Source organism: Ranitomeya variabilis, chromosome 6 (genome assembly GCF_051348905.1).
Source record: "Ranitomeya variabilis isolate aRanVar5 chromosome 6, aRanVar5.hap1, whole genome shotgun sequence".
In the NCBI taxonomy this organism is placed as follows: domain Eukaryota; kingdom Metazoa; phylum Chordata; class Amphibia; order Anura; family Dendrobatidae; genus Ranitomeya; species Ranitomeya variabilis.
The window spans coordinates 433,255,978-433,400,156 of NC_135237.1; positions in this window are offsets into that span (position 1 = coordinate 433,255,978).

The following is a 144,179-nucleotide window of genomic DNA, read 5'->3' on the forward strand; positions in this document are numbered from 1 at the left end:
TGGCTGAAGATCTGTTTCACCTCAGCACCGCTGTTGATACACCCAGATCCAACACATTCTTCCATTGTGGAGGTGGACGCTTCTGATAATGCTTTGGGGGCTATTCTCTCCCAAAGAACTGGAGAAAAGGGTCTGCTACATCCTTGTGCTGTCTTTTCCTGTAGACTAACCTCAGCAGAGAAGAATTACGATGTGGGAGACAAGGAATTGCTGGCTATTATTGCAGCTTTCAAGGAATGGAGGCATCATCTGCAAGGAGCTGCACAACAGATCGTAGTGCTTACTGACCATCGCAATTTAGAGTTCCTCAGATCCGCTAGATGTCTTTCTCCTCGTCAGGCTCGTTGGAATTTATTTTTAAATCAATTTAATTTTGTTATCTCGTACTGTCCAGGTTCTCGTAATGGGAAGGCTGATGCTTTATCCCAAATCCATGCTGCGGATTCTGTACCTGGAGCCCCGTCCAAGACCATTCTATCTGATGCCAATTTCATCGGAGTTCTCCATGATCAGGACTTGGGGAAGAAGTGCAGGGAGGCTTATGACTGTGATGTATTTCTGGCCAACCCACCTGTTGATATTAATCTTGTCTTTAAGGGTGGCATGTGGTTCAGAGATCGACGTATCTACGTCCCTGAGGCTGTCCGTCTGCAGATCCTCAAGTTGGTACATGACTCCAAGTTGGCGGGTCACAGGGGGTACAGAAGACACAAGAGTTCCTAAGCCGATTTTTCTGGTGGCCAACTTGCCTGAAGGATACTAAGGACTATGTTCTCTATTGCGAGGTATGTGCTCATTACAAGACTCCTCGTGTGGCACCTACGGGTCTCCTGCAACCGTTACCTGTTCCGTCCCGACTGTGGGGGTCTATACCAATGGACTTTATTGTGGAGCTGCCTACATCGGGGGGCATGAATACGATCATGGTAGTAGTTGATCGCCTGACTAAAGCCGCTCATTTTGTTCCTTGCATCGGCCTCCCCTCAGCTAAGGATACAGTGAACTTGGTTATTCAGAATGTCTTCCGGCTGCATGGGGTTCCGGATGAGATCATCTCTGACCATGGCGTACAGTTCACTTCAAGATTCTGGAAGGGGTTTTGCTCTGCACTCAATATTAATGTCTGTCTCTCTTCCGCTTACCATCCCCAGACAAATGGTCAGACTGAGCGTACCAACCAGACGTTGGAACAATATCTAAGATGCTATGTTAGCCATCTTCAAGATGATTGGTTGGAATTACTGCCGTTAGCCGAATTTTCATACAATTCTCAGAGCGCCTCCTTTAAGTTCACTCCTTTCTTTGCCAATCTGGGTTATCATCCATGTATCTTACCTAGGTCTCCGATTAATTCTCCGGTTCCAGCAGTTGAGGAAAGGCTGACTGAGATGAGGCAAAATCTGGAGGTTCTGAAGGAATCCCTGACCACGGCTCAAGAATGTTATAAGAGATCGGCTGATAGATTCCGTAAACCTGCACCCATGTTCAAGGTAGGAGATTCCGTGTGGTTATCAACTAAGAATCTGAAGTTAAACGTTCCTTCACAAAAACTTGGACAGAAATTCATTGGCCCTTTCAAGATCAACGGTATTGTGAGCTCTGTGGCCTGCCATCTGAACCTGCCTAGGACTATGAAGGTACACCCAGTTTTTCATGTATCTTTACTAAATCCTGTATCTCCTACTACCTTCCAGGGACATGTTGTGCCACCTCTGCAGCCTGTGGCGATTGATGGGCAAGAACAATTTGTGGTGGAGGAAATTATTGATTCCAGGATTCGCAGGAATCGGCTCCAATATCTGATAAGATGGCAGGGATATCCCCCTGAGGAAGACTCTTGGGAACCTGTGGAAAACATCAATGCCCAACAGAAGATCTCTTGTTTTCATCAAAGATTCCCTGAGAAAAAAGGTCCAGGATCGTCCTGAGGCCGCTTCTAAGGAGGGAGTAATGTCAGGACTCTGAACATTTTGATTACCTTTTGTGCATTACTGTCCTTTTCCAAGATGGCGTCTTTGGTCTCATGTGCACTGTGTCTTCCTGCTATATAACTCCACCCCAGCCTTTAGTCTGTGCTAGAGTATTCTGCCTTGCATCCAGCTCCTGACGACTCCCTGGTTTTGCACCTGCACCTGCTCCTGTGAACTTTGTGGAGATCCTGCTACTCAGCTTTGAGTTTCTGCTGCATACATCGGTTTCCAGTAATCCTCCATCTGGCTGCTTGTGTTTGTTTCCATCTGCATTTGCTGGACATGTAAGCTGTTGCTGCTCTGCTTAAACCTGAGACTTTTACCCAGGCCTCCCTGGTTGTGCTAAGATATTATTTGAACCGCCTTATAAGCATATCTATATGTGTTTGGACTACCAAGGACTTATTTGTGTCAAGTATCCTCAAGAATAATTGTGCTTCATAGACTTTCTGTGTGATTGCATTTTCCTCTAAAGTTTCCTATAGACTGTTAAGCTGCGTTTAATATTTACACCAAGTGTTGTGGACTTGAGTTTCTCTCTGCACCTGTTTGAATCACTGCGTGATAATATAGACTTTACCACTTATAAAACTGTGTCCTGTAGTTGTCTTGTTCCATGCAAAGAGTCTCCTGAGTTATCCCTTATAATCTTTACAGGCAACCTCATTTACATCCCATGTCTGGCACATGTGCTCAACTTGGTCGTGCAGAGTTTTTTGAGGAACCATCTGGATCTTGATGCACTGCTGCACAAGGTCCGCCTAGAGTGTGCTCACTTGTGGCGTTCCAGCATGGCAAGATCGTGCATTGCAGCTCTGCAGCGCCGATTCCGCCTTCCAGAACATCGCATCATATGTGACTTACCCACCAGGTGGAATTCCACTTTACATATGTTCAAGCAGTTGTGTGAGCAGCAGCAAGCAGTAATGGAGTACCAGCTGCGTCAGGCACAAAGAAGTCGCACTGTGCACCGTTCAGACTTCACAACCACAGAGTGGGCCATTATGAAGGACGTCTGCCAGGTTTTGCGTTCCTTCGATGATTCCACGCGGATGGCGACTGACTGTCCCCCTTATCTGCCTGCTTCAACAAACACTGCAAGCGCTAAGGGATGATGTTGTGGAAGAGGTGGAGGATGAGGAGTGTTGTGAATTCTGTTATGGGTTCTGCTCTTGGGCTCCCTCCGGTGGTTATAAGTGGTAGTGCTGCTGTTTGTCCTTCACAACAGTCATCAGCTGCTTCCACTTTGGACGGGGCTATTTAGTCTGGCTCCTTCCTTTAGTGAGTGCCAGTTGTCCATTGTTTTCTAGGGATCCACATCTCTGCTTGGTTTCTCCTTCTGGATTGTCCAAATCATCAAAGATAAGTCCTGGCTCAGTTTTTGCAGTCCACATGCGGTGGACTTAATAGTTCTGTGAATTGCTATGTTTTTTCTTGTCCAGCTTTGTCTGTGTAAAGATTTATTCAGCCAAGTTTGAAGCTCTGGAGTCACAGAGTTACCCTCCATGCCTTTAGTTAGGTGTGGAGATTTTTGTATTCTCTGTGGTGGATTTTGTAGTATTTTTTTATACTGACCGCACAGTACTCTGCCCTGTCTTTATTTCTAGGTAGCGTGGCCTCCTTTGCTAAATTCTGTTTTCAGTCTGCGTTTGTAATTTCCCTCTCCTCTCACAGTCATTATTTGTTGTGGGCTGCCTTTCCTTTGGGAATTTTCTCTGAGGCAAGATAGTATTCCTGTTTCTTTCTTTAGGGGTAATTAGTCCTCAGGCCGTGACGAGGTGTCTAGGGAGTGACAGGAACATCCCACGGCTACTTCTAGTTGATGTGTTAAGTTCAGGGTCTGCGGTCAGTATAGAGGCCACCTACTCCAGAGCTCGTCCATGCTGCTCCTAGGCCACCAGTTCATAACAGTACAACTGGCCCACAATGAGTTAACCGCATCTCAAAAGAAGGGAAAGAAAGTGCTGAGCCATTTTTTTTTCTGTACTCTGTTGTGTTTTTTTTTCCCTCTTCACTTCTGGGTGGCTCAGGAGTTAGGCATTGACATGGATGTTCAGGGACTTGCTTCTCGGGTGGATCAACTTGCTGCTAGAGTACAGGGTATTTCTGATTATATCGTGCAGACTCCTGTTTTAGAGCCTAGAATTCCTACCCCCGATCTGTTCTTCGGGGACAGGTCCAAATTTTTGAGCTTTAAAAATAACTGTAAACTGTTTTTTGCTCTGAAGCCCCGTTCCTCTGGTGATCCCATCCAGCAGGTAAAAATTGTTATTTCTCTGTTGCGTGGTGACCCGCAGGATTGGGCATTTTCCCTGGAATCTGGGAATCCGGCCTTGCTTAATGTAGACACCTTCTTTCAGGCGCTTTGGTTATTGTATGATGAACCTAACTCTGTAGAGCATGCTGAGAAAACACTTTTGGCCTTGTGTCAGGGTAAAGAAGCGGCAGAGTCATATTGCCAGAAATTCAGAAAATGGTCTGTGCTTACTAAGTGGAATGAGGATGCTTTGGCGGCAATTTTCAGAAAGGGTCTTTCTGAATCTGTCAAAGATGTTATGGTGGGGTTCCCCACGCCTGCAGGTCTGAGTGATTCTATGTCTCTGGCCATTCAAATTGATCGGCGCTTGCGTGAGCGCAGAGTTGTGCACACTATGGCGTTGTCTTCCGAGCAGAGTCCTGAGCCTATGCAATGTGATAGGATTGTGTCTAACGCCAAGGATTCAGACGTCAGAATGGGTTGTGCTTTTACTGCGGCGATTCTGCTCATGTTATTTCTGATTACCCTAAGCGTGCCAAGAGAATCGCTAATTCCGTTACTATCAGTACTGTACAACCTAAATTTCTGTTATCTGTGACCCTGATCTGCTCATTATCGTCATTCTCTTTCATGGCATTTGTGGATTCAGGCGCCGCTTTAAATTTAATGGACTTAGAATTTGCCAGACGTTGTGGTTTTTCCTTACAGCCTTTGCGGAGTCCTATCCCTTTGAGGGGGATTGATGCTACACCATTGGCTAAAAATAAACCTCAGTTTTGGACACAGTTAACCATGTGCATGGCGCCAGCCCATCAGGAAGAGTGTCGCTTCCTGGTGTTACATAATTTGCATGATGTTGTTGTGCTGGGGTTTCCATGGTTACAGGTACATAATCCGGTGTTGGATTGGAAATCTATGTCTCTCACTAGTTGGGGTTTTCAGGGGGTTCACGATGACGTTCCTCTGATGTCAATTTCCTCTTCCCCCTCTTCTGAAATTCCTGAGTTTTTGTCAGATTTCCAGGATGTTTTCGATGAGCCCAAGTCCAGTTCCCTTCCACCGCATAGGGACTGTGATTGTGCTATTGATTTGATTCCAGGCTGTAAGTTTCCTAACGGACGACTTTTCAATCTGTCTGTGCCTGAACATGCCGCCATGCGGAGCTATGTAAAGGAGTCTTTGGAGGAGGGGCATATTCGGCCATCTTCTTCTCCATTAGGAGCAGGTTTCTTTTTTGTTGCCAAGAAGGATGGCTCCTTGAGATCCTGTATTGATTATCGCCTCTTGAATAAGATCACAGTCAAATTCCAATACCCTTTGCCTTTGCTTTCTGATTTGTTTGCCCGAATTAAGGGGGCTAGTTGGTTTACTAAGATTGACCTTCGAGGGGCATATAATTTGGTTCGTATTAAGCAGGGTGACGAATGGAAAACTGCGTTTAATACGCCCGAGGGCCATTTTGAGTATCTTGTGATGCCATTCGGACTCTCTAATGCCCCATCTGTGTTTCAGTCCTTCATGCATGATATTTTTCGGAATTATCTTGATAAATTCATGATTGTATATTTGGATGATATTTTCATTTTTTCAGATGATTGGGAGTCTCGTGAAACAAGTTAGGATGGTATTTCAGGTCCTTCGTGACAATGCCTTGTTTGTGAAGGGGTCTAAGTGAATCTTTGGAGTACAGAAGGTTTCTTTTTTGGGCTTCATTTTTTCTCCATCATCTATAGAAATGGATCCGGCTAAGGTTCAGGCCATTCAAGATTGGATCCAGCCCACATCCGTGAAGAGCCTTCATAAATTTTTGGGCTTTGCTAATTTTTATCGCCGTTTCATTGCCAACTTTTCCAGTGTGGTCAAACCCCTGACCGATTTGATGAGGAAGGGCACTGATGTAGCTAATTGGTCCTCTGAGTCCGTTTCTGCCTTTCAGGAGCTTAAGCGCCGATTTACTTCTGCCCCTGTGTTGCGTCAGCCGGATGTTTCTCTTCCTTTTCAGGTTGAGGTTGACGCTTCTGAGATTGGGGCAGGGGCCTTTTTGTCTCAGTGGAATTCTGATGGTTCCTTGATGAAACCGTGTGCCTTCTTTTCCCGTAAGTTTTCGCCTGCGGAACGCAATTATGATGTCGGCAATCGTGAGTTGTTGGCTATGAAGTGGGCATTTGATGAGTGGCCACATTGGCTTGAGGGGGCCAAGCACCGTATTGTGGTCTTGACCGATCATAAGATTCTGATTTACCTCGAGTCTGCCAAACGGCTGAAACCTAGACAGGCCCGATGGTCCCTGTTTTTCACTCGTTTTGATTTTGTTGTCTCGTATCTTCCAGGTTCTAAGAATGTTAAGGCTGATGCCCTCTCTAGGAGTTTCTTGCCTGAGTCCCCTGGGATTCTTGAGCCGGTTGGTATTCTTAAGGAGGGGGTGATTCTTTCTGCCATCTCCCCTGATTTGCGACGGGCTCTTCAGGAGTTTCAGGCTGATAAACCTGATCGCTGTCCAGCGGGGAAACTGTTTGTTCCTGACAGATGGACTAGTAAAGTGATTTCTGAGGTTCACTGTTCGGTGCTGGCTGGCCATCCTGGGATTTTTGGTACCAGAGATTTGGTTAGTAGGTCCTTTTGGTGGCCTTCTTTGTCACGGGATGTGCGTTCTTTTGTGCAGTCCTGTGGGACTTGTGCGCGGGCCAAACCTTGCTGCTCCCGCGCTAGTGGGTTGCTTTTGCCTTTACCGGTCCCTGAGAGGCCTTGGACGCATATTTCTATGGATTTTATTTCGGATCTTCCTGTTTCCCAGAGGATGTCTGTTATCTGGGTGGTCTGTGACCGGTTTTCTAAGATGGTTCATTTGGTACCTTTGCCTAAGTTGCCTTCCTCTTCTGAGTTGGTTCTGTTGTTTTTTCAGCATGTGGTTCGTTTGCATGGCATTCCAGAGAATATTGTGTCTGATAGAGGTTCCCTGTTTGTTTCTAGGTTTTGGCGGTCCTTTTGTGCTAAGCTGGGCATTGATTTGTCTTTTTCTTCCGCATTTCATCCTCAGACAAACGGCCAAACCGAGCGAACTAACCAGACTTTGGAAACCTATTTGAGATGCTTTGTGTCTGCCGATCAGGATGATTGGGTGGCTTTCTTGCCATTGGCCGAGTTTGCCCTTAATAATCGGGCTAGTTCTGCTACCTTGGTGTCACCATTCTTTTGTAATTCTGGGTTTCATCCTCGTTTTTCTTCAGGGCAGGCTGAGTCTTCTGATTGTCCTGGGGTGGACTCTGTGGTTGACAGGTTGCAGCAGATTTGGGCTCATGTTGTGGACAATTTGCTGTTGTCTCAGGAGGAGGCTCAGCGTTTTGCCAACTGTCGTCGGCGTGTGGGTTCCCGGCTTCGGGTTGGGGATTTGGTCTGGTTGTCTTCTCGTCATGTTCCTATGAAGGTTTCTTCCCCGAAGTTCAAGCCTCGGTTCATTGGTCCTTATAGGATTTCTGAGATTATCAATCCAGTGTCTTTTTGTTTGGCCCTTCCAGCCTCTTTTTCCATCCATAACGTTTTTAATAGATCTTTGTTGCGGAAATATGTGGTGCCCGTGGTTCCCTCTGTTGATCCTCCTGCCCCGGTGTTGATTGATGGGGAGTTGGTGTATGTTGTGGAGAAGATCTTGGATTCTCATTTTTCTAGACGGAGGCTTCAGTATCTTGTCAAGTGGAAGGGTTATGGCCAGGAGGATAATTCTTGGGTTGTTGCCTCCGATGTTCATGATGATGATTTGGTTCGTGCATTCCATTTGTCTCATCCGGATCGGCCTGGGGGCTCTGGTGAGGGTTCGGTGACCCCTTCTCAAGGGGGGGGACTGTTGTGAATTCTGTTATGGGTTCTGCTCTTGGGCTCCCTCCAGTGGTTTTAAGTGGTAGTGCTGCTGTTTGTCCTTCACAACAGTCATCAGCTGCTTCCACTTTGGACGGGGCTATTTAGTCTGGCTCCTTCCTTTAGTGAGTGCCAGCTGTCCATTGTTTTCTAGGGATCCACATCTCTGCTTGGTTTCTCCTTCTGGATTGTCCAAATCATCATAAGATAAGTCCTGGCTCAGTTTTTGCAGTCCACATGCGGTGGACTTAATAGTTCTGTGAATTGCTATGTTTTTTCTTGTCCAGCTTTGTCTGTGTAAAGATTTATTCAGCCAAGTTGGAAGCTCTGGAGTCACAGAGTTACCCTCCATGCCTTTAGTTAGGTGTGGAGATTTTTGTATTCTCTGTGGTGGATTTTGTAGTATTTTTTTATACTGACCGCACAGTACTCTGTCCTGTCTTTCCTTTCTAGGTAGCGTGGCCTCCTTTGCTAAATTCTGTTTTCAGTCTGCGTGTGTAATTTCCCTCTCCTCTCACAGTCATTATTTGTTGGGGGCTGCCTTTCCTTTGGGAATTTTCTCTGAGGCAAGATAGTATTCCTGTTTCTTTCTTTAGGGGTAATTTGTCCTCCGGCCGTGACGAGGTGTCTAGGGAGTGACAGGAACATCCCACGGCTACTTCTAGTTGATGTGTTATGTTCAGGGTCTGCGGTCAGTATAGAGGCCACCTACTCCAGAGCTCATCCATGCTGCTCCTAGGCCACCAGTTCATAACAGAGGAGTGACCAATTCTATCAGCTTCTGGACAGTCAGCGCTATGTGGTTCCTCACAAAGGCCTAGGCAGGGGTCACTTTTTGAGGAGGATGAGAAGGAGTCAATGCAGGAGGAAGACATCGGTCCAGAGGAAGGAGTTACACAATTGTCCATCAGCCAGTGTGTAGAGCAAGGGTGGGGTGATGCAGAGCAGGCAGAGATCACACCTCAAGCATGGGACAGCGTTTCTTGGCCAGTTGGCAGTCTGCAGCACATGGTTGATTACATGCTTCAGTGCCTGAGAAACGACTGCTGCATCGCCCACATTATCATCACGGCTGATTATTGGGTGTACACCCTCCTAGATCCTCGCTACCAGGACAACTTACAAAGCCTCATAACACCGTTGAACCGGGAGCGTAAAATGCGGGAGTACCAAGACACACTGGTGAATTCCATCATCTTCTCCAGTCCAACTGAGAGCAGTGCTGCTAGTGCTTTACAAAGCAGCTCAGTGTGTTGAGGCATTGGAGGAAGCTCTGCACAAAGAGGGAGCAGAAGCAGTGCCTCAGCACAAGGCAAGACCAGTATGGCCCAACTGTGGCACAGTTTTGTGTGCCCGCTACAAATGTCTACACCATCACAGGCACCTCCAGTCAGCAGGAGGCAACGTTTCCGTCAGATGGTCACAGACTACATGTCTTGCCCTCTCAATGTACTCCCAGACGGCTCTTCTCCCTTCAAGTTTTGGGTCTCTAAGCTGGATACATGGCCAGAGCTTAGCCACTATGCATTGGAGGTGCTGGCTTGCCCTGCTGCCAGTGTATTATCGGAAAGCATCTTAGTGCCGCAGGTGGTGTACTAACAGACCGTCGCATGCGACTATCCTTCGTTAATGTTGACCGGCTTACTTTTCTGAAAATAAACAAGGCCTGGATCTCGCAGGAATTTGCCAGTCCTCTTCCAGATTAAATAATTGGTTGGCAACAGTATCCAGGTCTCTTATTGTGTTCATGTTTCTACTACCTGAACTACAATCCCTGGGCTCCAAAACCGCCAGTTGCTGCCCAGAAGTGCCGTCTGCACAGTCAACACATGACCCAGTGTTATAGGGTTTCAGTAACGTCAGCTGATCCCCTGCTGTGTATCCAGCACTGTTCCTGCGAACGCCACGCTGACACTACAACAGATATTAAAGAGAACCTGTCCCCTCCCCAGGCGTTAGTATCTGAAAGAGCAACCTTGTGCAGCAGTAATGATGCCCAAGGAAAAGGTGGCTCTTTTAGTTATGCTCCTTGCACACACTGAACTTAATACTTATAAAATGTGTCCCCTCATACCGTGAATCCATCCCGGAGGTGGGACTTTCCTTCATAATGAGACACAACACAGGCGTCATTCCTACCCCCTTGTCGCCGTGCGCTGCCTCCTCAGCGTTGTTTGAATCTGACCCAGAGCCTGCGCTGTTATGTTCAACCTTGGCCATGCGCAGTTTGCGCTGTCTGTCTTCTGACATCATTTGGTGTCAGGCTGACTGTCCTGTGCAGCCCGAGAGCCCGCCTCGCAGTGTCTTCTGATTTAATCCCACTGCGGGCCTGGGATTCATGGCCTTGCACAGTGCATACCTTCGCCTCTCACTCATCTCCTTCTGCCTTCTTCAGACTGTGCTGCATCAGCTGATCCGTAATCACATGCCATGGCCGTGACGCCGCACAGTCTGAAGAAGGCGGAAGGAGATGAGTGAAAGGCGAAGATATGCACTCCGCATGGCCATGAATCCCAGGCCCGCAGTGGGATTACATCAGAAGACACTGCGAGGTGGGTTCTCAGGCAGCGCGGCCGCACAGTCACAGTCAGCCAGTCACCAAATGATGTCAGAAGACGGACAGCCCTAACTGCGCATGGCCAAGATTGAACATAACAGCGCAGGCTACGGGACAGATTTAAACAATGCTGAGGAGTCGGTGCACGGCAACAAGGGGGTAGGAATGATGGCTGTGTTGCGTCTCATAACACCAGCTGCTCCCCTGCTCTGTGTGCAGCATTCACTCAAGTCTGCTCCTCCTGCTGTCCCTGGGTTCCAACTTCGCCAGTTGTTTCCCACAAGTGCTGTCTGCACAGAGAAAAACACTTGATCCAGTGTTAGTGGGGTTCAGTAATGCCAGCTTCTCCCCTGCTGTGTGTGCGGCAATCACTCAAGTATGCTCCTCCTGCTGTCCCTGGGTTCCACACAACCAGTTGTTTCCCGGAAGTGCTGTCTGCACAGAGAAAAACACAAACTCCAGTGTTAGTGGGGTTCAGTAATGCCAGCTGCTCCCCTGCTGTGTGTACAGCATTCACTCAAGTCTGCTCCTCCTGCTGTCCCTGGGTTCCAACACCGCCAGTTGTTTCCTGGAAGTGCTGTCTGCACAGAGAAAAACACTTGCTCCAGTGTTAGTGGGGTTCAGTAACGCCAGCTGCTCCCCTGCTGTGTGTGTGGCAATCACTCAAGTCTGCTCCTCCTGCTGTCCCTGGGTTCCAACACCGCCAGTTGTTTCCTGGAAGTGCTGTCTGCACAGAGAAAAACACTTGCTCCAGTGTTAGTGGGGATCAGTAATGCCAGCTGCTCCCCTGCTGTGTGTGTGGCAATGTGTCTTGCGAATGCCACGCTGACACTACAACAGATTTTAAAGAGAACCTGTCCCCTCTCCCAGGCGTTTGTATCTGAAAGATCCACCTTGTGCAGCAGTAATGATGCCCAAGGTAAAGGTGGCTCTTTTAGTTATGCTCCTTGCACACGCTGAACTTAACACTTATAAAATGTGTCCCCTCATACCATGAAACCTTCCCGGAGTTGGGACTTTCCTTCGTTATGAGACGCAACACAGGCATCATTCCTACCCCCTTGTCACCATGCGCCGCCTCCTCAGCGCTGTTTGAATCTGACCCGGAGCCTGCGCTGTTATGTTCAACCTTGGTCATGCGCAGTTTGTGCTGTCCGTCTTCTGACATCATTTGGTGTCTGGCTGACTGTGACTTTGCGGCCGCGCTGCCCGAGAACCCGCCTCGCAGTGTCTTCTGATTTAATCCCACTGTGGGCCTGTGATTCATGGCCTTGCGCAGTGCATACCTTTGCCTCTCACTCATCTCCTTCTGCCTTCTTCAGACTGTGCAGCATCAGCTGATCCCTAATCACATGCCACGGCCATGACGCCGTACAGTCTGAAGAAGGCGAAAGGAGATGAGTGAAAGGCGAAGATATGCACTGCACATGGCCATGAATCCCAGGCCCGCAGTGGGATTACATCAGAAGACACTGCGAGGTGGGTTCTCAGGCAGCGCGGCCGCAAAGTCACAGTCAGCCAGACACCAAATGATGTCAGAAGACGGACAGCCCTAACTGCGCATGGCCAAGATTGAACATAACAGCGCAGGCTCCGGGACAGATTCAAACAACGCTGAGGAGGCGGCGCACCGCGACAAGGGGGTAGAAATGACGGCTGTGTTGCGTCTCATTATGAAGGAAAGTCCCACCTCCAGGACGGTTTCACCGTATCAGGGGACACATTTTATAAGTGTTTATTTCAGCGTTTGCAAGGAGCATAATTAAAAGAGCCATATTTTCTTTGTGCAGCCTTAGTGCTGCACAAGGTGGCTCTTTCAGTTACTAACGCCTGCGGGGGGGTTAAAGGATCCCTTTCAACTTGCTCCAATTAGGCCTCGACATACACTCTGCTCCTCCTGCATTCCCTGGGTTCCAACACCACCAGTTGTTTCCCGGAAGTGCTGTCTGCACAGAGAAAAACACTTGCTCCAGTGTTAGTGGAGTTCAGTAACGCCAGCTGCTCCCCTGCTCTGTGTGCAGCATTCACTCAAGTCTGCTCCTCCTGCTGTCCCTGGGTTCCAACTTCGCCAGTTGTTTCCCACAAGTGCTGTCTGCACAGAGAAAAACACTTGCTCCAGTGTTAGTGGGGTTCAGTAACGCCAGCTTCTCCCCTGCTGTGTGTGCAGCAATCACTCAAGTATGCTCCTCCTGCTGTCCCTGGGTTCCAACACCACCAGTTGTTTCCCGGAAGTGCTGTCTGCACAGAGAAAAACACTTGCTCCAGTGTTAGTGGGGATCAGTAAGGCCAGCTGCTCCCCTGCTGTGTGTGTGGCAATGTGTCTTGCGAATGCCACGCTGACACTACAACAGATTTTAAAGAGAACCTGTCCCCTCTCCCAGGCGTTTGTATCTGAAAGAGCCACCTTGTGCAGCAGTAATGATGCCCAAGGAAAAGGTGGCTCTTTTAGTTATGCTCCTTGCACACGCTGAACTTAACACTTATAAAATGTGTCCCCTCATACCATGAAACCGTCCCGGAGGTGGGACTTTCCTTCGTTATGAGACGCAACACAGGCGTCATTCCTACCCCCTTGTCACCATGCGCCGCCTCCTCAGCGCTGTTTGAATCTGACCCGGAGCCTGCGCTGTTATGTTCAACCTTGGTCATGCTCAGTTTGTGCTGTCCATCTTCTGACATCATTTGGTGTCTGGCTGACTGTCCTGTGTGACCGCGCTGCCCGAGAACCCGCCTCGCAGTGTCTTCTGATTTAATCCCACTGTGGGCCTGTGATTCATGGCCTTGTGCAGTGCATACCTTTGCCTCTCACTCATCTCCTTCTGCCTTCTTCAGACTGTGCGGCATCAGCTGATCCCTAATCACATGCCACGGCCATGACGCCGTACAGTCTGAAGAAGGCGAAAGGAGATGAGTGAAAGGCGAAGATATGCACTGCACATGGCCATGAATCCCAGGCCCGCAGTGGGATTACATCAGAAGACACTGCGAGGTGGGTTCTCAGGCAGCGCGGCCGCAAAGTCAGTCAGCCAGACACTAAATGATGTCAGAAGACGGACAGCCCTAACTGCGCATGGCCAAGATTGAACATAACAGCGCAGGCTCCGGGACAGATTCAAACAACGCTGAGGAGGCGGCACACGGCAACAAAGGGGTAGGAATGACGGCTGTGTTGCGTCTCATTACGAAGGAAAGGCCCACCTCCGGGACAGTTTCACCGTATCAGGGGACACATTTTATAAGTGTTTATTTCAGCGTTTGCAAGGAGCATAATTAAAAGAGCCATATTTTCTTTGTGCAGCCTTAGTGCTGCACAAGGTGGCTCTTTCAGTTACTAACGCCTGCGGGGGGGTTAAAGGTTCCCTTTCAACTTGCTCCAATTAGGCCTCGACCTACACTCTGCTCCTCCTGCATTCCCTGGGTTCCAACACCACCAGTTGTTTCCCGGAAGTGCTGTCTGCACAGAGAAAAACACTTGCTCCAGTGTTAGTGGAGTTCAGTAACGCCAGCTGCTCCCCTGCTCTGTGTGCAGCATTCACTCAAGTCTGCTCCTCCTGCTGTCCCTGGGTCCCAACTTTGCCAGTTGTTTCCCACAAGTGCTGTCTGCACAGAGAAAAACACTTGCTCCAGTGTTAGTGGGGTTCAGTAACGCCAGCTTCTCCCCTGCTGTATGTGCGGCAATCACTCAAGTCTGCTCCTCCTGCTGTCCCTGGTTTCCAACACCGCCAGTTGTTTCCCAGAAGTGCTGTCTGCACAGAGAAAAACACAAACTCCAGTGTTAGTGGGGTTCAGTAATGCCAGCTGCTCCCCTGCTGTGTGTACAGCATTCACTCAAGTCTGCTCCTCCTGCTGTCCCTGGGTTCCAACACCGACAGTTGTTTCCTGGAAGTGCTGTCTGCACAGAGAAAAACACTTGCTCCAGTGTTAGTGGGGTTCAGTAATGCCAGCTGCTCCCCTGCTGTGTGTGCGGCAATCACTCAAGTCTGCTCCTCCTGCTGTCCCTGGGTTCCAACACCGCCAGTTGTTTCCTGGAAGTGCTGTCTGCACAGAGAAAAACACTTGCTCCAGTGTTAGTGGGGTTCAGTAATGCCAGCTGCTCCCCTGCTGTGTGTGCGGCAATGTGTCTTGCGATTGCCACGCTGACACTACAACAGATTTTAAAGAGAACCTGTCCCCTCTCCCAGGCGTTTGTATCTGAAAGAGCCACCTTGTGCAGCAGTAATGATGCCCAAGGAAAAGGTGGCTCTTTTAGTTATGCTCCTTGCACACGCTGAACTTAACACTTATAAAATGTGTCCCTCTCATACCATGAAACCGTCCCGGAGGTGGGACTTTCCTTCGTTATGAGACGCAACACAGGCATCATTCCTACCCCCTTGTCGCCATGCGCCGCCTCCTCAGCGCTGTTTGAATCTGACCCGGAGCCTGCGCTGTTATGTTGAACCTTGGTCATGCGCAGTTTGTGCTGTCTGTCTTCTGACATCATTTGGTGTCTGGCTGACTGTCCTGTGCGGCCGCGCTGCCCGAGAACCCGCCTCGCAGTGTCTTCTGATTTAATCCCACTGTGGGCCTGTGATTCATGGCCTTGCGCAGTGCATACCTTCGCCTCTCACTCATCTCCTTCTGCCTTCTTCAGACTGTGCGGCATCAGCTGATCCCTAATCACATGCCACGGCCATGACGCCGTACAGTCTGAAGAAGGCGGAAGGAGATGAGTGAAAGGCGAAGATATGCACTGCGCATGGCCATGAATACCAGGCCCGCAGTGGGATTACATCAGAAGACACTGCGAGGTGGGTTCTCAGGCAGCGCGGCCGCAAGGTCACAGTCAGCCAGACACCAAATGATGTCAGAAGACGGACAGCGCTAACTGCGCATGGCCAAGGATGAACATAACAGTGCAGGCTCCGGGACAGATTCAAACAACGCTGAGGAGGCGGCGCATGGCGACAAGGGGGTAGGAATGACGGCTGTGTTACGTCTCATTACGAAGGAAAGTCCCACCTCCGGGACGGTTTCACCGTATCAGGGGACACATTTTATAAGTGTTTAGTTCAGCGTTTGCAAGGAGCATAATTAAAAGAGCCACCTTTTCCTTGTGCAGCCTTAGTGCTGCACAAGGTGGCTCTTTCAGTTACTAATACCTGCGGGGGGGTTAAAGGTTCCCTTTCAACTTGCTCCAATTAGGCCTCGACCTACACTCTGCTCCTCCTGCTGTCCCTGGGTTCCAACACCGCCAGTTGTTTCCTGGAAGTGCTGTCTGCACAGAGAAAAACACTTGCTCCAGTGTTAGTGGGGTTCAGTAACGCCAGCTGCTCCCCTGCTGTGTGCGGCAATCACTCAAGTCTGCTCCTCCTGCTGTCCCTGGGTTCCAACACCACCAGTTGTTTCACAGAAGTGCTGTCTGCAAAGAGAAAAACACTTTTTCCAGTGTTAGTGGGGTTTAGTAATGCCTGCTGCTCCCCTGCTGTGTGTTCGGCAATCACTCAAGTCTGCTCCTCCTGCTGTCCCTGGGTTCCATGTTGTGAATTCCGCTCTTGGGCTCCCTCCGGTGGTTGTAAGTGTCACTTTTGTGAGTTCTGCTCTTGGGCTCCCTCCGGTGGATTTAAGTGGAACTGCTGCTCCTTGGATTTAGCAGTCAGCAGCTGCATCCACTGATCGTTTATTCTGGCTCGGCTATTTATCCTGGCTCTATCCTTCAGCCAGGGCCAGTTGTCAATGGTTCCTGGTTGGATTCACATCTCTGCTTGGATTTCCCTGATATTCTGACCAGTTCAGCAAAGATAAGTCCTTGCTTTGTTCTTTTGCAGTCCACTTGTTGTGGACTTAATCTTTCTGCACTTTCTATGTTTTTTCTAGTCCAGCTTGTCACTATGGATTTATTCAGTTAAGATGGAAGCTCTGGGAAGCAGATTTACCCTCCACACCTTTAGTCAGGTGTGGAGATTTTTGTAAACTCTGTGGTGGATTTTTCTAGTTTTTAATACTGACCGCACAGTATTCTGTCCTGTTCTATCTAGCTAGACTGGCCTCCTTTACTACACCCTGTTTTCATTCTGCGTATGTCATTTCCCTCTCCACTCACAGTCAATATTTGTGGGGGGCTGTCCTATCCTTTGGGGATTTTCTCTGAGGCAAGATAGCTTTCCTGTTTTCTATCTTTAGGGGCAGTTAGTCCTCCGGCTGTGACGAGATGTCTAGGGAGTGACAGGAACATCCCACGGCTACTTCTAGTGTTGTGTTAAGCTCAGGAACTGCGGTCAGTACAGGTACCACCTCCACCAGAGCACGTCCCATGTTGCTCCTAAACCACCAGCTCATAACAGTTCCAACACCACCAGTTGTTTCCCGGAAGTGCTGTCTGCACAGAGAAAAACACTTGCTCCAGTGTTAGTGGGGTTCAGTAACGCCAGCTACTCTCCTGCTGTGTGTGCAGCAACCACTCAAGTCTGCTCCTCCTGCTGTCCCTGGGTTCCAACACCGCCAGTTGCTTCCCGGAAGTTCTTTTTGCACAATCAACAGTTGCTCCTCTGTTATTGGGTTTCAGTAACGTCAGCTGATCCCCAGCTGTGTATCTGGCAATATGTCCTGCGACCGCCACACTGACACAACAAGAGATATTAAACTGCCTGGAGTGCAGGCTTTGGCCTACACTCTGATCCTCCTGCTGACCCTGGGCTCCAACACCGCTAGTTGCTGCCCGGAAGTGCTGTTTGCACAGTCAACACTTGCTGCCGTGTTATTGGGTCTCAGTAACGTCAGCTGATCCCCAGCTGTGTATCCGGCAATGTGTCCTGCGACCGCTGTTATGATCCTTAGTGGTTGAGGATCACAAATTACTCCAGCTAAGTAACAAACGTAGGACAAGCTCTAGGGAGGTGGCAAACTGGACTGACCGCAAATCTGAACCTATCCAAACACACTAGAAGTAGCCGGTGAACGTGCCTAAAAATCCTAGACGTCTTGAGCCAGCCTGAGGAACTAACTAGCCCTAGAGAGAAAGAAAGACCTCTCTTGCCTCCAGAGAAATAATCCCCAAAGATATAGAAGCCCCCAACAGATAATAACGGTGAGGTAAGAGGAAGGCACATACACAGGGATGAAAGCAGATTCAGCAAATGAGGCCCACTAATACTAGATAGCAGAAAATAGAAAAGGGAATCTATGCGGTCAGTAAAAAACCCTTACAAAATATCCACACTGAGATTTCAAGAACCCCCACACCAACTCACGGTGTGGGGGGAGAAACTCAGTCCCCTAGAGCAACCAGCAAGTGAGGAAATCACATTTTAGCGAGCTGGACTAAAAACATAATGAACACTGATAATCAAAAAATGATCAAACAAAAACTTAGCTTGTCTTGGAGAGACTGGGAGCAAGGTAGACACAAGGAATCTGAAGAGCCCTGAATACATTGATAGCAGGCAAGGAACTGAGTATCCAGGTGAGCTAAAATAGGAAACCAACCAAGGATAACGAACCAGCTGATGCTGCAACCTGCAGAAAGACAACACTACACAGTACTGCTTGTGACCACTAGATGGAGCCCAAAAATAGAGTTCACATCAGTGCCCCCCCCTTGAGAAGGGGTCACCGAACCCTCATCAAGACCCCCAGGGTGATCAGGATGAGCCGCGTGGAAGGCACGAACCAAATCGGCCGCATGAACATCAGAGGCGACAACCCAGGAATTATCCTCCTGACCATAGCCCTTCCACTTAACCAAATACTGAAGCATCTGTCTAGAGATACGAGAATCCAAAATCTTCTCCACCACGTACTCCAATTCGCCCTCGACCAGCACCGGAGCAGGAGGCTCAACAGAAGGAACCACAGGTACCACATACCTCCTCAACAAAGACCTATGGAACACATTATGAATGGCAAACGATGCTGGGAGATCCAAACGAAAAGACACCGGGTTAAGGATTTCCAAGATCTTATAAGGACCGATGAAGCGAGGCTTGAATTTAGGAGAGGAGACCTTCATAGGAACATACCGAGAAGACAGCCACACCAAATCCCCAACACGAAGTCGGGGACGCACACCGCGGCGGCGGTTGGCAAAGCGCTGAGCCTTCTCCTGTGACAACCTCAAATTGTCCACCACATGGTTCCAAATCTGCTGCAACCTATCCACCACAGAATCCACCCCAGGACAGTCAGAAGACTCAACCTGACCGGAGGAAAAACGAGGATGGAGACTAGAATTGCAGAAAAAAGGTGAAACCAAAGTAGCAGAACTAGCCCGATTATTAAGGGCAAACTCGGCCAAAGGCAAAAAAGTCACCCAATCATCCTGATCAGCAGAAACAAAACATCTCAAATAAGTTTCCAACGTCTGATTAGTTCGCTCGGTTTGGCCATTAGTCTGAGGATGGAAGGCCGACGAAAAAGACAAATCAATGCCCATCTTAGCACAAAAAGTCCGCCAAAACCTGGACACAAACTGGGATCCTCTATCAGACACAATATTTTCAGGAATGCCGTGCAAGCGAACCACATTCTGAAAAAATAGAGGAACCTAATCGGAGGAAGAAGGCAACTTAAGCAAGGGCACCAAATGGACCATCTTGGAAAAATGATCACACACCACCCAGATGACAGACATTTTCTGAGATACTGGAAGATCCAAAATAAAATCCATGGAAATATGCGTCCAAGGCCTTTTTGGAACAGGCAAAGGCAAAAGCAAACCGCTGGCACGAGAACAGCAAGGCTTAGCCCGAGCACAAATCCCACAAGACTGCACAAAGGAACGCACATCCCGCGACAAGGAAGGCCACCAGAAGGACCTAGCCACCAAATCTCTGGTACCAAAAATCCCAGGATGACCCGCCAACACCGAAGAATGAACCTCGGAAATAACTCTGCTGGTCCATCTATCTGAGACAAACAGTCTCTCTGGTGGACAACGGTCAGGTCTATCCGCCTGAAATTTCTGCAGCACTCGTCGCAAATCTGGGGAAATGGCAGACAAAATCACTCCCTCTCTGAGAATACCAGCCGGCTCAGAAACTCCCGGAGAGACAGGCACAAAACTCCTAGAAAGTGCATCAGCTTTCACGTTCTTTGGACCAGGCAGGTATGAGACCACGAAGTTGAAACGGGAGAAAAACAACGACCAACGAGCCTGTCTAGGATTCAGGCGCTTGGCAGATTCAAGGTAAATCAGATTTTTGTGATCAGTCAAGACCACCACACGATGTTTAGCTCCTTCGAGCCAATGTCGCCACTCCTCAAATGCCCACTTCATAGCCAACAACTCCCGATTACCAACATCATAATTCCACTCGGCAGGCGAAAACTTTCTTGAAAAGAAAGCACATGGCTTCATCACAGAGCCATCAGAGCTTCTCTGCGACAAGACAGCCCCTGCTCCAATCTCAGAAGCATCAACGTCGACCTGGAAGGGAAGAGAGACATCTGGCTGACATAAGACTGGAGCTGAAGAAAACCGGTGCTTCAGCTCCCAAAAGGCCTCCACAGCCGCAGGAGACCAATTAGTCACATCAGAACCCTTCTTGGTCAAATCCGTCAAAGGTTTAACCACGCTAGAAAAATTAGCGATGAAACGACGGTAAAAATTAGCAAAACCCAAGAACTTCTGAAGACTCTTAACAGACGTTGGCTGAGTCCAGTCATGAATAGCCTGGACCTTGACTGGGTCCATCTCCACAGTAGAAGGAGAAAAAATAAAACCCAAAAAGGAGACCTTCTGTACTCCGAAGAGGCATTTTGAGCCCTTCACAAATAAAGCATTAGCATGCAGGACCTGAAACACCATCCTGACCTGCTTCACATGGGACTCCCAATCATCAGAAAAGACCAAAATGTCATCCAAATAAACAATCATAAATTTATCCAGATATTCTCGGAAGATGTCATGCATGAAGGACTGAAACACAGAAGGAGCATTAGAGAGTCCAAAAGGCATCACTAAGTACTCAAAATGGCCTTCGGGCGTGTTAAATGCTGTTTTCCATTCATCTCCCTGCTTAATGCGCACAAGGTTATATGCACCACGGAGATCTATCTTGGTGAACCAACTGGCACCCTTAATCCGAGCAAACAAATCAGACAATAGTGGCAAAGGATACTGAAATTTGACTGTAATTTTATTCAGAAGACGATAATCTATACAAGGTCTCAAAGAACCGTCCTTCTTGGCCACAAAAAAAAATCCTGCACCAAGAGGGGAAGAGGATGGGCGAATATGTCCCTTCTCCAAAGACTCCTTTATATAACTCCGCATTGCGGCATGCTCTGGTATAGACAAATTAAAAAGTCGTCCCTTAGGGAATTTACTACCAGGAATTAAATTTATAGCACAGTCACAATCCCTATGAGGGGGCAGGGCACTGGACCTGGGCTCATCAAATACATCCTGGTAGTCAGACAAAAACTCAGGGACCTCAGAAGGAGTGGAAGAAGCAATAGACACCAACGGAGTATCGCCATGAATTCCCTGACAACCCCAACTTGACACAGACATAGCTTTCCAATCTAAAACTGGATTATGAGCTTGCAGCCATGGCAGACCCAAAACGACAACATCATGCAAATTATGCAGAGCGAGAAAGCGAATCACCTCCTGATGTACGGGAGTCATGCACATGGTCATTTGCGTCCAATACTGAGGCTTATTCTCAGCCAATGGCGTAGCATCAATTCCCCTCAGAGGAATAGGAAATTCCAAAGGCTCCAGGACAAAACCACAGCGCCTGGCAAACGACAAATCCATCAGATTCAGGGCAGCACCTGAATCCACAAAAGCCATAACCAGATAGGACGACAAAGAACAAATCAAAGTAACAGACAAAATAAATTTAGGCTGTATAGTACCAATGGTGACAGGTTTAGCAATTTTTTTTTTAAGCGTTTAGAGCATGCTGAGATAACATGAGTAGAATCACCACAGTAAAAGAACAACCCATTTTGACGTCTATGACTTTGTCGCTCAATTCTGGTCAGAGTTCGGTCACATTGCATAGACTCAGGTCTCTGTCCAGAAAATACCACCAAAGGATGAGCAGATTTGCGCTCCCGCAAACGCCGATCAACCTGAATGGCTAAAGTCATAGAATCTCTCAGACTTGTAGGGGTGGGAAACCCACCATAACATTCTTAACGGCCTCAGAAAGACCTTCTCTGAAATTTGCAGCCAGGGCACACTCAATCCATTGAGTAAGCACCGACCATTTCCGAAATTTTTGACAATACACCTCTGCTTCATCCTGACCTTGAGAGATAGCCAGCAACGCTTTTTCTGCCTGATTCTCAAGATTAGGCTCCTCATAAAGCAGTCCAAGAGCCAGAAAAAATGTATCTACATTAAGCAAAGCAGGATCTCCTGGCGCCAGAGAGAAAGCCCAATCTTGCGGGTCGCCACGCAACAAGGAGATAACAATTTTAACTTGCTGAGCGGAATCACCAGAGGAATGAGGTCTCAGAGATAGAAATAACTTACAATTATTCTTAAAATTTTGAAACCTAGATCTATCTCCAGAAAACAACTCAGGAATGGGTATCTTTGGTTCTGACATAGGGCTACGAATAACAAAATCCTGAATATTTTGCACCCGTGCAGTAAGATGATCCACACTAGAAGTCAGAGTCTGAACATTCATGTCTGCTGCTGAGCTCAAAACCACCCAGAGTTCAAGGGGATGAAAGAAGCTAAACAGACTGCAGCAAAGGAAAAGCGGGAGGAAAAAAAAAATGTACTCAGTTCTCCTTTTTATCCCACTTCTGCGATGCATTAAACACTTTAGGGCCTGCTATACTGTTATGATCCTTGGTGGTTGAGGATCACAAATTACTCCAGCTAAGTAACAAACGTAGGACAAGCTCTAGGGAGGTGGCAAACTGGACTGACCGCAAATCTGAACCTATCCAAACACACTAGAAGTAGCCGGTGAACGTGCCTAAAAATCCTAGACGTCTCGAGCCAGCATGAGGAACTAACTACCCCTAGAGAGAAAGAAAGACCTCTCTTGCCTCCAGAGAAATAATCCCCAAAGATATAGAAGCCCCCAACAGATAATAACGGTGAGGTAAGAGGAAGGCACATACACAGGGATGAAAGCAGATTCAGCAAATGAGGCCCACTAATACTAGATAGCAGAAAATAGAAAAGGGAATCTATGCGGTCAGTAAAAAACCCTTACAAAATATCCACACTGAGATTTCAAGAACCCCCACACCAACTCACGGTGTGGGGGGAGAAACTCAGTCCCCTAGAGCAACCAGCAAGCGAGGAAATCACATTTTAGCGAGCTGGACTAAAAACATAATAAACACTGATAATCAAAAAATGATCAAACAAAAACTTAGCTTGTCTTGGAGAGACTGGGAGCAAGGTAGACACAAGGAATCTGAAGAGCCCTGAATACATTGATAGCAGGCAAGGAATTGAGTATCCAGGTGAGCTAAAATAGGAAACCAACCAAGGATAACGAACCAGCTGATGCTGCAACCTGCAGAAAGACAACACTACACAGTACCGCTTGTGACCACTAGAGGGAGCCCAAAAATAGAGTTCACAACAGACCGCCACGCTGACACAACAAAAAATATTAAACTGCCTCGAGTGCAGGCTTCGGCCTACACTCTGCTCCTCCTGCAGACCCTGGGCTCCAACACCGCTAGTTGCTGCTCAGAAGTGCTGTTTGCACAGTCAACAGTTGCTCCTCTGTTATTGGGTTTCAGTAACGTCAGCTGATCCCCAGCTGTGTATCCGGCAATGTGTCCTGCGACCCCCACGCTGACACAATAACAGATATTAAACTGCCTCGAGTGCAGGCTTCAGCCTACACTCTGCTCCTCCTGCTGACCCTGGGCTCCAACACCACTAGTTGCTGCCCGGAAGTGCTGTTTGCACAGTCAACACTTGCTGCCGTGTTATTGGGTTTCAGTAACGTCAGCTGATCCCCAGCTGTGTATCTGGCAATGTGTCCTGCGACCTCCACGCTCACACAACAACAGAAATTAAAGGGAACCTTTACCCCCCCAGGCATTTGTAACTAGAAGAGCCACCATGTGCAGCACGAATGCTGCATTTGGACAAGGTGTCTCTTTTAGTTAGTCACCTTGCACACGCAGAACTAAACACTTATAAAAGGTATCCCCTGAGACTGTTAAACATCCCGGAGGTGTGACTTTCCTTCGTAATGACACGCAGCAACCCCCTTGTCGCCATGCACTGCCTCCTCAGCATTGTTTGTATCTGTCCCTAAGCATGCGCTGTTATGTTATCCCTTGGCCATGCGCAGTTAGCGCTGCCCGTCTTCCGACATCATTTGTTTTCAGGCTGGCTGCGCCTGTGCGGCCACCCTGCCTGAGAGCACGCCCCGCAGTGTCTTATTTATTCTCACTGTGGGGCTGTGATTGATGGGCATGCGCTGTGCATATCTTCGCCTCTCACTCATCTCATTCCGCCTTCTTCAGACTGTGCGGCTTCACGGCCGTGACATGTGATTAGGGATCAGCTGACGCTGCACAGTCTGAAGCAGGCGTAAGGACATGAGTGAGAGGCGAAACATTTTTACTGCGCAAGGCCATGAATCCCAGCCCCACAGTGTGAATAAATCAGAAAGACACTGCGGGGCTGTGATTGATGGGCATGCGCTGTGCATATCTTCGCCTCTCACTCATCTCATTCCACCTTCTTCAGACTGTGCGGCTTCACGGCCCTGGCATGTGATTAGGGATCAGCTGACGCCGCACAGTCTGAAGCAGGCGTAAGGACATGAGTGAGAGGCGAACATATTTACTGCGCAAGGCCATGAATCCCAGCCCCACAGTTTGAATAAATCAGAAGACACTGCGGGGCTGGGATTCATGGGCAGCGCAACCGCACAGGCTGACATCAAATGATGTCAGAAGATGGGCAACGCTAACAGAGCGTGGCCAAGGGATAACATGACAGCGCAGACTCCGGTACACAAAAAAGCAATGCTCAGGAGGCTCTGCCCAGCGCCAAGGGTTTTTTTTTACAGCTGTGCTGCGTCTCATTAAGAAGGAAAGTCCCGTCTCCGTGACGGTTTCACGGTATGAGGGGCAAAATTTGATAAGTGTTTCATTCAGCATGTGCAAGGAGCATAATTAAAAGAGCCACCTTTTCCTTGTGCAGCATTACTGCTGCACAAGGTGGCTCTTTCAGTTACTAATGCCTGGGGGATTTAAAGGTTCCCTTTCAATTTGCTCCAAATCGGCCTCAGCCTACACTCTGCTCCTCCTGCTGACCCTGGGCTCCAACACTGCTAGCTAGTTGCTGCTCGGAAGTGCTGTTTGCATAGTTAACAGTTGCTCATCTGTTATTGGATTTCAGTAACGTCAGCTGATCCCCGGCTGTGTATCCACCAATGTGTCCTGCGACTGCCACGCTGACACAACAACAGATATTAAACTGCCTCGAGTGCAGGCTTAGGCCTACACTCAGCTCCTCCTGCTGTCCCTGGGCTCCAACACCGCTTGTTGCTGCTCGGAAGTGCTGTCTGCACACAAAAAAACACTCGCTCCTGTGTTAGTGGGGTTCAGTAACACCAGCTGCGCCCCTGCTGTGTTGCGGCAATAACTCTACCCTGCTCCTCCTGCTGTCCCTGGGCTCCAACACCACTAGTTGCTGCTCAAAAGTGTCTTTGGCACAGGTACTCCCTCCTGCCCAGCCTGGTTACAGCACGCCAGCTGTTTCCGTGTAGTGTCAAGATCACTTGGCCTCCAATTCGTTGTCCTGTCGGGTTGAGGTCAGGTTAGCCGACTCCATGGTGCCTGCAGTTTAGGTGCTTCCTATGTGGGCTGTGGGAACTGGCAATCAAGGCTGGTTTTGTAGTGCCAATAGGACAAGCTCCCCCTGTAGGACTGTGGATTTTCGGTAACCACGGCCGGCTTGCAGCATAGCAACTTTTGTTTTTCCTATGGACCTTCTGCCTATCTGAGTTCCAGCACCATTAACAGGTTCTTAGGAAGACAATCTTAAATAGGTCCCCTTGGTTACATTACCGTCAGCTGGTTCCGGGCAGAGCCTTTGGCTTAGGTGCCTCCTTCTGGGTTTCCAAGTTCCTCCAATGTCAGGTGGTCTTGGTAGTGTTTTCTGGCACAGGTACCTCCTGCTTAGTAACCAGGTTCCAGTAATGTCAGCTGGTCCTCGGTAGTTCCATTGGCTCTTGTACCTTCGGCTACCATCCGGGTTCCAGTTCCATCAGCTGGTTCTCGGCAGTATCTTTTGCTCTTGTACCTTCTCCCCATCCTGGTTCCAGTACCGTCAGCTGGTACCGGGCAGAGCCTTTGGCTTAGGTGCCTCCTTCTGGGTATCTGAGTTCCACTAACATCAGGTGGTCCTTGGTAGTGCTTTCTGGCACGGGTACCTCCTGCTTAGTACCGGGTTCCAGTACCGTCAGCTGGCCCTCGGTTGTTCCATTGGCTCTTTTACCTTCTGCTACCCATCTGGGTTCCAGTACTGTCAGCTGGTTCTCGGCATTTCCTCAGCCAACCCCTGAGATGACGACCCTGCAGACGACGACCCTGAAGACCACCCAGAAGACGACGACAACCCCGGAGACGACGGCCCTAGAGACGACGACCCTGGAGACGACGACCCTGAAGACCGAGAAGCAGAAGAACAAGAAGCTGCAGAACAAAGAGCAGAAGAACATTAAGCATAAGACTAAAAATCAGAGCAAAAGATATTATCTAAATTATAAGCAGAAGAAGACTAAGCAGTGTATAGGGGTGAGTACGTTCCTCCTCGTGGTGCCCCTGGAAAAAGCCTGCTGCTGCAGGCCAAACTGAACGTGGACAAATCCTGTTGTAACTCTTTTGTGACAGGCAGAACGGAAGGTGTAATCTTCAAACTTTTATAGATAACACTAACAGGAATGCCTGTCACAAATAAGAATATGATGAAGAAGTAGAATATGAAGAATAATAATAGTTGAATAAAAAGAATATGAAGAATGTAACAAAAAAGAATAACAGGTAGAAGATGAAGAAGAAGATGAATAAGGTGAAGAAAAAGATGATGTGAAAGATGCTGCTGCTGAGGATGATGAAGAAGAAAGTGTCGGAGAAGTAAAAAAGAAAGTGGAGAGCATGGAATTAGTGAAACATCAATATCTGACAAAATATAAAATATCTTAACATCGTCAATATCTTTGTAACTCCGAACGTCTTAAAAAAAAATTAATTCCTGCTATTCCATTTGATTGGGCTAAACCTCTATGCCTTTAAGGTCTCCTCCACCTCCCCCAATACATCCTACATTATTCTTAGTTGTTTTCCTTCATGTAGAATTAACCTACAAGGAAAGAAAGGGTTTATTTTAATTCCGATTAGTGTTGAGCGATACCGTCCGATACTTGAAAGTATCGGTATCGGAAAGTATCGGCCGATACCGGCAAAGTATCGGATCTGATCCGATACCGATACCCGATACCAATACAAGTCAATGGGACTCAAGTATCGGAAGGTATCCTGATGGTTCCCAGGGTCTGAAGGAGAAGAAACTCTCCTTCAGGCCCTGGGATCCATATTAATGTGTAAAATAAAGAATTAAAATAAAAAATATTGATATACTCACCTCTCCGACGCAGCCTGGACCTTACCACTGTGAACCGGCAGCCTTCTTTGCTTAAAATGAGCGCGTTCAGCACCTTCCATGACGTCACGGCTTCTGATTGGTCGCGTGCTGCTCATGTGACCGCCACGCGACCAATCAGAAGCCGTGACGTCATCCCTCAGGTCCTAAATTCCTAGAAGGGAATTTAGGACCTGAGGGATGACGTCGCAGCTTGTGATTGGTCGCGTGGCGGTCACATGAGCGGCACGCGACCAATCAGAAGCCGTGACATCATGGAAGGTGCTGAACGCGCTCATTTTAAACAAAGAAGGCTGCCGGTTACCAGCGGTGATGTCCAGGGGCCTCCGGACAGGTGAGTATATCAATATTTTTTATTTTAATTCTTTATTTTACACATTCATATGGATCCCAGGGCCTGAAGGAGAGTTTCCTCTCCTTCAGACCCTGGAAACCATACACTGGAAACATCCGATTCCGATTCCCGATACCACAAAAGTATCGGATCTCGGTATCGGAATTCCGATACCGCAAGTATCGGCCGATACCCGATACTTGCGGTATCGGAATGCTCAACACTAATTCCGATATTTTGGTCCCATTGACTTGCATTGGTATCGGGTATCGGTATCGGCGATATCCGATATTTTTTTAATATCGGCCGATCCAGTCCGATACCGATACTTTTCAATATCGGAACGTATCGCTCAACACTAGTTATTACTGTATTTGTTTGTTCAAGGTAACTTGAACCTGCGATCATCTAATAACTTGTGCTAACTACAGCAATACCACAGTATTGCTGTATATAGCAAAAATCATGGTATTCTATAAATTATAAGTTTATGCTTAAAACATACAACACTGCCCTTCACATCTCCAAACAAACCTATTTCGAAACCCTCATCACCTCACTATTCAATAACCCGAAAAGTCTCTTTGACACGTTTCATTCCCTACTCAACCCAAGAGTGCAGGCCCCAACCACGGATCTCTGCACTGATGATCTGGCCAATTATTTCAAAGAAAAAATTTACCATATCCGACAGGAAATTATCTTCCAATCCCCTCATACCATGCACTGTCCTCCCTCCCCCACTGCATCTAGCTGACTTTGAACCAGTCACAGAAGAAGTAATCAGGCTCCTTGCATCTTCTTGCCCAATCACTTGCACCAGTGACCCCATTCCGTCACATCTCCTCCAGTCCATTTCCCCTGCTGTCACCACTCACCTAAAAAAAATATTCAACCTGTCTCTCTCTTCTGGTATCTTTCCCTCCTCATTGAAACATGCCATCATACATCCATTACTTAAAAAACCATCCCTCAATCAAAACTGTGCTGCTAACTATAGACCTGTCTCTAATCTTCCCTTCATCTCTAAACTCCTGGAATGCCTGGTCCACTCCCATCTATCTGCTATCTCTCAGATAACTCTCTTATCGACCCTCTACAATCCGGTTTCCGTACTTTACACTCTACTGAATCTGCCCTTACTAAAGTCTCTAATGATCTACTAACAACTAAATCTATTGGTCACTTCCTCCTGCTAAAACTCTTGGATCTCTCTGCAGCATTTGACACTGTGGATCATCAGCTCCAGCTCACTATGCTCCACTCCATCGGTCTCAAGGACACCGTTCTCTCCTGGTTCTCCTCCCATCTGTCTGACTGCTCCTTCACTGTATCTTTTGCTGGCTCCTCCTCCTCTCCTCTTCCCCTTACTGTTGGAGTTCCTCAAGGATCGGTTCTAGGCTCCCTCCTCTTCTCTTTCTATACTGCCCCTATTGGTCAAACAATCAGTAGGATTGGTTTCCAGTACCATCTCTATGCAGATGACACCCAATTATACACTTCTTCTCCTGATGTCATGCCTTCCTTTTTAGATAACACCAGTAGTGTTGAGCATTCCGATACTGCAAATATCGGGTATCGGCCGATATTCGCTGTATCTGAATTCCAATACCGAGTTCCGATATTTTTGCGATATCGGGAATCGGGATCCATATTCATGTAAAAAATAAAGAATAAAAATAAAAAATATGGATATACTCACCCACCGACGGCCCCTGGCTCGCAGCGGTGCAACCGGCAGCCTTCGTTCCTAAGAATGCAGTGAGTGTAGGACCTGCAATGACGTCGCAGTCTTGTGATTGGTTGCGTGACCGCTCATGTGACCGCTCACGTGACCGTGGCATCATCGAAGGTCCTTCACTCTCTGCATTCTTAGGAACGGAGGCAGACACTTGCAGCGGTGACAGCCAGGGCTCGTCCGAGGGTGAGTATATCAATATTTTTTGTTTTTATTCTTTATTTTTTACATGAATATGGATCCCAGGGCCTGAAGGAGAGTTTCCTCTCCTTCAGACCCTGGGAACCATCCAGGATCACTTCCGATATTTGTGTCCCATTGACTTGTATTGGTATCGGGTATCGGTATCGGCGATATCCGATATTTTTGGGATATCGGCCGATCCAATAGGATACCGATACTTTCAAATATCGGAAGGTATCTCTCAACACTAAACACCAGTGATTGTCTTACCACTGTCTCTAACATCATGTCCTCCCTCTATCTAAAACTGAACCTGTCAAAAACTGAACTACTTGTGTTTCCTCCTTCTACTAATGTACCTATGCCCGACATTGCCATTTCCGTGTATGGTTTCTCCATTACTCCCCAGCAACACGCCCGCTGTCTTGGGTCATTATTTACTCCGAGCTTTTATTCACCCCCACATCTGGCTCGCAATTGTTATCTGCACCTCAATAACATTTCTAGGATTCGACCCTTTCTTACTTTCGACTCTGCAAAAACTGTCACTGTTTCTCTTATTCATTCTTGTCTGGACTATTTTAACACTCTACTAATCGGTCTCCCTCTTACTAAACTCTCCCCTCTCCAATCTGTCTTGAATGCTGCAGCCAGGATCACATTCCTCACCAATCATTACACCGATGCCTCTACCTTGTGCCAGTCATTACACTGGTTACCCATCCACTTCAGAATCCAGGACAAACTTATTACCCTCACCCACAAAGCACTCCATGACTCAGCACCACCCTACTCATGCCCTCTATTCTGAGGTTAGCATCCTCAATAATCAGAATCTCCCACTCCCGTATCCAAGACTTTTCACATGCTGCGCCAACTATTTGGAGTGCACTACCCAGGTTAATACGATTAATCCCCAATCCACACAGTTTTAAACGTGCCCTAAAATCACGTTTGTTCAGACCGGCCTACCGCCTCAACATATTAACCTAACTATCCCTGTATTGCCCATTCAAAATATTTACGATAACCAGGTTCCTCGCATCATGTCCTCACACACTTTATCCATTTAATAGCCCTCTGTACTGTTACATACTTAGGCATACTTAGGCTGATAACTGGTTCATGCAGCATTACATGAACACCCGATTCTTACACTTTGGCTGGTCCGAACAACGAAAGCAATTGTTACCATCCACCTTTCATGTCTCCCCTTTTTCTCATAGATTGCAAGCTTGCGAGCAGGGCCCTCATTCCTCTTAGTATCTGTTTTGATCTATGCGTTTATTGTTATGCTGTAATGTCTATTGCATGTACAATTATTATTATTATTAATAATGTCAGCCTTGGGTTGGCTTTAACAGAAGTACTGTGACATGCATAGGGGTCTTCAGCAGGCCCTGGCTGTCACAGCAACCCAATGGCACTCGCACTTATGATCGGGTAGAATTGAGCGTCCTCCTGCTAGTGCACTGTAAATGCCACTGTCACAGGTTGACAACAGCATTTATCAAGTTAACAGCCAAAGGCAGAGCTTCGCACCACCTGCAACTGTTGGACGCAGATGATAGCTGATTATCATAGCCATCATCTGCCAGGAAAAGTGGGCTTAACTTGCATTAAAGTCAGGGAGCTGGCATATGAGTCACACAGTTAAGGGGTTAAACATTTAACGAGAAACTTAACTTTTTAAAGATATATGTTTTAATTCTGGACAGATTGTTGGGTTCTCTGTCCACCAGTTTCTCTTAGAAGTGCTCACCTTTGGACATAGGACTATAACTTTCTACTGCATTCGTTCTGTGCTGTGTATGCTCTTCTGTCTCCAGAGATGCACATTTCTACCTTATTATTGGTGCAATTGCTGAGGATCTCAGTAAACCATCCCAGAATTAATGGGCCTAAAAAAAACATCTCCCAAAATGTAAGTAACAATTGAAGGTGCATTTACACTGCGGCTGATTATTGGAAACCAAAAATTGGCCTCTTTAAACAGGCTGTTAATCAATTGATGCAGAAACAAAGCAAAACACCTAAGAAATTTTTGGCGGTCTGTAGATGAGGCCAGAAGAAATGTATTTTGGTTTTTTTTGGATGAGGATTGCATAAAATAGACTAGATGCTGCAAACAATTTCAAACTGAGATCTCCCCTACTGTACAACGATAGTAACTGAACCATTTTTTTTAGTGTGGGTGATGTTTGTATAACATTTAAGATATGCTCCAAACTATTTCAAAATCAGATTTAGCCTGTTGGATCACATTTGTAAAAGAACCCCCCAATTTTTTCTTTCTTTCTGTGCAATAGCTCTGCACACACAACAATTTCAATGCCACAAAATTACAATGTGGAATATGGCGGGCTGTATCATGTTTTTCTATGTGCATTAGGTCTACAGACAGCTTAATTTTACCACCAGAAAATAACAACGGGAGATATGGTGGGCTGTATCACGTTTAGTAACAGAACAAATTTTTTTTGATGTGCATGATGTGACACTAGTCACTTCTCACGGTCAAGCCGTGAGTCAGAGTAGTTAAGGAGTCCAAGGTCAGAAGCCAGGAGGGTACATCATAAACAGAAGGAAGAGACAAAAGCGTTGTTAGGTCACGTTCCAAGGTCAGAGTACCGGGAAGATAACACAGTGGAGCAGAAGAGGTTAAACAGGCGGATGGTCAGAACAAAGTCCAAGGACAGGCAACAGATTAAGTATACAGAACTCAAGGCACAGGGAGCACAAGCCTCACTTGTTGAATGTACTTCTGGCAGTGGTCTGGGAGAAGCTGCTCAGTTAAATAGGCATGGCAATCACCCAAGATAATGAACACTTGGAGACAGCCGATGGCTCCCAGTCACAGATTGGCTAGTTGAGCTGTCAATCAATGCACTTGACAGCTCAGCACGCCCCTGAACTAGATTGGATGGCCATGTAGTCAATAAAAGTACTGACAGCTTCAATATGTCCTTGTACTGGATTGAATGGCTGAGCTGTCAGTAACTGCAGCCGAGACACCCTGAGGGGTGGAACCATGACATGTGAGGTCTGCAGACAGATTAATTTTACTACCAGAAAATTACAATGGGGAATTTATCAAGCTGTATAACGATTAGAAAAATATTTTTTTTTTATTTGTGCAAGTTCTGCAGACATTGTAATTTCACCGCCACAAAATTACAATGGGGATTATGATGAGCTGTATCACATTTAGCAACAGAATTTTTTTTATCTGCATGAGCCATGCAGACAGCGGAATTTCATCACAACTAAATGACATGATGAGATATGGCATGGTGAATTATCGTTGCAAAAGACAAAAATTAAATACATTTTCATGCACAACAGCTCATATCACAGAACCATGTCATCACACCACTAAATGACAAGGTGTTATATGCCTTGCTGTATCACATTTACCAAGTGAAAAAATAAGATTTAGAAAGGTCTACTCACACATGGAGCATAATAGAAGCAGTGCACAACAAACTTGTATAAAAAGTGCCCTACTGTCTTTGTCTGTAGACTTCAGTAATGGCACAAAAAAAATCTGCTGGAAGGTTAATTTCACAGTCGCACAGGCCACTAGCTAGCTAATCTGTCTGACTAATAAACAACCTTCTAGCTAACATCCTAAAATCTAGCTGCAAACAGTGCCAGTGTCAAGAGCAGCCTCTATGCACTGTTACAGTGTAAAAATGGCTCTAAAACAAGATGTCTGCTTTTTATATGGAGAGGGACATGTGAATTCAACAGCCAATGGCACAAGCCATTGTGTCAGGGCATTGTGGATGTTTCCTGCGCCCTGATTGGCTAACCGCAATGTTCACATATAAAGTTATAAGGAAAAAAAATACTGTTTACAAGCACGCTGCTCATCTGAGCTGTGCAAACCCCCTTCCCTCATCAAAAACATGTCCAGCGCTCATCATACACCACCATTATCATAGCCAAAGTGCTGAAAATACTTTAGTGGCAACACTAATTTTTCCTGCACTTTTTACCAAATGTTTCCGATTTTTTCCGATTTTATGAAATGGTGCTTGTTTCCAATCACAAATCCAAATGTGCCCTATTCGTGCTGAATGTATGTTTGGCAATCGTTTTTTTAACAAATTCACTCATCACTAGGGTTGAGAGACCTTTACTTTTATAGGATCGGGTCGGGTTTCACGAAACCCGACTTTTTCAAAAGTCGGGTTGAGTGAAATCGGCCGATCCTATAAAAAAGTCGGGGTCGGGGTCGGCCGAAACTCGAAACCCAATGCAGTGCATTGGGTTTCCAATGGTTCCCAGGGTCTGTAGGAGCGGAAACTCTCCTTCAGGCCCTGGGATCCATGTTTAAGTGTAAAATAAAGAATTAAAATAAAAAATATCGCTATACTTACCCTCTGATGGGCCCTGGTACTAACCGGGAACCTTCCTTCCTTAGAATCAGCCTTCCAGGACCTTGCGGTGACGTCGCGGCTTGTGATTGGTCGCGCGGCCGCCCATGTGACCGCTCGCGCGACCAATCACAAGCCGCGTCGTCACCGTGACGTCACCGAAGGTCCTGGAAGGGCTGATTCTTAGGAAGGAAGGCTGCCGGAAAGAAGCAGGGCGTGTCCGAGGGTGAGTATATACCTAATAGGAATATACTCACCCTCGGCTTCGTTCCGGCAGCCTTCCTTCCTAAGAATCAGCCCTTCCAGGACCTTCGGTGACGTCACGGTGACGTCGCGGCTTGTGATTGGTCGCGCGAGCGGTCACATGGGCGGCCGCGCGACCAATCACAAGCCGCGACGTCCCCGCGACGTCACCGCAAGGTCCTGGAAGGCTGATTCTAAGGAAGGAAGGTTCCCGGTTAGTACCAGGGCCCGTCAGAGGGTAAGTATAGCGATATTTTTTATTTTAATTCTTTATTTTACACTTAAATCTGAATTCCGATACCAATTCCTGATATCTTAAACATATCGGGAATCGGTATCGGAATTCCGATTCCAGATTCAGAAGATCGCCGACTTCATGGCCGACCCCACACAGGGGTCGGGTCGTGTTTCATGAAACCCGACTTTGCCAAAAGTCGGCGACTTCTGAAAATTGCCGACCCGTTTCGCTCAACCCTACTCATCACTAGTTGTAATGTAGTTTATATTTCTTTTTTGTCAATATTTGTGCACACGATCTGCTGCTGCACTTTTTATATTCTTAGATGGTGATGCTCCAAGTAGAAGAATCACATAATGACTTTCATATGCCTGAATATGTCAAAGGCAGTTTCTTAATAAATATATATTGCTCTTTAGTGCTAATTTTTAATGGCATCTACAATGTGTGGTAATGTATAGATATATTGTATTTCAACATTCTTTTAGTTTATTTTTGGAGCAAAAAAAATGTGTTTTAGTTAATTAAAAAATGATCTGTCGATGTTGCCTGCATTAGTACTATAACTAAACTGACCCTAAGAGCAAAGACTTCATTATAAATCATCGAAGTTTGTCAAATACCACATTAAAAGGTGCATATTCTTCCCTGACGGCCAACTTGGCCACATTAATGCAGTTTTCAAATTCTATTACAGTGAATTATGCCGAAGTATTAGATATAAATTCTATATATTTTCCAATATAAAATATAAATGTCATATATTAATATTTATGGAAGTAAAAACTGTATCAAACCTGAAATTACACATAATGCTCCTTGAAAGGTGACTGCAAATTATGTTAAGGATAAAATTATGTTGCTTTGTATTATTGAATCATATCACTTATCCTACTGGTTTTCAGTGTGTCTATTATCAAAGGCTAGAATCACTGGTGATTTATTGACTATGACCATTAAGATACCATAAATTGCAACTTCTCAATGGGTTGCTGTAGCAACTGAGGCTTGAGTGAATGCCCGCACACTTCCTAAGTATGAGAGCCCTTTGGGTGCAGAAGGAACTACTATAAAGCCTATACTGCTGCCTATCAGTGTAAGCCTGATAGAAAAATTACTCTGCACTACAGAAGTATTGCTGTTTCTAATAAAAGCCCCATAATGCATCTAAAAAAATTAACATTAAATAAAAATGCATGATCAGATGGATGGAAGGGCCTTTAGACTAGAATCTGTGGGGAGGTAGCATGGTTGTGCAAAAAAGGGAATAGACACAGCAGACAAAAAGTGGGAGGCAGTAGAGGCCAATGAGGATTTAGAGAAGGCTGAGATTGGCAAGGAAAGTAGAGATGTGATTAGGATTAATAAATGTGCTAATAGTGCTAAATGGTCTGTCTCTAGAAGGATGGCTCTAAAAGGATAACAGCAAAGATGACAGCAGAAATAGCCAGAAGTGAACAGAAGGTAAGACTAAAATGTACTAAATTTCTTTCCCTTTCCACCACACTTACTCATCATGCTGACTAGGGTTGAGCAACTTTTATTTTTATAGGATCGGGTCGGGTTTCACGAAACCCGACTTTCTCAAAAGTCGGGTCGAGCGAAATCGGCCGATCCTATAAAAAAGTCGGGGTCGGCCGAAACACGAAACCCAATGCAGTGCAATGGGATACTATGGTTCCCAGGGTCTGAAGGAGAGGAAACTCTCCTTCAGGCCCTGGGATCCATATTAATGTGTAAAATAAAGAATTAAAATAAAAAATATTGATATACTCACCCGTCCGGAGGCCCCTGGACATCACCGCTGGTAACCGGCAGCCTTCTTTGCTTAAAATGAGCGCGTTCAGGGCCTTCCATGACATCACGGCTTCTGATTGGTCGCGTGCCGCTCATGTGACCGCCACGCGACCAATCACAAGCCGTGACGTAATTCACAGGTCCTAAATTCCTAGAATGAGAAATTTAGGACCTGAGAATTACGTCACGGCTTGTGATTGGTCGCGTGGCGGTCACATGAGCGGCACGCGACCAATCAGAAGCCGTGACGTCATGGAAGGCCGTAAACGCGCTCATTTTAAGCAAAGAAGGCTGCCGGTTACGAGCGGCGATGTCCAGGGGCCTCCGGAGAGGTGAGAATATCAATATTTTTTATTTTAATTCTTTATTTTACACTTAAATGTGGATTCCGATACCGATTTCCGATATCGCAAACATATCGGAACTCGGTATCGGAATTCCGATACCAGATTCAGAAGATCACCGACCTCATGGCCGACCCCACACAGGGGTCGGGTCGGGTTTCATGAAACCCGACTTTGCCAAAAGTCGGCGACTTCTGAAAATGGTCGACCCGTTTCGCTCAACCCTAATGCTGCCATATACGCTAACAGTGTTGGAACCTTTACTCCTCACTCTCCTTTGCTATCCCCAAACCCCAGCACCCTCTAACCAAGGAATAATCTCTCCTTCCCTCCTGCTTCCCCACCTGACCTCTGCTGACCTGCTCCTTAACCTCAGATCTCTCCTAATAAAACACAAAACAAGCCACCCAGTCTCCTTCTCCCACTTGCTCTGTCTCTCTCTGCTTCTCCTCACTGCTGGCAACATATTTCCCAATCCTGGACCCCCACAGCTCATACCTCTCATTCTTACCCCCTTCTATCACTCCCAACCCAATATAAACGAAATCTTGCCCACCTCAAACCCATGCCCCTGACGCCCGCCCCCCTGCTCCCTCTCTCTGGAGCACTCTGGAATGTCCGCTCTATCTGCAATAAACTCCACGTGATTCACGATCTCTTTACCTCTTGTAATCTTTCCTTCCTGGGCCTCACCGAAACATGGCTTACACCCTCTGACACAGCCTCCCCTGCTGCGCTATGTTACAGCGGCCTCTACTTCACCCACACTCCCTATCTATCCTCACCACCTCCCCTCTCCCCCTATCTGACCACCATCTGCTCACGTTCTCATCACTGTCCTCCACACCAGTTACCCATGTCCAGCAACATGTGCATCCCCACAGAAACCTCGCACATCTAGACCCTCACACCCTCTCTCACTCTATTCAGCCACTGTCCTCCATAGCTTCACTCCACGACACAGTCACTGCCACTGGTTTCTACAATGCCACTCTCGCTTCAGCCATCAACTCGGCCACCCCTGTCATGCATAACAGAGTGCGACGAATCAGTAGACAACCCTGGCACAATAACACAACTAAAGTGCTTTGTCAAGTATCCAGAATCTCAGAATGGTGTTGGAAGAAAACGCATTCGCAAGATGATTTCACTGCACTCAAACAAGCAACACTCGCATTCAAACCAGCTCTCACATCTGCTAAACAGGCCTATTTCACATCCCTCCTATCTTCTTTATCCCACGACCCCAAACAGTTGTTCAACACCTTTAACTCCCTCCTCCGCCCACCACTGCCTCCTCCGATTTACTTAATCTCTGCTGAGGACTTTGCCACACACATCAAAAATAATGTAGACTAAACAAGGCAAGTCTTTGTTGTCCGACCACCACAACCCCTTTGTATGCCTGACCAATGCCCTAACCCCATAACTTCCCTCCCCAAAATCACTGAAGGACAGCTTGCTCATCTTCTCTCCAAATCACACCTCACCACTTGTGCACTTGACCCCATCCCGTCCCACCTCCTCTCCAACCTCACCACTACACTAATCCCATCCCTAACTCATCTCTTCAATCTATCACTAACTTCTGGTACCTTCCCCTCTGCTTTCAAACATGCCACAATCACACCTATCCTCAAAAAGCCTTCCCTTGACTCGAGCACTATGTCAAGCTACCGCCCCATATCTTTGCTCCCCTTTGCTTCCAAATTACTTGAGCAGCATGTCCACACTGAACTTTCCTCTCACCTTGCATCTAACTCTCTCTTCAACAGCCTACAATCTGTCTTCCGTCCCCACCATTCCACTGAGACTGCCCTGACTAAACTTACGAATGACTTACTTACAGCCAAAGCTCACAGACAATTCTCTATACTACTCCTACTACAAACCTGTCCTCTGCCTTCGACACAGTTGACCCCTGCCTCCTACTACAGATCCTCTCTTCCTTTGGTGTCAAAGACCTCGCCCTATTCTGGATCTCCTCATACCTTACCAACTGCACATTTAGCGTTTCCCATTCCCATACTACCTCTTTATCTTGCTCCCTCTCTGTTGGTGTCTCTCAAGGCTCTGTCTTAGGACCTCTTCTCTTCTCAATCTATACCCTTGGCTGGGACAACTCATAAAGTCTTATGGCTTCCAGTACCATCTATATGCTGATGACACTCAGATCTACCTCTCTGGCCCAGATGTCACATCTCTGCTGTCCAGAATCCCAGAGTGTCAATCAGCCATGTCCTCGTTCTTCTCTTCTAGCTTACTCAAACTCAATGTGGACAAAACTGAACTAATTATCTTTCCTCCATCTCGCACATCTTCCCTACCTGATCTATCTATCACAATATATGAATTCACACTGTCCCCCATCTAGGTAATCCGCTGCCTCAGAGTAACCCTGGACTCGGCCCTGTCCTTTAAACTGCACATCCAAGCTCTCACCACCTCCTGTCGCCTCTAGCTCAAAAATATTTACAGAATCCGTCCTTTCCTCAACCCTCACTCTACCAAATTGCTTGTGCATGCCCTAATCATCTCTCGCCTTGACTACTGCAACATCCTCCTTTGTGGGCTACCCTCTAACACTCTTGCACCCCTCCAGTCTGACCTTAACTCTGCTGCCCAACTAATTAATCTCTCTCCTCGCTACACTCCTGCTTCCCCTCTTTGCAAATCCCTTCACTGGCTCCCAATTTCCCAGTGTATCCAGTTTAAACTACTAATACTGACCTACAAAGCCATCCATAACCTTTCTCCTCTGTATATTTCCGTAGTAATCTCTGAATATCTTCCCTGGCATGATCTCCGGTCCTCCCAAGACCTCCTTCTCTCCTCCACGCTTATTTGCTCCTCACCCAATCGCCTCTAATACTTCTCCCGAATATCCTCCATCCTCTGGAATTCTGTGCCCCAACACATCCGGTTATCTACCACATTTGGATCCTTCAAACAGAACCTGAAAACCCATCTCTTCAAAGAAGCTTACAACCTGTAATGATCACACGGCCACCTCAACACCATCGGAGCTACTGCAACCCCCAACCTACTGTCTCCTTCCCCATAATCCTGTAGAATGTCAGCCCACAAGGGCAGGGTCCTCTCCCCTCTGTATCAGTCTGTCATTGTTAATTTGTTTACTGTAAGTGATATTTGTATTTTGATGTAACCCTGTCTCATGTACAGCACCATGGAATTAATCGTGCTATATAAACAAATAATAATAATAATACTAAATGCAGGAAGTATTACAAACAAAATGAATGAATTGGAGCCTCGGATTACAAAGGGGTGAGCATTACAGAAACTGTGATAAAGAAGCTGTAATAAAGAATGCAAGTGAGGGTTCAAAACGTGTCTTGCTCCCTTGCCCTGTCTATGCAACCTTTGTATTTTTGTAAATTTTTAATGGACTTAAAATAAAGAAAGAACTATTTTACCAGATGCTGGAACAACAACTTTTTTTCCCTTGATTACAGAAACTTGCATGAATGAGAGCCATGACTGGGTGACACATGTGGAGTGTTATGCCACATTCAGAAAGGGCTTAGAAAGAGGAAGGGAGTGTATTTTTGTTGAATCCAACTGAAGATCTGTGCTCAATGATGACATTGAGTAGAGCTAGTGGAAATGGGGTAAATATGTCTGGAGTATAAACAGTGCTCAGCATAAATATCTACACCCCAACAATTGTGTCATAAAACCTTTAGTTGCCTTTCAGAATCAACATTTTCTATGGGATAATACCATCCCCAAAAACCTCCTGAGTAAACCTATTCACTAGAGATATAGTTGTATTATGTATATAGATAAAATCTTTATTAGCATAGTGCAAAGCAATTTAGAAAAGGATTTTTTCACAGGCACGGTGAGCAAGCACTAAGGCAACAAGACAGCAAGAGGAAATGGGTATATAAATATTGTTAAAGGATAAATATCCATAACATTAAGGGACCAGATATAGTAAATATCCATTGTTTTAGCCAAAATGGCTAGATGTATAAAAGAGTGGTATAAAACAAGTGTGCAACAGATATTACGTTAAACAATACAAATACCTGTAGTCATCTCCTCCTGCTGGACTGGCACCAGATCCCAACACATGTTTCGGCACATAGGCTTCGTCACGGGGTGTGGCTCCAGACCAGCAGGGGGCATACTAAATACTGTGAGGAAGGAAAGATAATCCAGCTTCGTTGTTAAAAATTGAAAAACCTTTATTCAAATTTTAAAAAAACCAAAGGATAGCGTAAAATACAAAAATCTATTGCATTTGCAATAGATTTTTGAATTCTACATGTTTTTAAAAAAATTTTGGAATAAAGGTTTTGCAGTTTTCAACAATGAAGCTGGATTATCTTTCCTTCCCCTTGGTTTGTGGAGTCTGGAAAGGACCCAATCCTTTGCTTTGCTGAAGGAACTCATCCAGGTTCCTACAGAAGGATGAGCTGAAATTATTTATTTTCTTCTTCATACTAAATACTGCCCCAGACCAATAAAGAACCGCTACGTTTCAGTGTCACAAGTGGTCATTTGCGCATGCAGCTGTTATAGAGTATGCAAGATCCCACCTCCACCATGTCATCTGAGGAGGCAGGACCCGGTGCCACAAGCGCGACTGTGACCATGTGACTAGCACAGGTTCGAGATCCGGTCACGTGATGTGGCCCAGGCTCAGATGGAGATGCGGTGAGAAAAGGACCTGTGGGCCAGAACTGCGCATGCGCACAGAACGGATGGTAAGACTAGAGTTAGATGTATTTTTATATCTGAGTTCATATGTATTTTTGGTGACATATGTATTTATATTGTCTAGTATCTTATATAATCTAGTATTGTAATGTGAATTTTTGTCTAATATCTAAGTCTGCTTAGTTCACTATTAATTGTTCTATATCATGCCCCTTTACTCATACCATCAGCTAGGCTGGGGTCACACTTGCGAGTGTGATTCGAGAAACTCGCGCATCAATACCCAGCACTGCCACTGGCACTCAGGACATAGAAATACATGCAGCCGCACGCTATGGTCCGAGTGCCGTTGGCAGTGCCTGGTATTGATGCGAGAGACTCGAGCGAGTTTCTCGCATCACACTCGCAAGTGTGACCCCAGCCTTATTCTGTTTATAACTCAGGCCATGTAATTGTATCTGTGCATCTGGGGTGGTCACATGGATCCTGGGAGCTTTACACCCTGCATTCTTCTAAAGAGGTAATTAACAGCTGTTTGTATTTTTCTACATTTTGGGACTTTGTGTTTTTTATGCTACATGTGGGACTATGACTTGATACTAAGTTTTGCATTGTGCACTTTATGTCCCTATTGTAGTAAGCATATATACATATCCCTGTGTGAGTCCTGTGGTGATATATTGTTAGCTGTGGGTGTTTTTTCTCCCTGGCTCCGTGCGCCCTTGGTATGCCCATACATCTGTGCGCTATCTATGTACACCATGTGGCACTTTACCTTACCTGTTTTCTGTTATTTTATTGACTAATAAAGGTTATTTATACATTATTCCTGATGGACTTGTAGGTCGTTTTTTCTGGGCCCTTGTGACCCATTTTTTGCTACAGTTCCTGGCCCGCAGATCCTTTTTTGCCATCTAACTGTAGTCTTAGGCTTCTTTCACACTTCAGTTGTTTGGCGTCAGTCAGCTCTGACATCATGATGGATCGACGAATCCATCAAAATTGTTGAGAAAACAGTTCTAACGGATCTGTTTTTTAGACGGATCCGTTACATAGATGAGTCCAAAAAACGGATCCGTTAGAACCGTTGCAACCGTTTTTCCATCCATTGTAACCGTTTTTTGACGGATCCGTTTTTTAAAAAAGGAGGATCGCAATGTGATTGGCTACTGGAAACTACTGGAAAACTATATATACAGTGTATTAACACCACATCTTTGAAAGTGGCACAGATGGAAGGGGTGCTGGCGAATATTGTGAAGATATGTGCGGATTTCACTTTTGAGTAGTGTTGAGCGATACTGTCCGATACTTGAAAGTATCGGTATCGGAAAGTATCGGCCGATACCGGCAAAGTATCGGATCCAATCCGATACCGATACCCGATACCAATACAAGTCAATGGGACTCAAGTATCGGACGGTATTCCTGATGGTTCCCAGGGTCTGAAGGAGAGGAAACTCTCCTTCAGGCCCTGGGATCCATATTAATGTGTAAAAGAAACAATTAAAATAAAAAATATTGCTATACTCACCTCTCCGACGCAGCCTGGACCTCAGCGAGGGAACCGGCAGCGTTGTTTGCTTAAAATTCGCGCGTTTACTTCCTTACGTGAAGTCCCGGCTTGTGATTGGTCGCGTGCCGCCCATGTGGCCGCGACGCGACCAATCACAGCAAACCGTGACGTAATTTTAGGTCCTTCAGGATTTTAAAATTACGTTCTGGCTTGTGATTGGTCGCGTCGCGGTCACATAGGCGACGCGACCAATCACAAGCCGTGACGTCACGGGAGGCTGGACACGCGCGCATTTTAAAATGCTAAAATTACCTAAAATTACGTCACGGCTTGCTGTGATTGGTCGCGTCGCGGCCACATGGGTGGCACGCGACCAATCACAAGCCGGGACTTCACGTAAGGAAGTAAACGCGCGAATTTTAAGCAAACAACGCTGCCGGTTCCCTCGCTGAGGTCCAGGCTGCGTCGGAGAGGTGAGTATAGCAATATTTTTTATTTTAATTCTCTCTTTTACACATTATTACATTAATGTTGTTTCGATACCGATACCCGATACCACAAAAGTATCGGATCTCGGTATCGGAATTCCGATACCCGCAAGTATCGGCCGATACCCGATACTTGCGGTATCGGAATGCTCAACACTACTTTTGAGGCAAATTGGTTGGCAGTCATTGTTCGAGACAAGGAGGAAGAAAGACTGCGCATCCTGCGGCAGTGGTGGAAGAGAAGGCTGTGGATCCATCCTGTCACAGCCCAACGCATGACCCGTGGCGTTTATTCCACACTGTACATTGAATTGAGGGAAAATCCTCAAGAATTCTTCAGCTATGTGCGAATGAAAGCAGAAAATTTTGAAATTTTGTTGGGCCATGTGGAAGAATCTATACGGAGACGAGACACCCAAAATGCGCTTCTCCATATCACCAGCGGAGCGTCTGATGGTGACTATTCAGTAAGTTATTCTTTTTTTTAATGATTCTCATTCATCAGACTTATAACTGTAATGTTGTTTTTTGAAGTTATTATTAATTATTGTCTTTTCCTTTTGTTAACAGATTCCTTGCAACTGGAGAATCGTTTTCATCCCTACATTTCCAGTTCAGGCTTGGGATATCCACAATCTCAGGGATCATCAGAGAGACCTGCCGGGCATTGTGGGATTACTTACAAGCAGAATACATTCCAGAGCCATCACAGGAGAGGTGGCTGGAGATTGCCCACAATTTTGAACAAATATGCCAGTTCCCAAATTGCGTTGGAGCAGTCGATGGGAAGCATATAAGGATTGTCAAACCTTATGGCTCTGGATCAGAATTTTACAACTACAAAAAGTACTTCTCAATTGTATTGATGGCCATAGCCGACGCAAACTGCAAGTTTATCGCTGTGGATATCGATGCGTATGGATGCGCAAATTACTCCCAGATTTTTAAAACTTCACCAATGGGGCGTCATTTGTATGGAGAGACATTTGACTTTCCACCGCCTAGACCTCTCCCTGGAACCACTGGTCCACCATTACCATTCGTGTGCGTTGAAGATGATGCCTTCCAGCTTTCACCACACTTGATAAAACCCTATGGAAGTAGTGGACTGACCCAGAGGAAGAAAATTTTAAATTATCGCTTAACCAGAGCACGACGAGTTGTGGAATGTGCCTTTGGCATATTAACTGCTAAATGGAGAATCCTACTAACTGCAATTAAACTGCAGACTGACACTGTTGATAATGTGGTGAAGGCTTGTGTGGTACTTCACAATTTTGTATTATCCAAAGAACATGTTTCCCTGGAGGATAATGTGTCAGAAACCACCTTGCGGGATTACCACAACACAAGTTTTCGCAGTCTAGTAGCAGTCTCCAAAATGCGGGACAATTTTGCAGATTACTTCATGTCTCCTCAAGGATCAGCTGACTGGCAGTACGAAACGGTGTAAAAAAAATTTTTTCACACTTGTAAATATACCATGTTTTTTGTTTTGTTACAAAACCTTTGGAATTTAAACTCGCATTATTGTATGTTTTGAACCGGTACCCCTTTACACATTTTCTACTGTTACTTTTACCATAACCTTGGTGGTTTTTATACAGTTTAAAAAAAAAAGGAAAAACAATAAAATTGTTTTTAAACCCCAAAAAGTTTTTTTTATTTACAAGTTTACAGGTTCTCATAATTTGGGGTGGAGATAGTAGCGGAGGGGCTGACAGGGCGGACCACGTCGATAGTGGGGGACAGGACATCACGGGGAGGAACAGAAGTGGAATGGGTGCTGAAAACATGAGGTTGGACAGGGAGTTGAGGTACAGATGTGGTCTGTGGGAGGTATGGTGAAGTTGTTGGTGGGATTGGGAACCGTGAAGTTAAAGGGGAAGAATGGAAAGGGGAAGGTAGGTACTGGGAAATACTGAGGGGGGAAGGAAGGAATGGCGAAGGAGTAGAAGTAGGATGGACAGGAGGAGGATGGACGGGAGGAGGATGGACGGGAGGAGGATGGATGGGAGGATAGATGGCGGCTTGAGAGGGGAAAGGTGTTGAAACATGAAGGGTAGGTAGAGGGGCTTGGGACATCGCCTGCACTAGAGCAGTGTGGCAGCCTTGCATCACATGATTCTGCAGGTCAGGAGTTAGATTTTCCATGTGCCTGAGGACCGACTGAAAAAAACAGTGTCTTGGTGACTGGTTTGCATCTGAATGCATCCTATCCAGAGGACTGCTGAGTTCAAGTATGCTTTTGTTAAGCATATTGTACCCAGCAGATGTTTGCTCACCCAAAAGCTTGATGGCATTCTGGAAGGCTGCATTCAGATGCAAAAACTCAGGCGCATAGCTCCTTTCCTGACCTCTCTGGCACTGCCGTCCTGACCCCAAAGGTGGTCTAGATGTTGCGGCAGTGTCAGAGGGGTGGGGTAAAGGGAACTCTAACTTATCACCTGCAGCTTCAGCGCTGGTGGATGGGGCCGAGGGATCACACAAAAGGGAAGGTACAGATACAGAGGAGTCGACGTGGTCCCCGGTGGCGGACTCCAGAGAGATCGCTCCAGAGGGGTGCAACTCTGATGCAGGCTCCCGAGTGCTGCAGACAGTGCTGTTAAAGAAGAAAAAAAAAATGAGTATCTTGATATTACAATTGCCCTTGCTGCCAAAAAAATATGAAGGTTACACATTTTAACAGTTTGACTGAAAACATGTGGTGTTGAATAGGGTTGAGCGACTTTTATTTTTATAGGATCGGGTAGGGTTTCACGAAACCCGACTTTCTCAAAAGTCGGGTCAAGTGAAATCGTCCGATCCTATAAAAAAGTCGGGGTCGGGGTCGGCCGAAACACGAAACCCAATGCAGTGCAATGGGATACTATGGTTCCCAGGGTCTGAAGGAGAGGAAACTCTCCTTCAGGCCCTGGGATCCATATTAATGTGTAAAATAAAGAATCAAAATAAAAAATATTGATATACTCACCCTCGGACGCGCCCTGGTACTAACCGGCAGCCTTCCTTCCTAAGAATGAGCGCGTGAATGACCTGCGGTAATGTCGCGGCTTGTGATTGGTCGCGAGCGGTCACATGGGCAGTCACGCGACCAATCACAAGCCGTGACGTCATCTAAGGTCCTTCACGCGCTCATTCTTAGGAAGGAAGGCTGCCGGAAAGAAGCAGGGCGCGTCCGAGGGTGAGTATATTCCTATTAGGTATATACTCACCCACGGACGCGCCCTGCTTCTTTCCAGCAGCCTTCCTTCCTAAGAATGAGCGCGTGAAGGACCTTAGATGATGTCACGGCTTGTGATTGGTCGCGTGACCGCCCATGTGACCGCTCGCGACCAATCACAAGCCGCGATGTCACCGCAGGTCATTCACGCGCTCATTCTTAGGAAGGAAGGCTGCCGGTTAGTACCAGGGCGCGTCCGAGGGTGAGTATATCAATATTTTTTATTTTGATTCTTTATTTAACACTTAAATATGGATTCCGATACCGATTCCCGATATCGCAAACATATCGGAACTCGGTATCGGAATTCCAATACCAGATTCAGAAGATCGCCGACCTCATGGCCGACCCCACACAGGGGTCGGGTCGGGTTTCATGAAACCCGACTTTGCCAAAAGTCGGCGACTTCTGAAAATGGCCGACCCATTTCGCTCAACCCTAGTGTTGAATATTTACCTTCTGCTCAGCAGCGTCGAGGCATATTTATACCTGCTCCTGCATCCTCTAGATCCACTCAGGGCCTGCATCTCCTTGTTAAACTCCCTCTTGAAGCGATCCCTGAGTGACCGCCACCGCACGATAACCCTGCTACCTGGAAAGATAAAGCAAAAATTGGTTACTATACAACACATTAAATCATGCTAACATAAGTTAATGAAGTGTGAATACTTATGCGCTAGATCCTGGGCCCCAGTGTCGAGTTCCTCCCAGTTCTCCAGAACAGCACTGCACACTTCCTCTCATAGCCGTCGGGTGATGAACTGGTCAGCATGACGGCGGTCCGACATGTTCCACAGCGGCTCCCGATTTTTAGCCTCTTGGATGAGGGTGTCAACATCTATCCCCTCCTCTTCCTCAGCCTGTTCGGGAGCACGCTGTGAAGCCTTAACAAAAAAAAAATTATAAAGGGAAAGATTGTACCACATGAATTTTACAGTTTACTAAACACCAAACCAAAAAGGAACTTACTCTTCGGTGACCGCCGCGATTAGCATTCCGACGACTATGGGAGGTGCTTTGAGGAACTCTAGGTCGAGCCCCGGATTGTGAAGACTAATAAAAAAAATAAATAAATAAGTTATGTGCTTGGATGGAGGCATATGTACTGTGTGTGTGCTGTGCTGAATGTTTGTGTTGGGTGTAGTGTGTTTTATGTGAGGATCTGTCTCTGCAAAACTTACACTATGCGCTCCCGCTCCTTGCATTTCTCCACCCTGCCCGTCTCCTTCTGGAAGCCCCTCTGCTTCAGCTTCCTGTGAAAACAGAATAAATACATATAGAGTTCAAAAACATATGTTACCAGAGATGTACCCAAAAAATTTATGAAGAAAAAAAAAATCACCTCAGGTGGCTGACGATGTGGGCTCTCAGAAGAAGACATTATGGTCCTGTTCTTTAGCGTGTGTCTTGGGTCCCTGCTGCGTTTGTCTTGGGTCCCTAAGAATCTGCAAGTATAAAGAGAGTTCTAAGCTACTATACAAAAGGATAGAAACAGCTTTCGGGACTTTACATTTACATCTGTTTTCCAAACTTGGGGAGCCTGGCTGTGTCTGTCTTGGGTCCTTGCTGCGTTTGTCTTGGGTCCCATTTGTCTTGGGTCCCTAAGAATCTGCAACTATAAAGAGAGTTCTAAGCTACTATACAAAAGGATAGATACAGCTTTCGGGACTTTATACTTACATCTGTTTTCCAAACTTGGGGGGCCTGGCTGCGTCTGTCTTGGGTCCTTGCTGCGTTTGTCTTGGGTCCCTTGCTTGGTTCCTCTAAGAATCTTCCAATTTAAACACAGTTTTAATTAGAATGATTATGTATTGGTATGCCAACATACATTTTGATTCCCCCCAAAAAAATTATTACACCAAAAAAAAAAGTGTTAACTGTTACCTTCAAACTTGATATGCTTGATGTGCAAGCTGCAAAACCCTCCACCTTCTGTTTCCCCAAAAAATTCCTTGAAAGCAACACCAAAACTACTTCAAACTTGATATGCGCCATGCGCATGTTGGTAAACCTACCCCAACCCCTCCTCCAGACACAGTTCCAACCTTATAAAAAATTTCCCTCGTTCAAAGTTAAAATACCAATACCCAAAAATGTTAATTATGGTTACCCTACAGTTACTATTTTCTAAAACCAGATAACATTTTCTAGACCAAAGGTTTGCATTTCGCACTTGTATATAGAACCTCAAGCACCATTATTGAATGTAGACCCAGTTTTAAATTTATCTTGAAATCATACTACGGACAGTTTTGAGGAATTTTAATTACAATTTTTTTTTTTTTTTGGAAAGTAGGAGCTACACTGCTCTGTATTTTAAATACCAGTACAGTATGTTAATGTATGAAAAATAACAAAAATGCAGGACACACACATCACACGGCATTTATACACACCACACACATGTCACAGCACAGCCATTCAAAATACCAGCACAGTATGAAAAATAAAAACATGCAAGGTGGGCGGTCGGGCACACACACATCACACGGCATTTATACAAACACCACACACATGTCACAGCACAGCCATTCAAAATACCAGCACAGTATGAAAAATAAAAACATGCAAGGCGGCGCACACACACACACACACACACACACACACTGGCAGAACTCATGCTGGATGGCAGTACTCACATGGCAGTCTCTTGCAGGGTCTTGCTGGCTGCTGGCAGGATCTGTCTTGCTGGCTGTTGGCAGAGTCTGCCTTGCTGGCAGGGTCTGTCTTGCTGGCTGCTGGCAGAGCCTGTCTTGCTGGCTGCTAGCAGGGTCTGTCTTGCTGGCAGGGTCTGTCTTGCTGGCAGGGTCTGTCTTGCTGGCAGGGTCTGTCTCTCTTGCTGGTTGGCACTTTGTTCTCTCTTGATGGCACATTGAGGAATGAGGCCCACCTGTCCTGTTTAAATAGTTTTGGGGTTGTCTGGGCAAAGTATCTACTTTTTGGAGCATGCTCAATTGAAAAAAACGGATTGGGGCGACGGATCCGCCAAATGACGGTTCGTCACCCATAGGCACCCATTCTATGAAATGGCGGTCACGACGGATCCATCGCAAACCATCAATTAGGTGCAGACAAAAAACGTTACAATGGCCGTCAAAGTCTAGACAACGTCTGCCAAATTTCGACGGATCCGTTGCATGGCAGATGGAATGGACGACCATCCGCCACAATCCGTCGCTAATGTATGTCTATGGGAAAATAGCGGATCCGTCAAAAAAAATGGCGGATCCGCTATTTGAGGAAAATGGCGGTTTCAGACTGATGCCAAAAGACTGAAGTGTGAAAGAGGCCTTACCGTACGGTCTGTGCACATGCGCAGTTACGGCCTTCAGGTTCTTTTCCTGCTGCTGTCCCAATAATGGCAACTGGAAAACCAGTAAAATGCATAAAGAGTATCCAATACTAGGACATCCAATATGACTTCAACATTATATAGGACCTCAATGGGCAAACAGCGGTGCAATGTAAAAGGGGTAAACAGGTTAGGATTATACGGTAATTACTGTGAAGCGTGTATTCTGTTATGTGATATTGTACATGATTTAATAATTATGTATTTTTATGGTTTCTGTGTTGCCAGTTGTACATATGTAGAGAGAATGTGTTGCTGCTCAGTGATTTAGACAAATTGCACTGAGCATGTCTAGACCACTTGGCATAGTAAAAAAGTAAAACAAAAGTTTTAAAAAAATTGTAAAAATATTTTAAATACATCACAACAAAAAAAACCAACAAATATTATTGCAATAAATACATATATTATTTTTAGTAAAAAATGAATAAAGTACATATATTTGGTATCAACACTTTTGAAACTACCTGATCTATTAAACTGTCACACTATTTAACCCCCTCAGTGAACACCATAAAAAAGTGACAAAATAACTGCTTTTTCATCATGCCACCAAAAAATTATTAAATGTAACACGATCAAAAGGTGTATCTGAAAATGTCATCTTGTTATGCAAAAAAAAGCCATCATACAGCTCCACCAATGGAAATTGTCTTGACCTGTAGAATAAAGCTGTCTTATCAATTTTAACACACTGAGAGCAACATAAAAATCCACACAAAAAACTATTCCTGATTTTTTATTTATTTTTTTCACTCTGTCTCCAAAAAAATTGGAATAGAAAGTGATGAAAAAATGTTATGTGCCCAAAAGTGGTACCAAAAAAACCTACAACTTGTCTGACAGAAAAAACCCCTCACATGACGCTATCAGCAGGAATATTGAAAATGATTGGAATTTTGAAAATTTGAGGCTAAAACAACATTTTTTGGGAGAAATATCTTAATTTTATTTTTTACTACTCATTGTCTTAAAATTCTGCCTAATACCTATGGGTTCAAGGTGCTTACCACACCTCTAGATACATTTCTGGATGGGTACAGATTTCAAAATGTGGTCATTTGTGGGGAGTGTCTAATGTTTAGGCTCATCAAGTGCTCTGCAAATGTGACATGGCATCCGTTATCTATTCCAGCTATTTTGCTCTCCAAAAGTCAAATGGTGCTCTGACCCTTGTAGTGTGCCCCCAACAGTAGTTTTTACCATAAATGGGGTCTCAGCGTACCCTTTTGTGGTCCATTTTCTCCTGTTATTTTTGTGAAAATGAAAAATTTGGGGCTAAAACAACATTTTTGTGGTAAAAATTAAAATGTATTTTTCTTCCATCCACATTGCTTTAATCCTTGTGAAGCACCTAGAGGGTTAATAAACATTTTGAATGTAGTTTTGAGCACTTGAAACATGATGTCGACCCTAAAAAATGGTTTTGTAAATGCTGTTGGAAAAATTAGAAATTGCTGATAAACTAAAAAAAAAAAATGATGTTTAAAAAATGATGGTGATGTAAAGTAGACATGTGGTAACCATTATTTATCAACTATTTTATGTGATATAACTATCTAGTTTAAGGGCATAAAAGGAAAAAAAATTGAAAATTGCGACATTTTCAAAATGTTTGCCACAATTCAATTTTTTTCACACAAGAGTACGAAAAGTATGGACCTAAACTTACCACTAACGTAAAGTACGATGTGTTGAAAACAATCTTTCTCAGAATCACTAGTATCTGTTGAAGAATTCCAGAGTTATTACCTTATAAATTGACACTGATCAGAATTGTCAAAATTTGCCTTGTCAGGAAGGTGAAAATAGGCTTCGGGGTGAAAGGGTTAAGTCTGTTCATCATTGGTTCAAGCTGAAGAAATACTAGCCTCTTAATGTTAAGATGCTACACATGAAGAACAAGAAGTCAATGCTAAAATTTATTATAAACTGTAACATACAGTAATAAAAAGAATGTAATAAGAAAATAAAAGGTAACTGCCATTACTGCTCACAGTAAAAAATTGACAGGAAAAAGGAGCTTGGTAAATGAAACAGAAGTGGAGAGAAAGACAGAGAGTAGCCAACAGTGCAAAGCAGTAATATAATGACAGCAGTAATATTCTGGAAACACTAAGAACTCAATGGTATATGCTTCTAATTTATGAGTGGAGGCTAAATTTTCGTAGAAACCGAGTCTTTCGTTATGTCAGATTATCAAAGCCGCCACAAATGGAAGCTATACTCATTGTGGCACATACTGCCAGCCATGAACAATTAACTTTATCATGATGAATACTTCTATCAGTGTAAGCACAGTTCAGTTTAACATTCAAACAGCAGGAATACGGCTTCCTCTTAGCTAAAGTAATGTTTCCAGAGATGCCCTCGAGCTGATACAAGTATATATTTTGCTGGCATTACTTTGTAGTACACCTGACATTACAGATGTGTAAGTGTGTTTTGAATTTCATAAGATGCTGCTTCACCAGGTTTTGCATTTCTGTAGTCAAGTGTATAACCAATGAATATAAAATGTTTTTGAAACATAACTTTAGTTCCTTCAGGGACACTTGCAGGCAATCTAACAGATACAACACCAAAAAGAGAAGGAAGTGAGCCAAATGTGATTACATCTGACAGAGCTCTTAAAATTAATTTGACTATGTGAGCAATCTGCAGTTGGTATTACATGCATTATACATATCTTCTTGCTAATAATAAATGATGGCAACAATCTGATCACTATTTCAGCACACCCTTAACCTGTCTATTTAGTTTCTTACTAATGTATTATAAAAATGAAAAATATCACAAAGTTTCAGAAGTGCTAGTGTAGATGTTTACATTGGTTTTATGCCACACCAACTAGATGAAAACTTAGCAAAATAGTAGCATACTCATGTGAATTGATATTTACATTAACGCTAATGGAGATGACTTTGTTTATGAGCCATTTGTGTGCCAGAAACAGTGACTGTGAACCCATGTTCTTGGGATCGTGGGTTTTCTATCAGTCAATCCCCATCAATCATATTTTTTTAATCAAATTTTTTTATGAATTAAAGGGCCACTGTCACCCCCCTCCAGCCGTTATAAACTAAAAGAGCCACCTTGTGCAGCAGTAATGCTGCATTCTAACAAGGTGGCTCTTTTAGTTTTAGGTTCAAGTATACCCCCCAAAAAAGCGATTTGATACTTAGCCATAATTGGTGTCTCTAGCCACATAGGCGGGTCCTCACTCCCCAGCTTGGCCAGATCCTCTGCCGTCACTCACATCTTCTTGGTCTTTCTGCGCCACCCCCTCAGCGCTGTTTACGTTTTCAAACTGGCGCCTGCGCAGTGTAGGACTGTTCTGCGCCGGCGCAGTAAGCTCTGGCTGTCTGCCGTCCCAGCCCCGCACTGTTTATGCATTATGCACAGTGTGGGGCTGGGATTCCAAAGGTGGGGGCCGCACTGCCCACGCAGGCGCAGTGTGAAAGCCTGGCTTGGACGGCAGACGGCCAGAGCTTACTGCGCCGGCGCAGAACAGTACTACACAGCGCAGGCGCCGGTTTGAAAATGTAAACAGCGCTGAGGGGGCGGCGCAGAAAGACCAAGAAGATGTGAGTGACGACAGAGGATCTGGCCAAGCTGGGGAGGGAGGACCAGCCTACGTGGCTAGAGACACCAATTATGGCTAAGTATCAAATCGCTTTTTTGGGGGGTATACTTGAACCTAAAACTAAAAGAGCCACCTTGTTAGAATGCAGCATTACTGCTGCACAAGGTGGCTCTTTTAGTTTATAACGGCTGGAGGGGGGTGACAGTGGCCCTTTAAGTACCATGACACTGCATCCTTCAATCTTGTAATGTGCAGAGAAGCAAAGTCAAGATATAAGAGAATACACCCAAGAAGTATACATAGCTCCATACAAGGACAGCTCCATACACTGCTTAGTAGCCACTGCTGAGTACTGCTGATGATCTCTTATTGTAAAAATAGGAGCAAATCTACAGTACCTGGCAGCAGCCACTAAATAGAGCAGACAGCTCTGGTGAACTGCTTACATCTAGCAACATCTAGATAACAGTGGATCAGTGGGGGCTCTGACTATTGGACTCATGATTTTATTTTCTTAACCTATCCTAACATTACAGGGAATCTATCAGTAGTATCAACCCTCCTAAGCCATCTATATAGGCATGAAGGTCACAGGAAGCTGAATGAAATTATACCTTGATATCTGCAATCTGATGTGTTATTCCAGAGAAATCCATGTTTTCTATAATATATAAATTAACTGTTAAGATCTATTGGCCAGACACAGATCTCCCTGAGAATCTGTGTGATACATGTTGATCTAAAGATCTGTCAGTCATTACATGTCTCATACTGGTAATTCCCCCTTTGAAATAAAATAAGCTCTGGAGGCAGATTCAAATTTCTTACCCTGTTTGATGAATCAGCCAAATTGTGTTTATTATTATCCTGTCACGATTAGTGTTGAGCGATACCTTTCGATACTTGAAAGTATCGGTATCGGATAGTATCGGCCGATATCCAAAAAATATCGGATATCGCCGATACCGATACCCGATACCAATACAAGTCAATGGGACACAAGTATCGGAAGCTATCCTGGATGGTTCCCAGGGTCTGAAGGAGAGGAAACTCTCCTTCAGGCCATGGGATCCATATTCATGTAAAAAATAAAGAATTAAAATAAAAAATATGGATATACTCACCCCTCCGGCGGCCCCTGGACCTTACCGATGTAACCGGCAGCCTCCGTTCCTAAGAATGAGGAGTTTAGGACCTTCGATGACGTCGCGGCTTGTGATTGGTCGCGTGACCGCTCATGTGACCGCTCACGCGACCAATCACAAGCCGCGACGTCATCGCAGATCCTAAACTCCTCATTCTTAGGAACGGAGGCTGCCGGTTACATCGGTAAGGTCCAGGGGCCGCCGGAGGGGTGAGTATATCCATATTTTTTATTTTAATTCTTTATTTTTTACATGAATATGGATCCCAGGGCCTGAAGGAGAGTCTCCTCTCCTCCAGACCCTGGGAACCATACACTGGGAACTTCCAATTCCGATTTCCGATATCACAAAAATATCGGAACTCGGTATCGGAATTCCGATACCGCAAATATCGGCCGATACCCGATACTTGCGGTATCGGAATGCTCAACACTAGTCACGATCCATTTTTGGATTCGTGGCAACTCTGGTTCCACTGGGGCTTGCGGACACAGCCACTCAGCTGAGCACGTTGGGAGAGACACGGAGCAGGTAATATGTGTGGGGCACAGTGTACACCACCTAATATGCCTAGATTGTGCAAATGTTGCTGTCATTAGAGTACAAACAGTGGAGGATGCTGTATGGTATTGGCTTTAAGCTAAGCCTTAATTAGTACTTGGAAATTGCAGTACACAAGTGATATGTGAAAGCACCCTTTAATTGTTTCCCATGATTGGGGCATATGCAATGGGAAGATTGCAATGGACTATAAGTATGATCTGATAATTTTAGACCCAACCCCACCCTCACTCCTGCTTTAAAAATGAAAAGTGTCCTGCTCATGCTGACCGCATTTATATTTTTGTTGGTTGTATGGAGGCACCTTATTGTCTGTTCATGTTTGCTTATGTATTTTAACTATTTTGTAAATAAAGTGAGTTTGTTTTAAATATATCTCTGACACTTCTTTGAACACAGTTTTTTTTATCTGTGTTTTCAGTATGTTCTAGAGTTACATGAAGTGTTGCCCGCTCCTCTTTGGGGAATATGGGCTTGGGCGTTATGCTTACTATATAAATTAACTGTTAAGATCTATGGGCCAGACACAGATCTCCCTGAGACTCTGTGATACATGTTGATCTAAAGATCTGTCAGTCATTATATGTCTCATACTGGTAATTCCCCTTTGAAATAAAATAAGCTCTGGAGGCAGATTCAAATTTCTTACCCTGTTTGATGAATCAGCCAAACTGTGTTTATTATTATCCTGTCACGATCCATTTTTGGATTCGTGGCAACTCTGGTTCCACTATGTTTTAAATGTAGCTTTTTTACTTTCTGGCCAGCGGGGGTTAATGTAAGTTTCCCTTGCTGACATCCTGATGAAACTGCAGAGCTGCTAGGTCAGCTGATGTGGTTGGTGACCACTCCCACCATCCTTTAAGTAGTCACTTGATGCACCAGCTGACTATTGGTGATTGAGCAATCTATGTTGACCAAGCCTGGAGCAAGGAGCTCATAGGTTGCAGTGGTGAATCTTCTGGTTTCATGGAGTTCATGGTCTGGGTTCCTTTCTTTTGCTGTGCAGTAGTTTGCAGCAGAGAAGGCTATTAAGTTAAGTTTGGTGTTTTCTCCTTGTCTGTCTCGTGTATGTCACTTTCCCCTGTGTTGTACCATTTGCAGTGGTGAAGCTTGCGGCCAGTGCACTAGCCAGGGCAGCGCTAGGTGACAGTGAGGGACAAGGTTCCTGATGGCAGTGGGGGAAGGACCCACTTAGGGCATTGGGGAAGTGCAGGGACAGGCTCAGGTATGAGCAGGAGGTGACTCTCCCTCATTCCATATCAGTAGGGCCTTCTTCTCTCCATTTCCATCACACTGTATGTGTGTCGTGCTGCCCCCTAACGACCCCCTGGAGGGATCGTGACATTATCACAGGCCCATATGTTTTCCAGTAAACCCATTGTGCAAACAGAGGCTTTGGCTTGCCTGATCCAGACTCTCATGAATGAGTTAATGGAGCTGCGGTCTCAGGTGATGCAGCAGCTCCAGCAGGTGTTTGGGTTCATGATCTCGGCCCATGTCTCGGCTCAACCAGAACCCAAGATATCTCTCCCTGACAGGTTCGCTGGAGGGAGAGATAAATTTATTGTACTTAAAGAAGCCTGTAAGTTATATTTCAGGCTTTGCTCTTGTTCTTCAGAAAGTGAGGAACAGCGTGTGGGGATTATAGTCTCCCTTCTCAAGGATGATCCCCAATCCTGGGCTTTCTTCCTGCTGACCGATTCATCATCTTTGCAGTCAGAGGATGAGTTTTTTGCAGCATTGGTGCTGGTGTATTCGGATCCAGGTGGCATCTCCGTTGCAGAGTCTTGACTCCACAAGATCAAGCAAGGGGGCTGGCCAACTGAAGAGTACTGCTTGGGGTTTCAGATATGGGCCACTGACATGCAGTGGAATGACCCTGCTCTAAGGAGCCATTTTTGTCAGGGACTGTCAGATGGACTTCAGGATACTTCGGTGCAGTATGCAACTCCTGGGTCATTGGAGGCCGCCATGGCCCTTGCTATCCGGGTGTGGATAGATGCCTCAGGGAGAGACATACACCAAATCTACTCCCTGTGGTTCTTTCTAGGGAGGAGGACACACTGGTGCAGATGGACAAACCCATGCAGGTGGGAGGACTGTCTTCTCAGACTAGGTTGCCTGCTGTTAGCCGCGGGACATGTGTGCATGTTTTTTCTGTTGTCTGACTGATTATTACATCAATGACTTCCCAGCTCACGCAAAAGTATGTACACCATCTCAAAAGCCGCTTCCCCCGTTTGTGTGGAGGGAGGCAACCAGAGTGTGTATACTTTCTCCATTTTTTCATCTCAGTGTACCATTCCTGCTAAAGTGGTGGTTGGCGGGGTAACAGACTATACCAGTGCTTGTGGATAGTGGAGCGGAAGTCAATTTGGTGGATTCTCTCTTTTTTCAGACCCGTGGTCTGATGGGTAGGACACTAGCGAGACCCGTTAGTGTTCAGGCAATTTACTCTGTCCCTCTCAGCCAGGGGAGGGTGACCCAAGTTGAAGATAATATTAACCTGCGTATAAGGACTCTTCATGAGGAGTCCCTGTCGTGCTACATCTTGGAGGCTATCGTCCTAGGCCTTTCCTGACTGAAGAGACTCATGCCGATCATAAATTGGCAGTCCAGGGAAGTAGTCAGTTGGGACCAGTCTTCTAAGGACTCCTGCTTGGGAACTTCTGTCTCTGCCATCCTTCTAAAATCTACCCCTTCTTCTCTGGTGCTACCGGGGAGTAGAGGCAGGATTCAACCCTCACCACAAGTAAACTCTGAGTCTCACTGTCCTCTCAGGAAGAGGGATCAGGAGAGGGTGGTTGTTCCCTCTCTATGTAGTGAGAGTATGAGTTTGGTGACACAGGGAGATGCCTCTGCTGTCAGTTTCTCAAAGTGTTCACCATCCTTTGCCAAACGCATGCATGGAAATAAAAGTAAAAAAAAAGGAGAAAACTAGGAGCATATGGATATTTAAATAGTAAAAAAGGCTTTATTAAATAACATGTAGTTAACAAGCTTAGTATCAAAATACAAGAAAGCACAAAACATACAAGAAGATATACACTGTACAAGGATGTTTTAAAGGAAGAGTGGGTAGCCCCCGGTGTGCGCTTGCAAGGATACCACCATACATGGCTTCATTGTGTGAAGCCGACTGCTGCAAACACCCATGTCGCTATAATAGCAGTAAGCATGCCATGTGGCTTGTGATAGGAGATTTAAAGGATTAGAAGAGCAGCGCTTACCCGTAGAAGGCACCAAGCAGAGCACACCGGTGTGCTCTGCTTGGTGCCTTCTACGGGTAAGCGCTGCTCTTCTAATCCTTTAAATCTCCTATCACAAGCCACATGGCATGCTTACTGCTATTATAGCGACATGGGTGTTTGCAGCAGTCGGCTTCCCACAATGAAGCCATGTATGGTGGTATCCTTGCAAGCGCACACCAGGGGCTACCCACTCTTCCCTTAAAATCTCAGTGTATATCTTCTTGTATGTTTTGTGCTTTCTTGTATTTTGATACTAAGCTTGTTAACTACATGTTATTTAGTAAAGCATTTTCTACTATTTAAATATTCATATGCTCCTAGTTTTCTCCTTTTTTTTGATTTTTCTGGAGTTGTTTTTTCTCTTTGGTGGGGGTCACTGTGCACTATTTAGTGCTTGTCGCCTTTCCCCCCCTGTGTGTATCTAATATGTTGCCTGATTCTGTTATTATTATGGAAATAAAAGTGCAGATCCGGACCTGTGTGTGAATGAGTATGTGTGGGTGTCCACCAAAAACATCAGATGGATGTATGCTTTTGGGATCTGGAGTTCTAGTGTGATCGTGCCATATTGGGTGCCGGCTAGTGTTGAGCGATACCGTCCGATACTTGAAAGTATCGGTATCGGAAAGTATCGGCCGATACCGGCAAAGTATCGGATCTAATCCGATACCGATACCCGATACCAATACAAGTCAATGGGACTCATGTATCGGACGGTATTCCTGATGGTTCCCAGGGTCTGAAGGAGAGGAAACTCTCCTTCAGGCCCTGGGAACCATATTAATGTGTAAAATAAAGAATTAAAATAAAAAATATTGCTATACTCACCTCTCCGACGCAGCCTGGACCTCAGCGAGGTAGCTGGCAGCGTTGTTTGCTTAAAATTCGCGCGTTTATTTCCTTACTTGAAGTCCCGGCTTGTGATTGGTCGCGTGCCGCCCATGTGGCCGCGACGCGACCAATCACAAAGCCGGAACGTAATTTTAAAATACTGAAGCACCTAAAATTACATCACGGCTTGCTGTGATTGGTCGCGTCGCGGCCACATGGGCGACGCGACCAATCACAAGCCGGGACGTCACGGGAGGCAGGACAAGCGCTCATTTTAAAATGCGCGCGTGTCCAGCCTCCCGTGACGTCACGGCTTGTGATTGGTCGCGTCGCCCATGTGACCGCAACGCGACCAATCACAAAGCCGGAACGTAATTTTAAAATACTGAAGGACCTAAAATTACGTCACGGCTTGCTGTGATTGGTCGCGTCGCGGCCACATGGGCGGCACGCGACCAATCACAAGCCGAGACTTCAAGTAAGGAAATAAACGCGCAAATTTTAAGCAAACAACGTTGCCGGTTCCCTCGCTGAGGTCCAGGCTGCGTCGGAGAGGTGAGTATAGCAATATTTTTTATTTTCATTCTTTCTTTTACACATTATTACATTAATGTTGTTTCGATACCGATACCCGATACCACAAAAGTATCGGATCTCGGTATCGGAATTCCGATACCCGCAAGTATCGGCCGATACCCGATACTTGCGGTATCGGAATGCTCAACACTAGTGCTGGCCATTCTCAGCCCAGGGACTTTCCAGTTGGAGTTACTCTCAATAATGCCCATTCACAACGTATTCCACAGGTTGACGCTCTGGAGATTTGTTGCGCCTCCGGAGCCTACATTATTGCCATCTCTATTGGGCTGCTTTTGCTGTAAACCTGAGGATCAGGTGACTGTGGAGGTGAATTTTTGCAGATCGAGGCATCCTCCCCATATGTTGTTTCCGGTGAGGTCTGGTGTTGAGAGTCCAGAGGCTCATCATTGAAAGGGCGGTACTGTCACGATCCATTTTTGGATTTGTGGCAGCTCTGGTTCCACTATGTTTTAAATGTAGCTTTTTTACTTTCAGGCCAGCGGGGGTTAATGTGAGTTTCCCTTGCTGATATCCTGCTGCAACTGCAGAGTTGCAAGGTCAGTTGATGTGGATTATGACCACTCCCAGTACCCTTTAAATAGTCACCCGATGCATCAGCTGACTGTCAGTGATAGAGCAATCTATGTTGACCAAGCCTGGAGTAAGAAGCTCACTGGTTGCAATGGTGAATCTGCTGGTTTTGTGGAGTTCGTGGTCTGGGTGCCTTTTTTTGCTGTGCGGTAGTTTGAAGCAGAGAAGGCTATTAAGCTAAGTGTGATGTTTTCTTCTTGTCTGTCTCGTGTATGTCACTGTCCCTTGCTTGCCAGTGCACTAGACAGGGCAGTGCTAGGTGACAACGAGGGACAAGGTTCCTGATGGCGGTTGGGGGAAGGACCTACTTAGGGCATTAGGGGAGTGCAGGGACAGGCTCAGGCTTCAACAGGAGGTGACCCTCCCTCTTTCCCTACCAGTAGGACATTGCTCCCCCATTCCCATCCCATTGAGTGTGTCGTGTCATCCGCTGACCGACCCTCTGGTGGGATTGTGACATGTCCCTCTTAGTGAGGGAAGGTTTATTTGCATGGAAGTATATTATATATTACAGAGGAAATGTGTTTTGTAAATATGTGCATTGTTTTTCAACATTTTTTTTATAACCGAGATGCCTAAAACATTGTGAATATGTGTAGCACAGTGGCTCAGTTGTTAGCACTGTTGCTTGGTAGCGCTGGAGTCCTGGGTTCAAATCCCACCAAGGACAACATCTGCAAGGAGTTTGTATGCCTGTGTTTGCTTGGCTTCCTCCGACACTCCAAAGACTTACTGATAGGGAATTTAGATTGTGAGTCCCATTGGGGACAACGATGATAATGTATGTAATGCACTGGGGAATATGAAGCGCGATATAAGCAATGCATAATAAATAAATGCAACAACTGCATGAATAATTTGTAAATATTCAGGGAAATTCATAATAATGAATAGCTAAAGAATTTATTCCAGGTATAATCATGTTACACTTGTCATACTGAGTTATTTCTCTAATATACTTGGTCATATATTTCGCTCCACTGCACTTATTTTGTTTATCAAACTTGCATTTATGAATAACAAGTTTAGACATTTATTAATATACACATTTTACTCTATTTTAATGCTTTCCAAATTTTTTGCAAAAAAGAACGTGCAAAAAAGTTATTTCAGTTTAATATACTGTTAACTTTAATTTGTTATTTGTCTTTCTTCTATTATAAATAATGTAGGCGTCCCGTTTGCAGTATTGCAGCATTTTTCCTGTTTGTCACATAGGCACAGCTCACTAGTTCATAAGAATGTTTTTTTAACCTGCTTTGAAAATACTGCATTATTTTTCTCTGAGACATATGCAAAGTGTATTGTACATTCTGAAAAGGCTAGCTGGACTATCAATGTCATCAACAGCATTAAACCAATTTTTACTTTTGAGCAAATAATCACGTTAATTTTATAAAAATGAGCAATAATGCCACACTCAATGGATTAAAAGATAATATTGATTTTTTTTCTTGATGAGGAGAAACTAAATCCTTGAAGAAGTAGTCATTATTCTCCGCTTTCACTTCCCAGTTCTTTCACAAAATCTTCCACCCAGTCCAGAGCTGCCACTAGGAATTTTGGGGCCCCATACTGGCAAAATTTTGGGGCCTCCTTAAGATTTCGCCGCCCAGGCTCCACCCCAGCTCCGCCTCCACCCTTCCACACTACCACCCCTCACTCTACGAAAAACTCAACTTCTCCACCATGTCCTCATCAATCAGATACTAACAGTTCCCATCAAAGACCATATCACATACATAGCCAGCAGCTTTTGTTCTGGCCATGACACGGTAGACTCTCTTGGCCGGGCACTACTCTACTCTAACCTATTAAATATAAAAAATATTTTTATATATTTTTCTTTAAGGGAATGAGTCACATACATTTTTTTTTAAATGACCATTAATACAACATACAAGGGACAAATACAGTCACACCATGACCAAACCACATATAACCACCACATAGTCATCAAATAATACCACATACAAGGAACAAATACTGCCACACCATGGCCGGACCACGTATTACCACCACATAGTTACTGAATACTACAATATTGATCATTAATAAAAAAAAACACAATACTAAGTGGCATTACACAGGAACTCTGTATTTACTGTCAGTGTTCAGGTAATACAGTGAAAACTGGTGACATTATACACAGGAGCTCTGTACATAGTGTCAGTGTACAGGTAATACAGTGATCACTGGTGACATTATACACAGGAGCTCTGTATATAGTGCACAGGTAATACAATGATCACCAGTAACATTATACACAGAACCTCTGTAAATAGTGTGTCAGTGTACAGATAATATAGTAATCACAGGTGGCATTATACACAGGAGCTCTGTACAGAGTATACAGTGTATAGTGTCAGTGTACAGGTAACACACTGACTCACCAGTGACATCTCTAGCTGAAGTCCTTCATCTTTGCTTTTCATTTTCATGCAGTGCAGACTGCCATCACTACTTCCAGCCAGGGCTTATCCTTGCATAAAATAACACAGTTATCTAGAGCACGGCTTCCAGAGCACATTCCTGTTATGACCCCAATGGCAGAGGGTCTCAAAAGTACATACCAAGTCTGCAAACATAAAAAACCAGCTCATAGGGCAGTGGTAACTGGGATAACCGTATATCTAATCCTAGCACCACAAATAGCAGCAGCCGGGGAACGTGCCTACGTTGGTTCTAAACGTCTCGCGCCAGCCGGAGAACTAACTAACCCTAGAAGGGAAAAGATAGACCTTTCTTGCCTCCAGAGAAAAGACCCCAAAAGTTGGATACAAGCCACCCACAAATAATAACGGTGAGGTAAGGAGAAAAGACAAACGTAAGAATGAACTAGATATTTAGCAAAGAGAGGCCCACTAACTAATAGCAGAATATAGTAAGATGACTTATACGGTCAGCAAAAACCCTATAAAAATTTCCACGCTGGATATTCAAGAACCCCCGAACCGTCTAACGGCCCGGGGGGAGCATACCAGCCCCCTAGAGCTTCCAGCAAAATCAGGAATCACATTTAGTACAAGCTGGACAGAAAATAAGAGCAATACAGATAACCAAAAAACAAGGAAGCAGGACTTAGCTTAATTTTGCAATAACCCGGACCAGCAGACAGGAGCAAACAGAAAGGATCTGATTACAACGATGCCAGGCACTGGACTGAGGATCCAGGAAGTTTATATAGCAACACCCCTGGACTAACGACCCAGGTGGGTGCCAAACTGAGGAAAGACAATCCCAGAGTCATATCACTAGTGACCACAAGAGGGAGCCAAAAAAGTCTAATTCACAACAGTACCCCCCCTTTAAGGAGGGGTCACCGAACCCTCACCAGGACCACCAGGGCGATCAGGATGAGCAGCGTGAAAGGCACAAACTAAATCGGCCGCATGCACATCAGAGGCAACCACCCAGGAATTATCCTCCTGGCCATAGCCCTTCCACTTGACCAGATACTGAAGCCTCCGTCTGGACAGACGAGAATCCAAGATCTTCTCCACCATGTACTCCAACTCGCCCTCAACCAACACCGGAGCAGGAGGCTCAACAGAAGGAACCACAGGCACAACGTACCGCCACAACAAAGACCTATGGAACACGTTGTGAATGGCAAACGACACCGGAAGATCCAAGCGAAAGGACACAGGATTAAGGATTTCCAATATCTTGTAAGGACCGATGAAGCGAGGCTTAAATTTAGGAGAGGAGACCTTCATAGGAACAAATCGAGAAGACAGCCATACCAAATCCCCAACACGAAGTCGGGGACCCACACCGCGGCGGCGGTTGGCAAAACGCTGAGCCTTCTCCTGTGACAACTTTAAGTTGTCCACCACATGATTCCAGATCTGCTGCAACCTATCCACCACGGAATCTACCCCAGGACAGTCAGAAGGCTCCACATGTCCCGAGGAAAAACGAGGATGGAAACCAGAGTTGCAAAAAAAAGGCGAAACCAAAGTAGCGGAACTAGCCCGATTATTAAGGGCAAACTCAGCCAACGGCAAGAAGGTCACCCAATCATCCTGATCTGCAGAAACAAAACACCTCAAATAAGCCTCCAGAGTCTGATTAGTTCGCTCCGTTTGTCCATTAGTCTGAGGATGAAAGGCAGACGAAAACGACAAATCAATGCCCATCTTAGCACAAAAGGATCGCCAGAACCTGGAAACAAACTGGGATCCTCTGTCAGACACACTATTCTCAGGAATGCCATGTAGACGAACCACATTCTGAAAGAACAAAGGAACCAGATCGGAAGAGGAAGGCAGCTTAGGCAAAGATACCAAATGGACCATCTTGGAAAAGCGATCACATACCACCCAGATGACAGACATGCCCTGAGACACCGGAAGATCTGAAATGAAATCCATGGAAATGTGTGTCCAAGGCCTCTTCGGGACAGGCAAGGGCAATAGCAACCCGCTGGCACGAGAACAGCAAGGCTTAGCTCGAGCACAAGTCCCACAGGACTGCACAAATGACCGCACATCCCGTGACAAAGAAGGCCACCAAAAGGACCTAGCCACCAGATCTCTGGTGCCAAAAATTCCCAGATGCCCTGCCAACACCGAGGAATGAACCTCGGAAATGACTCTGCTGGTCCACTTATCAGGAACAAACAGTCTGTCAGGTGGACAAGAGTCAGGTCTACCAGCCTGAAATCTCTGCAACACACGTCGCAAATCCGGAGAAATGGCTGACAAGATAACTCCCTCTTTAAGAATACCAACTGGTTCTACGACTCCAGGAGAGTCAGGCACAAAGCTCCTTGAAAGAGCATCAGCCTTCACATTCTTTGAACCTGGTAAATACGAGACCACAAAGTCAAAACGGGAGAAAAACAATGACCAGCGGGCCTGTCTAGGATTCAGGCGTTTAGCAGACTCGAGATACATCAGATTTTTGTGATCAGTCAAGACCACCATACGATGCTTAGCACCCTCGAGCCAATGACGCCACTCCTCAAATGCCCACTTCATGGCCAACAACTCCCGATTGCCAACATCATAATTCCGCTCAGCAGGCGAAAACTTCCTAGAGAAAAAGGCACATGGTCTCATTACAGAGCAACCAGGGCCTCTCTGCGACAAAACAGCCCCTGCCCCAATCTCAGAAGCATCCACTTCAACCTGAAAGGGCAGTGAGACATCAGGCTGGCACAAAACAGGCTACCGAAGTAAACCGGCGCTTCAACTCTTGGAAAGCTTCCACGGCTGCAGGAGCCCAGTTAGCAACATCAGAACCTTTCTTGGTCATATCCGTCAAAGGTTTAACAACGCTAGAAAAATTAGCGATAAAACGACGGTAGAAGTTAGCAAAACTCAAGAACTTCTGAAGACTTTTAACTGACGTGGGCTAAGTCCAATCATGAATAGCTCGGACCTTGACTGGGTCCATCTCCACCGCAGAAGGGGAAAAAATAAAACCCAAAAAGGGAACCTTCTGTACTCCAAAGAGACACTTTGAGCCCTTAACAAACAAAGCATGCTCACGCAAAACCTGAAACACCATCCTGACCTGCTCTACATGCGAGTCCCAATCATCAGAAAAAAACAGAATATCATCCAGATAAACAATCATAAATTTATCCAGATACTTCCGGAAAATATCATGCATAAAGGACTGAAACACTGAAGGAGCATTAGAGAGCCCAAAAGGCATCACCAAGTACTCAAAATGACCTTCGGGCGTATTAAATGCAGTTTTCCATTCATCTCCTTGCTTAATGCGCACAAGGTTGTACGCACCACGAAGATCTATCTTGGTGAACCACTTGTCACCTTTAATCCGGGCAAACAAGTCCGACAACAGAGGCAAAGGATACTGAAATTTAACAGTGATTTTATTCAGAAGCCGATAGTCAATACAAGGTCTCAAAGATCCGTCCTTCTTGGCCACAAAAAAGAATCCCGCACCAAGAGGGGAAGAGGATGGACGGATGTGCCCCTTCTCCAGAGACTCCTTGATATACGAACACATTGCGGTATGCTCAGGTACAGACAGATTAAATAGTCTTCCCTTAGGAAATTTACTACCTGGAATCAAATCTATGGCGCAGTCACAGTCCCTATGAGGAGGCAGAGCACTGGACCTGGACTCGCTGAATACATCCTGATAATCAGACAAATACTCAGGAACTTCCGAAGGAGTAGAGGAAGCAATAAACACCGGCGGGGAATCACCATGCATTCCCTGACAGCCCCAACTTGACACAGACATTGCCTTCCAATCCAAGACTGGATTATGGGTCTGTAACCATGGCAGACCCAAAACGACCAAATCATGCATTTTATGCAGAACAAGAAAACGAATCACCTCCCGATGTTCAGGAGTCATGCACATGGTTACCTGTGTCCAAAACTGCGGTTTATTTTCCGCCAATGGCGTAGCATCAATACCTCTAAGAGGGATAGGATTTACCAAAGGCTCAAGAACAAAACCACAGCGCTTGGCAAATGACAGATCCATAAGACTCAGGGCAGCACCTGAATCCACAAACGCCATAACAGGGTAGGAAGACAATGAGCAAATTAAAGTCACAGACAAAATAAATTTAGGTTGCAAATTACCAATGGCGACAGGGCTAACAACCCTTGTTAGGCGTTTAGAGCATGCTGATATAACATGTGTAGAATCACCACAGTAAAAACACAACCCATTCTGACGTCTATGATTTTTCCGTTCATTTCTAGTCTGAATTCTATCACATTGCATTAAATCAGGTGTTTGTTCAGACAACACCACCAGAGGATTAGCGGTTTTGCGCTCCCGCAAACGCCGGTCAATTTGAATAGCCAGCGCCATGGAATCATTCAGACTTGTAGGAATGGAGAAACCCACCATCACATTCTTAATGGCTTCAGAAAGGCCATTTCTGAAATTTGCGGCCAGAGCACACTCATTCCACTGAGTAAGCACGGACCATTTCCGAAATTTTTGGCAATACACTTCAGCTTCATCCTGGCCCTGAGAAATAGCCAGCAAGGCTTTTTCTGCCTGAATTTCAAGATTGGGTTCCTCGTAAAGCAATCCGAGCGCCAGAAAAAACGCATCAATATTTGCCAATGCCGGATCTCCTGGCGCTAGCGAGAAAGCCCAATCCTGAGGGTCGCCCCGTAAGAAAGAGATAACAATTTTAACTTGCTGAGCTGAGTCTCCAGATGAACGGGGTCTCAGAGATAGAAACAATTTACAATTATTCCTGAAATTCCTAAACTTGAATCGGTCTCCAGAGAACAGTTCAGGAATAGGTATTTTAGGTTCAGACATTGGACTACTGGTAACAAAATCTTGTATGCCCTGCACACGAGCAGCAAGCTGATCCACACTTGTAATCAAGGTCTGGACATTCATGTCTGCAGCAAGCACAAGCCACTCAGAGGTAAAGGGGAGGAACAAAGAGAGGAAGAAAAAAAAAACTCAGAATTTCCTTTCTTATTATCCCACTTCTGCAATGCATTAAACATTCAACTTTGGCCTGGCATACTGTTATGACCCCAATGGCAGAAGGTCTCAAAAGTACATACCAAGTCTGCAAACATAAAAAAACAGCTCATAGGGCAGTGGTAACTGGGCTAACCGTATATCTAATCCTTGCACCACAAATAGCAGCAGCCGGGGAACGTGCCTACGTTGGTTCTAGACGTCTCGCGCCAGCCGGAGAACTAACTAACCCTAGAAGGGAAAAGATAGACCTTTCTTGCCTCCAGAGAAAAGACCCCAAAAGTTGGATACAAGCCACCCACAAATAATAACGGTGAGGTAAGGAGAAAAGACAAACGTAAGAATGAACTAGGAAGCAGGACTTAGCTTAATTTTGCAATAACCCGGACCAGCAGACAGGAGCAAACAGAAAGGATCTGATTACAACGATGCCAGGCACTGGACTGAGGATCCAGGAAGTTTATATAGCAACACCCCTGGACTAACGACCCAGGTGGGTGCCAAACTGAGGAAAGACAATCCCAGAGTCATATCACTAGTGACCACAAGAGGGAGCCAAAAAAGTCTAATTCACAACACATTCCCCTCTAACACAGTTATCTAGAGCACGGCTTCCAGAGCACATTCCCCTCTAACACAGTTATCTAGAGCACGGCTTCCAGAGCAAATTCCCCTCTTTTTTTTCCCTTTCTTCTACACAACACATCTGAATATAGATATGCACCCACCATTAATACATAATTGGTTATTATACAACTACCATTCCAAATATAAATTATAATACGCCAGTGAGCCCCTTCCAGCTATACATAGCCACTTTCCTGACCTAATAAATATATAAATTAATTAGCACCTGTACTCTTCCCCAATTCATTACCAGTCACTGCATACTCCACGCCCCCACCATGTACCTCCCGCTCCCCCGACTCATTATATTTACATGCCCCTTCTGCCCCAATTCATTGTCATATCTTCTCTCTCACCCTATGTTCATTATCAACAGTTCTACCCCCACATTCAATACATCATTTACTCCCCCACCCTCAAAATTCATTATAATTTGCTGTCTCTCAATCATCATTTGCTCTTCCCACCCCCACCTTCAATTCAATTGCTGTCTCTCTTCTCTCACTCTCAATTCCTTATTTGCAGTCTCCCTTTCCCTCCGCCACTTCATCATGTGCAGTCTCCCTCCCCTCATTTCATCATGTGCAGTCCACTTCCCCCCACTTCATCATGTGCAGTCCCCTTTACCCCCACTTCATCGTTTGCAGTCCCCTTTACCCCAATATAATCCCTTGAAATTCCTTTTAACCCCCCACTTCATGTGCAGTCCCCCTTTAACTCCCCACATCATCATGTGTAGTCATCCTTTAACCCCCTCCCACATCATGTCCAGTCCCCCTTTAATCCCCACATCATCATGTGCAATTGACCATTAACCCCCTTCCACATCATCATGTGCAGTCCCCCTTTAATCTCCCTCCCCACATCAACATGTGCAGTCCCCTTTACCCCATGTCATCCTTTGCAGCTCCTTTCAACCCCCCACATCATGTACAGTCTCCCTTTAACCCCCCACATCATCATGTGCAGTCCCCTTTAACCCCCTCCCCACATCATCACGTGCAGACCCCCTTTATTCCCCCACATCATAATGTGCAGTCCCCCTTTAACCGCCACATCATCATGTTCAGTCTCCTTTTAACCCCCCACATTATCATGTGCAGTCCCTCTTTAACCCCCCACATCATCATGTGCATTCCCCCTTTACTCCCATGTCATCCTTTGCAGTTCCCTTTAATCCCCTACTTCATGTGCAGTCCCCCTTTAACTCCCTCCCCACATCATCATGTGTAGTCCCCCTTTAACCCCCCCACATCATGTGCAGTCCCCTTTACCCCATGTCATCCTTTGCAGTTCCTTTTAACCCCCCACTTCATGTGCAGTCCCCCTTTAACCCCTCCCCACATCATGTGCAGTCCCCCTTTAATCCCCCACATCATCATGTGCAGTTGACCTTTAACCCCCCTCCCCACAACATCATGTGTAGTCCCCCTTTAAAACTCTTCCCACATCATCATGTGCAGTCCCCTTTTCCCCATGTCATCCTTTGCAGTTCCTTTTAACCCCCCACTTCATGTGCAGTCCCCCTTTAACCCTCTCCCCACGTCATGTGCAGTCTTAGGGTATGTGTCCAAGTTCAGGATTGCATCAGGATTTGGTCAGGATTTTCCATCAGTATTTGTAAGCCAAAACCAGGAGTGGAACAATTAGAGGAAAAGTATAATAGAAACATATGCACCACTTAAGCATTTATCACCCACTCCTGGTTTTCGCTTACAAATACTGATGGAAAATCCTGACCAAATCCTGATGCAATCCTGAACGTGGACACATACCCTTATACGCCTTTTAGAGCAATAACTTTTTTTTGTAGTCAGTGCAGTTGAATGATAACTTTTTCAAGGATTTTGTGGTACACACAACTTTTCAAATGTTTTCTGTTAATTATTTTTGAAGAGTAAAATTTACAAAAATCAATTTTGCAATGTTGACTTTTTGAGATTTGACCAAATTGACATTAATATTATAATATTTTCTTACTTTAGAATAACACAGATGAAATAACACTAAATAATTATTTCTTTTAACTTTTTTTACTTTTTTTTCATCAGTTTCAGCTTGCAAACTAAGAGGAGGGCAATACACCACAAATAATTACTTCTGTTTTGCAGGGTAAGTTTTCTCCTTGTGGAGAGTGACATACCTGCTCTGGCTTATAAAAGTAAGAATGCTTATTCGCCGTGTAATGCTCTTCTGGGAAATTTAATATGCAAATTGCCTCTTCAGAGAGAAAGAGGACTTGAACTCTATAGCGCCACCTGCTGGTAGTAGCGATCCTACAAGTCACAATCAACCCTTGAGGTTTGCATATTCTGTTTTGCAATGACTCGTCATTGTGCCATTTTCTATGGCTTTTTACCAATTGAATTTATTCACTCACCTCTAGTGGTGAATCTTGCTTACTGCTTTGCTGAATGATACCTGACACTGGCAACTCAGTAGTTAACACAGATGCAAAGCACGTATTTATTATTTGTCTTAAACTTTTTATGTTAATTCTTCATGGTTTTTAGCTATGCAAACGAATAACATAATTCAGATCCTGTATTCTTAAGCCCTGTTCATATATAGTATAAATGCTGTTTTTTCCCTATTTGTTTGCATGTTTTCTGCAGATGTTCACAACAAAATAATCAATTATAATCTTCACCGATTTTTGCGTTCTTGTTACTTTTTTGAAACGTTTTCCAATTTATTTGATGAGTTTTTGGTGCAGGTTTAAACATTATTTTGAAAGGATTTTTTTAGCAAAGAAAATCTTTGATTCTTTCAAAAATAACTACATTTTTACATGCATGTTTTTCAAGCTCTCTATAGAGCAAAACATGCATATAAAAATCACACAGTTCAATTTGATCTTTAAATGCACAGTGGACATGAGATTTCATGAACGCAGATTTTCTGCACACAAAAAATGCAGCTGAAATAATGCAATATTTATACTACATGTGAAGATGAGCTAATAATGATAGTGCTGCAGCTTTGTTATCAGAATTACCTCTATTAGTAAAATACAATAATCTAGTTAATATTATTCAATTAAATAATTTCACATAATGTTATTTACTAATAGACAGTCATGGTTTTGAGACTGACACAAATTTTGCTTTTCACAAAGCTTCCTGCTTCTGTGTTTTTAGATTTTTTTTATCAGATGTTTCTATGGTTACTGAAGTACAATTATCAGAATTTCCTTTATTGACAAATACATCAAGTTTATGCAAAGACTCAATATTGTTAATCTTCATTTTTTAACACTTCTTCCCTTCACCCTGCCAGCTGGATATCAGCTTCTGGGCCAAATCCTGACTGATGGCCCATTCTTGTCTAATCAATGCTTGAACTTTAGCACAATTTCTGTGTTTTTTTGTCTTTTTTCTCCATTCACTTTTTGAGGGTTGATTACTAGTGTTGAGCGATACCTTCCGATATTCACAAGTATCGGTATCGGATTGGATCGGCCGATACCGGCAAAATATCGGATCTCGCCGATACCGATACCCGATACCAATACAAGTCAATGGGACACAAATATCGGAAGGTATCCTGGATGGTTCTCAGGGTCTGAAGGAGAGGAAACTCTCCTTCAGGCCCTGGGATCCATATTCATGTAAAAAATAAAGAATAAAAATAAAAAATATGGATATACTCACCCCTCTGGTGGACCCTGGACCTTAGCGATGTAACCGGCAGCCTCCGTTCCTAAGAATGCAGAGTGAAGGACCTTCGATGACGTCGCGGTTTGTGATTGGTCGCGTGACCGCTCATGTGACCGCTCACGTGACCAATCACAAGCTGCGACGTCATCGCAGGTCCTACACTCACTGCATTCTTAGGAACGGAGGCTCCCGATTACACCGCTAAGGTCCAGGGTCCGCCGGAGGGGTGAGTATATCCATATTTTTTATTTTAATTCTTAATTTTTTACATGAATATTGATCCCAGGGCCTGAAGGAGAGTCTCCTCTCCTCCAGACCCTGGGAACCATACACTGGGAACTTCCAATTCCGATTTCCGATATCACAAAAATATCGGAACTCGGTATCGGAATTCCGATACAGCAAATATCGGCCGATACCCGATACTTGCGGTATCGGAATGCTCAACACTATTAATTACAGGCTTTTAATAGGATTGAGATCTGTGCAGTTTCTTGACCATGGACCCAAAATTTCAATGTTTTGTTCACTGAGCCACTTAATTATCACTTTTACCTTGTGTGAGCTATCATGTTGGAAAAAGCATTGTTCATCATCACCAAATTGCTGGTGGATTGTTGGGAGAAGTTGCTCTTTGAGAATGTTTAGTTCCCTTTCTTTATTCATAACAGCGATCTTAGGCATAATTTGAAGTAACATAATTAGGACCAACAGACCCATAATAAATGTATACCTCAAATAGAAAGCATTAAAGACTACCCATTACCATTATCTAAACAAAGATAGCGCAAAACTCAATTAGTTTACACACAAGAGAGGGCAAAAAAACCCAGAGAGTATATAAAGGTCAATTAAAACACTTTTTTATTTAAACAAGGTTAAAATAATAGTTGTACAATACAAAAGTAATGCAGAGGCCGCTGTCCTCAAAGCAGGGAATTAAACACCTACATAAACAGTGATATCATTCGCACAATCGTAAATATATAAATCACCTGCCTGAGTTTATACAATATATTGATATATGTTTTTCCTTTGTTCAGAACAAATAGGCAATATAATAAATATAAAATACACTTACAACGAATGACCACTGTTATGTGTGATGTCCCCATCACATGGGGACATAATATATACTAGTGGTCATTTCAAGTAAGTGTATTTCCTACATATTATATTGCCTATCTGCTCTGAACATGAGAAAAGCATATCCCAATTATATTGTATAAACTTGGCCAGGTTATTTATATATTTACGATTGTGTGAATGCTACCACTGTTTATTTGAGTATTAAAGTCCCTGCTTTGAGGACAGCGGCCTCTGCATTACTTTTTGTATTGCACAACTATTCTTTTAACCTTGTTTAAATAAAAAGTGTTGTGTGTTAAAAATAGATAAATGCCTATAAATTACTCTCTGATCCCAAAATATAATGTACAGTAAACAACCTTACTATATTAAATACAAAAGTACAAACCTAATTAAATTAAAAAAAGACAACACAGAACAACAAAGAAAAAATATATAAAGAGAACACCCCATAAAAACTCAAAAATTCAGTGTGATCCCAATGATAAGTCTGACAATTGCAAAATGTAGAATCAGTTGTAAACAATAATCAACTTCACCGGTAAAGCAGTAAAGGTACAATAGTAAAGGTCAATTCAAGCAAACATGATACAGAGATTAATAATCCATGACTGTAATATGAATAAATTATTAACAACTGTAATCAAACACCAGAAATCATATCATACAAATCCATCTTGTTTGGACATGGCTAGTGCAAAAGAAGGTTAACAAAACCATAATATCAACTCCTGTACACATCCCACCATGGATGACCATTGAAACAATACCCATCTCATGCCATAATAAGTGGACCAAGTGATTTACATTGCCCAATATCACCGTGTGTTTCGCATATAGCTTTGTTGCAAGTAGCCATTATATTTTTGGCTCTAAAGCTAAAATTGTGAGTGAGCTCACTCCAGTGATGAAAATAACCTCACAGAAGAATGGTCTCAGGATGCTTTACTGTGGGCATGACACAGGACTGATGGTAGTAGCAGTAACCTTGTTTTCTCTGGAAAGTTATTCATCCAGATGTCCTGAATAGTCTGAAAGTGGCTTCATCAAAGAGAATAACTTTACCACAGTCTTCTTCCTGCAAAAAAGTTTCTCTGATATCTGCCATTAGAAAAGAAGCATGGCTGTGTATGGCTCCTTATTCCACAGGCCCCGTGAAAATGTCCACAAAATCAGAGTTCCAAAGGTTAATTTAAAGGAAGATAAAAACAAATATTCAATTAAACTGCAACTTTCAATGGTCTGTTAACTATCCGCATATATCAATGAGAATGTCATAAAAATACTGGTAAGGCTACAATACACCAGCAAATGAAATAATATTACACAATATTACACATTAGAGAGTCAGACTATAAATATGACAGTCAACAAAATCACAGGTTATCATAATTGGTGATTCACATAGGTCACGGATAGAGATGGCCAGGGAACTAGTCTGATTGCCGTATGTGGAGTCGGGAAGGAATTTTTTTCCCCACTGTGGAGCTTACTCTTTGCCACATGGTTTTTTTTTTGCCTTCCTCTGGATCAACATGTTAGGGCATGTTAGGTTAGGCTATGGGTTGAACTAGATGGACTTAAAGTCTTCCTTCAACCTTAATAACTATGTAACTATGTAACTATGTAAATCCAAACAGTAAAGTTCGGAGTCCGTACTGAACACCTAGTGTCCATGTTACTGTTTGGCTAGGGCACCCCGAACATTGGGTGTTTCCCACACTGTCATCTGCATGACAGTGTGAGAAACACTGGTGGCTCTGATTGGTGGTAAGATTGTTACCGCTGGTCAGAAAGCCATGGTTCCTACGCAGCATGAGCAAGCAGCTGGGACCGTCTGCAAAAAAGTGTACTGCTGGTCAAAAACACTGGCTGATGAGAGTACTACTTCAATTAGTCTACGCCTGCTGTTGCTTATAACAGCATCAATCCATTATTAATCCCATAGTCATATTGTAAATAAAAAACACGGAGAATAAAGTATTTTATTTGAATTAAAAATCCACTCCCTGTTTTACAAATTTATTTGAAGATAGCAAAGTTATACTCACCTTACACCCATTCCATTGATGTCCTTTTCTCACGGTGCTTGCGATGATCTCATTGAGGTCACTGCAGTTCATTGGGCTGCTCACAGTAAAGTGTGGGAAGGCAGCTTCAATGATTGGTGGTGAACTTTATGGCATCACTGCTTGTCACTGAAGCAGTGCTTGCAGGACCTTATTCTCCCATGGTCGCATAATGGCACCTTCCAGGTTGTAAATCACATATGGCAAACATGGATCATGGTGTGGGACATCTTCACTTAGGACAGGTGAGGGATATGGTTGTTTATTATTTTTATTTTTTACAGGGGACAAGGGCTTCGATTGAATGGGTGTAAGGTGAGTATTTTTTATTATTTTCTTGGGTTTTTTACAGGGAACAAGGGCTTCAATAGAATGGGTATAAGGTGAGTATGACTTGGTTATTTTTAAATTAATTTGTATTTGTTGCTCTGACCTTATCAATTTAGCCTGGGGCTATATAGATTATTTTCTTACTACTAATTGGCCTGCAACTCAACAATTATGAGGGCCAATGGAACCCTTCTTGTTAGGATATATGGAATTTAATAATTTAATCCATTATTACTTACGGTTTAAAACACCTCTAATTCATATACCTGAAGGGTAATTCTAAGAAAAATCTAGAAAATACAGTTTCCTTTCCAATAGTTTTCCTCTATCCTGATAGAATAATATCACTAATAGCATATTTTTCTGAATCTATATAGAAACATTTCCCCAATTAACCCCTTCATAACATCTGCTGTACATGTGTGGTAGTTGTGCGCACAAGATACATGGAGCTATGTATCTCAGGAGGAGAGTCCTCTCTACATACGGAAAGTGCCAACTGTTTTATACAGATGACACCCTACTGTAACTGGTTTAAGTTTAATTAGATCTGTCTACAGTACTGAAGACTCCCATTTATGCTCTTTTAGTACTCCAATGAAAGTGCAATTGAATTAAACTTAAATTTTACATAAATTTCATTCCCTGAATTATAGATTTCTTGTAATTCATTTCCATGTGAACTCATCAAAATGATGACCACTGCTCACCTTCTTTCTGTACCATAAAAGGCTATCAGAATATTATAAAAGCAAAAATATTTATACTCACCTCTCTGGCACCTCCGCTCTTCAATGCAACTAGTCTGATCCTTGCTTCATCTTCGGATCGGCATTGGCGGAAATCCTCAGTGGTGAAATGTTTGTTATGCTCTGGGGACTGGAGAGACAGCAGAGCAGAACAAGGGACATTAAATTCACTGAGAATAACTGCTCTGCAAATTGAATTTTCCTGAACAAAAATGGCGAATTAGAATTTTGCCTAAACTGCTCATATCTATTCACCACCCAATATAATACAACTAATTCTGAGCAAGTTTACTATTGAAAAAGCCATTTGCCCATATGGTATTTATCCATCTATAGGAATGGAATGGAGCTCAGTAATTGCCAGTTTTACCTTTACTGATGATAAAAAAAAGTATGGAATAATATAAACTTAGATTGATATATAATATACAGTACAAAAGGGCCAACAAGTGCTAAGCATCTCTGGGAACTCCTTCAAGATTGTTGGAAGATCATTTCTGGTGACTACCTCTTCAAGCTCATCAAGAGAATGCCAAGAGTGTGCAAAGCAGTCATCAAAGCAAAAGGTGGCTACTTTGAAGAACCTAGAATATAAGACATATTTTCAGTTGTTTCACACTTTTTTGTTAAGTATATAATTCCACATGTGTTAATTCATAGTTTTGATGCCTTCAGTGTGAATTTACAATTTTCATAGTCATGAAAATACAGAAAAATCTTTAAATGAGAAGGTGTGTCCAAACTTTTGGTCTGTACTGCATATGATATGTTTAATTATAGAGTAAGACCTAGACAAGCTGGTCACATGAACAACGCAGCTGAAATGTAATGTTCTTTAATGTAAAGCAATGCATCTAGGCCACAGTTATCATATACGCTATATGGTTGTGTACTAAGGATTATATATTGGGTAAGGACTAGGGTATTCTACAGGGTGGGCATTTATATGGATATACCTTGGTAGGCAATGTATATGGATGCACCTAAATAAAATGGGAATTGTTGGTGATATCAACTTCCTGTTTGTGGCACATTAGTATATGGGAGGGGGAAAACTTTTCAAGATGGGTGGTGACTATGGAAGCCATTTTTAAGTCAGCCATTTTGGGTCCAACTTTATAAATAGCCCACCCAGGAGTATCCATATAAATGGCCCACCCTGTAGTTACTGATGTCAAGCAGCAGCTTTAAAAGCAAATAATATTTGAGGGTTTATAAAAAAGAGAGATAAAAACATAATCCCAATGTAATATTATCCTTTTCTAAATCTCTTGTAAGGCCACATCTTGAAAATGGAATCCAGTTTTGGGCTCAACATTTTCAAAACGAATATTGATAAGCATGAGAGGGTAAAAAGGCAATGTAAATGTGAATGAAGGTCTCTCTTATAATTATAGGTTAGAAAATCTAAGCTTGGTTACATTATAAAAAGAACTCCTCAGAGGAGATCTAATTTTCATGTATAAATACATGTGCTGTCTAGTGTTGAGCATTCTGATACTGCAAGTATCGGGTATCGGCCGATATTTGCTGTATCGGAATTCCGATACCGAGTTCCGATATTTTTGCGATATTGGAAATCGGAATCAGAAGTGTGCGGTGCGTATGGTTCCCAGGGTCTGGAGGAGAGGAGACTCTCCTTCAGGCCCTGGGATCCATATTCATGTAAAAAATAAATAATAAAAATAAAAAATATTGATATACTCACCCCTCCAGCGGACCCTGGACCTTAGCGATGTAACCGGCTTCGCGGCTTGTGATTGGTCGCATGAGCGGTCACATGAGCGGTCACGCGACCAATCACAAGCCGTGATGTCATCGAAGGTCCTTCACTCTGCATTCTTAGGAACGGAGGCAGACGCTTGGACCGGTGAGAGCCGGGGCCCTCAGAGGGGTGAGTATATCAATATTTTTTATTTTTATTCTTTATTTTATACAAGAATATGGATCCCAGGGTCTGAAGGAGAGTTTCCTCTCCTTCAGACCCTGGGAACCATTCCGATATTTTGTGTCCCATTGATATGCATTGGTATCGGGTATCGGTATCGGCGATATCCAATATTTTTTGGGTATTGGCCGATCCAATCCGATACCGATACCTTTGCATATCGGAAGGTATCGCTCAACACTAGTGCTGTCATTACAAAGAACTGGCACATGACTTATTCTTTCCAAGAACCTTATAAAGAACCAGGGGACAAATGTTAAATGTTGAGAAGAGGTGATTTCAATATCTAAATAGGAAAGGCTTATTTATAGTTGGTGTAGTCAGTGTGTGGAATGCCCTACCGCAAGTGGTAGTAATGACAGACACTATATCAATAGTTAAAGGGAAAATTTCACTTGATTCATGCAGCATGAATCAGAGCCTGGCTGTAAGATTGCAGTCAGGTATACTATTCTCTGGAACTCATCCCTGCCCTGTTAGTGTAATGGGCTGGGTGGAACCACTGTGCCGAAGAACAAGGAAGATCTGGAAGGGCATGACTTGGAGCCTCACCCAATCTGACCATGGATATGCCGCAGCATATGACACCGAGAACCGAAGAGAGACATGGGAGGTGGTCCATGTGCTACTCCTGGACTGAACTTTGGTAGATGGCAACTGACTTCCTAGGAATGGGTAGCTGAGGCAGCCTGAGGGAATGTCCAACAGATACAGGCAGGCAGAGTAAGATGATAAGTACCACAGATACAGACAGGATCAGCTGATAGACAGACTATGAGATGAGCACTGGCAAGTGCAGTGGGACTGGTTGACATTGAGATGAGTACTGACAGGTGCTACCTACTGGGATACGAGCACTGGGACCTGAGAACTCACAAGAGTGTTAGGAAACAACTCATAACATTGATCAGGCATCTACATGCTGGAGGAGGTGCTTTAAATATCAAGTGTCCTCCAGCTATTGGCTGGGGACAAATTTGAGGAATGCGTGTGGCCCCTTTAAGCACAGTGCCCGGGGACATGTGTGTGGTGCACGCACCCTGGGTAGCAGCAGACCTGGAAGAAGCAGGGCAGGGCAATGGTGGTTAGTACGCTTGCATCTCTGCAGGGATAGAGGGACTGCAGGCAGAGATGGCGGCACTACAGTTTGATTGACAGGTGTCCCACTATTTACACAAATGAGAGAGACCTGTCAATTAACTGGAGTGCTGCAGATGCAAGCAGGCAGGAGTGGAGCAACTACCTCTATTCCTATGCTCTTCAAACTATGCTTAGTATGAAACATTGAATTTAGAGAAAATCATAGTTGATTGCAGCCAGGCTCCTATACTGCCTGTGGTTTTGCAGCAGGAATCAAGTGACAGATTCCCTTTAAAAAAATGACTTGGATGCTGATCTACAAACAAGGTATAGTATTGGGAGTTATAAGTAGTCTAGTAAAAAATAATGCGTAATTGATTTAAATTGTATAACTTGTCTGTTTTCAACCTTTTCAACTAGGTAAAAAGTATAGCAGAATGTTTTAGAACTTTTCATTATAAAGACAGTAAACATGCAATCAATCTAATTTATTGCCTTTGATTTAACATTATACAGCCAAGCTTACAAATATTAGAAAAGTTACATTGAATTTTTTCAATAAGTGTTACATTTTTGCAGTATTCTTGTCTTGTTATATAACATATACTCCACAGTTACTACTGTAAGTCATTTCTCCTTAAACTAATCTACTAGATATTCTAATAATTGTGGTAATTATTTTTTTATATTATCAGATTTCCATATAAGTGGAACAAGAAGAAAAACAACTGTAATAGGCTTTAATGATCTGTTTAAATATAGCATTTCAAAAAGCAACACAGACTCGAATTATGATCAGAGAAGAATCATAGAAAATGTTTTCTCTAATTTATGAAGTGATAAAACTATTAAGATTATCCTTTTATAAGCTGTCAACTTGTAACTAGCAGAATCCTAGACCTGCAGCTTAAATGCAAAGTTAATGATTGCATTAATACATAGTGTCACTATGGTCATCAAAAAAAATGTTCAAAACAGAAAAGGTCATTTTTGCATTTCTACTGGAAAACTATTCATTTTAATTGAGCAACATATTGAATATATGGAAAACTGCTCTATTAAAGGGACTCTGTCACGTGAATTTGGAGGGAACAATTTTCAGCCATAGGGGCGGGGTTTTTGGGTGTTTGATTCACCCTTTCCTTACCCGCTGGCTGCATGCTGGCTGCAATATTGGATTGAAGTTTATTCTCTGTCCTCCATAGTACACGCCTGCGTAAGGCAAGATTGCCTTGTGCAGGCATGTACTACGGAGGACAGAGAATGAACTTCAATCCAATATTGCAGCCAGCGGGTAAGGAAAGGGTGAATCAAACACCTGAAAACCCCGCCCCTATGGCTGAAAATTGTTCCCTCCAAATTCAGGTGACAGAGTCCCTTTAAGCTGTACTTGCATGTTTATTATGGAAAATAGTGCATCACAGTAAATATAGTATGGAAGTGATTTAATACGTTAGTCTCAACACGTTTCTTCAGGAGTGCACAACTCTCCATTCTCTTCACTTCAGTATCGCTGAGGATGGGTGGAAGATGGACACTGCTCTTTGAGTGACATTTATGGTTGAATGATATTGTTTAGGATTGTGATAATGATTTTAAATATTCTCATTACACTGCTTGTAATTTTGCAGGACTGATAACAACAGCTCATAATCAGGAGCTGATAGGAAAGGGTAGGTGAGCAGAATTGTATAACTCCAGTATAGAAATTTAGAAATTAATATCTGAACCTGGAATGTAGTTAGTGTGCATGATCACCCAGGCTCTAGTGGTCGTCTCCTGCGTAAACAATTTAAATAACAGAACACAACAACTTTGACCCTGATTCATCAAAATCGACATTGCTCACGCTAATCTTGATGATAAGGTGTGCTGGAGTCATACGCCTGTTCATTAATCAGGACTGTCGGGGAAATAGCGTGCGCATCCATGTGCACCTCACAACAAATCCAGTCTACAGTCCCTGCTGGAATAAAATCTCAGGGCATACCAAACGCCACCGATCATCATGATTTTGATGATTGGTAGTCAGCATGAACCCGTCCCGCTCCAGCTCCACTCACTTTATTGGTGCTGGATGAAAATGGTTTGAAAACTCCAAAAGTCACTAATTTTTAGCATAGCCTTAAGTTGCACCCAAATTATTTGACTTTTCATAGCTTTTTAAGTCCAGAATAATGGTACAAAAGCTTTGTTGAATTGGGCTTTGCTTCTATTTCTCTAATCATGAGGATCAATTTTGAGCCACACTGACATATCATAAATAAAAATTGTCTACATTTGGAATTGCTTTAATTGCGCTGTAAAAAAAAAAGTAAAAAGCAAATACAGTATTGTGATTGCTTTATTCCTTCAAGCCAAAAATATGAATACAAGCTTTTCAATATGAGAATTAAAAAATGTAAATTCTAGATGCAATAGGAAAGTTGAGAATTGTAATGTTAACACTTATTGCATTATCTTATCTGGTCTTTTTTTAAACATATCAGTATTTTATCATTTATACTACTTAGGGATAAATGGGTAACCTTTCATTTCAAATAGATACTTAGGGAGAATAGTTAAAAGCATCAGAGATTTTAGAGATTAATACTGCCATAATTCTCCTCTCTTGTGGTGATTGTCTATTTATATAATGATAACTAACGAAAGCTATATTTTTATGAAGAGTTGCTTTAGTCCATGCTTTCGTTAATTATAGAATTATAGCACTGAAATTTTTCATTATTGTTTTTATTATTCTGTTCTATATTTTATCTCTTATTTTCTGTTACAGGTTATCACTAGAGATGAGCGAATTTGATCGGGTCAGGGCTTATTCGGCAAGCTATAGTGCTTACCGAATAAGCTGCAGAGGGAACCCGGATTCCTGGATCGCCCAACAAGCAGGCTCTCCATGCATGTGTCGTGACTGTCACACAGCCGCGACACATGCAGCTGCGGAGCCAAACAGCTGATCAGCCGGAGTGATCCAGGAAGCTGGGTTCCCTCTGCAGCTTTTACGGTAAGTGCTATAGCTTGCCGAATAAGCCCTGACCCGATCAAATTCGCTCATCTCTAGTTATCACTGTTATTGGGACTCTTGATATTTGTAGTCTACATTCTACTTGAATTAGTTATTTTGTTATCTTTGAATAATCATCATTACTGTATCTCTGCAGCAACTAGAAAGACTTATAGTCAATAATATAGCATTAGAGGACAGTGCTATGCCATTTTTAGATAATGGTGTAGGATCACAGGCTTGTTACACTGTCAGAGCCTTTGTAACAACTTTATATGCTTGGAGTTGCAAAGTCAATTATTATACAAAACGTTTCTGGCATAGGCGCTAAGGTGTGCCATATGCTTTTTCTTATGTGTGGTCAATGTTACTAGATTTCCCTTTTCTGTACCACTCGCCAGCTTGAAATGTGATCACTAGAGTGTGGCACACATGCCTTCCCTTGTGTAACACATAGCAATTAGGCAGTGTCCCCATGGAGTCATGACCACCAGACTTAGAGACACAATCATGGCAGGTATTTCTAATTAAGACATTTTGTGATCATGTTCTTTTTTTTAAATGCCCTGTTACCATACATCCATACAGAGTATTGGCAAACATAGGTAATCAAGTGTAAAAAAGTAAAACTAAAGATAGCAGTGCAAAGAGTAAAGAAAATAAAACCATAATTTTGAACAAATAAAAAAATAAAAAAATTTTGAATGGTGACATTTTAAAAAAAATTATATATATATATATATATATATATATATATATATATATATATATATATATATATATATATATATATATATATATATATACACACACACACAGCGGGTGGTATAAGCTTTTGAACAAGCCACCAATTTTCTATATAAATATATTTCTAAAGGTGCTACGGACTTGATGTCAGTAACAAGGATTGAGACCTTTAAAAGTTGTTTGTGGGTCTAAAGGCCAAAATAAGGCTTCCCAATTTGAAAAAGTGCGGTAATAGACACAATTCAAGGGCAGATGTGCCTTATTTTCTGAAAAAAAGAGGCCATATACCATATTTATAGTCTTAAGCAATAGTGATGAGCGAATTTGTTTGGAAAACAATTAACAAACATAAATTCGGCACGAATATGGCACATTTGGATTCGTGATCGGAAACACGAGCAAAATTTTATAAAATTGATACAAAACAGTAACATTTGGCAAAAGTGTGGAAAAATATGTGCAATGCCACAAAAGTATTTTCAGCATTCTTGCAATGATAATGGTGGTGTATCATGAGCGTTTTGCATGTGTTTGATGAGGGGAGGGAGTTTTCAGAGCTCAGAGGCGTGTCGTTCTTGTAAACTTTTTTTTTCCTAACTTTATGTGTGCACATTGCGGCTAGCCAATCAGGGCGCAGGAAACATCCACAATGTCCTGATACCACTGCTTGTGTCATTGGCTGCTGAAAACACATGTACCTCTCTATATAAAGAGTGGACATCTTCTTCTAGTGCCATTTTGACACTGTAACAGTGCAGAGAGGCTGCTCCTGACACTGGCACTGTTAGCAGCAAGATTTTAGCTAATTAGCTATGCAGTTGTATATCAGTCAGATAGTGTAGCTAGCTAGTGTCAAATGTGGCTGTTAAATTTACCTTCCAGCATTTTTTTTTTTTGGCCATTACTGAGATCCACAGTCAAAACCAGCAGGGCACATGTCCTGCAAGTGTGTTGTGCACTGCTTCTAGTGTGTTCCATGTGCGAGTATAGCATTCTAAATAATATTTTTTCACTAGCTAAATGTGAAACGAACACCTTATCATTTAGTTCTGTGGTGATATGAAACTGTCTTCAGACCTAAGGTACATAAAAAAAAATTATAATTTTTCACTTGAAAAAGTTAAACAGCCCGCCGTATTACACTTTTGATGGGTTGAAATTAAGCTGTCTTCAGATCTTAAAGCACATAACCAAAAAAAAAATTATTTTTGCTAAATGTCACTTTAAAATAGTTTGCAGCATCTAGTATGTTATAGAGGCCTAATCCAGAGGCCACAAAAATAATCTGTTCCTAGTGTCATACAGTAGGGGCACTGACTTTAAAATAGTTTGTAGCATCTAGTGTGTTATAAAAGCCTGATCCAGAGGACACAAAAAATTATTCTGTTCCTAGTGTCATACAGTAGGGGACCTGACTTTAAATTTGTTTTCAGAATCTAGTGCGTTATAGGGGCCTGATCCAAAGGCCACAAAAATGATTCTGTTTCTATTGTCATACAGTAAGGGACCTGACTTTAAAATAGTTTGTAGCATCTAGTGTGTTATAGAGGCTTGATCCAGAGGCCACAACAAAATATTTATGTTCGTATTGTCATACAGTAGGGGACATCCAACTACTGTTTGTAGCATATCTTCTCTGTCATACAGGCCTCATTCACACTCAAACAAATCTTTCTTCTGTGACTAACGTGATTCAGCATGCCATATTTCACCTTGGAATTTACTGTCACTGAAATTCAGCTGTTTGCAGAGGTGGTGCAGAATTTAAAATCTAATTTTTTGTTGCAAATACTGTGCTCCTACCACAGTATCTGAGCAACATGCCTATGAAAAGCAAGGCTGTTGAGGAAGGGGAATTAGGCTTGGTTGTCAAGGTGTATGTAGGGTAAGTGGTAAGTGCAAAGACATCTGACAACTTCTGTTACTAGACGGGCTACTCCAGGACCTTTCTTTGGTAGACACACAGCGGTACGCTTTATTGATGAGGCCCAGAAAGAGCATGTGCTGGAGTGGCTGGCAAATGCAACTTCAAGTTGCCTCTCCTCCTCTTCCTTCACCTCAGCATCACACCCAGTACAGTCCACAGAGATGGCACCCAAATTACCTTTGCTTCCTTCCGTGTCCCTCCTCTCTCAAACTATCCATTCTATGCCATGGTTATCAGAAGTGTTCTCCAAAACTTCACAGAGTAAAGAGGAGGAAATCTGCATTTTTTTAGCTTGGATCCAGGGCAAGACAAAGTAGGGACCGAACAGCATCCTGACCCTGATCATCAGACGTTAACCACTGGGGGGAGGTGATCCTGATGAGACTCAGATATCTGAGGCTCACGCGGACTGTACTGTGCTGTCAGGGCAGAAAAAGGAGGAGGGTGACTCCAAGGGTGATGATGACGAGGTGTTAGATCCCAGTTGGCATGAACATAAAGACACACACAGCTGAGTAGATCATCTGAGGACAAAGATGAGGTTACATTGAGCCTTACGTTGCAGATATATAATGATGCAACCACAAGCAATGCATCCTCAACCATAACTGTGGCTGTGACCAGCAGCATCTGCATGTCTGCAGCTCTCAGAGGTGGCAAGGGTTGCCTAGCCTGGGCCTTTTTTGACACTGGAAAGGATAAGCCAACTCACGTAATCTGCCACCTTTGCAGAGGTAAAATTGCAATAATTTGACTACTACATGCATGAACCTTCACATGCGCAATCAACATGCATTGCTGTGGGAAATCCCACTGCTCAAAAATGTGGATCAGTGGATCTCAACAACCATTAGCCACCTGTCAATCGCATCTGATGCTTCTTCCTTCTCCTGTGTTACCATGCCAACTATTGAGATGCAGGTCTTCGACCTCAGAAACTCGGGTTCTTTAGCTGCTCTAGTCACGCTGACTGAGAGCCCATCGTCAGCTGTAACAGAAATGGACATGCCTGCTGTTTTTGACTGATCTCAGAGAACAAGTACCCCACAACTTTCTCAATCCACCATAACATCCCCGCCTGCACTTCTCTCACGGTCCAACAGTTTGTCCAGTTCACCATATTCTGCCCTCTCTTAGCACTGCAGCCAGCCCACGGTTTTGCAGTTGTGGTCACATAAAAGATTGTCTACTCCTATGCATGACACAGCTAAGAGGTTGCAGTCACCCAGTACCAATTGCCCAGTCACCATTACTTTTCTAAGAAAGCTGTGCCTGCGCTGCACCGGCATGTTGCAGACAACATCACCCATTACTTGACTAAATCACTGTCTGCCAGGGTGCATTTCATCACAGACACTTGAATGAGAAAGCATGGTCAAGGGCGTTACATCTCACTGACTGGACACTTAGTAACTGTGGTGGCTGTGGGAGCAGGCGCTGCTCCACAAGTCATGGAATCCCCAAGGCTTGCAGGACAAGCATATACATTTAACACTTCCACCACTGCTTCGGCCTCATCCTCTCTCTGTTCTAGTGCCTCCATTTGTGCCCTCTACCTCTGCCTTAATGAATCACGCATTCCAACAGTGCAGAGCGAATCCCCAAGACCTCTATACTGCACAGCCAGGGCTCACTGCAATCAGGCAGTATTAAAATTGATATGCCTTGAAGATCACAGTCATCAGCTGAAGAGTTGTGGACAGCTCTCCAGGCTGAGTTTGATCAATGGCTGTCTCTGCTGAACCTGCATCCAGGGAAGGCCATGTCCAATAACAGTGAAAACCTGATGGCAGCCCTATGGCGAGGCAATCTCACACACCACGTGCCTTGCATGGCTCACATCCTCAACCTGGTGGTACAGAGTTTTCTCAGCCTCTATCCTGGCCTGGGTGAGCTGCTCCAGAAAGCATGGAAGCTGTGTGCTCATTTCTGCCATTCACACCCATCAGGTCATCGACTTGCTTCGATATAGAGGTATTTGTCCATGCCAGTTAACAGGTTGATATGAGAGGTGCCGACACGTTGGAATTCCACTCTGCACGTCTCAGAGACTGTGGCAGCAGCAAAGAGCCTTGACACATCCTGGGCCAATGTATTATGGACAAGGCGCATATCACATTTACGCATTGGGCACAGATTAAGGACCTCTGCGCCGTTCAGCATACTTTCAAAATGGCTACTAAGATGGTTAGCGCTGATGACGTCATCAGCATCACTATTCTAGTCATCTATATGCTGGAGCAGACTTTGAATAGCCTGCGGGAGGAGATGGTGGTCCCACAAGAAGAGGAAGTAGAGGAGGATGCAGAAGGCATAACATTGTCTCTAAGTTCAAGACTGTTGTCACACAGGCAGATGCCAAGGGAGGGTTGATTATTGCGATCGAGGGGAGCTGGTTATAACAAACTGTTATCGAAGGTGGAAGATCCGATGAAGAAATGGAGGAGCAAGAGGTGATGGGCGAGCAACTGTGAGATGAAAAAGATAATCCTCCCTTCTTTGTTGTTCATGGTTGGTGGGAGGGGATGGAGGAAACAAGCCTCATTGTTACCCAGCCACCAACACAGCATGGGCTTGGACCTCACAGTAGAGCCCAACATATGAGTGCCTCCTAGCTGCACTATCTGCACTATACTATCCATATAGTTATGATTAGGAATACTGCTGACTACTGGGTTGCCACTCTGTTACATGCACGTTATAAAACCAAATTTTGCCAGATGCTTCCCACCCTGGAAAGGGATCCACAAATGATGGAGTATTGAAACATGCTTTTACACAACCTTAAGAGAGCTTTTCCCCAAGACAGCAGTGAAGCACACAGCTTGCATCGCAGCTCTAGACTTCCAACCTCCGACACGTCAGTTCGACAACACCAAAACATTATTAGTAACAGCAGTGGTGTAAGTGGAAGAAGCTATTTATGTGAGTCATTTGACACTTTTTTTAGACCAGCTCCTGCACCAGCAAAACAGAGTTCAGGTCTTACAAGTGGTGACCAATTGGAGAGGATGGTGCAGGAGTATCTAAAACTGAATATGAATACCATCAGGGAGGGTTTGGACCCTTTCACATTTTGGTCTCCCAAAATGGATGAGTGGCCTGAGCTCACCTCACACGCCTTTGAGGTTTTATCATGCCAGTGTTCTCTCAGAATGTGTCTTCAGCGCAGCTGGAGGTGTCCAGTCAGATAAGCACAGCAGGCTATCCCCTGGAAAGATGAAGAAGTCATGGATCTCCAAGGACTTTTGCACCCCAATCACAGACTATACAGACTAGGTGATATTGCACTTTATAGTGTGATGCATTAATGTCACGTAACTGCACTCTGTGATATCTTTAGTGTGGCTTATGTGTCTGCTGTGGCTGCTGCTACTGATGTTAACACAAATTTATGGAAATTTGAACAGTAATGGTTGGTCTACATCTGCTGGGTTAGCTGTAGTGGAAGATGTGTCGGTCCCAGTTATACTATTTCTATTCTCGTGACAGTTATTCCACTTCGATGTCCATCTTCTGGATTAGGTGTAGTGGAAGACCTGTCGGTCCCTATTACACTATCTATAATGTGGTGAAATTGATGCCACTTTGGTGGTGTCTGCCAATAATTTTTGGAAATGTGAACACTCTTGGTTGGGTATTCACCATCTGTTGGATTGGGCGTAATGGAATTCAAGTCGGTCCCTATTATACTATTTCTACTGTGGTGAAATTGATGACACTTTGGAGGTGTTTGCCAATAATTTTTGGAAATGTGAGCAACACTCTTGGGTGGGTCTCCTTCATGCGTGATGCCTTTGAGACCGACAGGCCTCCACTTCCTTGGACTCAACTATCCATTTTACTATCCTTAAATTTTTCTGACAATTGTAGTCTACAACATTGATATTTGTAATAAAAAAACACCAAGGTTGGAAATCAAAAAAATAAAAGACTGCATATAAAATATATTCAATATAAAAATTAAAGCCTAGACATATAGATGTATGTAAAAGAATGCCTTTATTTATTTTCTTTTATGGCAAATGACACTTCATAATGTGCCTGTACTTGGAAAAATTATTAAATATATATATATATATATATATATATATATATATATATATATATTTATTAACAATAAACTGATAACTGGACTGACAAAAACAATAAAACAATTCATGCAAGACTTAGACCACAATAAACAAAAATACCCTCAAAACGTATACATATATCTAATATATAGGTATATAATTATGTGCAAAAGAAGCAATGTGCAAAAAAGTGCAAAAAGGTGCAAACATGCGACAAAAAATATATATGATTATATCAAATATATAATAAAGTGCAAATGCAATGCGGTGAATAAATGCAATCAAATATATCCAATTGAAATAGTGTGATGTAAATGTATACACCTATCCCCTACATGTACTATATACCAAGGCAAGGTATATAAATAACAATGATATTTATTTTATACTCTTATAAGTAAAAAAGGGGCTAATGCATGTCTAATACTAATGAGGGTAAAATCTAATCAAAGATAAGGTGGTAGAAATATATATGCCGATGTCCTGCATGATTAATGTACCAATAACAGGTTAAATAAAAATGGTTATATATACCTGCAATGTCCGTCCCTCCAAGTACAGCGCTATACTTGGAGGGACGGACATTGCAGGTATATATTACCATTTTTATTTACCCTGTTATTGGTACAATAATCATGTAGGACATCGGCATATATATTTCTACCACCTTATCTTTGATTAGATTTTACCCTCATTAGTATTAGACATGCATTAGCCCCCTTTTTAATTTATAAGAGTATAAAATAAATATCATTGTTATTTATATACCTTGCCTTGGTACATAGTACATGTAGGGGATAGGTGTATACATTTACATCACCCTATTTCAGTTGGATACATTTGATTGTATTTATTCACCGCATTGCGTTTGTACTTTATTATATATTTGATATAATCATATATATTTTTTGTCGCATGTTTGCACCTTTTTGCACTTTTTTGCACATTGCTTCTTTTGCACGAAATTATAAACCTATACATTAGATATATGTATATGTTTTGAGGGTATTTTTTGTTTATTGTGGTCTAAGTCCTACATGAATTGTTTTATTAATTTTGTCCCTCCAGTTATCAGTTTACTGTTAATAAATATATTTATTTTTAATAATTTTTCCAAGTACAGGCACATTATGAAGTGCCATTTGCCATAAAACAAAATAAATAAAGGCATTCTTTTACATACATCTTTATGTCTTGGCTTTAATTTTTATATTGAATATATTTTATATACATTCTTTTATTTTTTTTATTTCCAACCTTGGTGTTTTATTATTACTAGTACCCCGAATGGTTTGCCAATCACTTTTCCATGTAGCAGTCACCTTTTTTCTCACATTAATTTATTTATAATATATTTATTGAGTATATATTAATATATTCTTTTGGTCAGAAAATTGGTTTGTTGTATACACTGTTTTCACTACAAAATTGATATTTGTGCCACCTGAGTGTGGCTCAGCATGAAAGCAGGTAGAGGTGTTGCATGTGGTATCAGGGCTTCCAGCAAACGAGGCCTACACCGATCCCTCACCCACCTCATCTTACTGTGATGTTTACTTGAAAGGCTCTGATACCTCCCAGACCCCGATAGCACATGCCTGGCTGATTGCTGCAGTGCCATGCTACTATTTGTACTATGCGGGAATTGAGGCCACTTTCCTGGTGTCTGTCCCTTATTTGATGTATTTTGTCAGCATTTGGGGCCATTATATGGTGTTGTGCATGCGTTTGTTTTTTGCCTCCCATTGACATGAATGGCGTTTGGTTATGTTCGGCGAATACTCAATGAATTAATCAGTGAATATTGCAAATTCATGATCGTAATCTGAACCAAATATTGAAATATTTGCTCACCTCTACTAAGCATCCCCTTTGCAGCGTATTGATTTTTTTTATAGTGTATGTTTCAAGAAATTAAGATATTATCCAATTGAACCCACCTTCCATTGATTCTATGTTTGTTTTATGCTTTGAAAAATCTTCTCTTTTCCAATCACGTGTACATATAAATCAAAGTGTTCTAAGGAAATGGCATATGGTTTATTTTCAGAATAATAAAATATTAGACATGTAACTTGCCTGTACACACATTTTTATATTTAAATACTGGATAAATGCTAGAATTTAGGTGATTTGCACAACTAGACATTGGCGTTTATACTGAAGCATTTATCACTGTTGTCATAAACATTTAAATACTTCCACACATTTATTTGGTGTGGAAAATGCGCTTAATGCTTTAAGCCACACTGTAATTTAGAGCTGTTTGTCATTTATATATTTTTTGCAGCTTATTTCATAAGGCAATATAAGGGTCTTTTCTGAATGTGAAAAAAAATATATGTGTATTTCTTATCATGCAAGTGAGGAAAAGTAGAAAACACAAAAACTTGCATGGTGCAAGATGCACCCCCTTTACCACCTCCAGTTTATGTTTCTTTTTTTTCAAAATATTTGCTCCTAATAGTCTTGATTTATTATTTACATTATTTAAAAAATATTATCTTTATGTAACAATAAACATACTAAAAAATATTGCAATATTCCAGTTTTCATATTGGAAAATTTTGCAGTCACAATAGCCTTACTCTTCTGTTTTCAGCAACTAATGCAGAATTCACAAAGTGATATTTAAATGTATATATATTTCTAGGTGTTAAAAACTTGCAACTAATATTCTATTAGCTACTACTGATCATTTAACTATAAACCCTAATACTACTATGACACCAGAAGAACAAATATTTCCATAGGAGCATTAAATCAGTACAGTACATTGTAATTGTGTAGATAGTTCAGACCAATCTAGGAAATAGTATTTAAAAAATGTGTACCGGCAAGTAATACAGACCTGCTTGAGACATTGATATTAAAATTAAAGCAGCAGTCTTCTCCACAGAACCCCTAGGTTTAACTGATCCATATTAACAACATCTAGTAATCCTAATATCTGATTTCAGCACTGTTCTTCATTTATGATAATTATTACTAAATATATATTTAATAAAGATTTACAGGTTGAATCTAGCTTTTGTATAGAAATATTTGTCAGTTTTATACAAGGAAAGATGCATGGCAGTCGTTAACTGTTCTCATAGTCTCCCATTTAGCCAAAAAAGTGTTCTTTTGGTTTCTGTAAGGCTGGTATCTATTCCTTCAACATTATGGCATATCAACATCCTGCAAAAACATATTAAACTCTATATACTTTTGTTAACATAATAGCCTATGGGCTACATATGTCATGATATAACTATACAAGGCACATGTCAGAGCATCTGTTAGAGGTATACATCTGGAAATACTCCTGACATAACTTCTTCATAACTTGTAAGTGGTATATGGATATACATTTAAACAGCATTTAAACTGATTTATAATCTTAAGAACACTCATTTTTCTATTTTTGGCTTGTTTAAACAGGCTACCAATAACTCAACAAATGACCAAAATGCTCATTTGCTGGATAAAATAATTTTTAAGCTTTCTTAAAAATCATCATTCTCGACAGCACACCATCCAGCGTAAACAGGAGTGATGCCAAGAGAAATTATACACCGCGCAAAAAAATAAAGGGAACACTTAAAGAACAGAATATAACTCTGAAATAAACCAAACTTATGTGAAATCAAACTGTCCACTTAGGAAGCAACTCTGATTGACAATCAATTTCACATGCTGTTGTGTCTAGGAGTTGGCGGATGCTTTAGTCCAGGTCTGGGAGGAGATCGCTCAGGAGACCATCCACCGCCTCATCAGGGGCATTGTAGGGAGATCATACAAGCACGTGGAGGCCACACACACTACTGAGCATCATTTCCTTGTCTTGAGGCATTTCCACAGAAGTTGGATCAGCCTGTAACTTCATTTTACACTTTGATTTTGAGCATCATTCCAACTCTAGACCTCCGTGGATATTAGTTGTGATTTATGTTGATCATTTTTAGGTTTATTTTTCTCAACACATTCCACTATGTATTGAATAAAGATTTACAACTGGAATATTTCATTCAGTGATATCTAGGATGTGGGATTTTAGTGTTCCTTTTATTTTTTGGAGCAGTGCATTTTATGTGCTCAGAAGGATCATATTACTGATTGATATATGCACGTGGCAATGAGGTCATCCTACCTAAATAAGCAATTAAGCATTTGCCGATCAGCCAGCCCAACTGATAATAATTTATAATAATAATAATGTTTATTTATATAGCACCAACATACTCCACAGCACTTTACAATTAAGCGTGGGCATATACAGACAATAAATTCAATACAAGTTAAGACAATTTAAACAGTGGCATTAGGAGTGAGGCCCAAGCTTACAATCTACAAGGAAATGGGGGGACACAATAGGTGAAAAGTGCTTGTTATTTCAGGTCTGGCAATTATAATAAATTTTCATATAAAGCTGCATGATCCGGTTATCAGCCCGTGTATTTAAGTGCAATAGTCAAGTATCAAGTGCAGTTATTGTGTGCATGGAGGGTGTGGAGACAGATGAATAGTAGGGTGCAGATTCAGAATAATATTTGGAAGGAGGGAACAGGGTAAAGTTAGTTTTCTGAGTAGTTGATGTGGTAGGCTTGTTTGAAGAGATGGGTTTTCAAAGCGCCCTTGAATAGGTAGGGGCTAGGTATCAGTCTGATCGTCTGGGGAAGTGCATTCCAGAGGGCTGGCACTAAACTTACGGCCGTTTAATGGCTGCAATCGAGCTGTGTAAATGCAGCCTTATTTATCACCTGTGCTTTGCAGAGAGACAAAATGAGCAAAACTATATTGTTATCGTTTTGAGACAGGTTAATGAACCTTTTGTGTTTTCCTGTCGACTTTGGGAAACAGTTTAAAGTCTGCCATTATTTAACAAATGTTTCTGAATATGTGGTAACTTACTCTGATACGTAGTATCTCCCATATAGCTCACATCTTCTGCTGTACTGTATGTATATACACAAAATACAGAAAGGAAGCCAGTGGCTCCTACATTACTAAATCTTGAAATTTTTTTTAAAAAATAGCAACAATATCGATTACTGTAACCTCCTACTCTCTGGCCTCCCCTCCAACACTCTGGCACCACTCCAATCCATCCTACACTCTACTGCCCAACTAATCCACCTGTCTCCCCATTATTCCCCAGCCTCTCCTCTCTGCCAAGCCCTTCCCTGACTTCCTATTGTCCAAAACCCTAACTATGACAAACAAAACCATTAACAACCTGTCTCCTCTATACATCTGTGACATGACCTCCTGGTACTTACCCACACGCAACCTTCGATCCTCTCAAGATCTCATTCTCTACTCCCCTCTTGTCTTTTCTTCCCACAACCGCATACAAGACTTCTTCCATGCTTCCCCCATACTCTGGAACTCTCTACCCCAACACATCAGACTCTCTCCTACCACGGAAACCTTCAAAAAGAACCTGAAGACCCACCCCTTCCTAAAGCTTACAGCCTGCAGTGATCCTTAGTCTGCTGAATCGTCACACGTCCAGCTCTACCCTCTCCTAGTGTATCCTCACTCATCCCCTGTAGACTGTGAGCCCTCGCGGGCAGGGTCCTCTCTCCTTCTGTACTTGTGTGTGCCTTGTATTACTCATGTTTATTGTGGATGTCTATATTTGCCCCTTTTCACATGTAAAGCGCCATGGAATAAATGGCACTATATAAATGTATGATAATAATCAATACAATATATTATTTTATGTATTGACATCTAATTACTGAAAAGAAAATAAAGTATAAGAGTTTCAGCTCAAATTTAGGAATTACTAAACATGTGTACATTTGCTTATGGGTGAAGCAGAGGAAATAGAAGTCAACTATTCTCTATCATGTATCACACATTAATTTAGTTTATGCCTCCTAAGTAAATAACTGGTCTATTTCCATCATGTTTGCCTGAGCTGCACTATCTTTTAAAATGCCTTTATATTAGTAGAAATGTGATTTGGACACACTGCGTCAAAGTCCTCCTAATATTACATTAGCTAATAAGCAATATGTCCAGAAAATTAGGCATCAAACTATAAAGAAGAGTTAGGCATTAAAAAATAATGTGCAGACAACACTTAAAATGACCTGTCACTTGTTTAATAAAATGTATTTAACTACCTTGTAAAAATTCTTGTAAAAATCTCAGAGCACATACTCTATTTTTGTTTGGCATTACTTCACCCCATTGGAGAGATATTCAGGTTTGTTTCTTCTGTGAAGTCTCTGCTTATAGTTCAATCGGACGATTCTTCACAGTCTTCTCTGGGGGTGTACCCCTCCCAGATGTTATCAGTTACAGCTCAACACTCTCTGAGACTGATACACTGCTGGATCAGCTAACAAGCAGTGGATGACAGCATCTGGGAGGGAGAGAAAACTTAAAATTAATGCCCAGTCGGACTGGAAGCAGAGATTTCACATAACGCACTCCAGAAGAAACAAATTATTTTACAAAGGAATGACAGAGAGCAAAACAAGATCGGCATAAGCAGAGGATCTCAGGTAGTTTTAAAATGTATTTAACTTTAATTTGTTTTATCTAGTTGTCTTTAAATAAATATCCTCAAAAACTTTGTATCAATAGTTTTATAATAAGTGAAAAACCTCCTCTAAAAGTTCCACATTTATAGTATGACTGCAAATCTATATGTTAAAATAATTTTTCACCTTATGGGGATGCAGCAACTAATGATGGCTATCTCTAACAAGTACTGTATATAAACTACAATATCTGAGCACTGGGAACTACTGTAAATGTTTCAACCACCTAGATAGAGCTTTGAAAAACATGTCCCTAGAATACCTAAGAAGTAAAAGGACTCAATCAAAGGTGAGATATACCATCATGGACACAGGGTATCAGAAATTAACAAAGATCATGAAGCTGAAGTTATACCATTCTAAACTGCAAGATCATACTGTCAAAATATCTGAACTTATATGTGTGCATGGGTATATAAAGCTCTAACATAATCAGAATAAGATAACATTCGTAGAGGCTCCATAACATTTTATTGGATAAGAACAGCATTAGTTTAAAGGGAACCTGTCACCCCCCCAGTCGTTTCAAACTAAAAGAGCCACCTTGTGCAGCAGTAATGCTGCATTTTGACAAGGTGGCTCTTTTAGTTCTTGGTGCTGTAACTAGAGAAATAATACGCTTTTTAATTTGTCAGAAATACCTGGTCTTCAGTCAAGTAGGTCGGCGTTTCCCCCCTGCTTCAGACAGCACACAGCTGTCACTCACATCTTCTTGGCGCTGGGCGCCGCCTCCTCCTCACCGCTGTTTTCAAAATAGCCGGCGCCTGCGCTCTTTTCCCCTGCCTGGTGCAGGCGCAGTGAGCACTGCCCGTCTTTTCCCTCTGAAGCCAATACTCCTACACAAATCCCAACCTTGATACATACACAGCATGTGATATAGTGCTTTAGCATGTTGTCTCCTTCCTTTATTCAAACTTGCATAAGTTGTATATTAAAATATACACAATATGTAGGTATTTACTACATATAGGTTAGAGGTTTAGTTATTTTGATTTTAAATCTTGACCCAGTATTTACGTTATATCATTGTCACTTCATAACACTGTTGTGTCTTTTATACACAGATATTTCTTGAAAAAGGCTATGATGTGCCAAAACGTCGATTTAATACATATCTGATTTCATTTGGATCTGATTCTCTGCACCTGCCTTATGTTCAATAATTTTTGCCTTTTTTGAGTGCTGAAGTTTGCTAATTTTTCACGTGTGTGATGTTACCCCTCCTCTCCCCTCCTGGGTGTTTGCAACAGGATAAGAAAGAATGAAGTTTAGGATCACAGTGTGCAGCCATTTTGCTAGTGACTGTCAGTGATACTGACAAGCACACAGTGTCACTGGGACAGCCGGCATTACTGATTCTGTTAGTGCTGCTCACTGTATCACAAGCTGGGGTTAGATATGTTAAGTGTATCACATGCTCTATTAGATATGCTTAAAGTAACATGAGTCACCCGCCTGGTCAGTGGGGCACCCGGCACCGGATCTGGTCGCACTTAAAGGGGATGTCACGGTGGCTGCGACCCGGTCTGTGGCCCTGGGCACCCAATTGCCTCCAAGCATGATATCGCCCTCCCCGAAGAGAAGGCAACATTACTGTAACACTTGGTTACATGGGGTGTTACACTCCCCCATGTTAACTCCAGTACTCCCGGACTGGGAAAGGAAAACAAACATACAGGTTAAAGACAATTTTTAAGACATGAATTTCAACAGGTTAATGGGTGAAAAGCTAAGCATCCCTTTATGGGAGGTACGGTTCTTGAACGTTGCGTCACAAAACTTTACATAACCATAACTATTTATTATAAGTGCACTCAGGTAAAGTGCAAACATTTGGATAGCAAGGCGCATTGACCAGTCCTGGTCTCCGCTACGCCATGCAGTTCTGCTTCAGGTCTAAAAAGCAAAACAGGTATACATACAGTCCTGCTCATGCTACCAGCAATATCAATGTGGGGCACGTGGGGCACCTGTACAGGTGCCAAACTATTTATAATACAGTCCTCAAGTAGCACTGTCCATTTAAACTGTAAAGAAAAACATCATAACATATTCACAAAATTACGTTCACGCAGGTGAAAGTCTCTTTATAGTTCCTTCCAGGACAGGTTCTGGTGTGCACAGCTTCCTGACTGGGGAAGTCTTTTGGTGCAGGTGTCAACAGGTGACTCCATAGAAAACTGTTCTGCTTCCAAAGTCTATGTAGCCTGGGTCTGCATCCCACTTTCAGTGGCTACACGGGTAAAAATCCGCTGTGCTGGGCACCTTTTAATGTGTAGAGCATAGTATCCCCTTTCTCCATGGTATTGGTCACTTTGTCACCGGGGTACAGATCACAGTCAGGGTGTCCCCTTAAGAGGTGTGACTCCACGTCTGTGCGGTTGACAAATAGTTCCTTATGTCCTCATTAGTGTTGAGCATTCCGATACCGCAAGTATCGGGTATCGGCCGATACTTGCGGTATCGGAATTCCGATACCGAGTTCCGATACTTTTGTGATATCGGGAATCGGTATCAGAACCATATTCATGTGTAAAATAAAGAATTAAAATAAAAAATATGGATATACTCACCTCTCTGGCGGCCCCTGGATCTTACCGCTGTAACCGGCAGCCTCCGTTCCTAAGAATGAGCGTGTGAAGGGCCTTCGATGACGTCGTGGCTTCTGATTGGTCACGTGAGCGCTCATGTGACCGCTCATGCGACCAATCACAAGCCGCGACGTCATCGCAGGTCCTTCACGCGCTCATTCTTAGCAACGGAGGCTCCCAGTTACGGCGGTAAGGTCCAGGGGCCGCCGGAGAGGTGAGTATATGGATATATATATATATGGATATACTCACCTCTCCGGCGGCCCCTGGACCTTACCGCCATAACCAGAGCCTCCGTTCCTAAGAATGAGCGCGTGAAGGACCTGCAATGACGTCGCGGCTTGTGATTGGTCGTGTGAGCGGTCACATGAGCGCTCACGCGACCAATTAGAAGCCGCGACGTCATTGAAGGCCCTTCACGCGCTCATTCTTAGGAACGGAGGCTCCTGGTTACATCGGTAAAGTCCAGGGGCCGCCGGAGAGGTGAGTATATCCATATTTTTTATTTTAATTCTTTATTTTACACATGAATATGGATCCCAGGGCCTGAAGGAGAGCTTCCTCTCCTTCAGACCCTGGGAACCATTCCGATACTTTGCGTCCCATTGAAATGCATTGGTATCGGGTATCGGTATCGGCGAGATCCGATATTTTGCCGGTATCGGCCGATACTATCCGATACCGATACCAATGCATATCGGAAGGTATCGCTCAACACTAGTCCTCATTGTTCTCTAATAAACCACCATCCTTTGTCCAGGTTGAAAGAAACAACAGTTCCTGTTCTGATAGGTCTAATATTGATAGATCTAGCTGTACGGGACTGAGCTTTAGCTAGCAGGTTCCTTTCCTCCATAGCTTCCCAACTAGCTCTACGATGTTTTTCCTCTGTGGCCAGTTTTAAGATCTGCTGTCTGCAGTAATTTTCTATTTCAGTGATTTTAACACTATTAGCTGCTGATAGGGCCTCTACTGGGAATCCCATTAGGTCTGTTTTAGGATGCCTTCACTGAACAGTCTCTTTGGGCCTGCATATTTTCAAGGGCAATGGTTCAGGTACAATTGGCGTAGTAAGTGTGTCTCCCATGTCAAGCAGGTTACTGTGACTGTAAGTGTTTGGCCAGGTGTTAAGGTTAGCGGGGTTGCTAAGGGTCCCACTAGGGCGTCTTCAGCTACCGGGGCAGTTTGCATACCTGTCTCACCAGTGCCAGTGTAATTTTCCTCCTCTGCTGGGGTCAGGATTACTTGTTGCGGTGCATGGTCCGCGGTCTGCAGGGCCTGGTGCTGCGGCGTTGAAATCTCCGTTTGCAGCACCTCGCTTTCTGGTGGTGCCTTACTTTCTGGCTCCATCGGGGTTAGAGGTGCGGGCTCCAGGTTCTCCGTCGGCACCGCCATCTTGTTCAGCAGGGCCTTGCTTTCCTGCTCCACGGAGGTCACAGGTGCAGGCTCTGGATCTTCCATCGGTGCCATTTCCTGCAGCAGCGTTGCTCCCTCTGGCTCCACTGGGGCTGCGAGCGCCAGTGATGTGGTCTGGATCTGCGCTGTCTTCATCCTCTGGATCAGTGACTCCTTCCATGCGGCCACCGCTGTCATCTGGGTCTGCAGGAGTCTTCAGGCCAGCTTGTCCATCTCCGTGCTGAGGAGCTCCTGAAAGGTAGGTTTCAGGTCTGAGGTTTCTTGTTGCTGCAGACTGGGGACATCTCTGTTGGTATCGGTACTTCCGGCGGCTCTCCACTGCTGTCCGCAATTGCTTTTCCTGGGTAGCGTCCAGCCATGCTGCAGCCACGTTTTCCCATGTCCTGCTCCATCACTTTGTGGGCAGTCCCTCTACTACTTTCCCTCCGGCCATCTCTAGGGGCGGATCCTGTCCTGTGATGGACATGTTCTGATCGCATTTTCGGCACTGGAGGGGATGGATCCAGCTTTTGTGCCAGTTCTTGAACTCAACCAATAGCAACACTTCTCCTCCTGTCCCTTCTTCACCTCATGGTGCAATAATGGCCACCATCAAACATTTCTACACAGTCTATTACAGTCCATGGGGCACAGGACCCATTTTAAATGGTCGGTCAATCCTGTTCGTGATGCCAAAGTTGAGTCGCCCACCTGGGCAGTGGGGTACTTGGCACCGGGTCTGGTCGCACTTAAAGAGGATGTCACTGTGGCTGCAACCCGTGCTGTGGCCCTGGGTGCCCAATTAAAGGGGAAAGGTCTTTTAAGGGGAATTGCGAATAAAGTCTATTGTTCGTGATGCCACCAGTGGTGTTTGGTCAGTAGGGACCAACGCTGCTTTAAGGGGTCCCCTGGGGTGATGAGATGGCGGCTAGTTGGTAAAGCTTCCCACAGATGAAGCAGGGTCCCCAGGGCTCCCAAGTTGTATGTCAGAGATGGTAGTTTGCCGGTAAAAAAGTGGAGGACACAGTGTTGTAAAGTCTTTACCTGGTTTACTGATGGTAGTAGTGTATCTCAGTCCAGAGTACCAGGTACAGGTGTTCTGTGGTTTGGCTGGCTCGGAGGCAATGGGAGAATCCCTTTCCCAGTTGAGGTCTGTGAGCCTTTCCTCCTTACGCTGTTGTATGAGGTCCCTGCTGCCTGAAGCTTATTGGTAAAGTCCTCTTTTCCCCTGTCCTGGAACAGGTACCTGCATGACGGGCAGCTTGAGCTGTTTTACAGGGTCTCTATCATGACCCAGGCTCTTCAGGTGCTGCTGCATCTCAGGCATGGTGCGGGCCTATCTCTTAAAGTTCTTAGCCCTCCGGTTCTGTTGTGCAACCTGGAGAATGACACGACCTTGGGCTCCCGGTACCCGATTGCTGCGGTCTGGTTCTGAGGGTGCCCGGTCGCAGTTCCCCTCTGAGCCCTTTATCTCTCCTCTGCTCCTTTCCTCTGTAGCTGCACCACATTCAACCCCTTGGGTTCTCTGTCTTCCCTGGAGCTGTAGCACTTCTCAGGCTGCATGGCTCCGTTGTCTGCACTTAGTTCCAGACTTCCTTCTCCTTTGGTCTCCTTGGACCAACTCACTAACTCCTCCTCCAAGCCAGGATACATATATCTAAGAGAAGCTCCCCTGAATCTGGGTCCTGAGCTCCCCCTTCTGGCCTGGATTTTGAATGTGTTGTGTGTGGGTGCCTTACCTGGTAAAGGGAATTCCTCTTGCCTCCAAGCATGATATCGCCCTCCCCGAAGAGCAGGCAACATCACTGTAACAACCGGTTACCTGGGGTGTTACAAACATATGCTGGGATTAGATACAGACCTAAATCTAGTTTATCACATGATTAGATTATTGAGCTCAGTGACATGTATCACACAGGATGGGATTAGATATGCAGTACCTAGTGTGTGTAAGATTTGCTCCCGCTCTATCCACTTTTATCAGATGAGTGGTGTAATGTGTGACCACGCTCTGTTTACTTCTATGAGAGCAAAGGTGTTATGTACAATCCCGCTCTGTCCACCATATTACTAATCTCATAGAAGTAGGTCACACTTTACACCATTGCTCCCATAGAATTGGACAGAGCAGGGTCACACATTATACCACTGCTCCCATAGAAGAGGACTGAGCAGGGTCACGCATTGCAATACTGCTCTCATAGAGGTGGACAGAGAAGGGTCATGCATTATACTACTGCTCACATGGAAGTGGTTAGAGCAGTGTCACACATTACACCACTTATCCCTTAGAAATGTGACCCTGCTCTGTCCACTTCTTTGGGAGCAGTAGTGAAATGTATGACACTGCTCTGTCCTCTTCTAAGGGAGCAGTAGTGTAAGGTGGACCCTGCTCGATCCACTTTTAAGGAAGCAGTAGTGTAATGCGTGACTCTGCTCTGTCCATTTCTTTTAGAGCAGTAGCGTAAAGTGTGACCCTACTTTGTCTATGGTAGCAGTAGTGTAATGTGTGACCCCGCTCTGTCCACTATATTACTACTCCCAAAGAAGTACAGAGCAAGGTCACACATTACACCAATGTTCCCATAGAAGTGAACAGAGCAAGGTCATGCATCACACCACTGCTTCCCAAGAAGTGAATATAATCGAGTCATACATTACATCACTGCTCACATAGAAGTGCACAGAACCGTGTCACACATGACACCACTGCTCCCTTAGAAATGTCAACAAATAAAATGTAGCAGCCCTATTTCCCAGCCAGACAATAATAAAGATAAATATAATATCTAAAAAATTATGTTATTAATAAAGTCAAATAAAGGAAAATGTGACTGCTAAAAAGATGAATGGCAGACCATTCGGAACACTAAGAAGAACAAAAAAACAAAGTATTGGATATCAAGGAAATATAATTAAAAATGGTAAAAATATAGTAAAAGAAAACATAGTGGACTGATACAATAAAAAAATGCCTTTATTATATACTAGCTATTGAACCCGTTCTACGCCCGGGTGGCGAGCATTTATATTGGTATATGGTCTCCATCCTGGTATGTGCTGCTCCCATCTTGCTCTCCCATCCTGTCATGTGCTGCTCCATCCTGCGCCCCCATCCTGTCATGTGCTGCTCCACCGTGTCATGTGCTGCTCCATCCTGCATCCCCATCCTGTCATGTGCTGCTCCACCGTGTCATGTGCTGCTCCATCCTGCGCCCCATCCTGTCATGTGCTGCTCCACCGTGTCATGTGCTGCTCCATCCTGCATCCCCATCCTGTCATGTGCTCCCATCCTGCGCCCCCATCCTATCATGTGCTGCTCCATCCTGCGCCCCCATCATTGCAGGCGGCTGTGCGGAGTGCGGGCGGCTGTGCGGAGTGCGGGCGGGTGTGCTGAGTGCGGGCGGCTGTGCTGAGTGCGGGCGGCTGTGCTGAGTGCGGGCGGCTGTGCGGAGTGCGGGCAGCTGTGTTGAGTGCGGGCGGCTGTGCTGAGTGCGGGCGGCTGTGCTGAGTGCGGGCGGCTGTGCTGAGTGCGGGCGGCTGTGCTGAGTGCGGGCAGCTGTGCGTGGCGCTGCTGGGTGCGGGCGGCTGTGGGTGGCTGTGCTGGGTGCGGTGGCTGTGCTGGGTGCAGCGGCTGTGTGTGGCTGTGGGCGGCGGCTGTGGGCGGCTGTGCTGGGTGCGGCGGCTGTGCGTGGCTGTGCTGGGTGCGGCGGCTGTGCTGGGTGCGGCGGCTGTGGGTGGCTGTGCGTGGCTGTGCTGGGTGCAGCGGCTGTGCGTGGCTCTAGGCGGCTGTGCGTGGCTGTGGGCGGCTGTGCGTGGCTGTGCTGGGTGCGGCGGCTGTGGATGGCTGTGCTGGGTGTGGTGGCTGTGCTGGGTGCGGCGGCTGTGCGTGGCTGTGCTGGGTGCAGTGGCTGTGCTGGGTGCGGCGGCTGTGCTGGGTGCGGCGGCTGTGCTGGGTGCGGCGGCTGTGCGTGGCTGTGGGCGGCTGTGCTGGGTGCAGCGGCTGTGCTGAGTGTGGCGGCTGTGCTGAGTGCGGGCGGCTGTATGTGGCGCGGCTGTGCGTGGCTGTGCTGGGTGCGGGCGGCTGTGCTGGGTGCGGCGGCTGTGGACGGCTGTGCTGGGTGCGGCGGCTGTGCTGGGTGCGGCGGCTGTGCTGGGTGCGGCGGCTGTGCGTGGCTGTAGGCGGCTGTGTGTGGCTGTAGGTGGCTGTGCGTGGCTGTGCTGGGTGCGGTGGCTGTGGACGGCTGTGCTGGGTGCGGTGGCTGTGCTGGGTGCGGCAGCTGTGTGTGGCTGTGGGCGGCTGTGCGTAGCTGTGGGCGGCTGTGCGTGGCTGTGCTGGGTGCGGCGGCTGTGCTCGGTGCAGCGGCTGTGCTGGGTGCGGCGGCTGTGCGTGGCTGTGCTGGGTGCGGTGGCTGTGGTGGGTGCGGCGGCTGTGGGTGGCTGTGCTGGGTGCGGCGGCTGTACTGGGTGCGGCGGCTGTGGGCGGCTGTGTGTGGCTGTGGGTGGCTGTGCGTGGCTGTGGGTGGCTGTGCGTGGCTGTGCTGGGTGCGGCGGCTGTGGACGGCTGTGCTGAGTGCGGCGGCTGTGCTGGGTGCGGCGGCTGTGGGCGGCTGTGCGTGGCTGTGCTGCATGCGGCGGCTGTGCTGGGTGCGGCGGATGTGCTGGGTGCGGCGGCTGTGCTGAGTGCGGCGGCTGTGCGTGGCTGTGGGCGGCTGTGCGTTGCTGTGGGCGGCTGTGCGTGGCTGTGCTGGGTGCGGCGGCTGTGCTGGGTGCGGCGGCTGTGCTGGGTGCGGCGGCTGTGCGTGGCTGTGCTGGGTGCGGCGGCTGTGCTGGGTGCGGTGGCTGTGCGTGGCTGTAGGCGCCTGTGCGTGGCTGTGGGCGGCTGTGCGTGGCTGTGCTGGGTGCAGCGGCTGTGCGTGGCTGTAGGCGGCTGTGCTGGGTGCGGCGGCTGTGCGTGGCTGTGCTGGGTGCGGAGGCTGTGGTGGGTGCGGCAGCTGTGGGTGGCTGTGCGTGGCTGTTCTGGGTGCGGCGGCTGTACTGGGTGCGGTGGCTGTGTGTGGCTGTGGGCGGCTGTGCTTGGCTGTGGGCGGCTGTGCTGGTGCGGCGGCTGTGCTGGGTGCGGCGGCTGTGCGTGGCTGTGGTGGGTGCGGTGGCTGTGGACGTAAGTGGCGTAAGTAACAAATAGCTGTGGCATGAAGTGCCACAGCCTCATGGCACAGCAATTTGTTACTTGCGGAGGGTGAGTATACTTACCTGTCCCGTTCCACCGACGCCATTCCGGGCCATGAATATCCCCCTGCTCCCGGAATCGGCGCCTGCGCAGTCCGCGCTTTCTGGTGCCATCTTCTTGAAGACACATTGCAGTGTGTCTTCAAGAAAATGGCGCCGGAAAGCGCGGACTGCGCAGGCGCCTTTTCCGGCACCAGGAGGACAGATTTTCTGTGTCCTCCTGGTGCCGGAAAAGGCGCCTGCGCAGTCCGCGCTTTCCGGCGCCATTTTCTTGAAGACACACTGCAATGTGTCTTCAAGAAAATGGCGCCGGGAAGCGTGGACTGCGCAGGCGCCGATTCCGGGAGCAGGGGGATATTCATGGCCCGGAGTGGCGTCGGTGGAACGGGACAGGTAAGTATACTCACCCTCCTCCTCCTGGCTCGTCCCTGTTTCTCTGTTGGAGATCGCGGTGTGCGTTCAGCGCTTACGCATACCGCGATCTCCTGGGAGCGTCGCTCTGTGGGGTCCAGACTGCGCCGGCGCTTGCGCTTGCGCAGTCTATAAAGGCTTCGGACAGAGTGACGCTCCCAGCGTTATATTATAGATTATTTGGCAGACAGTAGCACTAATACAACATGCCTGTACTCAGAGAGCAAATACAATAGTTTAAAATACATATGTATTATTATACAAATGAAAATAATAATAATAAATAATAACAATAGGGCGGACAAAAAAAGGGGGATGCAAAATGGAGTATAACTCATACGAAAATTCTATAACCGTCAGAAAAATTGGACTATGGTGTGCAGAATAATCTATCCGAGAAAATATATTATTATAATACAGTATATGCTTGTGCAAAAAAACACCAATCAATATATACTAAGTGTGCTCAAAAAGTGCATGTGTGCAATATAGAAAATGTGTGTATAATATAAAATAGGTGGGAAAAGAATCCAAATATGATGACAATATAGTCAGAAAAAGCAAAAAAACACACAAGTGTGTGTGATATAACATATATGCATATATCCCCAATAAATATATTCAGTGTGCACACCAAGTTATATATAGGATTAAAAGATGGTATGTGACTTTAAAGCCTGCCTCTCCAAGTACAGCGCACCCCAACGCGCGTTTCAGATAAATCCTTCGTCATTGCAGCCATTTGGTAAATTCAAAAAAGTTCATTATTTTCTCAATAATGTACACTCTGCACCCCATCTTGACTGAAAAAAACCAGAAATGTAGAACTTTTTGCAAAGTCATTAAAAAAGAAAAACTGAAATATCACATAGTCATAATTCAGACTCTTTGCTCAGACACTCATATTTAAGTCACATGCTATCCATTTCCTTGTGATCCTTGTCATGCTGCTGCAATGCAGGTAGGTTCAGGCTTCACTAGATGGCAGTAGAGAGGAAGCAGGTCTGCACTTAAACAGAGCTGACCTGCAGTGCAGCAGTGAAGCTACCACCTTTGGCAGCATAATAGTCAAACAAGCCTGGTCAATTCCTAGACTGTAGTGCAGCACCAAAGGAATAAGCAAACTCGCGGTCAGAGACAAGCCAGGGGGTCAGTAACGGTCAGGAGCGGGTAAGCCAAAAGACAAAGAACAGAAACAGGTCAGGATACAAGCCAAGTCAAAACCAGGGAGTCTGCACACAAAAGGGAAACACTGAGACAAGACGGGAATAGGGGAAAACGGAGACATGGGTTCAGACAGCATACTCAGCAGAACCAATCAGAGCAATCAGAGTCAGCTACAGCACCCCTAGGAAAAAACTATAACTGACATTGCCTGCAGGAAGCAGCAGCAATAAATAGCCAATCTGAACCCAGACAGAGGCTGAGAAAGGTTAACTCTTGACCTGACCAGACCAGGAAAAAGGGAAAACAGGACTCAAAACCCAGCCTGGATCCTGACAATTCTCCTTGAGATGGTTCTACTCCTTCATTGGAGTCCAGTTGTGGTGAATTAAATTGATAGGACTTCATTTGGAAAGGCACACACCTGTCTATATAAGACCACACAGGTCACAGTGCATGTCAGACCAAATGAGAATCATGAGGTCAAAGGAATTTGCCAAGGAGCTCATAGACAGAATTGTGGAAACACACAGATCTGGCCAAGTTTACAAAATAATTTCTGCAGTACTCATGGCTCCTAAGAGCACAGTGGCCTCAATAATCCTTAAATGGAAGAAGTTTGGGACCACCAAAAGTCTTCCTGGACCTGGCTGTCCAGCTAAACTGAGCAATCAGGGGAGAAGAGCCTTGATGAGAGAGGTAAAGCAGAACCCCAAGATCACTGTGGCTGAGCTCCAAAGATGCAGTAGGGAGATGAGAGAAAGTTTCACAAAGTCAACTACCACTGCAGCCCTCCACCAATCCGGCCTTTATGGCAGAGTGGCCCAACAAAAGCCTCTCCTCAGTGCAAGACACATGAAAGCCTGCATAGAGTTTGCTAAAAAAAAACACATGAAGGACTCCCAGACTATGAGAAATAAGATTCTCTGGTCTGATTAGATGAAGATAGACCTTTTTGGTAATAATTATAAGCGGTATGTGTGGAGAAAACCAGGCACTGCTCATCACCTGCACAATACAATCACAACAGTGAAACATGGTGGTGGCAGCATCATGCTTTGGGGACAGGACAACTGGCTGCCATTGAAGGAAACATGAATGCATCCAAATACAGAGATATCCTGGATAAAAACCTCTTCCAGAGTGCTCTGGACCTAAGAATTGGCCGAAGATTCACCTTCCAACAAGACAATGACCCTAAGCACACAGCTAAAATAGCAAAGGTGTGGCTTTAGAACCACTCTGTTTCCATTCTTGACTGGCCCAGCCAGAGCCCTGACCTAAATCCAATTGAGCATCTCTGGAGAGACCTGATAAAGGCTGTCCACCAACGTTCACATCCAACCTGACGGAACTGGAGAGGATCTGCAAGGAAGAATGACAGAGGATCCCCAAATCCAGGTGTGAAAAACTTGTATCATTCCCCAAAAGACTCATGGCTGTACTAGCTCAAAAGCGTGTTTCTAATCAATACTGAGCAAAGGGTCTGAATACTTATGACCATATTATATTTCAGTTTTTCTTTTTAAATAAACTTGCAAAAATTTCTACATTTCTGTTTTTTTAAGTCAAGATGGGGTGCAGAGTGTACATTAATGAGAGAAAAAATAACTTTTTTGAATTTACCAAATGGCTGCAATGAAACAAATAGTAAAAAATTTGAAGCGGTCTGAATACTTTCCGTACCCATTGTAATCAATAATTATTAATACAACAATAAAAATCGAGGCACCTTCCCTTTAATAGACCATGATACTACAATGGCATCACAATTTTGTTAAGAAATCAAATTTTCATTATAATTTTATTAAATAAATTATAATATGCCATGTATTTGGTAATTAATACTATTTTTCTGTTGACGACTACCCTGCATGTTGCCTCTTAGACATACATTACTTTGTATAACTCCTGGATGGTAATTATAAAATCTCCTGGCAAGCTGTCATTACAGGATGCATTTCTGTAATATATCGGTACACTGCTAATTCTAATTTTCAGCTAAATACAAACTGAATGGTAAAACTGGATATAAATTCAGTTCCTGTCAAAATAATCTAAAAAAATAAAATGGGATTACTTAGGGAGTGTCAGCCTTGCCAAGAGGCAGCAGATGATGCTGTTGAAGACTGACACCAAGATATAATACTGAGAAAAAACCCTTCAGCTCTATGACATTCTTCTTACATTCAGTAGAGGGATAATTATTGTGGTAAAGTAGCTTTGAATTGTCATCTAACAAAGTCTTTCTCAAAAGGGCGGACAGCTGCTAAGTTAAAGTAATTGCCTGTAGTTTACAGAACTGTAGTAAAATCATAGCAAGTTACTCAATCCCAATGTACATATTCACAATTATCGGACTTGTCACCAGACTGCATTTTACGTAGTAGGCAAGTCAGGTAAATGTATTTTTTTTATTTACTCTCAAATTTATGATTCCGGAAAACTACTGATATTCATGGTTACATTTTATTAAAAATACAATGTTCAAAGTGAAGAAAATCTGTAAAATTCAATGTGAATATTCTTCTGGGTCTACCAAGGACTGTCATAAAGAAACTGAGAAAACCTTAAGGGGGATGCAGTGTTAGTGTCTAGCATAATTTTAGGAGTCCATGTGCGTTTCAGAGGTCTCTCTTCCATCGATCAGAAAGTGATGGCATTTCCCAAGAATATACCTTAACTTTCTTTGCTAAGAATAACCTTTTAATCAAAGAAATTTTGTTAAAGCAAAGTCAATACAAAAATCAAACCAATTTTATGCAGTATTGTCATCTCACAGGGCGTAATAAAGATGCAATAAAGATTTAACAAATTATATCCTTTTGCATTTTTGTATTTTTAAACAAGAAAATTAACCCAATCTAATAAACTAAATTAACATATGGGTAATAATGCTGCATTCTATAATAATTCACTGAAATAAATGTTATACATTTCAAGGTAAACCGGGAAATATTATCATCCAGGTAAATAGATTGTAAATATGAATTTTAGAATGAAAAATATAACTTTGTTTGTTTGGTGGCGAATATTTTGTTATCAAGGGTTCTCAAATTTTATGAAATTGGTCCTTTGTGTCTGTCCTAGTTGCTCCAATTTTATCAAGAAGCCTAAGTGTCTGGATGTGTTCCTTGACTTGGAAGAATCATAAGAGATCGGCTCCTTTATTGCAGAAATAAATGTTTTCGATTTTCAGAGAAAATATTCGGTGAGAGCAGGCGGTATGACAAGGTGACTTTCATGTCTAGTCACACAGGCAGGTCCCCGCTAGGTTCACGCTGCCTTGCTTAGCTAGACGGATAGCTCTCTTCTTATCTCCCTACATGATGTGATTGGGAAGGGGTAGTGGGGGCATACAATACTTGTCATATGTTTGGACACACCTTTTCAACCATGGTCTGTTGCTTTCGTTGAAATGTGCAAATTGTTTAAGTCAGCAAAGTCATGAAGGAACACATGTAAACAAGGAATAAAGTAATACATATTAAACCAACCGGCATCTATGTTAAAGGAAATCTGTCACCAGGTTTTTGCTACCTCATCTGAGAGCAGTATAATGCAAGAAAACAGACCGATTCCAGCAATGGATTACATTGTGACACAATCAGCGTTCTTAGATGTGGCATGCAGCAGAGCGCAGAAAGTTAACCCCACTCACACCACAGCTCTTTATGTAACTGGTCTATTGACAGTAAGCTGCTTAGAAGAGGAGGGAGTGTGGTCAGGGAACTGCTCACGTGAGCACCAGTCCTGGTAGTCCTGGTAATAAAACCTTCATTGTAAGTAAACAACAGCACACCGCCTAATAAGTGACACATTGTTGAAATCTGTGTATTGCCCCTATCTCCTGCTGTCTTCAGATTATATAGCAAAAGCCTGTTGACAGATTCCCTTTAAATCTTAGATTCCGCCACTATTTACGCTCATGAGAGCGTTATCCTTCCTTGACATTCTCTTAAGTATCTTTGTTTGATAACCTGCAAAAGCTCTCAAATAGTCTCAAATAAGTTTCCAGAGATGCTAAGCACTTGTTGGCTCCTTTGCCTAAACTTTGGAGTCCAGCTAATCCTAATGCATGTCAACTGAGGTAAATTCAATTGATTATGGAGGTTGTTCTATTTAATTATATGCAGATGGAAGTGTGCTCTTCAATGAAGAGCTTACTTTTATTTCCAAGTGCTCATATTAAAGTTACTAAAGAAGCACTCTCATCAAAGTTTTATCCTCTTAATATATTGTAATCAGCATGTCATATTTAACTGTGCACTTACAATTGCTCCTTTTGCCTTTCTACCCAGCTAATTATTCTCTTTTTACTGCTCTATGTAGAAACAGGAAGTGTCTTGTTTCCGCAGAAATCATTCCTCTCTTCATCTCCTGACACTGCTTCTCCACTTCTCCCTCTGCCTTTGACTTTTGCAGTGACTCATGAGTCATACAGGAAAAATGACCTCCTGTTTCTACATAGAGCTTAGAAGGATTCAGCTAGTCAGTTTTAATCATGTAATGTCATAGGCCTAATGGAAAAGAAGAATTTACTGGGTAAAAGGGCAAAATTAGCAATTGTAAGTACACTGTGGTATATAATATGATGATGTGAGCAACAAAGGAAGAAGTAATTAGAGACATCAAACCAATCTGTGTCTATCAAAGTCTATGCAAATACCTGAAACATCTATGCAGAATGGCTTGTTTATCAGAGATTTCTATGCATTTATATATATTTATGATACTGCTGTAATCATTGCATACAGGTTCTAAAGCCTGAAACAGTGCAAATTTCTGCTCTTGTTGAACTCTATGAAAAATGTCATATCAAACCTAATCATTTCCATGGTTAATGACAGTCATGGTTACATAATAACCCAATCATAAAGTATTGTGTACATAGTTGTTCTATGTGCCTAGCATGCAGTTCTAGGGGAGACATTCCTCTCTTACGTTTATTGACCCATTTCCTTAAGAAACTGTCACATCCCATATTGCTGCATGACTTTGTATCATCGTAGTACATTCTTGTGCAGTTATTGATCAGAAAAATGCACAAAACATTACACTGGTCAACAGCATTTTTGGTGCCAAAGATATTTCATCGAATTTAGGGTATTTTTGGGGTGCTGATTCTGAATATGTCATCAGTTTTGCCAGATTGGCTCAAGTTTTTGAGATTTTTGGTATCTTATTTATAGCACTTGTTGGTAAATGCGACGCATCATCTCATTAATTTCTTTGGATTAGTACTTGAACTGAGCAGTTCTCAATATAGTTTTGTGTTAATTAGTGTTCTAAAAGTTTGTTCATAGCTTGATTTTTGCACTAACTTTATGTTGTTGTCTGTTTTCCAGTGAAAAGCATGAACTCATCAAGAAGAAGTTGTCTTAACGATCCAGACTCATTCTGTTACATTTGTGGTGAATACACACTGCCAAAACATAGAAGAAACATAACAGACTTCGTAAAAAAAGTGTATTTTGCCTATTTTGGGGTTATGCTTGGGGACCAAGACAAGTTTTGGGCACCACACATAGTGTGCAAAGCATGTATCGAATTATTACGAAAATGGAGCAAAGGACAAAGAAAAAGCTTCAAATTTGGTGTTCCAATGGTGTGGAGAGAGCCAAAAAATCATCATGATGACTGTTATTTATGGTAAACACAGGTACAGGCACATCTTCACAATGAGGGACAGGCCTGCTTGCAGATTCCATGTTACTCCCATTTTCGTTTCTTATGCTTATTGAATCCTTGCACTTGCACTGCACAGAAATAACAGTCATCATGATGATTTTTTGGCTCTCTCCACACCATTGGAACACCAAATTTGAAGCTTTTTCTTTGTCCTTTGCTCCATTTTCGTAATAATTCGATACATGCTTTGCACACTATGTGTGGTGCCCAAAACTTGTCTTGGTCCCCAAGCATAACCCCAAAATAGGCAAAATACACTTTTTTTATGAAATCTGTTATGTTTCTTCTATGTTTTGGCAGTGTGTATTCACCACAAATGTAACAGAATGAGTCTGGATCGTTAAGACAACTTCTTCTTGATGAGTTCATGCTTTTCACTGGAAAACAGACAACAACATAAAGTTAGTGCAAAAATCAAGCTATGAACAAACTTTTAGAACACTAATTAACACAAAACTATATTGAGAACTGCTCAGTTCAAGTACTAATCCAAAGAAATTAATGAGTTGATGCGTCGCATTTACCAACAAGTGCTATAAATAAGATACCAAAAATGTCAAAAACTTGAGCCAATCTGGCAAAACTGATAGCATATTCAGAATCAGCACCCCAAAAATACCCCAAATTCATTAAAATATTTTGGACACCAGAAAATTTTTTTTTTTTTGTTGACCTGTGTTATCCATTTGTGACAACAATAATTCAAAGACTAAAAAAACTGATCAGGATGAAATTATATGAATTGATAATATTTACATGGAATGAATGATCACTTTGACAATTATGGTTTTTCATAACATAAATATTTAATTGAATATTTGAAAACCATATCTCTCCTTGTATTTACAAAATAATAAATAATATTGTCTGCTTCCATAGAAGGAGGTATAGTAACCACAAATTAACACATGCACACAAATATACACAAACACACATATACACAGACACACACATACACAAAAAAAAACACAAAGAGAAATGCACACAAATATACAACACATAGACATAACCAGAAACACACATGTACACAGACACACACAGAGAAACGCAAATATATACACAGACACACAGAGACGAACAAATATATGCACAGACACATACGGAGAGACTTGTACGGAAAAACTCATATACACAGACACATAAATACACACACACAGAGACACACACATATATACAGAGACATACGTATATACACACACAGAGACACACACACATATATATACAGAGACATACATACAGACACACACAGAGACACACACATATATACAGAGACACACACAGAGACACACACATATATACAGAGACATACATACACACACACACAGAGACACATACATACAGTATATACAGAGACATACACACACAGAGACACACACATATATACAGAGACATACGTATATACACACACAGAGACACACACATATATACAGAGACACACATACACACAGACATATATACAGAGACATACATACACACACACAGAGACACATACATACAGTATATACAGAGACATACACACACGGAGACACACATATATATACAGAGACACAAACATATACACAGACACAGAGACACACACATATATACAGAGACATACATACACACACACAGAGACACACACATATATACAGAGACACAAATACACACAGACACACACACAGAGACACACATATATACAGAGACACAAACATATACACAGACACAGAGACACACACATATATACAGAGACATACATACACACACACAGAGACACACACATATATATACAGAGACACAAATACACACAGACACACACACAGAGACACACACATATATACAGAGACATACATACACACACAGAGACACATACATACAGTATATACAGAGACATACACACACAGAGACACTCATATATAGAGAGACACAAACATATACACAGACACAGAGACACACACATATATACAGAGACATACATACACACACACACAGAGACACACACATATATATATACAGAGACATACATACACACACACAGAGACACTGTCATGTCGGACGCTGTTCAGACCAGGTCAATCGACAGACAGCGGTAATTCCACTTTTGACCACTATTTGCTCATTGGCGTCGGCTAGATTTTATCTAGCAGTTCCGGGGTTAATTTACATGATCCTCGGATTGGAAGCTGGGCCATGCCCATTGCCTTTAAATAGTTCTCCTGATCATTGGGCGTCGCCGATTATAGCTTCTGTCTTGTGCTTTGTTATCTCGGTCTGGAGAGGAGAGCTGGTTGTTGGAGATTCGTTGCTGGTGGTGTATTTTCCTTTGTCTTATTTACTCCTTCCTATATTTGTATTTATTTTGCCCTGCACATTTATAGTGTATTCCTGAGTGACTGCGGCGTGGTGTATATTTTCCTTTATCCTTGTCTGTGCTAACTGTGGATATTGGTGTATTACCTCTTCACTGGGTGGTGGGCAGAGGTTTCAGCCTAGGGTTGAAACAGGAGACAGGGTGAGGTTCAAGGCCTGGACATGCACACCATCAGTGTAAACTCCAGGTAGAGGGTCAGTCAGGATTTCCATAGTCTGAGGGAAATTGCAGGGGCCCGGGTTATTAGCTCTCGCTCACCTAGTCTCCCCGTGACTTTATAATCGGCCCCCCCAAAAAAAAAGGGTTTCTTTTTTTGTGTTTTGTCATGGATCCCATGACTTCCATAACCCGCCAGTTGGAGGCGCTGTCCCTACAGGTCACTGAGTTGAGGGGGGCAGTACAGCAACAGGGACTAGCAGTATCTAATGTGCAAGCTGGAGCGACAGGAAGAGTTGCTTAGCCTAAATTCCCTTTGCCTGAAAAATTTGCTGGGGAACACAGTAAATTTGTTTCTTTTTGTGAAGCTTGCAAACTATATTTCCGTATGCGCCCGATCTCCTCGGGTAATGAGGCTCAGCGTGTGGGCCTGGTGAGGTCATTGTTAAGCGGGGATCCCCATGCATGGGCATTTTTTTTGCCATCTGATTCTGCTGCATTTGACTCTGTGGAGAGTTTTTTTTCCTCTCTTGGAAAAATCTACGATGAACCTGACAGAATGGCTCTAGCAGAATCTAAGATACGCACTATTCGCCAGGGGGAGTGAGTTGCAGAGGATTACTGTTCTGAATTTCGTCGCTGGGCGATCGATACACAATGGAATGATCCAGCATTGCGGAGTCAGTTTATTCATGGGGTTTCTGGAAGGGTTAAAAAAGGGGTTTGCGCGCTTAGCAGGTTTTAGGATTGAAAAACTGTCTCATCCTATCCGCGTGGTCACCATCAATGCTGCTCCTCTCTCTCAGGGGGAGATTACTGAATTTGTGGCTGAGGTGAAACTCCACATTGGGGTTCTACATTCCGAGCGGGTTACATGTAAGGTGCTCAGGAATCTTCCTGCTCAGGTGGTTTTGGGTTTTCCTTGGTTGTCTATGCACAACCCGGTAATTGACTGGAAAACTCAGGACATAATTCAGTGGAGCGAGTTCTGCCAGGAGAATTGCCTGGCCACATGTGTGGCTGCGGTGACTTCAAGCATTCCGGAGTCACTTCTGGATTTTGTGGATGTGTTCTCTGAGAAGGGTTGTTCAGAGTTGCCACCACATCGTCCCTATGACTGTTCTATCAGGTTTAAACCAGGGGCCAAGTTGCCTAAAGCAAGGATGTTTAACATCTCCGGTCCGGAGAGACAAGCGTTAAAAGATTATATTGCTGAAAGCTTGAGCAAAGGGCACATCAGGCCGTCATCCTCACCGGTGGCAGCAGCGTTCTTCTTCATGAAGAAGAAAGATGGCGGATTACGCCCGTGTTTGGATTTCTGGGAGTTGAACCAGATTACGGTTCGTGATCCATACCCTATGCCACTGATACCAGATTTGTTCAACCAGGTGGCAGGTGCTAAGTGGTTTACCAAGCTTGACCTCGGGGGGCGTACAACCTCATAAGAGTCCGTCAAGGTGATGAGTGGAAGACAGCTTTTAATACCCCTGAGGGTCATTTTGAAAATTTGGTGATGCCTTTTGGGTTGACTAACGCACCTGCAGTGTTCCAACATTTCATCAATGATGTGTTCTCGCATGTTTTGGGGAAATTCGTTATCGTGTACCTAGATGACATCCTCATATATTCTTGTGACCGTGATGCTCATTTAAATCATGTCAGGCAGGTGTTACAGCTTCTCAGAGAGAATAAGCTGTATGCTAAACTTGAGAAATGTGTATTTTCTGTTCAAGAGTTGCCTTTCTTGGGTTATATTGTGTCTGCTTCTGGTTTTAAAATGGACGCCGCTAAGGTGCAAGCGGTGCTGCATTGGGAACGTCCTGATAACCTGAAAGCACTTCAGCGGCTCCTTGGGTTTTCTAACTACTATAGGAAATTTATCAAGGATTTTTCCATCATTGCTAAACCACTAACTGACATGACTAAAAAGGGTACCAATTTCTCCATTTGGCCTGAGGCTGCTGTGCGCGCATTTGAATTTCTTAAGAACAGTTTTGTTTCAGCCCCCATTCTTGCGCAGCCAGACATATCAAAACCCTTTGTTGTGGAAGTCGATGTGTCTGAGGTTGGTTTGGGGGCGGTACTATCTCAAGGCTCATCTTTGAGTGGTTTGCGTCCGTGCGCCTATTTGTCCAAGAAACTGTCGTCCGCCGAACGTAACTACGATATCGGCAAGAGGGAGTTGTTGGCAATCAAGTTGGCCTTTGAGGAATGTCGACACTTCTTGGAGGGGTCGGTACATCAGGTTACTGTTATTACCAATCATAAGAATCTGCTGTATTTGGAGTCAGCCAAGCGTCTGTCCCCCAGGCAGGCTCGCTGGGCATTGTATTTCACGCAGTTCAATTTTGTTGTCACTTACAGACCGGGGTCTAAAAACACTAAGGCGGATGCTCTGTCCAGGTGTTTTCCGGGGGGTGAACCTCGGGAAGATCCAGTACCCATCCTCCAAAAGGGTGTTGTGGTTTTGGCTCTCTCTACCGAGGTTGAGGCTGAGATTACTGAGGCTCAGGAGGAGGTACCATCTGAGCTTCCCATCAACAAATCTTTTGTACCGCTTCATCTCCACTTAAAGGTTTTGGCGGCGCATCATGATGCTGTCCTGGCTGGCCACCCAGGGGTTAGAGGTACCTTGGAGTTGATGTCACGTCGGTTTTGGTGGCCCAAGATCCGACAGGACATGGTCTCATACGTGTCAGCTTGTACCACGTGCGCTAGGGCTAAGACGCCCCGCTCCCGTCCTGTTGGCACACTACTTCCTCTTGAGGTACCTAGTAAGCCATGGACGGAAATCTCCATGGATTTCATCACTGATTTGCCCTCATCAGCTGGGAACATGGTCATTTTGGAGATTGTTGATCGGTTTTCTAAAATGTCGCACTTTGTGTCTTTGCCTTCATTGCCTAAAGGCCCCGTCTCACATAGCGATTTACCAACGATCACAACCAGCGATACGACCTGGCCGTGATCGTTGGTAAGTCGCTGTGTGGTCGCTGGGGAGCTGTCACACAGACAGCTCTCTCCAGCGACCAACGATCAGGGGAACGACTTCGGCATCGTTGAAACTGTCTTCAACGATGCCGAAGTCCCCCTGCAGCACCCAGGTAACCAGGGTAAACATCGGGTTACTAAGCGCAGGGCCGCGCTTAGTAACCCGATGTTTACCCTGGTTACCAAAAAAAACAAACAGTACATACTCGCCTTTCGGTGTCCCTTGCCGTCTGCTTCCTGCTCTGACTGAGCCGCCGTACAGTGAGAGCAGAGCGCAGCGGTGACGTCACTGCTGTGATCTGCTCTCACTTTCCGGCCGGCAGTCAGTCAGAGCAGGAAGCAGATGCCGGGGGACCTGACAGACATCAGATGGTGAGTATGTACTGTTTGTTTTTTTTACATTTACGCTGGTAACCAGGGTAAACATCGGGTTACTAAGCGCGGCCCTGCGCTTAGTAACCCGATGTTTACCCTGGTTACCAGTGAAGACATCGCTGGATCGGTGTCACACACCGATTCAGCGATGTCAGCGGGACCTCAATGACCAAAAAAAGGTCCAGGCCATTCCGACACGACCAGCGATCTCACAGCAGGGGCCTGATCGCTGGTACGTGTCACACATAGCGAGATCGCTACTGAGGTCGCTGTTGCATCACAAAACTAGTGACTCAGCAGCGATCTCGCTAGCGATCTCGCTATGTGAGACGGGGCCTTAACGCTAAGACTCTGGCTCAGGTCTTTGTGCAGGAGGTGGTCAGACTTCATGGGGTTCCGTCTGACATCGTGTCTGATAGGGGGTCTCAGTTTGTGGCAAAATTCTGGAAAGCATTTTGCTCACGGCTGGGGATCAAGTTGTCTCATTCTTTGGCGTTCCATCCTCAGTCAAATGGTCAGACTGAGCGTATGAAACAAAATTTGGAACAGTACCTACGCTGCTTTGTCTCTGATAACCAGGAGGAGTGGTCTACCTTTCTTCCTTTGGCTGAGTTTGCCATCAATAATCACCGCCAGGAGTCGTCTGGGGAGTCTCCGTTTTTTTGTGTTTACGGGCTACATCCTCAATTTTGTACCTTGAGTCAGAGGGGCTCTTCTGGCGTTCCGGAGGAGGACCAGTTAGGAACACAATTGTCATCAGTATGGAGGAGAGTTAAACAGCGCCTGTTGAGTGTGGGTGCTAGGTACAAACGTGTGGCTGACAGTAGGCATGTGCCAGGTCCGGACCTGAGTTTGGATGACTGGGTGTGGTTATCCACAAAAAACATAAGACTCAAAATACCATCCCTTAAATTGAGTCCACGGTTTATTGGTCCATTTAGGGTCACCGCCGTCATTAACCCAGTAGCGTACCGATTGGAGCTCCCTACGGTGTATAAGATACACAACGTGTTCCACAGGTCTCTTCTAAAGAAGGTGGTGGGTTCTGTGGACGCGGCGCCTATGCCACCTCCAGTCTTGGTGGATGGTAATTTGGAGTTTGAAGTCTCCAAGGTGGTTGACTCTCGTGTAGTGCGTCGCACTTTACAGTATTTGGTACATTGGCGTGGTTATGGGCCTGAGGAGAGGTCCTGGGTACCAGCCTCGGACGTTCTGAGCGGCTGGTCAGGTTGTTTCACCGCCGTCATCCGGACAAGCCGGGTCCTATTAGCCGTGAGGGCCCTGGGGTCCCTCGTAGAAAGCGGGGTACTGTCATGTCGGACGCTGTTCAGACCAGGTCGTCCGACAGACAGCGGTAATTCCGCTTTTGACCACTATTTGCTCATTGGCGTCGGCTAGATTTTATCTAGCTGTTCCGGGGTTAATTTACCTGATCCTCGGATTGGAAGCTGGGCCATGCCCATTGCCTTTAAATAGTTCTCCTGATCATTGGGCGTCGCCGATTATAGCTTCTGTCTTGTGCGTTGTTATCTCGGTCTGGAGGTGGGCGGAGGTTTCAGCCTAGGGTTGAAACAGGAGACAGGGTGAGGTTCGAGGCCTGGACATGCACACCATCAGTGTAAACTCCAGGTAGAGGGTCAGTCAGGATTTCCCTAGTCTGAGGGAAATTGCAGGGGCCCGGGTTATTAGCTCTCGCTCACCTAGTCTCCCCGTGACAGACACACACATATATACAGAGACATGCATACACACACACACAGAGACACACACATATATACAGAGACATACATACATACATACAGACACACACTCAGAGACACACAATCACATATACAGAGACATACATACACACAGAGACACACAGATATACACAGAGACATACATACAGACACACACACACACATATACAGAGACATACATGCATGCAGACACACACACAGAGACACACAAACATATACACAGACACAGAGACACACACTTACTACATATGGTTCTATGACTGAGGCATATACTAGTAATTTATCTAAATTTATCTAAGGACTTTGATATGTCATTGAAACAATATTGGCATGCTTGTTGTAAAATAATGAATTGTGCTTTGAGAAAAACACTTGGCACTTGATTGGCTAATACTAATATAGCAGTCAAACCTGAAGGGGTATTCTTGTCATAATGGATACTTATCATTTTATACTTGTCACTATAAATCAGAGATCTTATGACAACAATGTTATTTTCAGCTTTTCATGAAATTACCAAAAGAGGGTTATATATAAGCCTGTAAAGTCAAAGCTGAGAAACCTGCTTTTGCTTTTTATGGAAGCAGGAATTAGTGTCTGGCATGAATGGATACATGTTATTCTTTATTCTTAATTTTAGGTAAAGTATTTTGTCGTTTTAAACCCAATCATAATGCATGTATTCTTAAGTTAGTACTAGTAAGTTAGCAACTCGTACCACTGACTCGCAAAATGCTTGTAGGTTGCCAGTTATGTAAAGAAGCACTGACATCAAAGTTTTTATATCCTTAGTATAATGTAATCATCATATTATATAGCACGGTGTATTTACAATTACTCTTTTTGCCTTTCTACCCAGTTAACTCTTCACATTTCTCTGCTCTATATGGAAACAGGAAGTCTCTTTTCCTCCTTTTCAACTTCTTTCCCAACTTTCCAACCTCTTGCTGCCTCCACCCCTTGCAATGGACTTTTGCAGTGATGACTCATGCAGGACTACTTGTTTCTACCTAGAGCTTAGAAGGATTAAGCTAGTCAGTTTTAAATTGACTTTGGGTAAAATTACCGGGTATTCATAGGTCTACATGAATTCAAACAGTTTGTGATTCAGTTCATGCAAATCAGCTGTTAGGCACCGGGATTCTCAATCTGCACAGGATGGATCCCAAAGCCTTATCTTCTCCTGTGTTCTACCATTCGGTCTCGACCGCAGTAGAATGCTGCTCAGCAAAGACGTCAGTCTCAGCATCTTGCTCAGACTCAAGCTGTGTGCATTGTTACCGCTGCCTCTCCAGGTTCAGGTTATGGTAACTAACAACAGACAGCAGCGAGCAGTCATTCCTGAGACTAAGCCCAGGATTCGCTCTACTGAGCATGCTCGTGAGGTGGCAACCTCTCATTGGTGGTCGGTCGTCAGCTGCTCAGGTCCTGTGCCGGCTCCAGATTGGCCTGCGAGCAAGATCCTGTCTGATTGGCACGGTCTATAAAAGGATCTATGGCATGCCCATCAGTGCACTAAGATCGTTTATGTTATATGTGTGTGTGGAACACTAAGGTAGTGTGGACTTGTCTGTGTGTGCTCAGGGCAGGCATATAGCCTTTAGAATTTCGGCACCTCAGGAGAGGAGTTTGTGTGTGTGCATATGCTGTGACTGTGTCCACTACCTGTGTCCTTGCCCCTGAGAGGGTTGCGATCACTTGTGAAGTAACAGGGGATTTAATGTAATGCAATTTTCATTAGCATGGCATCTAGCTGCGCCATACTGTCTAGGGACAGTGGTATTTCTGTCTCTACCCCTCTGTTAAGTTAACAGAGTTGGGTAATTAGTTTCAATTCACACAGGGTGACATTTAACTCCTCCCAACAGAGTCGATTCACAAATAATTTACTTGGTATGAACTGTATTTCCCCTGTGAATTGAGTGAATGTTCCGAATCAACTTTTGGGAGATTCTCTCAAATTCAATATAAATCCCATTTAAACCATTAGAGTATATAATAATCACACTACTCATCTTTTGCTCAGGGGTAAGAAATATTTTATCTGTTACTAAGTAACAGAGCCTTTCAAATATTATATGGAATCCTTTGTCTCACTACAAATCAGTAGAGCAAGAGAATAACTGTTAGCTGCTGGAGACAATAGGATTTATAGGCTTTGATGAAGCTTAAAACTCAAGGGACTTGGAGACGTAGAATGACATCAAACATAATTCATCCACTACAGGGAACAAAAATTGCAGGAAACTTTCTTTAATTTTTGAAAAATATCCTCTTGTGAGCGTGATTTACATGCTTGTTATTTACAAGTATTCGCTTACCATTTATCCGTCTGTTTATCTATCACGTTATGTAAACACTGTATATTGAATGGCACTAGAAAAATGCACAGAATATTGCTCATTTCAACATTTCAAGCAACAGATTATTTGAAACCATAAATAATCTAATAAAATCTTGCAGTCAAGAAACACATTAATTCTTGTGAATTGTGTATTGCTACCAATGTTAACTATTTCATTATTGCAGGTAGAATATTTTTAATAAAGGTTAATGGGTGATACATTGGGTATGACACAATTTGATTCTTCTTAATATCAGCGCTTGAAAAAAAATGTTCCCGCATATGAAAATGACTCATTCGTATATCCTGAGGGCAATTCTGAAGGTACAAGATTACCAAATATAATATGCTTCCATCCATTAATACCACATAGGTTTTAAGACCCACATTCTATACTGATTAATTTCTTAAGACAACTAGGGCTCAATTCATTGTGCAGTTTATGCCAGTATTCTGGCAGAAAACTGCTAAAAAGTATCACAAAAGTTTTGTAAAAAGTGGTCAGATCTTAGGGAATAATTACATGACTGCGCTCGCCCCACCAGATTAATTAAAAAGTACAGGTAAAAGTAGCCCTTTTTTTTACAGAAATGCACTTCAGTCACAGAGCTGAAATATGTGTCTCCAGTGCACATTTCATCATGACTAGCAAAAAACTGAAACACATTTAACTTGACTATGCCCTTATGGGTGTTTGCAAGGAAGGGGGAATAATAAAGTTTAGGATCACAGTGCAGTGCCATTGCATTGCTCATTGCAATGTGATTCTGACATTTACATTTAGATAGAGTTGAAAAAATGTTGGAAAAATGTTGCAAATGTTGAAATAAAAATACTAAAGTCTGTAAAATTAATTAAAATAAAACATGTTTAAAATAAAAAAATATGACTTGTGGCATCATTGTCCGAAACCATAACGTTTTTGTTTTTTGTGTGTGGATTTACGTTTTTATTGATACTGGGTACAAACAACATTTTGATGGCTTTCTGTTGCATATTTTAAGGAGGTGACTGAAATACCACAATTCTTTCCTTTTGATTATTTTTTAACTATTTTTTTGTTTCTGGCATTTACTGTAAGGTCTGATTAAAGGGCAGCTTCCCATTGCACTCATCTGTGTCAATCCAAAAGGTTATTAACCCCTTAATGACCGTTGATATGCCTTATAATGGCGTTAGTTAAGGGTGCTTAAACCACAGAGCCGTTAATTAAAGGGAACCTATCACCCCGTTTTTTAAAGATTAGATAAAAATAGTGTGAAATAGGGGCAGAGCTGGGCTTTACATTAGTGCCTTTTTGGTGCCTTTACACCCCCGTTAGGCTGCCGAAATACCTTTGTGAAGTGGCCGTTTTGTCCTGTCACTCAAGTTGGTCAGGTCGGATGGGCGTGGTCACAGCGCTGTTTCTCCCCCAGATCAGGCTCATCATTACGTTGGTGGCGTAGTGGTGTGCCCATGTCCAAGGTCCCGAATCCTGCACAGGGGTGTGAAAATAGCAGCGATGTCCGTTATTTCATTGGTGGTCGGTGGGCGCGGCCATCTTGCTTTGGCCGCGCGTGCGCAGAAGCGGCGCTCTGCTGGCCGCGGCTTCAGGAAAATGGCCACGGGCATCCGCGCGTGCGCAGATGGCTATCGCGGCGGCCATTTTCGTGAAGCAGAGTTCGCATCTCGGCTTCACGAAAATGGCCGCCGCGATAGCTGTTGTGGATTCTGTTTGTGGGCTCCCTCTGGTGGTTACTGCTGGTACTGGGTGACTTTGGTGGGTTGCGGCCTTTGGTTTCCACCTGTCCATCAGAGGCTGGGTGTTTCCTATTTTACCTGGCCTTTCTGTCATTCCCTTGCCGGCTATCAATGTATTCAGATGTGCTCTGTTTGGTTCCTGCCTACCTGCTCCCAGATCTTTCAGGATAAGCTAAGTGCTGATTTTCAGTTGTTTGGTTTTTTTGTCCAGCTTGCTTATTATGTCTCTATGCTAGCTGGTAGCTCTAGTGGACTGAGGTTCTCCCCATGTGCCATGAGTTGGCACATGGGTTCTTGTAATCTCAGGATGGTTTTTTTGATTAGGGTTTTTTGCTGACTGCTCAGTCCCCTTTTGTATCGTTCTGCTTTCTAGTTTACAGCGGGCCTCTATTTGCTAAAACTATATATATCATCTCTATGTGTGTGCTTTCCTCTCATTTCACCGTCAATACATGTGGGGGGCAACTATATCTTTTTGGGGTTCATTCCTCTGGAGGCAAGTTAGGTCTTTATTTTCTCTGCAGTACTAGTTAGCTCTTAGGCTGGTGCGTGGCGTCTAGAACCAACGTAGGCACGCTCCCTGGCTATCTCTAGTTGCGTTTGTCAGGCGTAGGGCAGCGGTCAGCCCAGGTTCCATCACCCTAGAGCTCGTCCGTTATTTACTTGTACTTTGCTTGTCCTGTGCTATCCCTAGCCATTGGGATTCATGACAGTATAGCCGGCCCACAAAGTGTTAATTGTTTGGGCTGAAGCAGGAGAAAAAGAAGTGTTTAAGGGAAATTTTTTTTTTTTTTTTCCCTTCAGAGTTTTGCTGCCTAGCCCTTAATTGCTGTCTAGCTGCTTCTTACCTCCTCTTAACCCTTGAATGGCTCTGATCTTAGCTGTTTAACATGGATGTCCAGAGTTTGGCTTCCAGCCTGAGTAATCTCGCGGCAAAAGTTCAAAACATACAGGATTTTGTTGTTCACACTCCCATGTCTGAACCTAGAATTCCTATTCCAGAGTTCTTTTCTGGAGATAGATCTACCTTCCTGAATTTCAGGAACAATTGTAAATTGTTTCTTTCTTTAAAATCTCGCTCCTCTGGAGACCCTGCTCAACAGGTCAAGATTGTAATATCTTTCCTGCGGGGCGACCCTCAGAATTGGGCATTTGCATTGGCACCAGGGGATCCTGCATTGCTCAGTGTGGATGCGTTTTTTCTGGCATTGGGATTGCTCTATGAGGAACCTAACCTGGAGATTCAGGCTGAAAAGACTTTATTAGCCCTCTCTCAGGGGCATGATGAAGCGGAAATATATTGTCAAAAATTTCGGAGATGGTCGGTGCTTACTCAGTGGAATGAGTGCGCCCTGGCTGCAAACTTCAGAAATGGTCTTTCTGAGGCCATTAAGGATATTATGGTGGGGTTCCCTGCGCCTACAGGTCTGAATGAGTCTATGGCTATGGCCATTCAGATTGATCGGCGTTTACGGGAGCGCAAACCCGTGCACCAGTTGGCGGTGTCTTCTGAACAGGCACCTGAGACTATGCAATGTGATAGAATTCAGTCCAGAAGTGAACGGCAAAATTATAGGCGGAAAAATGGATTGTGTTTTTATTATGGTGATTCAGCTCATGTTGTATCAGCATGCTCTAAACGCACAAAAAGGGTTGATAAATCTTTTGCCATTGGTACTCTGCAGCCTAAGTTCATTTTGTCTGTGACTCTGATTTTTTCACTGTCTTCCATTTCCGTCGATGCCTATGTGGATTCGGGCGCTGCCCTGAGTCTTATGGATTGGTCGTTTGCTAAACGCTGCGGTTTTGGTCTGGAACCTCTGGAAGTTCCTATTCCTCTGAAGGGAATTGACTCTACACCATTGGCTATGAATAAGCCGCAGTATTGGACACAAGTGACCATGCGCATGACTCCCGTTCATCAGGAGGTGATTCGCTTCCTTGTACTGTATAATTTACATGATGTACTAGTGCTTGGTCTACCATGGTTACAAACTCATAATCCTGTCCTGGACTGGAAAACAATGTCTGTGTTAAGCTGGGGATGTCAGGGGGTTCATGATGATGCACCTCCGATTTCAATCGCTTCATCTACTCCTTCTGAGATCCCTGCGTTTTTGTCTGACTATAGGGATGTTTTTGAGGAGCCTAAGCTCAATTCGCTCCCTCCTCATAGAGATTGTGACTGTGCTATAGAATTGATTCCTGGCAGTAAGTTCCCTAAGGGTCGTTTATTTAATCTGTCACTGCCAGAGCATACTGCTATGCGGGATTATATTAAGGAGTCCTTGGAAAAGGGACATATTCGTCCATCTTCGTCCCCTCTGGGAGCAGGTTTTTTTTTCGTGGCAAAAAAAGATGGTTCCCTGAGGCCTTGTATAGATTATCGCCTTCTGAATAAGATTACAGTCAAATATCAGTATCCATTGCCATTATTGACTGATTTGTTTGCTCGCATTAAGGGGGCTAGGTGGTTCACTAAGATAGATCTTCGTGGTGCGTATAATCTGGTGCGGATAAAACAGGGTGATGAGTGGAAAACCGCATTTAATACGCCTGAGGGCCATTTTGAGTATCTGGTAATGCCTTTTGGACTCTCCAATGCTCCGTCAGTCTTTCAGTCCTTTATGCACAATATTTTCCGTGAATATCTGGATAAGTTTATGATTGTGTATTTGGATGATATTTTGGTGTTTTCTGATGACTGGGAGTCTCATGTTCTACAGGTCAGGAAGGTGTTTCAGGTTCTGCGGGCCAATTCTCTGTTTGTGAAGGGCTCAAAGTGTCTCTTCGGAGTCCAGAAGATTTCTTTTTTGGGGTACATTTTTTCTCCTTCTACTATTGAGATGGATCCCGTCAAGGTTCAGGCGATTTGTGACTGGACACAACCTACATCTGTTAAGAGCCTTCAGAAGTTCTTGGGATTTGCTAATTTTTATCGTCGGTTCATTGCTAATTTTTCCAGTATTGTTAAACCTTTGACTGATTTGACTAAAAAGGGTGCTGATGTTGCTGATTGGTCTCCTGCGGCCGTGGAGGCCTTTCAGGAACTTAAGCGCCGGTTTTCTTCTGCTCCTGTGTTGTGTCAACCAGATGTTTCACTTCCTTTTCAGGTTGAGGTTGATGCTTCCGAGATTGGAGCGGGGGCGGTTTTGTCACAGAGAAGTTCTAATGGCTCGGTGATGAAGCCATGTGCATTCTTCTCTAGAAAATTCTCGCCCGCCGAGCGCAATTATGATGTGGGTAATCGGGAGCTTTTGGCCATGAAGTGGGCATTTGAGGAGTGGCGTCATTGGCTTGAGGGTGCTAAACATCGTGTGGTGGTCTTGACTGATCACAAGAATCTCATTTACCTTGAGTCTGCCAGGCGTTTGAATCCTAGACAGGCTCGTTGGTCGTTGTTTTTTTCTCGTTTCAATTTCGTGGTTTCATACCTGCCAGGTTCAAAGAATGTGAAGGCAGATGCTCTTTCCAGGAGTTTTGTGCCTGACTCTCCTGGAGACTCTGGGCCTACTGGTATCCTTAGGGATGGGGTAATATTGTCCGCCGTATCCCCAGACTTGCGACGTGCATTGCAGGAGTTTCAGGTGGATAAACCGGATCGTTGTCCACCAGAAAGACTGTTTGTTCCGGATGATTGGACCAGTAGAGTCATCTCCGAGGTCCATTCTTCTGTGTTGGCTGGTCATCCTGGAATATTTGGTACTAGAGACTTGGTGGCCAGGTCTTTTTGGTGGCCTTCCTTGTCTAGGGATGTGCGTACCTTTGTGCAGTCTTGTGAAGTGTGTGCTCGAGCTAAGCCTTGCTGTTCTCGGGCCAGTGGGTTGTTGTTATCCTTGCCCATCCCGAAGAGGCCTTGGACGCACATTTCCATGGATTTTATTTCTGATCTCCCGGTTTCACAGAAAATGTCCGTTATCTGGGTTGTGTGTGACCGCTTTTCTAAGATGGTTCATTTGGTGCCCTTGCCTAAGTTGCCTTCCTCCTCTGAGTTGGTCCCTTTATTTCTTCAGAACGTGGTTCGTTTGCATGGGATTCCGGAGAATATCGTTTCTGACAGGGGATCCCAGTTTGTGTCTAGATTTTGGCGGACGTTTTGTGCCAAGATGGGCATCGATTTGTCTTTCTCGTCTGCATTCCATCCTCAGACGAATGGCCAGACGGAGCGAACTAATCAGACCTTGGAAACTTATTTGAGGTGTTTTGTTTCTGCTGATCAAGATGACTGGGTTGCTTTTTTGCCACTGGCCGAATTTGCTCTTAATAATCGGGCTAGTTCTGCCACGTTGGTCTCTCCTTTTTTTTGTAATTCGGGGTTTCATCCTCGTTTTTCCTCTGGTCAGGTGGAGCCTTCGGATTGTCCTGGAGTGGACGCATTGGTGGACAGGCTACATCAGATTTGGAATCAGGTGGTGGACAATTTGAAGTTATCTCAGGAGAAGACTCAGCAGTTTGCTAATCGCCGTCGCCGCGTGGGTCCCCGACTTCTTGTTGGGGATTTGGTGTGGTTGTCTTCTTGTTTTGTCCCTATGAAGGTCTCTTCTCCTAAGTTCAAGCCTCGGTTCATCGGTCCTTATAGGATCTCGGAGATTCTTAACCCTGTATCTTTTCGTTTGGATCTCCCAGCATCGTTTGCTATTCATAATGTGTTCCATCGGTCGTTGTTGCGGAGGTATGAGGTGCCCGTTGTTCCTTCGGTTGAGCCTCCTGCTCCAGTGCTGGTGGAGGGAGAATTGGAGTATGTTGTTGAGAAGATCTTGGATTCTCGTGTTTCCAGACGCAAACTCCAGTATTTGGTTAAGTGGAAGGGTTATGGTCAGGAGGATAATTCCTGGGTGGTCGCCTCCGATGTTCATGCGACTGATTTGGTCCGCGCCTTCCATAGAGCTCACCCTGATCGCCCTGGGGGTTCTCGTGAGGGTTCGGTGACCCCTCCTCAAGGGGGGGGTACTGTTGTGGATTCTGTTTGTGGGCTCCCTCTGGTGGTTACTGCTGGTACTGGGTGACTTTGGTGGGTTGCGGCCTTTGGTTTCCACCTGTCCATCAGAGGCTGGGTGTTTCCTATTTTACCTGGCCTTTCTGTCATTCCCTTGCCGGCTATCAATGTATTCAGATGTGCTCTGTTTGGTTCCTGCCTACCTGCTCCCAGATCTTTCAGGATAAGCTAAGTGCTGATTTTCAGTTGTTTGGTTTTTTTGTCCAGCTTGCTTATTATGTCTCTATGCTAGCTGGTAGCTCTAGTGGACTGAGGTTCTCCCCATGTGCCATGAGTTGGCACATGGGTTCTTGTAATCTCAGGATGGTTTTTTTGATTAGGGTTTTTTGCTGACCGCTCAGTCCCCTTTTGTATCGTTCTGCTTTCTAGTTTACAGCGGGCCTCTATTTGCTAAAACTATATATATCATCTCTATGTGTGTGCTTTCCTCTCATTTCACCGTCAATACATGTGGGGGGCAACTATATCTTTTTGGGGTTCATTCCTCTGGAGGCAAGTTAGGTCTTTATTTTCTCTGCAGTACTAGTTAGCTCTTAGGCTGGTGCGTGGCGTCTAGAACCAACGTAGGCACGCTCCCTGGCTATCTCTAGTTGCGTTTGTCAGACGTAGGGCAGCGGTCAGCCCAGGTTCCATCACCCTAGAGCTCGTCCGTTATTTACTTGTACTTTGCTTGTCCTGTGCTATCCCTAGTAGTGTTGAGCATTCCGATACCGCAAGTATCGGGTATCGGCCGATACTTGCGGTATCGGAATTCCGATACCGGGATTCCGATACTTGGCGCGTATCGGATACCGGAATCGGAAGTTCCATGATTCAAAATTCAGAAATTCAGCCAATGAGAAAGATTCCAAGTGTGGGCACATCCTGTTTAGCATGGAGGGCATGAAACTACTGGCAAGGCTGTGATTGGCTGCTTAAATGATGTCATGATGCAGTTTAAAAGTCGCTGGCGCCATTTTGCGATCACTCTGCTGTGAATTCAGTTAGTGACAGGACGCTGTTTGCTGACTGAGGGACAGTTTAGAGATAGCGATTTGCTTCTTTGTGCTTTCCAAAGGCTAATTTAGCAACCGCTGTGTTCACCTACTAATCACCTTCCTTTTGCCTTGTAGCGCTGTTTTCACAGCGATCTGCAAGGTCTCTCTGTGTGTGTGTGTGAGTGCAGCCCACTCTCTAGTCTGAGTGCAGCCACATAGGCCATCCATAGCTGGTTGTATTCAGTTCAGGGAGGGTGGTTCATTGCCTCATACTGTCCTTTTTTTTTTTTTTTTTGAAGTAGTGCAGGCTGCTGCACATTTTTTCCAAAAATTCCTATTAGTGTCTTTCCACCCGTCTCCAGCTAATTTGTGGAAAAACACTACATAGGATAAAGTAGAGGAGGGTTTTTGGGCCTTGCAGCGCCGTTTACGGCTGTCTGCACGGTCTCCGTGTGACTGCAGCTCGCCCTGTAGTCTGTGAGCAGCCGTAGCTTGGTTGTCTCCAGCTCAGGGTTGTTCACTGCGTCATACCGCCAAATCAATTTTCATTTTGTTTTCAAGTAGTGTAGTCTGCTGCTAATTAATTTAAAAAAATCCTATTAGTGTCTTTCCACCCGTCTCCAGCTAATTTGTGGAAAAACACTACATAGGATAAAGTAGAGGAGGGTTTTTGGGCCTTGCAGCGCCGTTTACGTCTGTCTGCACGGTCTCCGTGTGACTGCAGCTCTATCCGTTGTCAGTTCAGCCCCAAAAAAATAAATAAATAATAAAGTTCACCAAACACACCAGTTACACCACTTTACATTTGTGTAGGCCACATTAGCTCATATTCAAGTCTAGTCCACACTTTAGAAAATTAGTGTGTCTTATACCTGTTAGGAGGAGTTGCTCAGGAATAAGCACACAAAGCCGTTAGTACTTTTCTGCTTATCTTTATCAGTCAACCAAGATGAAGAAGGCAGTGAGTAAGGCACGTGGGCGTGGGCGTGGGCGCGGACCAGGGAGGGGACGTGGGGATTCTGTGCCTGCTGCGGGCACCGGTGAGTCATCAGCACCCACTTTCACAAGGGAACAGTCGTTCATGCGCAGCTTTGTCGCCGAGCGCCGTACACCGCTGCTGCGTCAAGACCAAATTGAAGCCGTTGTGGGATGGATGGCAGCTAATGCATCAACTTCCATTAGTGCCACATCCTCTCAGACACAGAGCACTGGAGAGCAGCCATCTGTCTCTTCACCACCTGCAAAATTGCCCAGGCAGACAGAGATCCCAGGACAGGAGCAGTCTCTACTTCTGTTCTCTGAATCATCTCTTGGCTTGGAAACAGGGGGCCAGCCAAGCAGCATTGGAGAAATGGAAGAAGAGGCAGGGTGCAGTGATGCCCAACCGCTTTTTCTGTCTTCCTCTGAAGAGGCGGGTGGGCCAGTGGCTCCGGTCACCACCTCGCAGGCTGCATCAGCTGATGATGACACTCAGGTGCCACTTACTGGTGCGTGCTCTGCTGCTGAGACTACCCAGGAGGAGCAGTTGGGGGCAGAGGGTAGTGTAGATGATGAGGTCCTTGACCCATCTTGGCGTCAGGGACAGGAAGGTGGTGGGAGCAGCTCTGAGGAAGAGATTCCCCGTACGGCCCAAAGAGGGAGAGGGAGGGGGAAGACTGCGGATCCTGCAGCCTCCGCTTTGGCACCCGTAAGGAGCATGTCTCTTCCAAAAGTCAAAAGGGGGGCTCCCAAGACTTGCAGTGCCTGGTCCTTTTTTGACACAGTTGCAGATGACATTTGCTATGTCAGATGCAAGGTGTGTCATCAAAAAATCAAAAGAGGTCAAAAAGTCGCCAACCTCAATACCTCCAACATGTGGAAACATGTGCGCAACAGGCACCCGGCGGAGTTAGACAAACACACTGAAGAGCTAGGCCAACCAACAGCGGCAGCTACCACCTCTTCAGCTCGTGTTGCCTCTTCCTCTAGCTCACACGCAGCTGGTTCGGCTTCCTCCCAGGATTGCCGTGGAAGAACCTCTGGCCCTGTTGTCCAGAGACCCGCTGTCATTCCACCCGCAGCACCACTTTCCCAGTCAACCACACACTCCCAGCCCAGTCTACAGCCATCGGTAGTACAGGCATGGGAGAAAAGGCGGCCTTTCTCGTCAAACCACCCACGAGCACAGGCTCTGACTGCAGGCATTGCCAAACTTCTGTCACTGGAAATGCTGTCATTCAGGCTGGTGGAGACTGACAGCTTCCGTGACTTGATGTCATTGGCAGTCCCACAGTACAGTGTGCCCAGCCGCTTTTACTTCAGCAGGCAAGCCGTCCCTGCCCTGCACAAGCATGTTGAGGGACACATAAAACACGCGCTACTGAACGCCGTCAGTAGCAAGGTCCACCTCACCACCGATGCGTGGACCAGTCAACATGGACAGGGGCGATACCTTTCCCTCACTGCCCATTGGGTTAATGTAGTTGAGCCGGGTACAGACCGTGCGAGTGGCGCAGGACGTGTCCTGCCCACTCCAAGGATTGCAGGAATCCATTCTGTACGCATTGACTCCTCCTCTTACACCAGTTCCTCAGAATCATCGCTGCAGGAGCCGTCACAGTCCACCTCCACATGGACCCGTGATGAACGTGTACCTGTTACGACCGACATGAGCACAGCCGTGGCCAAACGTCAACAGGCCGTCTTGAAATTAATTTTTTTGGGGAATCGTAGCCACACAGCGCAGGAGCTCTGGAATGCCATCAAGCAGGAGAGCGATGTGTGGTTTGAGCCAGCGAATCTCCAGCCAGGCATGGTAGTGTGTGATAATGGCCGAAATCTGGTGGCAGCCCTGGGCCTCGGCAACCTCACTCACATCCCATGTCTGGCACATGTGCTCAATTTGGTCGTGCAGAGTTTTTTGAGGGACTATCCGGATCTTGATGCACTGCTGCACAAGGTCCGCCTAGAGTGTGCTCACTTGCGGCGTTCCAGCACGGCAAAAGCGCGCATTGCGGCTCTGCAGCGCCGACACCGCCTGCCGGAACATCGCATCATATGTGACCTACCTACCAGGTGGAATTCCACGTTACATATGTTGGAGCGGTTGTGTGAGCAGCAGCAAGCTGTAATGGAGTACCAGCTGTATCAGGCGCAAAAAAGTCGCAGTCAGCGCCGTACAGACTTCACAACCACAGAGTGGGCCACTATGAAGGATGTCTGCCAGGTTTTGCGTCCCTTTGATTATTCCACGCGGATGGCGAGTGCAGATGATGCACTAGTCAGCATGACTGTCCCCCTTATCTGCCTGCTTGAAAAATCACTGCAAGCGCTAAGGGATGATGTTGTGGAAGAGGTGGAGGATGAGGATTCACCACTTCCATCATCTTCTGGACAGTCAGCGCCACGTGGTTCCTCACAAACGCGTAGGCAGGGGACAGTTTGTGAGGAGGATGAGGAAGAGTCAATGGAGGAGGAAGACATCCGTCCAGAGGAGGGAGTTCCCGAATTGTCCAGTACTCAGTGTGTACAGCGAGGGTGGGGTGATGACGAGCGGGCAGAGATCACGCCTCCAGCTGGGGACAGCGTTTCTTGGGCAGTTGGCAGTCTGCAGCACATGGTGGATTACATGCTGCAGTGCCTGAGAAACGACCGCTGCATCGACCACATTCTCAACATGTCTGATTATTGGGTGTTCACCCTCCTCGATCCTCGCTACCGGGACAACGTAGAAAGCCTCATCACACCGTTGAACCGGGAGCGAAAAATGCGGGAGTACCAAGACACACTGGTCAGTTCCATCATCTTCTCCATTCCAACTGAGAGAAGTGCTGCTACTGCATTCCAAAGCAGCTCAGTGCGTCCAGGCAGTGGTGGAGGCTCTGCACAAAGAGGGAGCAGAAGCAGTGCCTCTGCCCAAGGCAAGACCAGTATGGCCCAACTGTGGCACAGTTTTGTGTGCCCCCCACAAAAGTCTACACCATCACAGACGGCTCCAGTCAGCAGGAGGCAACGGTTCCGTCAGATGGTGACAGACTACATGTCTTGCCCTCTTGCTGTACTCCCAGACGGCTCTTCCCCTTTCAAGTTTTGGGTCTCAAAGCTGGATACATGGCCAGAGCTAAGCCAGTATGCATTGGAGGTGCTGTCTTGCCCTGCGGCCAGTGTATTATCGGAACGTGTCTTTAGTGCTGCAGGTGGTGTACTAACTGACCGTCGCATGCGACTATCCTCCGATAACGTTGACCGGCTTACTTTCCTGAAAATGAACAAGGCCTGGATCTCGCAGGAATTTGCCACTCCTCCTCCTGATTAAATAATTAGGTCACTGTATACGTTATCCAGGTCTCCTGTTGTGTTCATCTTTCTACCACCTGAACTTAAATTCCTGGGCTCCAACACCGCCAGTTGAGGCTCAGACGTGCCGTCTGCACAGTCAAAACATACGACCCAGTGTTATTGGGTTTCAGTAACGTCAGCTGATCCCCAGCTGTGTAGCCGGCAATGTGTCATGCGACCGCCACGCTGACACAACAACTGAAATGTAAGGGAATCTGTCCCCCCCCCCCCAAGGCGTTTGTTACTGAAAGAGCCACCTTGTGCAGCAGTAATGCTGCACAAGGAAAAAGGTAGCTATTTTGGTTTTGCTCCTTGCACACGCAAAACTTAACACTTATAAAATGTGTCCACTGATACCGTAAAACCGTCCCGGAGGTGGGACTTTCCTTCGTAATATGACGCAGCACAGCCGTCATTCCTACCCCCCCGGCGCCGCGCCCAGGCTCCTCAGCGTTGTTTGATTCCGTCCCGGAGCCTGCGCTGTTATGTTATCCCGTGGCCAGGCACACTTAGCGCTGCCCGTCTTCTGGCATCATTTGGTGTCAGGCTGGCTGCGCCTGTGCGGCCACGCTGGCCGAGAGCCCGCCTCGCAGTGTCTTCTGATTTAATCCCACTGGGGGCCTGGGATCTATGGACATGCGCAGTGCATATCTGAACCTCCACCTCTCACTCATCTCCCTATGGCTTCTTCAGACTGTTCGGTGTCAGCTGGTCCCTAATAGCATGCCACGGCCGTGACACCGCACAGTCTGGAAAAGAAGCCGTAGGGAGGGGAGTGAGAGGCGAGGATATGCACTGCGCATGGCCATGGATCCCAGGCCCCCAGTGGGATTACATCAGAAGACACTGCGAGGCGGGCTCTCGGCCAGCGCGGCCGCACAGGCGCAGCCAGCCTGACACCAAATGATGCCAGAAGACGGGCAGCGCTAAGTGTGCCTGGCCACGGGATAACATAACAGCGCAGGCTCCGGGACGGAATCAAACAACGCTGAGGAGCCGGGGCACGGCGGCGGGGGGGTAGTAATGATGGCTGTGCTGCGTCATATTACGAAGGAAAGTCCCACCTCCGGGACGGTTTCACGGCTTCAGGGGACACATTTTATAAGTGTTTAGTTCTGTGTTTGCAAGGAGCATGATGAAAAGAGCCACCTTTTCCTTTTGCATCTTTTGTGCTGCACAAGCTGGCTCTTTCAGCTACAAACGCCTTGGGGGGGGGGTTAAAGGTTCCCTTTCGACTTTCTCAGGCTTCGGCCTACATTGTGTTCCTCTGCTTTTCCACCTGCCCCTGGGCTCCAACACCGCTAGTTGCCGTCCAGAAGTGCTGTACGCACAGTCAACAGTCGCTCCTCTGTTATTGGGGTTCAGTAACGTCAGCTGTTCCCCTGCTGTGTGTGTGGCAATCCCTCCTACCTCCTCCAACCTCCTCCTCCTCCACCTGTCCCTGGGCTCCAACACCGCCAGTTGCCGTCCAGAAGTGCTGTACGCACAGTCAACAGTCCCTCCTCTGTTATTGGGGTTCAGTAACGTCAGCTGTTCCCCTGCTGTGTGTGTGGCAATCCCTCCTACCTCCTCCAACCTCCTCCTCCTCCACCTGTCCCTGGGCTCCAACACCGCCAGTTGCCGTCCAGAAGTGCTGTACGCACAGTCAACAGTCGCTCCTCTGTTATTGGGGTTCAGTAACGTCAGCTGTTCCCCTGCTGTGTGTGTGGCAATCCCTCCTACCTCCTCCAACCTCCTCCTCCTCCACCTGTCCCTGGGCTCCAACACCGCCAGTTGCCGTCCAGAAGTGCTGTACGCACAGTCAACAGTCCCTCCTCTGTTATTGGGGTTCAGTAACGTCAGCTGTTCCCCTGCTGTGTGTGTGGCAATCCCTCCTACCTCCTCCAACCTCCTCCAACCTCCTCCTCCTCCACCTGTCCCTGGGCTCCAACACCGCCAGTTGCCGTCCAGAAGTGCTGTACGCACAGTCAACAGTCGCTCCTCTGTTATTGGGGTTCAGTAACGTCAGCTGTTCCCCTGCTGTGTGTGTGGCAATCCCTCCTACCTCCTCCAACCTCCTCCAACCTCCTCCTCCTCCACCTGTCCCTGGGCTCCAACACCGCCAGTTGCCGTCCAGAAGTGCTGTACGCACAGTCAACAGTCGCTCCTCTGTTATTGGGGTTCAGTAACGTCAGCTGTTCCCCTGCTGTGTGTGTGGCAATCCCTCCTACCTCCTCCAACCTCCTCCTCCTCCACCTGTCCCTGGGCTCCAACACCGCCAGTTGCCGTCCAGAAGTGCTGTACGCACAGTCAACAGTCCCTCCTCTGTTATTGGGGTTCAGTAACGTCAGCTGTTCCCCTGCTGTGTGTGTGGCAATCCCTCCTACCTCCTCCAACCTCCTCCTCCTCCACCTGTCCCTGGGCTCCAACACCGCCAGTTGCCGTCCAGAAGTGCTGTACGCACAGTCAACAGTCCCTCCTCTGTTATTGGGGTTCAGTAACGTCAGCTGTTCCCCTGCTGTGTGTGTGGCAATCCCTCCTACCTCCTCCAACCTCCTCCTCCTCCACCTGTCCCTGGGCTCCAACACCGCCAGTTGCCGTCCAGAAGTGCTGTACGCACAGTCAACAGTCCCTCCTCTGTTATTGGGGTTCAGTAACGTCAGCTGTTCCCCTGCTGTGTGTGTGGCAATCCCTCCTACCTCCTCCAACCTCCTCCTCCTCCACCTGTCCCTGGGCTCCAACACCGCCAGTTGCCGTCCAGAAGTGCTGTACGCACAGTCAACAGTCCCTCCTCTGTTATTGGGGTTCAGTAACGTCAGCTGTTCCCCTGCTGTGTGTGTGGCAATCCCTCCTACCTCCTCCAACCTCCTCCTCCTCCACCTGTCCCTGGGCTCCAACACCGCCAGTTGCCGTCCAGAAGTGCTGTACGCACAGTCAACAGTCCCTCCTCTGTTATTGGGGTTCAGTAACGTCAGCTGTTCCCCTGCTGTGTGTGTGGCAATCCCTCCTACCTCCTCCAACCTCCTCCAACCTCCTCCTCCTCCACCTGTCCCTGGGCTCCAACACCGCCAGTTGCCGTCCAGAAGTGCTGTACGCACAGTCAACAGTCCCTCCTCTGTTATTGGGGTTCAGTAACGTCAGCTGTTCCCCTGCTGTGTGTGTGGCAATCCCTCCTACCTCCTCCAACCTCCTCCAACCTCCTCCTCCTCCACCTGTCCCTGGGCTCCAACACCGCCAGTTGCCGTCCAGAAGTGCTGTACGCACAGTCAACAGTCGCTCCTCTGTTATTGGGGTTCAGTAACGTCAGCTGTTCCCCTGCTGTGTGTGTGGCAATCCCTCCTACCTCCTCCAACCTCCTCCTCCTCCACCTGTCCCTGGGCTCCAACACCGCCAGTTGCCGTCCAGAAGTGCTGTACGCACAGTCAACAGTCCCTCCTCTGTTATTGGGGTTCAGTAACGTCAGCTGTTCCCCTGCTGTGTGTGTGGCAATCCCTCCAACCTCCTCCAACCTCCTCCTCCTCCACCTGTCCCTGGGCTCCAACACCGCCAGTTGCCGTCCAGAAGTGCTGTACGCACAGTCAACAGTCCCTCCTCTGTTATTGGGGTTCAGTAACGTCAGCTGTTCCCCTGCTGTGTGTGTGGCAATCCCTCCTACCTCCTCCAACCTCCTCCAACCTCCTCCTCCTCCACCTGTCCCTGGGCTCCAACACCGCCAGTTGCCGTCCAGAAGTGCTGTACGCACAGTCAACAGTCCCTCCTCTGTTATTGGGGTTCAGTAACGTCAGCTGTTCCCCTGCTGTGTGTGTGGCAATCCCTCCTACCTCCTCCAACCTCCTCCAACCTCCTCCTCCTCCACCTGTCCCTGGGCTCCAACACCGCCAGTTGCCGTCCAGAAGTGCTGTACGCACAGTCAACAGTCCCTCCTCTGTTATTGGGGTTCAGTAACGTCAGCTGTTCCCCTGCTGTGTGTGTGGCAATCCCTCCTACCTCCTCCAACCTCCTCCAACCTCCTCCTCCTCCACCTGTCCCAGGGCTCCAACACCGCCAGTTGCCGTCCAGAAGTGCTGTACGCACAGTCAACAGTCCCTCCTCTGTTATTGGGGTTCAGTAACGTCAGCTGTTCCCCTGCTGTGTGTGTGGCAATCCCTCCTACCTCCTCCAACCTCCTCCAACCTCCTCCTCCTCCACCTGTCCCTGGGCTCCAACACCGCTAGTTGCCATCCAGAAGTGCTGTACGCACAGAGCCAAACACCTCGCCAATGTGTTAGTGGGGTTCAGCACCGCCAGCTGTTCCCCTGCTGTGTATACGGCAACGTGTACTGCGACCGCCACGCAGACACAACAGGTTAAATGTAAGGGAACCTGACCCCCCCCCCCCAGGCGTTTGTTACTGAAGGAGCCACCTTGTGCAGCAGTAATGATGCAAAGGGAAAAAGTGCCTCTTTTCGTGATGCTCCTTGCACATGCTGAACCTAACACTTATGAAATGTGTCCCCACACAGCGTTAAACCGTCCGGTAGGTGGAACTTTCCTTTGTCGTGTGACGCAGCACAGCCATCATTTTTACCCCCTTGGCGCCGTGCGCCCCCTCCTCAGCGTTGTTTGAATCTGTCCCGGAGCCTGCGCTGTTAGGTTAGCCCTTGGCCATGCACACATGTTGCGCTGCCCGTCTTCTGACCTCATTTGGTGTCAGGCTGGCTGCGCCTGTGCGGGTGCGCTGGCCGAGATCCCGCCTCGCAGTGTCGTCTAATGTAATCCCACCGCGGGCCTGTGATCCGTGCCCGTGCGCAGTGCATATCCTCTCCTCTCACTCCCCTCCCTACGGCTTCTTCAGACTGTGCGATGTCAGCTGGTCCCTAATAGCATGCCACGGCCGTGACACCGCACAGTCTGAAAAAGCCGTAGGGAGGGGAGTGAGAGGAGAGGATATGCACTGCGCACGGGCACGGATCACAGGCCCGCGGTGGGATTACATTAGACGACACTGCGAGGCGGGATCTCGGCCAGCGCACCCGCACAGGCGCAGCCAGCCTGACACCAAATGAGGTCAGAAGACGGGCAGCGCAACATGTGTGCATGGCCAAGGGCTAACCTAACAGCGCAGGCTCCGGGACAGATTCAAACAACGCTGAGGAGGCGGCGCACGGCGCCAAGGGGGTAAAAATGATGGCTGTGCTGCGTCACACGACAAAGGAAAGTTCCACCTACCGGACGGTTTAACGCTGTGAGGAGACACATTTCATAAATGTTAGGTTCCGCATGTACAAGGACCATAATTAAAAGAGCTAAGTTTACCTTTTCCAGCATTAGTGCTGTACACAATGGCTCTTTCAGCTACAAACGCCTGGGGGGGGGGGGGGTTAAAGGTTTCCTTTCAACTTGCTCGAGTGCAGGCTTCGGCCTACACTCCGCTCCCCCTGCTCCTCCTGCTGACCCTGGGCTCTAACACCGCCAGTTTTTGCCCAGATGTGCTAGCTGCACAGAGAAAAACACCAGCCAATGTGTCAGTGGGGTTCAGCACCGCCAGCTGTTCCCCTGCTGTGTAGCCGGCAACGTGTCCTGCGACCGCCACGCAGACACAAGAACTGAAATTGAAGGGAACCTGTCCCCCCTCCCCCAGGTGTTTCTATGTTTTACAGCTACCTTGAACAGCAGTAATGCTGCATGTGTTCAAGGTGGCTCAGAAACTTATTCTCCTTGCCCATGTTGAAGTGAACACGTCTAAAATGTGTCCTCTGTGACCATTAAAACGTCCCTCAGGTGTGATTTGACTTTGTATTGACACACGCAACAAGCTCCTTGGTAACGCTGCCCGTCTTCTGGCATCATTGTTTGGCTGGCTGCGCCTCTGCGGCCGCCCTGACCCACACAACGCCCCTCGTTGTCTTATTTAATGGGACTGCGAGGGTGTGATTGATGGGCAGGATCAGTGCATCAGTTCGCCTGTCCCTCCTCTCCTTCCGCCTTCTTCGGACTGTGCGGCTTCATGGCCGTGGCATGCGATAAGGGATCAGATGACGCCGCACAGTCTGAAGCGGGTGTAAGGACCCGAGTGTGAGAGGCCAACATATGTGCTGCGCCAGGCCCTGAATCCCAGCCCCGCAGTGTTTTAACAATGTTAAGACACTGCGGGGCTGGGATTCATGGGCATCGCGAACCGCACCGGCCGACATTACATGATGCCAGAAGATGGGCAGCGCTAACGGCGCTAGGCCAGGGGATAACACGACAGCGCAGACTCCTGTACAGCAAATAACAACGCTCGGGAGGCTGCACCCAGCACCAAGGTGGGATTCTTGACACCTGTGCTGCGTCTCATTACAAAGGGAACTCTCGCCTCCATTACACAGTTTGACTGTATAAAGGGCTGAATGTTATACGTGTTCCATTCAGCGTGTGCAAGGAGAAAAATTACAAGAGCAACCTTTGACTTGCGCAGCACTGCTGCTGCATAAGCTGTGGCTCTTCTACTTTGTAACCCCTGAGGGGGGGTTAAAGGTGACTTTTGAAATCGGTTCAATTAGGCTTCGGCCTACACTCTGCTCCACCTGCAGAGCCCGGGCTCCAACAACGCTAGTTGCTGTCCGGAAGTGCTGGCTGCACAGAGCCAAACACCTCGCCAATGTGTCAGTGGGGTCCAGCACCGCCAGCTGTTCCCCTGCTGTGTAGCCGGCAACGTGTCCTGCAAAAGCCACGCAGACACAACAGACCCAAAGCTGCCGCCAGTGCAGGCTTCGGCCTACACTCCCCTCCCCCTGCTCCTCCTCCTCCTGCTCCTCCTCCTGCTGACCCTGGGCTCTAACACACCGCCAGTTGGGGCCCAGATGTGCTAGCTGCACAGAGAAAAACACCAGCCAATGTGTCAGTGGGGTCCAGCACCGCCAGCTGTTCCCCTGCTGTGCAGCCGGCAACGTGTCCTGCAAAAGCCACGCAGACACAAGAACTGAAATTGAAGGGAACCTGTCCCCCCTCCCCCAGGCGTTTTTACGTTATCCAGCCACCTTGTACAGCGGTAATGCTGCATGTGTGCAAGGTGGCTCAGAAACGTATTCTCCTCGCACATGTGGAACTGAAAACACGTCTGAAATGTGTCCTCTGTGTGACCATTTAACCGTCCCGGTGGTGTGACTTTCCTTTGTAATGACACGCTGCAACCCCCTTGGTAGCGCTGCCCGTCTTCTGGCATCATTGTTTGGCTGCCTGCGCCTCTGCGGCCGCCCTGACCCACACAACGCCCCTCGGTGTCTTATTTATTGGGACTGCGAGGGTGTGATTCATGGGCAGGATCAGTGCATCAGTTCGCCTGTCCCTCCTCTCCTTCCGCCTTCTTCGGACTGTGCGGCTTCATGGCCGTGGCATGCGATAAGGGATCAGATGACGCCGCACAGTCTGAAGCGGGTGTAAGGACCCGAGTGTGAGAGGCCAACATATGTGCTGCGCCAGGCCCTGAATCCCAGCCCCGCAGTGTTTTAACAATGTTAAGACACTGCGGGGCTGGGATTCATGGGCATCGCGAACCGCACCGGCCGACATTACATGATGCCAGAAGATGGGCAGCGCTAACGGCGCTAGGCCAGGGGATAACACGACAGCGCAGACTCCTGTACAGCAAATAACAACGCTCGGGAGGCTGCACCCAGCACCAAGGTGGGATTCTTGACACCTGTGCTGCGTCTCATTACAAAGGGAACTCTCGCCTCCATTACACAGTTTGACTGTATAAAGGGCTGAATGTTATACGTGTTCCATTCAGCGTGTGCAAGGAGAAAAATTACAAGAGCAACCTTTGACTTGCGCAGCACTGCTGCTGCATAAGCTGTGGCTCTTCTACTTTGTAACCCCTGAGGGGGGGTTAAAGGTGACTTTTGAAATCGGTTCAATTAGGCTTCGGCCTACACTCTGCTCCACCTGCAGAGCCCGGACTCCAACAACGCTAGTTGCTGTCCGGAAGTGCTGGCTGCACAGAGCCAAACACCTCGCCAATGTGTCAGTGGGGTCCAGCACCGCCAGCTGTTCCCCTGCTGTGTAGCCGGCAACGTGTCCTGCAAAAGCCACGCAGACACAACAGACCCAAAGCTGCCGCCAGTGCAGGCTTCGGCCTACACTCCCCTCCCCCTGCTCCTCCTCCTCCTGCTCCTCCTCCTGCTGACCCTGGGCTCTAACACACCGCCAGTTGGGGCCCAGATGTGCTAGCTGCACAGAGAAAAACACCAGCCAATGTGTCAGTGGGGTCCAGCACCGCCAGCTGTTCCCCTGCTGTGCAGCCGGCAACGTGTCCTGCAAAAGCCACGCAGACACAAGAACTGAAATTGAAGGGAACCTGTCCCCCCTCCCCCAGGCGTTTTTACGTTATCCAGCCACCTTGTACAGCGGTAATGCTGCATGTGTGCAAGGTGGCTCAGAAACGTATTCTCCTCGCACATGTGGAACTGAAAACACGTCTGAAATGTGTCCTCTGTGTGACCATTTAACCGTCCCGGTGGTGTGACTTTCCTTTGTAATGACACGCTGCAACCCCCTTGGTAGCGCTGCCCGTCTTCTGGCATCATTGTTTGGCTGCCTGCGCCTCTGCGGCTGCCCTGACCCACACAACGCCCCTCGGTGTCTTATTTATTGGGACTGCGAGGGTGTGATTCATGGGCAGGATCAGTGCATCAGTTCGCCTGTCCCTCCTCTCCTTCCGCCTTCTTCGGACTGTGCGGCTTCATGGCCGTGGCATGCGATAAGGGATCAGATGACGCCGCACAGTCTGAAGCGGGTGTAAGGACCCGAGTGTGAGAGGCCAACATATGTGCTGCGCCAGGCCCTGAATCCCAGCCCCGCAGTGTTTTAACAATGTTAAGACACTGCGGGGCTGGGATTCATGGGCATCGCAAACCGCACCGGCCGACATTACATGATGCCAGAAGATGGGCAGCGCTAACGGCGCTAGGCCAGGGGATAACACGACAGCGCAGACTCCTGTACAGCAAATAACAACGCTCGGGAGGCTGCACCCAGCACCAAGGTGGGATTCTTGACACCTGTGCTGCGTCTCATTACAAAGGGAACTCTCGCCTCCATTACACAGTTTGACTGTATAAAGGGCTGAATGTTATACGTGTTCCATTCAGCGTGTGCAAGGAGAAAAATTACAAGAGCAACCTTTGACTTGCGCAGCACTGCTGCTGCATAAGCTGTGGCTCTTCTACTTTGTAACCCCTGAGGGGGGGTTAAAGGTGACTTTTGAAATCGGTTCAATTAGGCTTCGGCCTACACTCTGCTCCACCTGCAGAGCCCGGGCTCCAACAACGCTAGTTGCTGTCCGGAAGTGCTGGCTGCACAGAGCCAAACACCTCGCCAATGTGTCAGTGGGGTCCAGCACCGCCAGCTGTTCCCCTGCTGTGTAGCCGGCAACGTGTCCTGCAAAAGCCACGCAGACACAACAGACCCAAAGCTGCCGCCAGTGCAGGCTTCGGCCTACACTCCCCTCCCCCTGCTCCTCCTCCTCCTGCTCCTCCTCCTGCTGACCCTGGGCTCTAACACACCGCCAGTTGGGGCCCAGATGTGCTAGCTGCACAGAGAAAAACACCAGCCAATGTGTCAGTGGGGTCCAGCACCGCCAGCTGTTCCCCTGCTGTGCAGCCGGCAACGTGTCCTGCAAAAGCCACGCAGACACAAGAACTGAAATTGAAGGGAACCTGTCCCCCCTCCCCCAGGCGTTTTTACGTTATCCAGCCACCTTGTACAGCGGTAATGCTGCATGTGTGCAAGGTGGCTCAGAAACGTATTCTCCTCGCACATGTGGAACTGAAAACACGTCTGAAATGTGTCCTCTGTGTGACCATTTAACCGTCCCGGTGGTGTGACTTTCCTTTGTAATGACACGCTGCAACCCCCTTGGTAGCGCTGCCCGTCTTCTGGCATCATTGTTTGGCTGCCTGCGCCTCTGCGGCCGCCCTGACCCACACAACGCCCCTCGGTGTCTTATTTATTGGGACTGCGAGGGTGTGATTCATGGGCAGGATCAGTGCATCAGTTCGCCTGTCCCTCCTCTCCTTCCGCCTTCTTCGGACTGTGCGGCTTCATGGCCGTGGCATGCGATAAGGGATCAGATGACGCCGCACAGTCTGAAGCGGGTGTAAGGACCCGAGTGTGAGAGGC